Below are 121,896 nucleotides of genomic sequence, written 5' to 3' on the forward strand. Positions count from 1 at the left end.
AAAAGTCGGCACACAGGAGATCAATCAGTGAAGGCAAAAGTACAAAATCGGCAGGCAGAAATTAAAAAGGCAGAAACTGGTTATAAAAACTCTAATGGCTCACTAGGAAAAATACAAGAAATGCTGGAACACTGTCACCAGGGAACAAGGTGAACTGGCACAGAGGGGAGAAAACAGACTATACATTCAAGGTGGGGAGACAATGAGACACAGGTGTAACACATTAAGGCAGGGCAGGTAACCACACAGGTGGGAAACACATGAGGGCAGGAAGGACCTGGAACGAGATAAGAGGTGAGTATCAAAATATAACAGGAAGCAGGTACACATCTTAAAGTCAGCTTTAAGGTTTAACCCATAGACAAACTTTTCCGCTTCATCTTTCCACTGTCAAACTCTGCACATGTATAATTCTACACAGTGACGCTCAAACATCCACGTTAACAACAAACAAAGTTGATTACCATCTCTTCTTCTGAGGTGTTCCAAAGCAGAATGCTAACCCAAATAATATTGACTCAATAGTCTGCGCGCACTGACCACAAACATGCTTCTCATGCAAACCCCCTACCCAGTCACATTCAAATGAACAAGCACCGATAGCTCCCGAGGCTATCTGTGAGGGTTTCAGAGTCCACCTGTGCAGAGCGGCTAACGTTGTGAACTCTCTGTGACACCGACGTGTGAATGCGCCTCGGCATCCATCCCTGAATAATTTGTGGGCTGCCAGTTGAACCGGGCTAAATGGTCTCCAAGCCCCTCTGAGATGCACTCTGCTCTGCAATCTCCACTGGTACACATTTCATGCTTCTGGGGGCCTGCTAGGATGAAAGAAAAACAAGGTCACCAAGTGGAGGTTGCATAACAGATTTCTAAAATATGTACACGCCTAATAAATTATACGCCACCTTTATAGATGTTTTCCGAACCATTCAGTTTATCTGACGTATACACTGGAAATGACACACATTCTACAGATTTTAAAAAAGCTAGCAGCACTCAAAGCACTTGTGAATATTGTAGTATCCTGGATACCTGCCAACAGACGTATAATTTCCATGAAAAAGATATATGAATAGACTGACATATGAATTGACTGCCTAAGCTTGGCTCTGGCTCTGCCCACACAATATAATTTAGTCCCTCTTACCTGCATCAGGAATTGTGTACCTATATGCGTATGTTACTGATATGTCTTTGCAAAGTCTATTCTCCAGGTATTTCGTGACATAAATATAAAATATCTGGTGTAATATATGGTATCAACATATAATACATGAAAATATCTATCTAAAATGTAGACTAATGTGGTGTATGAAAAGTGATTCAAATACATTCAAAGTATGATGAGGAACAAGTGGATGGAAATAGTGAGTTTGCTGCAAGTTATTGAAGTTAGGAGGGTGGACACACCTGGATACTCAGTGTAAAGCAACCAGGTTTCTATTGAATTTTTATGCCAGTTTATTTCATATTCTACCAGCTTTCAGTTGAGCTGACTGAACATGTTTGAAGATAGTTTCTTCCTTACAATTCCAGCAAACAGAGACAGACATTAGCATTTGTTTGGAGTGGCCACCTGACACATGGAAGTCCAATATTCACTCTTCTTTTAGTTACGTCTTGGTCTCAATCAACTTCTAGCAGCTGTTAAATGTTCTGTGTTCACCAGTCTGAAAATTGGTGTTGGGCAGGTGGTGTGCAGTAGGGTTTATTAGAGATTAATTGAATGAATTAAATAGCAGACTATGTTGTTTTTTCATTGTTGTTTGACCATGCACCATCGAGAACAACACATGAGAGCTTTTTCTAATCTCTTGCCACAAATTTCCCAAAACCATTACAAATAATACAATGATATTTTATGGTGTAACAACACTGTGGTTAAGGTCTGGTTAGGTTCAGGCACAAAAACTGATTAGTTAGAGTTAGGGTTAGGGTTAGGGTTAAGGGAACAATCTTGATTTGGGTTAAAATGATCACTTTGTTTAGGTTAGAGAGACATATGGTGTGGTTTAAAGTTACGTCCTCCTTAAAGTTAAATGACCGTAATGATCATGGCTACAATAATCACAGGGTTAAGAGTAGTAGACAGTCAGTGAAATGAACAGTGATCTCCTGCGGCAATGTATTCTGTTGGGTCAACGCCTCCATCCACCCTTCTGTGTCTGAATGAGGAAGTCAGCGGACATATATAGACATTATCTCAACTGTGCAACTACTCCGGGTCATACTACGCTACGCTAGATGGCATCTGTCACTCAAATGTCACTCAAATGTCAGTATATGTCGATTCTGGGTGACTGACATTGCAACCTATTGTGTCCTCCTTCTTGAGAGGACAGTCTGATATTTTGGTTTAAGCTTCGTGAGAGTGATCTGAACTGTAAAGCTGCAGGTCATAAAACCAAAATAATGAGCTGAAGGATGCTAAAACGCCGTAGAGCTGAGTGCAATAGCAGAGTCTGGGGATTCTCATTGTCAGTCATTGGATCCTTCACTATACTGATTAGTGCAGCTTTGAACACTTGCTGAATTTTTTCATGGCATTTTCACAAAGTCTAATTTATGGTGCAGGAAGGCGATTTACACATAATTTGTGCCCACCAAAATGCAATCTGCATATCAGAGTTTGTACTCAGCACCAATGCCACCAAGACAAATTCCAGTACATCAAATTTGCTCGGCCATTAAAGTGATTTTGAATTATTTACATTACTGTGATATTCCCTTGAGGCAATAACACCGCAATAAAGGCACTTAGGGGAGTGTGGACCAAAAAGAAAATCAAAAGAGAAGTTACTGATGCATAAGATGAACAGTTATCAAAAGATTTAGGTACCCAATGAGATATAACTCCATAGATGACCATAATCACAGTCAATTTCATCTCTGCTGAGCATATATCACAAAGACGTAAAGTGCTGGTGCTTTTATGCTTTGTGAATTGTAACACAGTCATTGCGAGGGTTTTCTCCACTGATGCATGCTTGACCAAGTAGGAACAATGGGGATATCAATTAGAAGAGGGGCTCACCCACCTGTCGGGAAGCCTGATCAGCCTGGGCCATCTGCAGGCTTAAACTGTCTCACACAGATCTTCCAATGAGCCAAAGCTTAGGGGGAAATGTTGGATTCACACCCCATTTAGCTCAATATTAACATAAATCATTTTGGGATAAACACCTCTTGTAGCCAGAACTGCACTGGAGCTCAAACAGTCTATGGTTTCCCACTTTAGTCCTTTCATATAGTTTTTCCATTTTTCCCCTATTAATGATGCTTTTTTGTAATTATGATGAACCTTTTAGGGATTTTTTTTTTAACTTCACGGGCAACAAGAGATTCACATTCTTCAGTTCTTCCACAAAGTTAACACAGAATTGCTTTTTTTCATCTCTTTCAGGGGTGAAATACTCATTTGTAAGCTAAAGTGAGACTTGGTTCCAACCCATCTCGTGTGTCATTTATGGGAACTCACAATATTCCAGCTCCTTCCCCATGGCACATACACGCATTTGTAACTGAAGCTTGAACACCTGTTTAATTGCCCTGAGCATTGCAATCAGCATTCGGTATGAATGCATTTGGCAAAAGGGAAGAGAGACATTGCTCATCTTTTATTTAGCAAATAGGCATCTCAGACAGACAACATACAGTATACTGAACCACAGACCTCAATATACCAAACCTAACTCTGTATCACCTCCAGGAATGGAACAGATAAACAAGTCCAGACCCATAGCATCGCCCAGGCATGTACTGTGCATTGTATAAATTATGTGCTAGGCAATACCATCAACCTCTGTAGACTCTTAATCTATATAAATGTATATTTGCACTTCATTTTTAGTGTTAAGCATATTTAATATTAGCTCTAGTTCTCTCATTGTGAATTTATAGAGTATATATGCTGTCTGTGTCTTAGGGGAACATCATTTTTCTAATAAATGAAACTCTCCGTGCCTCTGTGAGACAGACATATAGTTCCACATTCTCCGTCTTATTTTCTGAGATGTAGACATTTCATACTAACCTTTTTTTTTTGTTTTCTTTTCCAATGCCATGGTCAGAAAATGATTTTTTTGGGGGGGGGGAATCAGGGTGAAACGCTGAATTATTCATGTCTAGGTAAGGTTTAGATGACAACGTATTCTCTAATGTGTGCACGTATTTGCTTTCCACAGTGGCGAGAATAGCCGAAGACAAATAACGCTATTGCAGCTGTTTGGCAGCCTGAGTAAAGGGTGTGACAGCCACAATGACACAGGAGGGCTTTGTCATCTCTCCTGTAATCACAAACTTGATTTCTGTTTGAATTGAAAGGTCTTTTTTTGGGTGTTTTTTTTGTTGTTGTTATGAGGTGTGAGCTGTTGTTGCAACAAACATGGTTTCAGTGCATCTGATACATGTGTGTACTGTTTAAAGTTGGGGGGATATTTCAGTCTACAGTATTGTTAGAGTCAGGAAATATTTACCAATTATTAGGTAGAAGATTAATAGAAATGTAACTTTATGTGAGAGTGAATTATAGTGATTATTTATGTGTTACACCAGCAAACTGTGTTGTTTCCCTGACCTATGCCCAAATGCTCAAACACGCTCCAGTAACTCACACCCTTGAAATAGATCAATTACACAGAGAAAATGAATAAATTAGAACATTTCCTAAAAAAGTTACAGTCATCAGTGATACACTAGATGTGAATAGGAGTCGCTAAAGCAAGGAACCACTACAGCAACCAGGCAGTAAAAAGATGCTCAGAGCTCTACTGTAAAACAACACATCTGAAGGAAACACTGGCTTCCTTGATGTGTGAGTCGGCGTTATCAACTGTAGCAAGGTGTCTGCAGTCAGAATCATAGCCTTTAGTTAGTTCAGTTGTTAAATTCACAGCTTTTCAATCTTGTGGGTCAAATGCTGTTATTGTACAACATAATGCAGCTCATCACAGGCATATTGCCTCACATCTTCCTTTGCACCCAGCAGCTGGCCCTCAGTAGCTCCGCGCATCCGTCTGTCCTGCTCTGACGTAGGAATAGACAAAAAGGTTCAATGCATTCAGCTTTGCATAAACACTTTTCTTATTGCTCTGCCGAGAGAAAATCAAATACTGGAGATAATTTATTCATATCTCCCATTTCTCCATTGCTTGGCATTGAAAACTGAGGAGTGGGGAACAGAGCTTTTTTTTTTCTTTTCTTTTGAAGGTCTTCCATTAAAAATGAATGGCCCTCTGTATCTGTGAAAATAAGACTGGGATTGGGACTGTCTCCCAGATGGAGCAGGGCAGAGTGAGGCCTTAACAGGTCCAAGTTAAATATCTGCCCCTTTCCCTTTCTTTCTATTTTAGGTGCTCCTAAGAAAAAGCATACACGCTCAGCAAACCCTCGCCGATTAAAGGTTTAAAATGTAGTTGCTTACGATCCTGGGCCGTAACAGAGAGGGCTAAGACAGCTAGTTTTTGTGTCTCTTCTTCTAACTTTTAATATAAAAAATGTCTCACAGCCATGTTTACTCATGCCAGTCAGATTAAAGGCTCTAACAATTGCTCATTTCTGTATTATCACTGACAAGCCAGTAGATCACAGAGTGAGAGCTGTCACAACATTCGACACAAAGCAGTTTAAACTCCTCCAAAATGGAGTTTTATCTCTGATGCAGAGGCGAAAATGCTGAATACAGTCAAAGGAATAATTACGCACTAAAATCTCACTCTCGCCAGCTTTTTTTTTTGTGTGTGCAATGTTTCAACTTGGAACTTTGGTGATGTGTCACCTGAAGAAGAAGAAAAACGACAATATTCTGGGAGCAGGAAGAGTTGACTAAAGTATGACATCTAAAACTTGCTTTGAGTAGATTTGAATCTGCCAGTTTCATTTCCTCTGTCCTGGTTGGCCTTTGGCAGGTGTACCAAGGACCAAGGCTAGTTTAAAACACAGAGACAGTATGGTGTATAGTGTGGTCAAGACAGGTCTTCCAAAATTACTAATATGACTGATAAAAAACTATCTCATCAGCATTTTCGGATCTGCCACCCCTATGATTACATTTTGATTTAGATTAGTGGGCTAAAATGACTTAATAAAGGGGGGGAAAAAATCTTATAATCCAAGGTTAATTTACAACTACACACTTTTATCGACTAAAATAACGACAGCCACAGCAGTTTAGATTTTATCCAGATGACAGCACATTAACAGCTACATTTTTAGTAATTGATGACCCTCTCTCCACTCTAATTAAAAAACTGTTTTGCGGTGCTCCCTTAAGCACAGTAGATCCTAAAATCTTACTTAACAAACTATAATCTTTAGCCCTAGATGATATTATTGGTTCCACGTTTACCTTACAGGGACAAATGGCTGAAGGTGCTGAATCAAGCCTAACCCATTAGTCATTTTACAGATGCTTGCCTCATCTTTAAGGTGTTACACTGAGCCAGTTCATAATGAAGAGGGATAGTAGCAGCAGGGCAACAAGGGTAACTACCAGAGGGGATTAGGTTGTACAATACAGACGTAGCAGGTTTAGGCAAACAGTCCTCTCAGTCAGAGCCACCCACTACTGGAATAGTCTACCAATTGAATTAGGGGAGCACTTATTACCCAACCTTTAAACATAAACTTAACATATGGCTTAAAGCAAACCAAACTTGCAATCATGAGTAATCAAACTACCTCTGATTATGTTTTAATATATCTCTTTTACTTCTGTAATGTATTTATGTATTGTAATTAATGATAATATATTGCAGTATTTGTTGAAGCACTGTATTGATGGCATTAGGCTTCTAATTTGTAATAACCTGCCCATGGACTACAGATGAAAGTTAGCTCATTTGCAAGCTCTAGCGCATTTACATCGATATGGAAACTGAAACGTTGATTAATGTGCACTGTGCTTAGTAAATAAACAAATAACGGTGTACCACAGGGGTCTATTCTTAGTCTTTCACCATTTGCATTAGTGAAAATAACTATTATAATTATTCTTCCCAAACGAGACTTCATTGTCCTTCTTTGGTTCATCCACTCTTAATTATCTTTATCCTACAATTGATGCTCTTCAGATATCAATTTTGAATCACATACTTGTTTTAAATGCAGATAGTACCAAGTACATTGCATTCTCTACATCTACTTTTTAATGTATTAAAAAATATGTATTTATTTTTTTAAACTACCTGATTAAATAAAGTTTGTAAACATGTGGTTGTGGTTCAAAGAAAAACAATCTTCCACCTTTGACATAGAAAATGTTTAGCATAAAAAAACACAGTGTTATATTCTGTGCCACATGGATCCACATCTATAATAATGCAAAGTCAAAATAACAAAACACTATACAGCACTCCACGATTCCCTCTGAAACATATTTTTATCATATTATTATTGTGAGTGCATAAAGTGCTCTATATACCATGGGCAAATGCACTCTCAAATGCAGACAAACATACATATACAGCATATACATACATATATAATGACAATGACATGCTGCTAAGGCATATTTGTAGTTCTGAATAATTCATGTATTTTGAAGATTTAATGATGTGTGCATCCTAGCAGATGGAATAATCCTGGTCAGTCAAGGTCTCAAGCCCTGCCTGCATCAGGACTGCAGTAGAATGCCTAACAAGACTGGTGGGCTGAGGACACCAGTGTTTTCATAAGTGTGTGTGTATGTGTGTGTGTGGGTGTGTGTGTGTGTGGGTGGGTGGGTGGGGCGCTGGGGAGTGGTCCTATGATCACAGGGCGAAGGCTGCAAGCAAAATGCATTTTTAATTCCAGCGTTGTTTATCTTTCCTCCTGTTAGAAGTGCAAAAAGTCTGAATGATGTAAAAACCTCAGAAATAATTACACTCAATTTCAGTTGATGCACTGAGGAAATAGCTCACGGTAAATCCTGAAAAACAATCTTTAACTCCCTCGGGGAAGAGTGTTTACATCAAAGCTGCATCAATAATTTCATACCGAAACTAATTTTTACAGGTTAAACTTGTGTTTGTCCCTGACAAGCTTAGTAAAGATGGTACAAGGGTAAATCATGCAAAGAAGTAAATCCCATCAAAGTGTTTGAGATATTTGGTAATTTTCAGCATCCATTTATTTAAAACTCTCATCCAGGGCAAATTGTGCTTTTTTGCTGCAGCTGTAGATGCTTTAAATGCTTGTTCACTCACTATACAGGCAGCTGTAAGTAGGGAATGCAAAGGCTGAACCCACTGTGCCTATAACTGGATTTACAATGCATTTGCATGAGCCTTTTCCACACTACATTAGGGAAAATGTCGAGACAGACCTAATAATGTGAGTCCCCCTTTTTTTTACTACAGTGATGAGCTAATTTTAGCTATTACCCTTGAGAAATCTTCTTTATTACCTTTAGGGAGAGTTTGCTGAGCGTGCATGCTCAACGTTCTGTTACAGGATTCAAAAGCTTAGTATTGAGGTTTAAAAAAAACAAAGCCAACCGAGCATTGTTTGATCCTCTGTTTTGCCAGTATTTCTTCTTACTGCAGTACTTTTACATCAATTTACAATACATCTGAGGAGCATATGAGCATCTGTACAGTGCTGCTCTGAGGTTTTTACTGTGTGCATTGGCGGGGAAAGGAAAGTCTGTCACACGGAGCCATCCCTGCATGTTGATTTGGTGGTTTGAAGAATGTGATCATTGTTCTTTGGATGTAGGCTGTAAAATGTGGACTGTTTTAATTGGTGCTCCATCTGTTGAATGCTGCTTTGTAAACTGATTATGGGATAGAGGCCTGCATGTCTGATTAGCCCACTTGTTGAATTGCCAGTATAGTATTTGTTCACAGATTTTGTATTCAGCTTCTTTTTATGCTTATTCCAAAAAATATGCTGTCACACATTTTAACTGTTGATGGCCATTTTAGCATTAAGAGTAATAAGAAGCAAACAACAGCTATGATGTTGATACAGATGTTTTAGCATGGGTTTGAAGGTCAGGCAAGAGAGTTTGGCAGCAGTTTGTTGGTATCATTCATCGGGTATGGAAAAGGTGACTTTGTTTCAGTACCTACAGTATGATAGTCCTCAATATTGCAAACACACACATGCTTAAAGCCCCAAATCTTCATTTCATGTAGCTGTAAGTACATTTAGGTTAGAATTCACTTTAAATACTGGCATCTGAACTCAGGTTTTCAATCCCAATACAAGCCCAGTATCCTTAGGAATCAGTCAGTATTGGACAATTTTACACCAACATTCTTGGCCAATGCTGGAGTCGGTGTCATGTGACAGACCTGCACCAAATGACTCTAACCATGAACTTTTCCAAACCATAGTCAAGTGTTCTCTATCTCCAATCATACCTTAAATCATAGTTTATTAACTATAACCACAACCTTTCCCTGACCTCAACCATATCATAGCGATAATGTACAGATGTTGTGGAATGTGAGAACTTTGAGAAAACGTTCATGGCAGAAACAAAAAAGTAATTGAGCATAATCCAGGGTATTGCTCTGACATGCTCAGACTCTGGGCTGGGATCACAAATGTGAGCATGGATGAATGGATGGATGCATGAACGGATGGATGGATGCATGCATAGATGAATCCTTATGAAGCAGAACTTCACCCTTTGAACATGACTTCTGCACACACAGGACAAAGTGCACGCAGTACACAACCCAGAACTAAACCCTTCTACTCATTATCCAATTCAAAACTAGGTCAGTAATAATGTGGCTGCACTTGATTGACAGTGTTATTTTCCAGTCCACTGTGTGCATCTGTAGGTGCTGTGTTTGTACAGTTATGTGAAACTTTGGTGACATTTATCCACATATACTTTATGATTTATGCTCTCGCTGGTCTAGGGCGTCCTATCTTCTGTTCTCATCAGAGGGGACAGTCAACATGGCAACAGAGCTGACGGGAGTGAAGCCAAAATTTCTGCTTGATTAATGAAATCAGCTCTTTTAACAGACTTTGCTCATCATGAAATCAACAGATTCAATTAATCTTAACCGTTGATAGAACGTAATGGAAACTAATGAGATCCAGAGATGTTCCGTACAGACACCACTTATCTTTATTCACTGGGTGCCAGTTAATGTTTAATAATTGCATCATTACATGCCATCTGTTATTGCTAATGAAAATCATGAGGGTTTCTTACTTTAAATCATTCACGCCATAGCTAACTACCTTGTAATTCCCTCAAAAGCCTTCACTCGATACAGCTCTATTCGGACAGGATTAGTCCAGCAGGTAGAGGTGGGATGATGTAATCACTACCGGAGCGTGTCTGCAATTTCAGTCCTGTCTGAATCTGCTATGGCAGTAATTTTTATGGACTAGTAAAATTTTTGTCCTTTTTTATCTGCTTTTATGATATCTAGTGGAAATAACCTGAGGGGGAAAATGAGCTCAAACTGACATCGCTGAGACTGTTGCCAAATATTGGGTCATTTCCTTTGGGAAAGCGTTCCCTCTGTATGGTAGTGGACCATCTGCTCAAATTACGATTGGCAGCAGGGTTCAGCCTACGGAGAGAGGTGACCCAAAGTTTCAACTCTCGTCTGGCTCTGACTTTAATCTGCTCGTCATCCTCTGCAAATGATGTCCCGCAAATTCCCAACAGGGTTCAAGTCTGTAGTACCTTTAAACAGTCGACAAGACCGAGTGTCTAAAGCAGTACATGCTCAACTTGCTCTAGGATCCAAAGAGGTACGAGCAGGTGTGGTGAGATGCAGTGCAGGAAACCTGACCTTTCTTTTTTTTTCTTTCAATCTGTTCTTTTGGTGCATCCATTTTCTACATTACCCTTTTAGGAAGTTGATTCTCTGAAGAAATAGATTTACACAAAAGGATTTTAATGACGACAGAAGGCAATTTTCAAATCAAGCGGAGGACTTTTAAGAGGTTTGAAGCTAATTATTCTCACATATTTGCTGCACAATGTTCAGTCAACAAATATGCTTGTTATTAAAAAGACTATTATTTGCCATCTTCTCCCCTTAATTTGAACAGTCATCGAGAGACCCACGAGAGGCCTAACAAATGGCTGCGGACAGCTTAATGCCTGTCAAATTGAAAGCCAAAGATGTAATTATTCCACTTACATAGCATACTGCCATTGAATTAAAGTCATAATAGACAATGACAGCTGGAGAGGCCTTCCTGTCACACATTACGATCAGATAAATACAGTGGGGGGCAGAGCTGGGGAGGTTGCTGTTATTTATTAGTATCTCCTTTTTTTTATGAATTACAGTCATTCTTGTGATTTAAGCCAATATACTATCGTTTACTCAGTAATCAGGTTTATTAAAAGAAATTTACTGTGCCATAAATTCATGCACGTTTATGGTAAGGTGTAGATCATTTGTTTGGATCTGATCATTGACTGCATCATTTCCAGTTTTGTTTGTTGGGTGCTACATCCATGATGTATTGTAGCATTTTTTTTTTATCTACCTGAAGAAATGTTTTTAGTGAACATTTCATACATGGGGAGCCACAGAGTGCATCTGAAAAAAGCTCACCTACAACATATTACATTTGATTGAAACCTGCAGAAAGATCACAGCCTTGATTAAATATTAAAAAAATGACTTGAAGCATGAGAGCTGGAATCTTTACTTTATTGACTTTAACATTTAATCTTTCCCTAACCTTTACCAGAGTGCATTTATTGTGTAAGGTTACAGCAACCACACACAGGACTCAGGATGTGAACCTCTGTCAGATTCTCACCCATCCACTCTGACAACCTCCTTATGATTTGAGTGCAGTATATAAATATACTAAATGTAATACAATTATAATCAAGAGTTTCACTTCTATTTCCACTGTGCTCTCCATGCTTTGGAGAGTTCATGAACTTAAGCTTTGGCAACAACCAACACTTCATTTGCAACACAGCAACTTTTGATGTATGTTCAAATAAGCATTGCAATGAAAGGTGTTTCAATATGGGTGATATTTTGACTCAGAATCCATTCATTTTTTAACTGTTAACTAAAGATTGTGTGCACAGTGTTGGGGAATATAGAGAGAGAAGCGTGGGAACTGGTCTGGTGTTGACCTTCTTCCCATTCTTTTTTATTCTATGCTGTCAGTCTTCTATTGCAAGTGGCGCCCTTCCATTCATTTCATGTTTAAAAGTGTAAACGTGAAGGAAAATCAATATTAGCACCATTTCTTTAACTAGAAAACAGTAAACAACTGAACTGAAGTTCATCTCGGATAATTTGTCCTGGTATCCAAAACATCACCTTTTCAAGGACATATATCTAAAATACTCTGATTTGTAAAAGATAGTGGGAAAACAGAACAGAAAGCTACATTGATTCTCAAAAGATTTTCACTACATGAATTTATGTTGTGGAAAAGAGCAAATCTAAACATGTAACCTTCATGTAATTTGTATTACCAACATTTTTGCAGCCTTACAGAATAGCGCATCATCTGATAGTCCAAATTTTACTGCCAGTAATATCTTTAAGCCAAATGAGTATCCATCCAATTATACAATCCAATTGCAGATCAGGATTAATGAGCTGTATTTTCATCCCTACATCAACTGACAAAGTCAACACTAATGTCGTAGCTAGTGTCCTTCTGTGTTAAAGACCACAAACACTTCAGTTTAATGTAGAGTTTACGCAAACTAAGATGGGCATATTGTGTATAACTTTCACAGACACGAGATAGGACAAAAAAAAGCTTGAACATGACACAAGAGGAGACAAAGACAGGACAGAACACTGGACAAGATTCAGAATTTAACAGATCAGGACAAAACATGATGTTTCAAAGTGGAATCCATTCCTCACTGAGCTTTACTGCACTCAGGACTATAATAATCCTACTGGCATATAGGGGAAAAAGGTTATTCCACAGTGTTATTCCATCTGGTGTTTTAGAGGTGGTAGATTATTATTAGATATAGTGATAAACTGACCTTTGTGTTATTAAACTTTATCGACACTTCTCCCAGCTAATATAAGGCCTTATTTATCCACAGCAATGTGAGACCCGGGAGGATCCGAGGCGCGTGGGAGTCGGGATAAATATTTGACTTTCTGAGTTTACACTGTTTATTGTGGATTATGAGTTGGAGAGACCAAACACTCCATGTGCAAGGTCTTGTCTCCCTCCGCCCTCCATATCTGTCTATCCATCATTTTTCCCCGCCAATCCATCACTCAACCTCTCAGCGGGAGCTTCTCCATAAATACAACCTTGTAAACACACCTCTTGCATTACTTGAGTGTTCATAGTCGCTCCGGCGGGCGTCGAGGTGTGTTTTCAAAGCGTTCGTCTGCAGGGGTATGTGTGTGTTTACAGATAAGACAGCGATGTGGGAGTGGTTTGATTAACACATGAGGAGCAGAGATTTCTCATTCATTAGCGAAGACACTACAGCAATACTAATTGAATATGAAATGCCTAAGGAATCAGACTGCAGTAGCTTGTTAGATGTACTGTTAAAAAATCAATTTTAGCCTCTTTTAACCCCACAAGTAACACATAGTCATCTGCATTACTGCCGATATCGTCTCTAGGAGATCTGTCATAGTTGGTTGTGATGGTGTGAATACAGCTAATATATGATAGATCTTAAGGTAATTTATTTTGCACCTTTGCTTTGTTGTTTTCTAGGTTTTCCACAATTGTGTTGACATACACATAGACTTTTTCACTTTTTTTAAATTCAATGACATATCATGTAAACATGTTCCATATTCTCATACTTCCCGTTTTTGCAGCCAGAAGGCTCTTTGAATATCAGTCATAGGCTGTCACAACTCAACAGGGAGACCCAAAAAGGTCACGAGTCGCATTCACGTCTGAGTATTTGACAACTCAATTAAAAAAAACCTCATCAGGGATGAAAAGTAAAAAAAAATAGTAAAATCCTAATTACCCAGACATTTCTTGCTTCATTTTCATTTTAATTGCAAACTTGCCCTCAGCGCCCATTTACTCCTGACCCCCCCGGTCATCGGTCATGAAGCATCATTTATTTCATGAGGTCTTAAAAAAACAATTCCTACCACCAGGCAGGATAAGCTTTTAATGGCCATATACAAATTAATTAGGCAAGAAATATAAATCACAATAATTGGTGTCCTATAATCCAAAACGCCATTTCAAAGTTCACAAAGAATCCATGAAAACATTAAAGCGGCACTAATCAACGTATTTATATTGATTTCTCCTCAGCTTAATAGAGTATTTTAGCCTCTTTTAGCTAATTGTTTGGGTTTGAAGGCCCAGGGCTGCCACATCCTCACTTTTCACCCGCTCTTATGCCACACTTCCATTTTCTGACATAATGAAAAACAAATTCATAACTGATAACATGGCAGCGCAAGAAAGAAATATACACAGATGTATTATTTTGTACTGTATTTCAATGCATGCTGCTTAAAGTCAGTCGGTGGCTCTTCTGGCAGCAGTACAGCATCTCTCCCTCTCCTCTCACACCAAGCATACACAGGCAGGACTGAGAGTAAGTTACTATGGTTACCGAGATGCCTTGTGTCTCTGTCACTCTGATTCAATCTTGCAATTTCCAATAATAGCTTTTTTGGTTATTTTTTGAGGCCATTTCATTCATCCAAATGTTTGTACTTTGAAGATGGCCTTGTGAGTATTGACAATAACAATCCTCAGGTTTTAACATTCTTTAGCAGGTTTAATCATACAAACATGCTGTATTTTTCTTTGTCCTTTACTGACGTTTAAGATGACCTAGTAGCCTGCAACCTACTACCATTTTAGGCTACACAATGTTTTTATAGGGTAGTTTCAAATATGAAATATCTGTCCTAATTTTTCACTGTTCTTGGAGATTTTTTGGTTGTCATAGCACCCTCAATCTTACTCATGTAAATTAGTGTAAGTCTTGACTCAGTCCAAGAGGTTAGTTGGTGTTGAAATGCAGGAAATTTGTTTTAAATTACATTTTTTGTTTGTTTATTCCCTAGCCCCCCTGCCAATTATGTGTCTTCATAAGTGTTCTCCTCCATTTAAAATTATAAGCAGGTGCCTATGATGAGGAGCATATGTCTTGTGTTGAAGAACAATATCAGGAGCGCATATCAAAAATGCTATCCAATAAGTAAAACAATTGGCAAAAAGAAAAAAGTCTTATGAAAGAAGATGATGGTTCATTAGGTCAAAGAGAAGTCGGGTGGGGACAAGAGTGCCCCTGCTCCCCACCCACAGGAAAGAATCACTCTCCAAGCTGAAGCCAACACTTGGCAGCTCTGACTTCACTGTTTGGTTCAATGTCACCACTGTTGTCAACTTTCATTTTAGCAACGGCACGCAGCTGTTTTTAGCCACACACAAAAAAAAGGTCTAATAAACACACTATACTCTACCAGCCTAGCACCAAACAGTAGGAAATGTGAACAGACAGTGAGCAGTGAATAGAAAAGATAGAGACTAGAGCTGGTGAGCATCGTGGAGCATTTACTATAGCAGCCAAAGAGACAGATATTTGCCTCAGGAGATTTTAGACCAAAACAATTGCATTTGCCACCCTGACAAATGTAATAAGACTTACATTTGTCAGTGTGGCTAGCAACATGACTTCAAATAAATGCAAATGTTGCCTTTGAGTCTGCTGGATGTGTAAATAGGCAGCAAAGCTAAAGGCCCGTTTAGACTCAGAATTCACAATGAGACCAAACTGTTTTTGAACGCTGCGGAGAACAGTTGCAGCGGTGTAAAGTGACCTATCTCAGCTTGACTCAAGCCAGCTGGTGGTTTTGCCTGTGACTCAACTTGACAAGTCATCACTGGCTTGCCTTACATTTTAGAACATAAGGCCAATCCGTTTATAGCGAAGTCAGCTGGTCAAGTCAGTTACAAAAAGTCAGCTGGTCGAAATGGCAGAATTTCGGACACTTTGTTTGAAAAACAACCGTGGTTGCATATATTTTTGAAAATTTGCAATAAAACTACTTTCCAAATTCTCTATGCTTTTGGGTTTTTGCCGATTCATCGATGCTTAAACTGCAAGTTTAGCAAGTAAATTGCTCTCGTTATCCTTATCTTATTCGTTATTTTAAGACACAGCAAAATATCCAGCTACAAAAAGCCTGAAAACAGAAGTACAGAGTGTTGTTGCCATGGACACGATACACTGTCTCACTGTCACTTTGGTGTACACTGGCACGTTTCAGAGTGCTGCAAACTGACGCATTGCAACTAGCAAGTTTCAACTTATCCCATCATAAATCGTTGGCCTAAACGGGCCATAACACGCTAACCGTAAAATTAGCCAGGCATAATATATCACTGTTGTGTTTACAGCTTGTTCTGCTGCCCCCAAGTGGCCAAAAAAATCAATGAATTAATATGTGAAATGTTATTTGATGTGTAAAGTTACCGTGAAACTTTCTAAACTGCGGTCAACTGCTTTAGATTGTTCAAACTGACTGGACTGTCACATTTAAGACACGACCAACTATAAGAGACAACTTTATTGATTTCCATCCCACTGACATGCTCCTCGACACAATTAGCCCTGTCAATACTGTCAGTTCAACCTCATTTCTCCAGACATATCATAGACAGACATACTTCTAAACTCCATAACTTGTATCTCATATAGGCAAGGCTCTCTGTCACATCCCAAATCAAACCAGGTATCACAGTCACAGGCAGACAAATAACACAATTATTCTACTTTCAGTATCTCGCACTTATTTTCTGGTCGAGGCATTGATAAGAAGACTTGAGAGGGGAAATTATTATTTCATGTTTCAGCTCAGCCCATTAGCTGTGGGATTTGGAGGAGATGAACAAAGAAATGAAGAGTATTGACAAGTGTACTGACAAAACTGAAGGCGGCTAATATATACAGTTAAGACTGAGAACTGACAAAAACATCCAGTTGTTTTGTAGTGGAGTGGAGTGGAGTTAGTGGCTTTGTGGTGCTTTGATCAATTCCCAAGCTATTGTTACACATCTTAATAGCTTTTTAATTAACATGAATATTTAAAGAAAAGTGGCATCTGAGTATTTGTAAATGTAAAGCTCCAAAATTGAGCTTTTATTTAGCAATCAAGTGAAGGAGCTTTAACTAGTTAAAGTTTCCTGTTATGATTTATGTATTGGTATGATGTCATTGACTTGATATGTGATCATAAAATAACCACAGTGCATCTGCAAGTTCACCAAAGCTCCCGCCAGTAATTGTCACATGATCACATGATTTCGCAGCCTTTTGAGCCTTTAAAAGCAGATCTATATTTTGAAAGATGCATTGGGTATTTATTAGCATATTTCTGTTGATTTTGTTCATGTGCAACTATTCTGAATTATAAATGTCCTTTCTATGGGCATGTTCATCGCCACTGTAAGAATATGTAATGTGATATTGATGGATGGGTGAATAAAGGGTTTGTGAACATTGCAAACCTGCGTCTTCTTGTGCAGGTCAGCAGCAGCTATGTGAAATGTGTCATCTTATTAAAATAAACTAAAGTATGTCATTTACTTTGGCAAAATTAAACATTAATCTCTCTGGATTTTAAATTCAGGTCTGCACTTCATCCCTGTGCTGTAGGAGGATTATACATCTTGTACTTCATGTTGGTTATGGCAGAGGAGGGAGGAGTGAATTTTTAAGGCCTGACGTTACAGTTAGTTCCCTATTTATTGAGAGTTAACTGCAATCCCTCACCCAAACTCAAGTTCATCATTGTTTTCATGTAAGAAATAGACCATATACACCATATACAGTCTTTCTTCTACAACAGTATTTGACCTTATTGAGATGAATACATAATTTACACTTAACTGTGAGATTTTTACCAACTAACATTATTCAATATTAACTTATTAAATATTTGTAACACCATATTTCAACGGTAGTATCATGACATTTTAGAGTGTGTGATATGTGAGAACATATTGGTGTGTTTAGTCTCTCTCACCTGTTTTCTTCTCCTCTTCTTGAACACTCTGGTGACCATTTTCTATTTATATGTCCATGCTTTCACAAGTTTCTATTCCAAGTTTTGCTAATTAAAAGTAATCCTAGCACAGATTGACCTCGTGTTTTTTCGTGTCTCCTGTCTGAACAGATGATACTGATATGATTTCTGGCTGCAGTCTTCACTTATAAACCTGTTCTGACAGCTCCAGTTCTATGATGTCACACCGTAGAAGAAGTCTACCATGTTCTGGAATATTAGGATGACAAGTTTACATGAAAATAATGATCAACTTGAGTTGGGTGAGGGATTGAAGTTAACTGTAACAAAATCAGAAAAATTACTGTAATGTCAGGCCTTAACAATTCACTCCTCCCTCCTCTGCCATAACCAACATGAAGTACAAGATGTATAATCCTCCTACAGCACAGGGATGAAGTGCAGACCTGAATTTAAAATCCAGAGAGATTAAAGTTTTAATTTTGCCAAAGTAAATGACATACATTAGTTTATTTAAAAAAAAAAAAAAAAAAGATGACACATTTCACATAGCTGTGCTGATCTGCACAAGAAGATGCAGGTTTAATATACAAACCCTTTATTCACCCATCAATACTCTGCCATGTGTTTTTGTACTGAGTTGAGTTACAAGGTCTTCCCACGAGACTGATAAAGACACAACAAAATATTCTGGTTAAATGCTGAGTAATATAGTGGTTATATTTTCAAAATGAAAATTCAGTGGATTAAAAGAACAATACAGCTTCTGTGCTGTAATACATTAGTTTGAAATTTGTGTCCCTGGAAATAAATCAATAGATTCAATTTTGTGACTATTTGACGAATCTGGAAATCTGCTTTCAGCTTGATGTCAAAAGTGAAATGTTGTATTTGGTAAATGGACACATATTCATACACTGATGACAGGGACTACTACGCAGGGTGCCAACCTGCTCATCAGGAGCTAACATTCATACACCGCAATTTTGGGGTATCTTGCCCAAGGACATATCGACATGTGGACTGAAAGAGCCGAAAATCAAAACGCTGATCTTCTGATTGGTGGACGACTGCTCTACTTCCTGAGCCGCAGCCACAATTGTACAATTGGGTGAAAGTTGCAGAAAGGATTTTTGACCATTTATAACACAGTATTTCCATACTGGTGATTTACTGTGATTAAAGAGTTGGTTTTGATCGTTGTGCTCTTAACTAATCTGTTATTCTTTGGGAAAACTGCTCATTTAAATGGTCTGGATTGATCCTCAGCAGATAGTACAGTTGTATGTTTGAGATGTGTTTACTGAACGTAGTAATGGTACATTTTCTTTCCATGTTTCAAAGTACCTGTTAACTCAAAGCTACAACATAGTGACGTGCTGACCAGCAGATGGAGTGAGTACCTGCTTCAGTACTTCATGTTTGATGCCGTCTTAAGCAGAGTCGCTCAGTGCCAAGAAAAGGAGTGATGGTTCCCAGGAGCCCAACAGAGAGGTGGATCATCCGACTCTTTGAGAAGCATATTTCTATTCTAACATGAACTGTTAGCTGTCTAACTTCTACTTATTTTGCTCGAGCTTGCCATGCTGAAAATGATCCGAGGTCTTGATCCGGTCAACATTGTTCGATTTTCAGAGAGTCTTGAACACATGGGGCAGACATGTCTTGCATTTGAAATGCTGGGCAAGAATCTCCACGAACTGCTGAGGGAGAAACGCAGCAGCCCACTCTCTCTTCAGCATATCAGACCCATCACAGAACAGCTATGTGCTATCTTTCAAAAAGCAGTGATATATATTCATCAAAGTAGTAAAAGTAGCACACCAGCATTCAGAACCTTGCAGATTTTCAATTGTGGCATCTTTATTTCTTCTTCTGTCCTCACTCTCATGTTATTTTACATACTTTATTATTCTAGTATATTCTCATTGAGTTGTAACGCCACAAACATGATTACAGCTAACATGTCAAACTGTGCAGGAATTGTTTGTGACATCTTCTAAAATGTGCTTCTCTCCTTCCTCCCTCGGGTCTCCTGAAGTGATTCTGGGTGTTCCTATCACAGAGGCTGCAGATATGTGGTCTCTGGGTGCAGTTCTGGCAGCCCTGTACCTTGGCAGGGTCCCATTCCTCAGTGCTGCCAGAATTACCTGGTGCATAATCTAATACACCTGGATTTATTTGTACAGCTCCATGTCCAAACACAAACAGAAATATGGTGTATCTTGTCGGTTGATGTAATTTTATACATTTGTTTTTTAGATGAAAACTATGGTGCAGACACTGGGTCGGCCGGAAGACCAGATCCTGAATGACAGCACCCTCATGCTGCTCTATTTCAGCCAGAACCAGGACTCCACAAAGCCAGCATGGAGGCTAAAGGTATGAAAGTCTGTATTAAAGCACTTAAATCAGGTTGGATATAGTTCCTTTATTTGAAACTATGAAAAAGTACATCATGTATATTTGTTGATTTGGACCACTGATGAGTACAAGGCTGTGACTGGCTTCCCAACCCAAAACCACAAAAGCAGCTCCAGGTTCAGCAGCCTGGATGACCTTGTAAGAGGCAGGTGGTCCTCAATTTACTGCACAAGTACAGAAAAACACGTAATTAACAGCAGTACTCTGGGAGTTAAGAAGTGGATTCATCTGAATGACCATTGACTTTGTTTTTTCTAAGATTGAGGAAAGGACAGCGTTTGTTTGCTATGTTGAATCATATCCTGTCTGAATCCTCACAAAAGAATAACCCCAAATTCAGCTCTGAGTCACCTCTTTATACCATGAGCAAACGGGATGATGATGATCTAAGTGGTCCTGTGGTTAAGTTAATACAGTTAGTAGATAAAATGTCATGTTGGATAGAAATTTTACTGGATGGATGGATGTTAAATTGATTGAAGGCTTCATTCGCTCATTCCTTTGTTGTCCCGCATCATCCATTGAGATGGCCTCACCTGCTCTTATGAGTCATCAGGAGATACAAGATGATGGTGGCTTAGCAGCAGTGGACACAGTTGACATCACTACTACATGAGATGGAGACTCTGCTGACACTGAGTCAAGTGTGCAGTGAGATGGGTGAAAGAAAGGGTGAAGTTGACTATGGGGTCATGAGGTGGTGGGGTAAAATCTGGGTGGTTAAATGACTTAAATGACCTTAGGTGCCCTGAGAGAGCAATCATAATCCATTAATTACATCATCAAGTATATCCTGTGGATCTAATATTAATATGAGTGTAAATTTCCCCACAGTGGGACTAATAAAGGAATATCTTATATTATCTTGTAAAATGATATTAGAAAATAATAGAATCATTTAAGACCAGGACATGATTTTTGGGAGAAGTATGAAGAGAAAAACACATTTAAACAGTAAGAAAATTAGAGAATCAAAACACTAAATGTATATAAATATAGGAATATTTTTGCATTTAATGACAGTATACAGTACTTTAAAAAAAAATCTAAGCAATTTGGCAATCTGTGTTTTCTCCATATGCCTCACTATCCACAGATGGTATTTTCTACTAAATGTCAAACAGTGAAAACAGTGAGCGATGTCCATGGACTGCCCCTTTACTCTGAAGTAATGTGTCATATATTTTGATAGATACAAGCAGATACAAGCATCAGGTGGATTTTTTTTTTTTTTTTTTTTAATGCTGACTAAAGCACAAATATAAAAAACCAATAGCACCCTTAAACTGTTCATTAGCACAGACTGCGAGTAAATATACTTTGTTTCTTTCAGTCTCTGATCAAATGTTCCACAAACTCTGAACATCTGATGAAGCAAACTAGAGCTGCAGCTCTCACCCAGAGCACAGATGACAAAGAATGACTGCTTTTCTTTGCAGGACGTGGTCATAATAAAAAAAATAACATTTTTCATTCGCTGTGGGTATTGACTCTGTAGCCCAGGCTTCACACATGATCAATAGCAATGTATAATGTCTGCTCTCCACTGGTCTTAATAATGAGCCTCCAACACAGCCAAATTCTCATTTTGTTTGGCTTTGAAAGAATAACAAGGTTGTTAGTTACAAAGGTTACATTGATTAATATCCCTTCTCTCCCATCGATGGATGAGTAATTCTTGGTAATGGAACATGCTTTGCTCAAAAGAATCGATCGGGGTTCATGGAAGTGATGAAAAACTATCTGGGCGCTATCAGAGAAATGAATTGGAGCATGATCACAGGGGGGCAATGAGCTCCTGCCTTTCCCAGACGTCTTAACTTGACAGAGTGAAAACAAAGATAATAGGACAGAAATACATCCAAAAAAAATAAACATGCATTAACATTGTTTAGTGTTGCTATTCTTTTTTTTTTTTTATTACCGCCAAAAGCAAAATTGCTGGAAATCTAGACAACCAGAACCTCAGTATGAAAATCAACTGTATATATGTGGGCAGCTTGATTCCAACCCACATCCTGCTTGTGGACAGATTTATAATGTCTCCAGTGATTATACATATGGCAGATAATGCACGCCGTACCTCCAGATAAACCATCCACCACACATTAAATTCAGCTGAGCGAGATATATATGTCTGCTGCTTTTTAGACGTTTGTGTTATTTTTAAAGTGATGGGGAGGACAAAAACCCACAAGATTCTCCTTTTGGCTTTATGTGGCATCTTCCTCGAGGTGAGACTGAGATGTCATTCTGATCATCTAATCCCTACCACCACCACCACCACCCATCCCCCCCTCGCTCCTGCCTATCTCTGTGACTGAGGCAGACACACCGGCGGAGGGCCAGATGGTGTGTGTTACACTTGTTTTGCTGTCGTGCGACTGATATTTATACGCCACAGAGGCAGCAGCGGGGGCCCCACACCCCCCCTAGACTAGACGTTTTTTGTTTCGGAGCTGCAGAGGAGAAGGAGGCGAGGAGGCGAGAGGGAGACAAAAACAAATGTCCCTATTAGATTATCACCTCAGCCCCTGTGGAAGAACTCTTTCCTCCTGTCTTATGTGTGAGCTTCTTGCCGGCGTGGGCGTGTGCCCCCCGCTGCCAGGAACAGAATACAGAGGTCTGATATCTCAATATCACTGGTATTAGCCCAGGAGAGAGGCCATGGATCATTTTAATGCCACCTCGTGTACAGGAAGCCCCAAGTATGGGATCGATGATACATGTCCCCCGGCCACCCATGACACCTAAAAGCCATATACACACACACACACACACACACACACAGACTGTGCCCAACCTTACATTCCCTCCTTTTTTTCCTCTGTCACCCCCCGCCCCCCCCTTTTCCCTCCCCGCTCAATAAACTGTGAGAAAAAGCAATATCTCTCTTGAAGGCAGAGGAATATGATTAAAGCTTTTGCGCTGTCGTTATCATCCCGTTAACAGCGAACAAAATGAAGCAAAGTGAATTACCTCCAGCTGTCACTGTGTAGCCTGCAGACCCCGAGTCAAGGGCCTGTAATGTTCAAAGCGTTGTTGACGCTTATAATGACAGATAGAAGCCCAAGAAAAAGCACACTGGGTTTCTTTAAAAGGAATCCTGTTGTTGCCGTTTAAAAGTTTCTACCGTTGTTTTCATGGTTTTCACTTAAAAGTTGTGTTTGTATTGTGTTAGAGAACACAAATGCACAGGATGGTGAATATAGATTGGGAGACGAATGCACACGAAATACAAGTAAAATGCTAAAAATTCTAATGAGGTGAATTGTAAAATATAAATAAAATGACTCAATTTAATTTAAGAAAACCTAATTTAAAAGAATGACTTCAATAAGGCGACAATACAACATCAATTCTAAGAGAATTGTTAAAATAATAAAAGAAATATGGAGAGGAATGTGTAAGAAAATGGTCAACCTCAGTTTGAACTCCCCCGTTATTTCAATTACTGTCAAAATTCTGCACTTGTATGGAAACTTGTTCGTTACTATGACCAAGTTATGTCTGCTTCGAAACACAAAAACACACCTACCAAACACCATCACAAAAATATGATGATACGAACAACGTTATAATAATTATAAAACTGGTCTGGTAACTTAATTAGAGTTATTCAGACATCAGTAACCACTTAAAAACATATTAGAAGTCATTCTGAACACACCAGTCTGGGTCAAATCCAAACACATCTTCAGTGCTCAGTTCACTTCACTGGCTCCCAGAAGATCACAGAATCATAGATCAAATATTTTTACTTATAGTTTTTAAAGGCCCTTCCTAGTATATGTCTGACCTGCTCACAGAGTTCAGTCCTGTCACATCTGTCAGGTCATCAGATGGTGGTTTTCTACCTGTATCTGGAATAAGATCCAGATCAAGTGAAGGTGCTTTTAGTTACTTTAGTCCTGTTCTTTGGATCAAAGTGTCTGGTAACCTGAGATGTATCACACCTGTGCGCCCAATGGCAAGCAAACTGAAAACCTTTTTATTTTTTCAGGCTTGCTATATTGTCTGTCTGGATTTGTTACAGTTATGTGGAGGTGTGTTTGTCTTTGGTATTTTTATTCTTCTTTTTTTCTGTTCCATTTTCTTTGCTTTCTGCTCTGCTGCATTTTATTTCTTGCATTTTTCTATTTGCTATATACATAACATGCACTGTACTGTACTTACAAGGCCATTGTATGATTGGGTTAAAGGGTTAGATCAGGTCGACCAAACTAGGAAAAAAACATTTTTCCATTTCCTTTACCTCTAGTGGTATCTAGCTATTTAATTTAATAAGTCCGGGTTTGGAATATACTTTCTTAGATTTCTGTCACCTCCCAATACAATAGAGGTGACTGTTATATTGTTCATGGTGCTCACAGAATTGAAATGACATTTGAAAAAAGATATCTTTCTAGACAGTGTTCATGACTCTGAATAAACCATGGAACATACAATGAACAGTTTTCAATGGAACTACTTTCTGCCAAAAGAAAGAATCCCAGTTGAGGCAGGGGTCTCATAGACTAAACCTGAGCACATAAAGCCAAAACTTTCTCCATGACTAAATACCAGTAGAGTTAAGAGAGAAGACATAGTGTTTTTTTAATAATTTATCATATATTATGGTGAATAACTCAACTCTTGACTGTCTTTTTACAAATAAAAGGTTTTTACTGTGATGCTACAGCAAACTTGTTTCAGCACTTGGTCACTAATGTGAAATATCTGTTAGAGCCCCTAAAAAGAATCAAATCAAGTTTAATCCAAGCACTGTTTGAGCAGGCATTACAACATTGATTTCCACTAGGCTTTGGTTAGACTGATCATCATCCTGGGTAAGAAGGTAACAGTAAAACAGTAATATCCGGTTGTGCAGGAGGAGGTGTAAATTATTATTCCTGTCATCACACTGAGATGTCTGTGTCTCATCCCTCCTGTGGTGTGTTGAGTTGTTGAATTCCACATGGATTACAAAAAAATGACAGAAATGTACATTTAGTCATTTCAAACACGCCATTTACTTTGTTAATCCCATCCTTTATCAGCTCTCTGGCTATATCCAGAGTGCACTTCATGGGGTGGGAAACATTTTAGAGGGGGGGTATAAACATTGTCATTAGAACATTTTCACTCTGTCCTCTTGAAAAAGCCAAGGATTTTGCAATCCTTCAAAGATAACATTACAGCTTGCCATCAAATGAAATACCATCAGCTCTGGCAAAAAAACGCTAATCGGCAGCAGCAGAGACGCGATGAGATGAGAGCAGACTCAGACAAGGAGAAAGAAAATGAGATAGAAGGAACGAGAGGAGTAAAGTGTAGGAGTAGGAGACTGATTACAGCAGACTGTCTGATCCCTTTCGGTCTCCCTGTTTGAGTGCAGACTCGTCAGCGTGTCTTTTTGAAGTCGAGGGACAATATTATGGTTTATTCTGTGATCAGTTCTGAAATGTAGCAGGTAGAAACATCTGGTCAAACCTCAGGAATCATTAGCATTAAAGGCAGTGTGTAGGCAGGAACCAATACAACGCCTGTTCCAGCAGTTAGCTCTCATGTGAATGGAAAAAGCACCATGTTGATAAATTAAGTCGAATAAATTAGGGCAGGGACTCATTTTGAGCCAGACTGACAATTAAAGATGCCTAGGGATTCCCCCAGTGATAACATCCATCTCCCCTTTTACATCCATTAAACAGGAGCAATCATCTTGATTGACACAATGAGTGCTTATGGAAAAAAATTTAAAAAACAGATCAGAAGACATGTCTGCTTGACTTTTCCGCAACAACTTGCGCTCAATAATTTAGGTTTCTCTGTCTCGTTTGAAAGGTGATTGTAAAAGTTTCTCTCAGACATGAGGGCTGCTGCTTTGGACATTGTTGGATCTCTCACATCTATTAAGGATGACTTTATATGTTAGGGAGTAGTAATAATTATATGTTAGGGATTTACTACATGTAATATGAAAGAGGTCATTCCTATAGTGATGAGCTTACAGACAATTATCACTTGACTCTCCAGTCCTCCTCCAACTCTGGATAACATTTTTAGCATTGTGCAGACATGGCCGGATCTACCATAAAGGCAATCTGGGCAAGTGCAAGCAAGGGGCCCCCAATGATGGGAGACAAAGAATGTGGGCGCTTTGTTATTTTTTTGTCAGGCTCTACAGAAACAGACACAAGGCTTGACCCATTCTCTTGATGTTGGTAATCATGGCCGCAGTCAGAAATCTAGTACGTCCAAAACAAAATATGTGAGTTAAATGTGAGTTACAAGGTTTCCACCTGACAGCAGCATTATCCAATCATAATCAAATAAAAGTTGTTTGGGGGACATCAATACCAAAGGGCCCCTGGGGATACTAATGCAGCCTTGTGTGCAGCTCACTGTTTTCAATGTCATTTACAGATTTAAGATAGCTGTAACAAAGAAAAGAAAAAAAATAGTCTGATAAACACTCTGCACTGCATCAAAAGGCACCCAGACAATGGAAGTGACTAAGTACTGAACATGCAGCACTTAGTGCTTAAAGACGTGTCCTTCAGGAGTCGATGAAGACCAAAACAGAGCTAAAGAAAGGATTAATACAGGTCCTGATTTTGGGGTGGTGGTCTGAAACAGGACTCCAAATGATTTTTACCATATCGACTTTACAAGGTTATTATGTCAGTGTTATGTTTACATCTTATTACATGACCCCATAAGCCAACAAAGTTAGGGATCATTGGTGATGATGTTAATAGAAGCAAATGATAACTGCTGGTAGGAGACAGCTGTGAACAGAGGGTTTCTGTGTGAGAGTCAGACACTTTTCACATTAAATATGTTGCATATTTCACATTAGCTTCTCAAAAACAACAAATGTAAATATGCATTATTGTAAGTGTTTGGCCAATCGACCGGTGTTGTTGGTTTTCTGGTGCGAACAGTCTTTTGTGTCTTTGTTATGAACAAGAAAGAAGTAGCTGTAGCAGCTCCTCATTATGATCAATATGCAATAAGCTCATGTGAACTCAAAATGATGCAATTATAACAGTGGAAATGAAACAGAGTTTTACATTAATTGGAAAATCAAAGCCGTTACCATTTTTGTGTGTGTGTGTGTGTGTGTGTGTGTGTGTGTGTGTGTGTGTGTGTGTGTGTGTGTGTGTGTGTGTGTGTGTGTGTGTGTGTGTGTGTGTGTGTGTGTGTGCTATAAAACAATCCAGCAGATTCCCCACCCACTCATACTCACTCCATGATTAACTGATGTTTAAGCTCTATAGTATTACCACTTTTAACAACTCAGAAATGTTAGATGTAATACATACAGAGAAAAACAGCTGTCAGATAACACTCCAGATGTGGCATATAGCTTCAATTTTAAGAAAAGTGTGTGCTTATCCAGAAGAGGCTAAAAGGTAATACTTGACCAGTGTCAACCTACGCTATGAGAGCGATTGTTGCTTTATGTTTTCATTTTTTTCTCGATTCACCGGGATGGCGTGTGGCTTGGCCCTCGAGGGTGGACAGACGTAGGTGTTTATTCAGCATGAAATGAGGTGAAGCCTAAAAATACACGGAGGTCGAGGAGGGGCGCTGGGCAGGGTTAAATGGTTGGCCCTCCATTCAAAGAGCCACAGAATGAACAGCGCCGCCTCATTAGCGGCCTGATATGGAAGCAGGTCCATCTGGAATAGCAGGGAGAAGAACTGGAGAGGCTGGAGCTTAGCACGGAGAGGGGAGGGGGGGAGAGGTAACCTTAGGACACACACACACACACACACACACACACACACACACACAGAAGCACAGTTCTAGAGAAGCACACATGGATGTTTACTGAAACTAAAGTCAGAGACAAAGTCAGACAAAACAAACACAGATACTGTAGATATTTACAGAGCACAGACGCAGAACCAAATACGCTCTATTGTATGTACATATACTGTAGACACTGTTATATCTGTCATTTAAGTCTAAACCTTCTGCCTTCCTGCCTACACTCTTTCATTCCATTCATATCTGAATTAGAAATAAAAATCATGCATATAAGATTATTAATATGTGTAAATATCACATACAATAATACATTCTCCCTGAGTGAAGCTGGTTGGTTCTGTTTGCAATGAATAGGCAAGAAAAAACAAATATCTCAAAGTGGATTTGTGTGTAAGGTTTGCTTGTTTCGTTAAAGGACTACTCCAGCTATTTAATATTGTACTAACATGATGTTGGTGGACTCTTTTGAAAAAATAATGGTCAAAAGGGATGCAGTAGAGGTGAAGATTTCCTTAATTTTACTAGCATGGGTCAAGTTTCAAAACCATGTGTCCTACAATAGCTATAATGCAACCAATAGCATAGCATCTTTTTTTATAGCTTCCCTACCAGGTATACACTGTTGTCTCTTATTTTCCACATCTGGAGTTTATAACACATGCTTTTCCTTCATGATAAAACTCATCCAGAGCCACAAAAGAACTTATATGAGTGTTTTCACAAGCTGCATAGTGCTCCTCATCGTGGGTAAACTTACATTTATGTGTAAAATCAGAGGGAATACCTCTTAGCTTCTCCATAAATGGGCCATATGGAAATATTTTAGGCATCAGGAGACCAGATGACAGACTAAACAAGCTGGTTGCAGGTAGTCCACAGTGAAGCTGTATTGTCTACACTCTAAAAGGATCTTCCCTACTCTCAAATCAATCCTAATATCTATACCTGCTGTGGACTGAAACGCAATAATCAAAAAATGCTGAAATAGGCTAATTCTATTGCTGTGGTTTAAAGATGGTGGATATTTTGAAATCAGTGAGGAGAGATAATTGAAAAATGTTTTCATTTATCAGTTTTTAGAACTTACTGCATTAAATAAATAAGCCTCTGGCCTTTTGCTTGTTTGCTTGTGCATGGAGAGAGCTTGCAATAGAGAGAGAGCAGCAGTAATTGGGTAAAAGTGAACGGACAGGGAGTTAAAGTGACATAGTTAAAAGGTCAGAAGGAAGCTTGGGAGTGTAGTTTTATAGTGTTTCTGTTTTGGGGAATATAGTAAGAAATATTAATTGAATTACTCACAAATTGGATGATCTCCAAGGTTTCATAAAAGCAAAAAAACAGAGAAAAACAAGGAGCGTGCACACAGTAAACAGAGAAAAACTGACACATAGACAGACTTAGACATGCACAAACACCTCCATCCATAATAACCCATATGTTACACACACACACACACACACACACACACACACACACACACACACACAAACTACATAACACATACTTAGAATCACATAGACACACTGCACACACACACATATACACACACTCATACAAAGACAAACATCAGATTCTCTCCTCCTGCCTGTTTGCCACAAATGCAGAAACCAGGGGAGGGAGGGAGGGAGGGAGGAATGAGTGGAGCGTGGTGACATGTTGCAGCAGATGGCTCATCTCCTCCTCCTCCTCCTCATCCTCATCCTTATCCTTTTCGTCTCTTCCACGCGTTCCTCAGCCACCTGTGGAGGAGGACACACACTCGCCAAAACCGTCCGCCCTCCCCAAAAAAAAAACAAGGATGCAGGTCATTTATCATGGAAGGAGCGGGTCACCCCAAATTAAAGTTTGTGTGTGTGTGATTTCTTTCTCGCTCACGCGGGTTCTACTCATCACACCGCCAGACTGAATGAGTCTGAAAGTCACAGTGACATCGGTGGGAGTTTGTCTTTGGGAGCGAATTATCCTCGAGATCCATATTAAACATTTCTACTGATCATATAAATCTTTAGTTCAATTTCTTTCTTTTTCAAGCAAATTAAAAGGGTGCTCTTAGTAGAAATAAAGCTTCAATCCACTTTCCATGTTTTAAAACACTCAACTCTTTTATTGTAGACTAAATGGGTTTTAAATGAAGTACAATTGGTGCAGGAGAGCTTCTTTTTTTGTCTTTTTTTTTTTAAAAATGCATGGCTTTATTTCAATTCAATGCAGATGTTTCAGAGCTCAGCATTCCTCTCCTCACTCTCCGCTCTTTTGTTTCCGAACCACAGCCATGCATCGCTTTCACTTCTCTCCGGCTGAGTTGACACTGTGACAGGCCTTGAGAGGCAAGGATACACAGTGTCCTTATTCTGTCACCTACCCCCATTGGCTTTGACTGGCCCCAACACATACATTCAAGCCCCAACAGCACAGCCAATAAATCACTGTCTTCTGATACAATACAAGAGAAAGTTTGCTCAAGGAGCTCAGCTCAGACATTATCAGTGTTTTCGTCCCTGATCTATTTCGGTCCTCTCCTTTTCAGTCGGCGGATGTCTGACATGAAAGGATAGATATGCCAGTGGCTCAAAAGTGTGATGAAAACCGTGATGTTCGTCACTGCATTAATGGTCTACGGCACAATAATCAAATTGATCTGGAATTTTTTTTTTTTTTTGTCTGCTCCTTTTGGTTTAGTTTTTCATTCACATTCTCTCAAGCTGTCTAACCTTTTGCAAACATGTCAGCGCAATTATTCACATTACACACTCATTGTTCATTTGATTTGACCTTTAATCACACAACATTGAGAGAGAAGTGACACATCATATTCTATCGCAGGCCATCTTTAGAGAGGCTTTTATGGCTGATGCATGTTCCCCCGGGTACATGTGTCCTCCTCAAAGAGCCGCCCATTAATCTCTGAGCACTTCCTATCAATGCGAACTGTCGCCATATCATCCGCTCTCTCAATCAACCTCATAATATCCGCGGTGACAAATTGACGGAGCTGCGGAATGACCTTGCATCTTTTTACGTCTCAGAAGGTATCAAAGTGCACATGCTTGTTAAAAAAGGTCAGGGAGGGAGGTGGAGACTGAGTAAGAGCCGGCCTGTACCATCAAGGTGTCAATACAAAGCTCCTGCGCCATGATGGATTTGGTTAAGTTAAAAGAATGGGTGTCAGACGGAGATGATTGAAGGTGCTTTTTGGTGCTGGGAGTGTCACCAAGAGAAAGCTAGGGGATTGGAAATGATTGCATAGGTAGAAATGAAAACAGATTGGATGGCAAAATACTTTTTTTTTTGTCAGCAAATCAAGCACTTTTATGCAAATTCCTGCGAGGAGTTTTTTCATATATTCACACATCTGTCATCTCAGCCAGACCTCAGACATCAAGCATGCAAAAAAAAAAAGTGGGGGGGAGTGTGTGCCAGAGTGAGAAAAAGCCAAAGGCGATGATTTGCATAGAGCCACGTGATTGGCTGAAAGTGATGAATCAACACATGAGTTAGATCTGAGGTTTTAGAATTGGACCTCTGCACACAAAAGAAACAAACTATTTCTCCAGGCGAAATTGGAAATTTGGATGTAATGAGTTAATAGGATTTGTCAAGTCATTTCTCTCCCAAATGCTTCGCCTGTGTAGACTAACAACAAGCACTGCTAAGCACTAGCTTGTAACTTTGTTTGTTTGAGTTTTTTTTTAAATATATTATAATGAAAGTCAATGGGGTGTTTCAGTAGCAGAGAATAAAAATGGAGAGGCGGTGTAGGTGGTTTGGTTGGTTTTTAACTTTGGTTGGGACTTTACTTTTTAAATTGACAACCAGTATGCAGAGTTTGTGCTTTTAAATATGTCTGTTTTAAATGCACACAGAAACCAAACACATTCAATACATGTACTTTATTCACTATGTTTTTGGTTAAAATAATCATCAATCGCATTTTCTGTCATTTTAGTCAAATATTTTTCACTTAAAAGGATTTGACTGGTGATTTTCTATCCACATCTCGAAGCCAAACCAACAATTAACTTTAATTAGTCCTACTTACAGTGTTGTGCATGTACTCAAAGCCTCATCTTACATTACACATTTTTACGGATTACAGTTAAATTTATTTTGTAATTAAATTACGTAAAGCCATTACCTGTAACTGATTACTCCCAACACTTGTTATATCTTAACTTATTGTGTCAACATATTATGTAATTATATTAATAGAAATCTGAAACAAAAATTCATAGATTCAAAACTTTTAGGAGACAATGAATGCCAAATAAGCAGCAGGTAATGTGCTGCTGCTGCTATGTACTATTTCTAGTTCAAACTTCACCGGAGTATGTAGCTCCAATGATTTGGGCGACAAACAGAGCTCCTCCATGCAGTTATGCTACAACCTATCTTTACACCATCCTAAAACGTGTATACATTTTCATCACCTGTCTGTGTCTCAGTGCTGGTCAAGCTGCTGCTGCTGCTGCTGCTGCTGTCTGGATACTGCTGATAAAATGATATCTGATCTCATGGCTGTGGCTAATGCTGCTTATAAATTATGTTTGAGATATAGCAACCCATAGAATAGTAACTCAAGGCAAGAAGGGAGCAATAGGGTTTAATAAACATTAATATTACACATTTCTAAGATGTTTGGATTGATTAAAGAACATTCTTATCAGCTGAGTTGTTACTGGCACTTTGGTTCGTCTTTAAATAACCCACGTCCTTCATCTTTTGAAGAAAGTATTTATAAAAATAACTGCTTCAAATTTACTACCATACATTCATCTCACAGATTCTACTGTCAGTGCTTAAGCTATAGCTGAGAGCATAGTTCAGCCAGAGAGATGCTAGGTCATCAGTTCAAGCATCCTCAATATCTCAATGTTTCACTCAAGTAGCTTATTGTAAGCAGAATACATACAAACCTGACAAATCTGGATAGATCTTATCAGTAACACTATGGAGGAGTTAAAATGACATGGTTTTTAATATTGATAAAGACAAATCAGCAACACCTTATCATTTGTACCGTCCATACCCAAATCATCACCTATGGTTTGTTGATTCATCCCTAACGCTGAAAGTAAAAGTCTGAGATAGGAAGACTTCTATGCATATGGTTTCCAAATGAATTTCCTTAATCATCACAATGAATAATTACCTTTGAATTAATTACCCTGTTCAGTGGGGTAAAGTATTAAAATAGTCCAGCATAATCAGTTGTTTTGTTCGATAATTACAGCTTCTGTTAACCTGACTCACCAGATGTTTGTTACTCAGAATCATCTCAGAAGTCGTCCATGGAAACTGTTGAGCACTGTCAAAAAATACTTGGCGAAAAAGGTAAAAGGTGTAAAAGGTGATTGGATTGAACCAGCTTTCTATTATCGCCTTACCTCGAGAGGCAGCTGGATTTGCGAAATCACGCAACACTTCTGGTGATCTTGTAAATCCAGCTGCCTCACGAGGTAAAGCTCCAATAGTCACATATAGTAACTGAGGGGGGAAAAAATCTCTTATTTAATAATCCACACACCGATGCATCGCTCCAGGGGGAATGAAGTTAAGGAGCAGATAGTATTACATACCGCACTTAATTCTTTAGTTTTCAGCTTCACAAATACTTTAAGACTCTCTAAGACCAAAACAACAATGTGTGACATCTAACAGCTACAGCCTTTTAATCCCTTTACACTGGTGAATATTTAATGTGAAAGTGGAAAGAGATCCCATTCACACTTGAAAAAACAATTAAGAAAAAGAGAGCAGGACAAAAAGAGAGCAGGACAAATGTAAATTTATTGAGGGCTGTTCATTTTCCACTCTAGAGAGAGCTACTTTTTTTTCAGTGAAACTTCATCCTCATTTTGAAGTGAAAACATTAAATAACCCAGGAGACCAGAGTGGCAGAGCTCGCTCCATCTGGTTAAACTCTGCAACTCAGAACCTTTAGATTTTGCTTTGTGTCAGCGAGAGGTTGAGGAAGGAACACAGCTGGAGAGAAAAAAAAAAAGAAAGAAAGCGAGACACCAAGAGGGAGGGAGAGAGAGAGATGAAGGAGGCGGAGGGTATAGGAGGGGGCTGAGGCCCAGGTCGAGTCCTCAAAGTGCCGGACTGTTCTACTTAAAGATCTTTAAATAGGGTGATTCACTAGAATGCCTTGCCCTCATCCGTCTCTGCTCTCGTTGAGGCGCCGTGGGACGCGGTGGGGCTGAGCAACATGGGGAAAGTGGGTTGTGGTGTGGACAGCAGGCCAGGTCATGTCATCACTAAAGGAGCTGCTCCGACTTACCGAAAAAAAATCGTCCACGGGGAATCAGTAAAGTTTCTGATTTAATGGATCATTGTCCTTTAGAGCTTGATGTGCGTTTTGAAAAAAACAAAGGACGCGAATCTTGATAAACAGCCATCATACATAAAACATAAGCCAAAGTCAAACCAATAAGATAATGGCTGTTTTATTCAAGTCTCAATGGCGCACGCCGGAGCCAAGATCCATCCATGTGGTTAGTGGACTCATTTACCATACCGTCTGAATCCTTCATGATTTCCCAGTGCAGCTGATTGCCTCTAATTTCAGCCGAGCATCTGGGGGAAAGTGGGGGGGGGGGATTCATTGTGGAACAAGAGCACAGACTATGGTTCTTTGCATAGGCGAACGCCAGCTAAATGATCTCCAGTGGACGTCGGTTTGAATGGAGGCTAAATGGCGACGCCGAACGCTCTTCTATCTGAAAGCTCATTACCCGCCTCTCAATTCCCCCCAGAGACCTGGCTCAGCTTCACGTCGAGTACTTTCCTGCCAGGAGGAGGGTGATTACACCGTTTTGCTCGACAAGGCCCCCCCCTCCACCCCTACCCTCTTCTTCCTTTTCTCATCATTTCCTGTCTTTCTCCTCCTCACCCTCCTCCTTTCCTCTCTGTGGTCACCGGTTTCTCTCCTTTGCATCCCCTCCGCGTCTCTTTCAGACTCCCTGTCTCTCCACCACCTCCCAGGCACCGGGGGCCATTCGTACTCCGACTGATTTGTCTTTGTGTCCTGCTTGTGATTACAACACTTAGAGACGAGCGAGCCATGAATGGTACGGAGAGTGTTTACTCGCTAACAGACAATAGTGAATAAGCAGAATTATGAATCATACACCAGAATGTAATCCAGACAACAACAACAACAGCGACAACGACACCGAACTGTGTGGAAAATCAAAAGCTCTTTGAAAAGTGAAATCGCAGGAGAGCAATGGAAAGGAAAGCAGATGGGATAAACACTGATGTACGCAGAGGGTATCATTCCAGCCAGGGAGGAGCACAGCCCTACGCATTTCTCTGCCAAGGCTCAATGTACTCTAGACCCAGATGGGCAAAGATGTCCTTTTCAGTCGTAGCTGCCAGGAACTCTTTCTAGAGAGAGGGGACAAACAAAACACAAAGTCAGTGCAGAAATGTGCAGGAATTTGTCTCGGTGACACCGGTGAACAGCCATAAAATCTCAACTTAAAGCTGAAGCGTTCCTCATTCCTTGCACTCACAGGCGTAGCTGAGCCTGTATTTGGATTCCTATCTCCCTCCTGCAAGCTGTTAATATCAATTTGGGATTTTATTCCGGCGGTTTGTGCCAAGGCTCAAACATGCCGTGACTGTGCAGATTTACATTTGACCGTCCACCTCCCTTCCGCCCATAAACACTCTAACCTTGCTCTAAGTGATTGCACTCTTCAGCAGATGAGTATTTTCCCTGACAAATCACGACAGGGCTATTAACTGCTGGCCGTCCACCAGCGCCATGTGATGGGTTATGTCTCTATAGGAGCGGTGACGAGGCCTGATTCACCTTGGGAGCGAGACAGCCCGGAGAGAGAGAGAGGTAGAGAGGACTGTGATTCTGACACATCCTGCCTTCAAGTGCTAAACTGGACCTGACACGTTGCAAAGAGACGACGGGGGAAACCGAGAGCACGTCGGCTCCCGCTGCCAGCCAAAGGCAGAGATAACTGAGAACAACTAGTCGGCAGCCAGGAGGGGGGAAAAAACACCACAAAAGCACGTCACCCACCATACTGGCTTGTTATTCATAATGCAAATGACAAGTTAGCCATGCGGCGGGGAGGTTTGAGCGAACACTGCACGAAGTTCTGCTTATATGATTCATCCTCTTTAACATCGACTTGTTCAGTGTCGATTTGGATTAAAAGTTTAAGCATGCTCCTGTTTCTACAACTTGAGTATTACTTGTAGTTTTGGCTTCATCATCTTACAGTAAAACCTCTTAATGTAGAGGTACATGTCAGTGTGAGTGTGTTCAAAATGTCTGTAATAATCCCTCATTGCACAGGAAAATGGTGTGCACATGACTATGGAAGTGCATTTGGATAAGTAAATCTACTCCGAAAATGCATCAATTGGCACGTGTACTATTCAGGTACTCAAACGTGTTTCGACAGTTTAATGCAATTTGAAATCACTTAGATTTTTTGCCTGTTATGTGTTTTTCAAAAGACAGTATTAATGGAAAAAAGGATAGTTTTAGTTTTCCCAGGCATGAAAGGATCCGTTAAGTAGACATTCTCTGAGTCTTTAAAAATGTTTTGATAGTGTCAAACTAAAAAAGTGTTAATTGTCATGGGTTAATCACTCCTACTGTTTTTGTGTTACTTGTAGAATATATATTTTTGATAGTTTTGGCACCAGGGTTCCCACTATGCTTTGGATGGTGCAAACAAGAAGTACAATGTTGCCATAGAGACAGTAAGTACAGTTTGCTTAGTCCCATTTTTTTTGTCTTTTTTCTTCCTTTTCTTTTTTGGCAAATGTGCACCATGACAAGTCCTGTTGCTTATTTGAAGTGTAAACACAGATGCACGCTCAGTTATTGAAGAAAAAGTCTGGACAGGATGATTACAAAAGCAAGTTATAAAGGAAGGTGTTTTTTTCTTTCTTCGTTTCTAAGCGTTTTGGACAATTATCCACGATGGACATCGCAGGTATAATCATTACTGGAGGCCATTCACTGATTCCAGGAGTTTATAATGTCTGTGTGATTTGATTCGACTGGGTTATGACTCTGAGAAGAAGGTGTGCGAGCTTTGAAACAAATTGCATTAATTGGGTTCATAGGGTAAAAGCTGTATGAGCATCTGACTGCTCGTGCTCCTTGTTCTGTCGGACTCTGGTACTAAGAGTTAACTTGGCGATAAAGGAAATGATCGTCAAAAACTCCAACAATAAGACTGCTGTTATAATAAACCAGAATTATCCTTAAATAACCACCTCGGAATAATCGGTGAACTCTTAAATAGATGAATAGGAGGTTAGGTCACTTACTTTCTCTTGCACACAAAAACATTTAGTCAGTGCTATTCGGAAAAATATTAGTTCTTTCACAAAGAACAGTGTATTGTTGATGAAACAGTGTTATATTTGAGTGAAATCATCTAGAGGCCCATTGAGTAGTCCAGGACTCCCTGTATTTTTCACTGTACTCATAACCCTGAGCCCATTTATTGGTTTTACCACTCAAAACACATGAAATGCAGACACATATTGCTAAAATTTATGGTGCGGTAAGCCCTACTGTATTAAACACACAGGTGATAAAAAAGTGGAGGCGGGGAGGAGGAATGAAAGAGGGGGGAGGGTTACAGGAGAGGAGAAAAAAAGGAGAGTGCTGGACCAAAAAGGTGATGTGATTTGTAGTAAATCCACATTTCTAACAACACATGGCAGGGCTTATTGTTCAGAGGAAGCAGAGGGCAACTCAGGAGCTCCAACTCGGGGAGAAAACACAGGGCACAGATGAGATTCTCAACATTACCAATTTAGCCATTGTCCTGAATCAGGACTAAAGCCCTTTCTCTGCAGCACTGTCCACTTTTCTCAATTCCTACAATCCTCACATGCCCTCGGGGAAATGCCGCTTTATTTACTTAGCACAACACAGTGTGTGTGTGTGTGCGCTCTCTGAGAGATAAATCCACAAACCTTATGTACCTCTGAGTTCTCCCCCTTAGGCGTACACTGGGAAACTATACTTGAAATGGCAAAAGCAGCGTTTATTCCACAGCTTTTTGGAATATCAAAAGAAGCTTAGAGTTAAGAACAGAGCGCCAGTTAATTGGAAAGAGAGGTTATCTGTCCGAGACACTCAGGTTCTCAGTGACCGTCAAGCCACGAGCCAGAATTGGAAATGGTGTGTGTTACTGTGAGCCAGTGTCCTTGACTTAATAAGCCGCTAATCAGCTACATGTTTCTCTGTCCACCGCATAATGACATCCCTCGTGGACGTGAACACATATCAGTTCCTGCAAAACATCTGCCCCTTCTCTGCTGCCCGTCATCCTCTCTCTGTATGCTTGATGGATGGAGCTGATGGACATGGCTGCCTGCCCAAACCCCGGCCCGACTCAACTGACACATCAAAGGGAGAGAGACAAAGAGACAGAGGAGAAACCTGGAAAGCTGTTAAGCCCTGTCAGGAAGGATTTGAAGGACGGCAAAATGGAGGGAGCTCAATATCAACCCAAATGAACGTAACATTTTCACCACTTTCATTTTTAACCTACGAAAACAACGCTGTAAACTGCTTTAGCTTAGAAGATGTGCACACTGTAAAATCATCCTGAAATTTAGTGACATCAGCTAATATTTTATCATTTAAACATTGATTATTTAAATGATATATGATTTAATTACAGGAGAATTCTCAGCAACCATTTCAATTCCCACGATTTCAGCTGGCAGCCAGTTGAAATCTTGGATCAGTGTCCTTCGGAGCGTTCACTCAATTCCCACCAAATACATTTTACAAGTTGGCATAGTTCCCAGCCTGGGAATGATTATTTAGTGTTAAAATGCCAAGTAATGAAAGTCATTGAAATACAATACTTTTTATAAATGTTATTTAATCAATTTTTGTTTCCTGTGATTATAATGAAAACCCTAACCCTTTTTTCCAATTCCAGCGATAGACATACCATTTTTTCTGAGAAATTTCAATTTTCTTCTAGTTTGGTATAGCAGATGGCTAAATACTGCAAGACTGTTATGGAGAAGAGGCCTATTGTTGCAACTTAGGAAAAAACACTGAATCATATGCTGAATTCATCTTCATGACCCAAAATCACAAAGTAAACTGATTTAAACTGCTGAAAAGTATTTTTTAGTTTCCACTAACTGTTGCCAGTGTAAATTTTTCTTATTATAAAGTTGTTTCAACCAAGAGAGTTTCATGCCAATCCAAGCTTTGGAAGTGCTCCAACCGCCAGTCACGTAACATTGTCTCTAGAGGAAAATGAATAAATCTTTTACTTCTGGAACCAAGGGTGCCTAAAATAGCAACTCTCACTTTGCAACACTCTAAAATCCTTCACAACTTAAGACTTGTCACATAGTCCTGCAGCCACAGCAACTATAGCAGAAGTAGTTGGCAAATTTAAAACTCTGTGTCTATTCAAGTTTAGCTCAGTTAACATTATGATTCTAGGCAAACTTAAAGCTGCACTAGTCAATGTTTTTACATTAGTAATGGATCAAATAACTCAGTGATGAATGCATACAGAATTATAACACCTCTCTGCAGTTCCCTTCATCTCTTCTAAAAAGGTGCATTCAGATCACAAGGGAGGAACTGAACAATGGTTCATCACCAGGGGGTAACCACGGGTAACACATGGAGGAAGTGATATCTGAGTTGGTGATGTAGAAGGGTGTTCACAATGCAGGAATTTTGTTGAGAGATGTTAACTTAAATCGACACTCACTGAACAGGGAGCAGGAAGTACTGCTGAATGCAGCTGCAGTGTATTAGTGACTATCAGCACCTGCAACTTCACTGTTTTGGTTCAGTCTCACCAGCTCTCATAAGCCAAATTTTGAGTGGAAAAGCTCTGATAAAGCAACTGCACATTAACTGGCCAGCACCAAATAGCAGACTGTCATGGAAAGCAAAGCAGGTGGACCCAAATGCAAGAGACTCCAAACATGGATGCAGAAAAATGTCTTTGTTCCAATAAAAGTAAACAAAACGTGACCAGAACTGATGAAAACAGACAAGAACTGGCAAAACTACAGAAGGATCCAACAACAATTAAACAGAAAACCAATGCTACATCTTAAATTGCATATGTCTGTACTTTCACTTAGTATTTTGAGTGCACTCACACTGAGAAAACCTGCTAGCTTGCTAACACTAGCTTATGAACCCTGGCCTACTAACAGTAGCTTGCTAACTAGCTAATCATCATTTCCTGTAAGTGTGCAACGGCCGTGTTTGATTTGAAATAACACTGTATTCTAACAGAAGTATGTGATTTGATACACAGCACGAGACTTAAATACTAACAGAACTAATGGGGAACGGGTGACCAGACACAAGTGCAGGCTGTTAGTGATTGGCTGGGAAGACACAAGGAGCATGGCAGGGCTAACGAGGAAGATGCAGGGCAGGTGTGAAGGCTGGGGAAAAACACTTAGGGCAAAGCAGGGCAAACGAAGCTGATGTAGGGCAGGTGTGGAGAGAAAAATGAGCTGAAAATTGAAAATCAAAACCCAGAAAACATGTACACAACACATATAAACAAGCAAAACCAAATGACCAAAAGGACTGAACAGAACACTGGAAACCAAGTGAACAAACACAAAAAGTCCAAACACACAGTGAAGCATTTAGCAGCTAAAGAGTCAGATATTGCCCATGGGAGATGATGAAATAACAGGCAAAAAAAGAGAGAGAATATTGGACTTAAATTCACCAGGTGGCCAGACTTGCAACTCCACATTAATGCTAATATTGCTCTGTGTCCATGTTAATGTTTTACAGTCTGTTGTACTGGCTCCCTGTGTCCAAAAACCCATTAATGCAGGTTTAAACTATGTTTTAAGCTTACACAGCCTAATACATCTGTCTCGCACTTATTTTCATATTTACACAGATTTGTTGCATGTTGTTATTCCCATTTATACTACAATTAATGTCAGAATGTTAGCTTGTTAACTGTTACTGTGTGTAAACAAGAGAAAAATATATCATACGTGATTAATTATCTTATATAAACGCTGCAAACTTAACTTATTAAGAGAGACAGCGAGACAGCGAGACAAAAGAAAACAAGAGAAGGTCACACAGAGAAGTATGCAAACACAATCTGACACCCATGCAAATTCCCTCATACAAACTCACTGGTAAGAAAATGTATCTGAACAGAAACCTCAGAGAGAGTGCCGTCGTCTCACTTTCTCTACTGGCTGTCTGCTTCGCCTCAGCAGCAATGATTGTCTCAAAAACTTGAGTGTTGAGGTCAGACTGAATGGCAGACGCACAAAATGCTCTCAAAAACATCGCTTTGTTGCATTTTCACTGTTGAGAGGGACATATTCAGAGTAGAGTATATTCCACTTATACGTCGAGAGCCCGCGGTACACTTCCATGAGATTAACCACTTTCTCTCAGCCAGAAGCCAGGAGTGTGTTTTGTGTTTTTTCACACAAAATTCAGGTTATCAAATCAGCTAATGTTCTATCTCCTTTTTTAAAATTTATTACTTCTTCTCACTGACAGTTAGAAATAGATTACTTTATCGCCAAGAGATAGAGGAGGGAAAAAAATCCTTTGATTGCCTGTAAGTTAATTTGTCTTTATTGCAGCACACAGGAAAGGGCTGACAGGGGCAGAAAAAGTGGGAAGTCGATTATACCCCTGTGTCTTCCTCCTGTAACGATCTGCCGTACACCCACTCTTCTCCTGTGCTCCAGTCTGCAAGAGCTCAGTTCACAGGACAGCCTGAGCAACCAGAGAGGGCACAGACACCTCACTAATCACACCAGCAATTAGTGCAAGCATCATAAAGCACCGCTGCCTATAAAACAGCTATTGAGTTCAGTGTTATCGTCATTACCTATCCTTCCCGAGCTTGCTAATCAGCTCATACACTGGGCAGAGAGAGGCAGACGGGTAGCAAATAATGAATTCCTAATCAGAAACAATGGGATTTTCACTCGATATCACTGGCTTTATGGCTCTCTGCTTCTGTGGAGGAGTAAACATTTGCAGATCAAAGTTATTTAGTTGATTAGGCTGCCCCAAGGTAATGAACAGATACAGGAAGAAATCTGTCATAGTGTCATAAAAAAACGTATTTTTCCAGTGTCCTTATAAAGTTGCCAAAGTAGATTTCTGACACTTCTAAATGCATATATTAGCATTTGCATGTCATTGTTATTGAATAAATGAACAGAGATGAAGCAATGACAATTTAAGACATATTTCATCAGCATGTTATGTTATGATACCTATTAGACCAGAGGCATGAATGCTTATTGCTTCCAATGAATGCAAAGATATTTCTTTGTTGCCACTTTTAAAGTTCTCACATCTTTTAATTTGTGTTTTTCTCTTATTCATTTAATTGAGGTTGGGCACAGGTGCAACAAAAACAACAACAACAAGAAAATAAGATAATCGTCGGTCAAGCATGGACTTCACCTGTCTAATCCAGCCAATTAAGTGAAAACAAGTGTGTAGTTGCACCATGGGTATGTAGGATCTTTACTATCAGTTTTAAATGTTCTCTATCTGTCAGCTTCACATACGCACAGTAGACCTATTTGTACATGGTATAAAGTCATACCACACACGTTAAAATGATTGAGAATGTTGTCCTTGATAGATTCTGACCTGGGAAGCTTGTCTGGGTGGTAAATTTGGGCTCCATTAGTTTCATAATTTTTTCATGTCTTCAACTTAATTCAGTGTGACTGATTTATGCTCGCTTTTTGAGAGGGTCTGACTAGCCCATTAGGAAAATTGTTCAACATATTTCACAATACTGACATATAAAATAACAATATGTTCATTTAAAAGCTTAAATTAAAGGTCATGAGTTTTTTAGGGTGTGTGTGTGTGTGTGTGTAAAGGTGGGACTTCATCTACACTTTGCATAATCAAATGAAATCAAAAATGCCCCAAAATTGAGTATTTATTTTATTTAGATGAGTATCATTTGCTAAATGATCATAATTACACATAAGAATTGCTCTTTCCACAATACGTCAATGCTTCATCGCTCTGTTGATCTTGCAATATTTTTATTTATTACAATCCTTTTAATGTGCATTTATTAGCCAATCACCCTCCTTAATTTGATCACTGAAGTTTGGAGGCATCTTGTGAACTTGTCAAGTGTGAGGACTCCTGCCCCAGTCGTATAAAGTTCTCTCTGATCTGTCGAGCCTGTAATTGTACCTTGACTCTTCCTCATATGGACCCAAACAGAACAGTCTTTTAATGATAACAATAAATTAAGTTTCTCTGCTCCACTGAAGCCCATACATAATTAATTGGTTTGTTGAAGAGGGGATGGTTTTGCATGACCAATTTGCTTCCTGCTCCAGACAGTGTGATCAGATGCTGCTGCCTCAGCACTTCCATTCTGCTCAATTAAAACGGCATATTGGCAAAATGTGAGCTTTGTTAGGGAATTGTCATGACACATTTTCTTAGTGATAGTCATTTGATGGGTCACACCATCAGAGAATCTGCATCAACAAAATCATCTGTTGAATGGGGCAGTGTATCTGTACCCAGTGAAACATGAACAAGGCTACCTAATGGCTTTGAGTGGCAATATTAATGCACGATGGTGGCTTAAGCTGGATGCTAATGTCACCATGCTAACTTGCTCACAATTATAAACATTGTGATGTTTAGCAAGTATAATGTTAAACATATTCACCATCACAATTTATTTAGTGTGTTAACATTCTAACTTTAGAACCGACAGGAAGTACAGCTCAGTCAGATGGAAATGTCATTAGTATTGAGGGAATTGTTTTTTTTATAGTTTTAAAAGGTGAAATTTCACACATCTAATCTCAAACATGCACACACTCCAAGATTTGTTAATAATGGAGGATCACACACTACAGGATATTATTAAGATTATCGTGCCAGAGGAAGCAGATGTTAACAAAGTGGAGAATGATATTGTGCAATAACTTGCTTTCATAATGCTTTGCAGTGAGAACAAATGAAAGCAGAAGGATGCTAACCATTGCTTGCCAATACCTTTTCCTTGTCGACTTGTTCTCATTGGCTATAGTGGTCTTGCTTGGAAAGTAGTTACATAGTCATGTTTGAGAGTATTTGGGCAGCCATTGGTTTTAGAGCTAGGTATTGGACAAATAAAATCTTTTTTTCTTTTTTTTTTTTTACCAGATGAAGGCAGTAGATGAGGAATTAAATGATCATCATAGTTATTACAATTCATCCTGAAGAGAACATAAATGTCTCAATTTCATTGCAATCTGTCTAATAGTTGCCAAAATATTTCACTATGAGTTTTTATCACTGGAGGAAAAAGGATCTCTGAAGTCATTAGGAACATATAATATGTAAAAGTTGTTTTTTTCTTGTGGAGGTTTGCTCACACCTTTCCTTAATAAGGTAAGTGGCCATTACCTCTGTTTTCTTCTCTTAATAATGAACATACTGTAGTAATGAGGGCATTCATGGCACAAAAATGCTGCAATTTTGTGGCAGCATTTTTGTGCCAGACACACATAGTTTTATTTACTTGATGGCATTCGTTTTGTATTTTGGTCAGTGCTGCAATGGCACATTCCCCATTGGAAGCGCTGGCAACACTGGCAGCCAAAGATGCAATATAGTGTGTGATGGTAATAATCAAGCAGTACACTGTAATTTTGGTGTTGGGGCCCTGAAATGTATGTTATTTTACCAAGCAGTGCAGATAAAAAGAGATCCGAAAACGCCAACATAAAGTACATTTTTCATTTGAATTGCTTTATAAAGCTGGCTTTTAGTGATTATCATCCATCATATAGAACTGCAAATATGCGTCATGATGCAAACAGTTAGCAGTTATCCTGTCCTCGTTTTTTTCTACATGATTGAACATCTTCTTACATTGGAAAATGGTTCTAATGCCGTAATTCCACCACACGGTACAGGGTCAACACTATATATATATATATAGTACCTGCTCAATAGCTGCAGTTACATTTTCATTCTGATTGAAATCATTCTGAGGATTTTGTGTCAACTGTTTACATGGCATGTGATCTAATAGCATCATTTTCCATTACTATGCAGATGACACCCAAATGTATGTCCCTTTAAAGTCTGGTACCACTGATGTTTCGTGCATCATGTCCTGCCTCACTGAAATAAACATCAGATGTCCACAAATGATGATTGATCCCGATGAATGGCTCCAAAACAGAAGTCATTATCCCTTTTAATGCTCAGGTGACCAAAGTGCTACAATCACACTTTGCTCGATTGAGACCGCTATCCAAATAATTTCATTCCTTTCATCTGCAGACTTATAAAAGGCCATCCATGCTTTTATCTCCTCTGGACTTCATTACACTAATGCACTTCATTCTGGTATCCACAGGTATAATATCCAAACACTGCAGTTAATACAAAACGCTGTTGCCAGGCTTTTCACACGTACTAAGAGAAACGACCATATAACGCCAATCCTTGCTGCCCTTCACTGGCTACCTGTGAGTTTTAGAATTGATTTTAAGACTTTACTGCTTATTTTTATAACTCTGAATGGTCAGACTCTTGCCTCTAAGTGTGATCTGCTAACTCTATATGAGCCTGATTGCTTAGATCCCCCAGCAAGGTCCTTCAATGGCCCATGTCACTAGAGGGGACCAGACCTTTGCTGTTCAGGTCCTTAAGCCATGGAACTCCCTGCCTGAGGATCTCAGGTAGTCAAACCCAGTGTCATCATTTAAATTTCTTCTTCAGACTCACTGTTATTGTATGTCTGTTGATCTTATTTGCTTGCATTATTTGTTTTTATTCTCAAACACTTTGTAACTGTTTGTGAATGGTGTTATATAAGTTATACAAGTTAAGTTATTATAATAAATCATTATTATTGTCAAAGGTTTGCACCCCTCTTTCAACCTGATTGAAAATTCCTTCTGATCGGTCTGGATAAAGCCAGTTTTCTTCCAATTGAAGTGTTTCCACAAAGCATTGTTATTCTGATCGGGCTATTATGGAATATTAAGGTCCATGTAAACACGGCTACTATAGCTGGTTGTCATAGCGATGCTGCACAAAACTGCCATGACATCAACGTGACAGACACACAAACAATGGAAGATATCAAAGAGATGGTGTTCTTGATTCTCGGGTTGTATGTTTTGTTTCAGAAGCAAGACTGCTGGAAAAAAACAAACAGTATATGATATAATTCCTTTTTAAAGATGAAATCTAACAGTTGGAGCTGCCACATTAGTTTCTCTGAATGTAAAGTGAATCTTCATGTTTTTACTGGACAGAACAGCACTGCCTTAGGGGCTCTATATGTACAGGCTTTATAGGTTACCACATTTCAATGAATATAAATGCATTAAAAATAAACAAATCAGTCTGTACTAAATTTTGTTTTATTTTATTAAGCTAATAACAATTTGTATTTTTTATTATAGCTACATTTCAGACTGCATATCATAATTTACTGCTTCCCTCTGTTAAGTAGGTTATTTTTTTGAAGAAAAAGTGTCAGTGGGACTTTGAGTTAAGATTAGTTTGTCACAGTACAGTCAGGTAGGAGTGTTGAAGCTGAGCTGCTGCTGTCAGCAAATACGCTGCTGCAGTGAGGAGAGGAGAGCAGAGAGAGAGAGTGGACAGGCTCTTCTGTCTCCTCTGGAGTGTAGTTGAAAAATTAAAACTGTTCAATTAATTAAAATAAGGTCATTTTGTATTAATACTTTGTTTATTTCATTTGCACCGGTCTTTTTACAACATGAAGTATGTAAGAAGTGGAGGTCCGTAAAAAGTCTTTTATATTTTAGAAATATCAGGCTTTAGAAAATGTGTTTATGTATATTTTGTTTCAAATGAGCAGGCTGGTGGTGCTACTGGACTTGGGTGGGCTACCACAATAACAAAATGAAAACTCCTGGCTCCATTTGTACTTGCTGTGTCCTGATCGTCAACTGTAGCTGTCAAGGTTTTTAGGTGACAGGAGCAGCACTTTGTGACACAAGGGTGAGGGCAGGAACACCTAATGATACAGCTGAAAACCCTTCGTAGACCAGACTGTCTCACTTAACACATCAAGTACCATGTACTTCAAAGGATGCAGCCCCAGAATAGGACCCAACAGTAGTATCTGGGCATAGACTCCATGTGAGGTGTTTAGGGAACATCTGTGAATTGAGTTACATACTCCCCTTCTGAACTGCATGAATCTCTGCAAGTACATTGGTCACATGCTGTGCCACCCACTACCATAAATAAATGATCAACCTATGGGAAACACAGAAGTGAGTACAGTCCAGTGAAGCTGTACCATGTAGTCTAAATGCTGATTTAGGATCCAAGAACATGTAGCCAAATGTTGTATCTCCTCCCACGCTAGTTTAATTTAAGGTACCATATATTTATTTCCTATTGGGAGAAGCTTTTGTGATGGTTTTGCTCTGAACTGTTTTCTCCATCACAAAATTGTCCGAGGGCGGCCGCTCAGAGCAGACTGTTTTTAAAAGGAACGAACAGCAGTGACCTGATTTGTCATGACTCATACCAGAGCCTACACTGACTGATTAATCTATTCCTCCTAATTATACATTGGTTCTAACACAATGTCACTGTGGCCACAAGGTGACAAAAAATATATCAGTTGCCACCCCGTGGACCCACACTGTTACAGAAATAGAGCCCTGAAGGAACTGCCACTTCTTATCTTTGCTTTACCCTCTCATATTTTGTCCAAACCAACTGCAATTGTTGGTTCTGCAAACAGAAAATGAATCACCACTGTACAGGAGGGCTCGGATCAACAAACAGTGTTCAGTGCCCATGTACAACCTTTCAAAAACAGGAAGGTTGGCTGAACTGACAGGAGATTATCTACACATGCTAATGGCATGGCTCTAGAGATGGCAATGTCGGTTGGTCAGTCGGTCAGTCGGTCAGTCAGTCAGTCTTCACTTTTCCTCTACAGCCAGCATTAAGTTGAGATTTGTAGTTCAGAGTGAAATATCTAGATAGATATCAGATTGATTGCCAGTGTATTTAATACTGATATCCAAAGTACCAAGAGGATACATTTCAACAACTTAGATGATCCTCTGAACCACCACTAAACTGACTTTTTGTCGGAATATCCCAAAACCTACTGGATATATTGCTGTGAAAATTCATGGTGCCCAGAAGATGGATTGTAACAACAATGATCTCCTGACTTTTCATCAAGTGCTATCATCTGGTCCAATGCTTTGGTTTATGACCAAATACCTGCATTACCATAACATTCCCATCAGCCCCAGCTGTACTTTGTGTTTATTGCTAATCAGCAAATGTTAGCATGAGCATTTAGCTGAAGTACAGCCGCACAGAGCTGCTAGCATGGCAGTAGACTCTTTCTGTAGACTGTTTCTAAATAAGTGGTAATATCTGTGAGTATCTATGTGTATACATCACATTTAGACACCTACATTACACAGAACATGATTACGGAGGAAATGACACATCACTTTGCTGGTTGAAATCATTGGTTCTGTCCAGTTAAAAGATTTGCAGTCACTGATTATAGAGTTTGTTCACTTGTTTATAGTGTTGCAATGAAATCACTTCAAATGATTTAAATGCACAACAGGAGGTACATCAGTAAGTGAATGCATCATCATTCATCGCGTGGTGACACTCAGTGCTGACTGTAATTGTCTTCAGTTCAGCAGTCAGTTGCTGGTTCAACCCTGTTATGTTCAGTTCAGTGCACAACTAGCTCAATTTGGGCCTGTCACATTCACTGGATGGGAGACGATCCCAGTGCTTCCCATAAAGAAGTTTAGGGAAAAGTTTAGGCTTTGTGCTGCTCTTTATCAGAGATGGGAAGTGTAATCAGACGTGCATTTGTCAAGCCAACCAGATAAAAATAATCATGGTACAAAGTTACTGATTTATTTGGTGACAATGGTGATTCAGTACAGTCATTTTAGTTGAAAGATTTGCTTGTAGATGTGCTGAACAATGTTGGGGGGTACTTGGATTATTTTTTTGATGTAATGAGTAACTGAACCCTTTAGGTCCGCAATTTAAGTACTCAGTTGTTTAGTTACGTATTCAAAAAGGTAATCCATTATTATGTTTTAACCAACTATTCCTGTAGCTACCTTTTTGCTGCAACAAAACTACTACTTACTTTTTTGGCAGGCAGGAAGGCACCTGGTTACGTGCTACGGTTATATCACCACGTGCCTATACGGCAGCTCGGCAAACAAGATGGCAGAAGGGACCGCATTCACTTTGATTCACATTATTTTAAATTTGTGTGAGGAAATAAGGGCAAGAACATTACAGTAACATGCAATTTATGCCTGGCTAACAAGAGCCTGTCAACTGCGAGGAAGTCTACTTCAAACTTGATGAAGCATGTGTTTAGAAAGGTATGTGGTACAGTATGGGTTTAGAAAGCATATCACTCTTATTTGCAAGTGACTTATTATATATATTGCACTTTTACAGTTTTTAATGTAAGGCTGTACAATAAAGAGCTGTAAATGTGACATTGTGTCTGATTTGCTGATTATGGGCCAGACTTGACTGTGTGATGATGGTAGTCATTATATTTGAAGGAGGTCTTGACTAAAACAACATGTGCGAGGAATCACAAAGGGGTTTTCATTTTCAGTAACACAAAAGTACTATAACCAGTTACTTTCCTCAGAAGGTAATACTGTAATGTAACAAGTTACTTTTTAATGGCATTCATTTTGTAATGTAATGTAATGAAATCAAACATGCCTTTTAGAGAGCACAGAGACCACAAGATAAGCCTTAGCCACCACAATGATTGTTCAGTCGAGTGTAAATAAATCATGGGGGAAACTGAAACGGGAGCCCTGGACGGGGCGGGTGCCTGTGCCATCGCAAGGGCCGTGTCAATTAATGTTACATGACAAGCAGACATGGCCCAACACTGGGTCATCCTGAAACCTTCTGCCATTCACTTTCATCAATAATGGAGCAGGATATGTCTCCTTAGTTAGCCGACACCCTGGTTCAGCCCAATTCCAGCCTCCCACCCTCTCCTCTCCACCCCATCTCTTTCGTTATGTTCTCCCTCTTTGTCCTCTCTCTCCATCTCCCAAGTTCAGAGAGTCAACTCAATTCTTTTCTTTACACTGTAATTCCAGAAAAATAGATTGCAGGTTGCAGGAATCGGGCGGGATAATAGCCTGCTATTTAATTCCGCGATGCAAAACACCAAGCTCAATAGAATCTATAAATACTTCCTATCCTTCTTTTTCACCCATTAAGCGCTGGTAACAGGCACTGTGTGGGTGGATGGGAGACTGGAGAAGTGGAGGCAGAGGTACAGTGGGTGAGGTGGCAATGGTGAAACAGATGACAGGGGGAAAGAGGGGGTGGCACAATTCAAGTATAGTAAGTGAACAGATAATTTTCATGCAATTATCCTGAATGTGCTTTTCTTCTTTTACAATTCTATGCCTTCTCCTAGCTATGTCCATCACTCTGCTTTTCCCCTTAATTCCCCTTAAATTCAGTCTATTTTTCACTAGTTTCACATTTCCTACTCTATCATAAACCCCCCCTTCTGTCAGTCAATAGCTGTCAATATGATTTATTGATGCCAACTGATGTAATAGTCCCACTGTGGAGGCTGATTAGATGACCATCCTGCTGATACAGGCTCTTTGGGGACTACAGTCTGCGGGAATGGCAACAAAACCATCTTGTGTCTTTCCCTGTCTTCATGTGTCTTTTCTCTCCCCTGTTTTATTGTCATGACCGTTATTCCAACCACTTAAAGCTACAAAAGGAAACTATCTTATGAAAAAATATATTTTTGCTGTCAACATAAAAAAACAAATTGAAGCTGAAAAAAAAATCAGCTTGTCTACTTCTCTCTGATGCTTTACATTTGTCCTATTTGCCTCAGAAAAATTGTGGTGTCAGGTATGGACAGAATCTTTTCCGCCTACAGAAAGTGATGAATTGAAACATAAGGAAAAACTGTCTGCCAAACAGCAGTGAGAAGCACTCCATCCACAGAAAGTTCAAGTCAGCAGTGTTTTTTTTTGCTTCTTTCACGCTTTTGCTATCATCTTGTAAGAAGCATCACATGCCAGCAGTTTAATGATGGAATGAAATGTAAGTGCAGTTTAAACCCAGCATGTAGCAGCTCACATGCAGCTTTATTATTGTTATTTCATTATTTTCTTTGTGATCATGAACACCTTCTGCAGTAATGTGTTGGTTTTTGTTCACAAATAAAAAGTGGCCCATTGAGTTGCTGAATTCACATTTTTAGTTTTAGCTCTAGGGTCAACAATGACCGTCCAGACTTAACAATCTCACTAACTCTTGGATTGATTGTCATGAGGTATTGTTAAGACAGAAAATGAAACCTACAGTACTTTGGTGCTTCAGTGATTTTGCCATCAGCACGTCAAAATGTTCACGTCCAGTGAAATATCACAAAACCTACAAAATAGATTGGAACTACATTCAGGTTCTTCAAACGTTGTGTATTATTGAATTTGTTGATTTACTGATTTAGGAGGACATGGAGTGAAATGTCATGGCAACAGTTGGTTAAATTGCCATGAAATTAGGATCAGAAATCCATGTCTCCCTCAGGATGAATTGCTATTGCTTATTTTGATCTACTGACATGTGCTGAAATACCATCAATTTGTATTTGATCAGTACTTTGATAATACTACTGACAATTGCATCAGCCCAGCAGCACTGTGTTACATTAGCTAATGTTAGCATGACTAAATTACAATAGTGAAAATAATAACATTTCACCTGCTAAACATTAGCATGTTGTTATTATTATTTTGATTATGTTAGCACGCTTGCATTTAGCTCAAAGCATCACTATATGTACAGCACTATATGTGCTCTCTGTATGTTATGTTATAAATGACCGTCATATACAATATATTATATTGTATATGACGGTCATTTACAGCATGACTAAGAACTGTGATGCTAAATAATATTTATGGAACCTTTTTTTAACCTAACTGAAAGCATGAAGTGAAAAGAATTATCCATGACTATCATCATACCGGTAAATCACAATATTAGGCAAAAACTGGTGGGCAATTTAATAACCGGCTCTTGAACTAGGCTTACTCCATCACTGCACCATTAATGCAGCTGCCTTCCCACTTCACACTCCCCAGTCATTCCCATTAACGTCCCTTAATTGTTTCTGTGACCTCTATGTGGAACGACCTAATCACATAGCAACTGTATGCTGAAATGAATGTCCATATTTGCATTGTTCACCTGTCATGGGGGGCGTCATTAAATGGGGGGGTTGGAGCGAGACAAGGTTCTTCTTGTTCAAGGAGAAGGAGGACAAAAGAAGGGTACTCACACATTTGCACTTATGAATATCTTGATTTTTCAATGACATGGCATCATATGAAAGGGTGGGTGGACAACTGATGTACTTTTTTTAAGCCATTGTGCTGGACAAAAGCAACCTGTTATTTAAAATATGAAAATAAAAAAGAAATTGAGTTTTTGGGGTTTTTAAAAAAAAAAGTATATACTCTAATTTTCCATGTACATATGTAGACCGAATACCATAAGCAAAATGAGCACATTTGCACATAGCCTGACTGGGATTGGTCAGAAAACTTCAGGAGTGGAATTAAACATCAATGCAGCAAACACCTTCACATTGCACTCAATGAATGCTGTCATTGTATAATCCATCATACATCCACGCTGATTTACCTGTCTGCAATCATTCCTCTCAGCTTCCATCTTACAGTCAAAGCCTTTCAAGACCAACTCAGGGACATACCAGAGAAAACGTCCAAACTGGTGTGATCAAAGCAAATCCCTCAAATGAAAAATTCCTTGAACCGTTTTTGACTGGCAGAAGAGAAGAAAAAAAAAACGTAAATATGTGCAGGCTTTTAGGGCGAACCAGCAAACTCCTGTCTTTGTAATGCTGAGTGGCAGCTCCCTCAGAGGAGAACAGGGTTTTTAATCAGAATAAATGCGAGGAGACACTCAGACCTGTTGCGTGGCTACGACATTAACATGGACAGTGAAACATCCGAGACAGTACAGCCATGTAGAGAAGATTCTGACTATAACACCTGCACACAGATTGGACTGAGTGTCAAAGATAACAAGCGGGCTAGAGTGCAGCAATAAAGGATCAAACTAGAAGGTTTTCCTTTTGTTCAAAGGTTGTATGAATGAAAGAGAAGGAAAAAAAATTTCAAGAGAAGGAAAAAAACATTTTCAAGAGAAGGAAAAAAACATTTTCAAGACAAGCTGTTAAAACTGCAGTGATAAACAGGGCTCAACCCTAACTTTTAAAAGTGGCTTCAGCTTTTGTTTACCAAAACTGAAAATATGTTTGACATTTTTAATCACTTCATATTTTGAGTAATTATCTATGCAGTTATCTGACACTTTACAGAACTTGAAGTGTTTCCAGTTAACATGTCCACCCACCGTTTCTGGTATACAAAATGATGTTGATTCCCACCACAGATCCATTGGCCCTTCAGCATTGAAGTCTTGGATTGTCGATCCCTCAGGAGACACTAAAATCAGCTTGTTCATCATCTCTACTTTCAAAGATGACCTCCAAGCGGTTTTGATTCAGCTTCGACAGCTGAATCCCCTCTCACATACAGCTGAAGACACTGGGAGAGGAAACGCCACATCATATAGCATCATAATGTCGGCAAACCTCTGGTGGCCTCCATAACACACACTTGAAAATAGCATGCCACCGTCTATTGGTAATAAATGCCCTTAGTTGAACCACTCTGCCAAGACAATTTTCTCATTTAGAGGTTTTTGTCTCTGTAGGGCTGGTTGGAAGCGACTCCATAGACACTAGATGTCATGGTCTCCATATGCTGCAAGCTGCTTTGACCTGTGGCCACTCTTTTAAGGTCAAAGACCCTAGCAGCTCTCACAATGGGTGTTGACACATCAGCTTCACTGTCAAACCTGTTATTCTTGTGCTGCTTGACCGTTTCAATCATTTCGGTGTATGTGTAGCTGTCATCAATCTGCACATGCCTCAGTTCAACTCCTCTGTATGTGTCTTTAAGACCACTGGAGTCTCTCTAGAGAGCAGAGACAATTCTGTAGTCTGGCGGTGTCACAGAAATGATGCTTTTCCACAAACTTCAGCTATAGCTTCACCTGGCCTGACCTCAGCCGCATGTTTGGTGTTAGATAGAAGGACCTCACATAATGTTGCAAGGACTTCCAATGCACAATGTATGTGAGGAGTCTAGCAGGTTTTAAGACCTATGTCTCCAGTGAAGTGGCAATGTTTGACACCTCTCTCAGGGCTTTTGATGAGTACTATGACCTTAAAATCCTCCAGAGGATGATTATCTTTGATGACTGTAAGTATCATCAGCTCCATGTCATGCATCACACAGTTTACACTATCCACACATTCTGCATCTTCCTTGACTCAGGTAGACACACTGTTTTTTACCCTAGCTTAACCATCACTCCATCATAAGCCATTCCCAACAGCTTGCCATTCCAATCATCAATTCCATTGTAGACAAAGGCCTGCTCTATTGCTTCATACATTTCTTTTTCATGTGCGTGTTTGACAGGTTGGAGGCTGAAGAACATGCATCTGACATGCACAAATTCTACCTCCTGGAAACTGTTGTCTGTTGTCCAATCAAACAAAATAGATACGGCTGTTGTATTTCTCAAGCAAGAGGTGATTGAATGCCAGCTGTCATCCGCAATTTACAGAATAAGCCTTTACAAAAGACAAAGTATATACATAAAAAAAAGAAGCATTGTGCAGCAAGCTGTGCACATTTATCAGATGTATATTTCTGAGTGCACTTGTATAATAAGCTGTACTAAAACCACTATAAAATATAGTCTGTGGTAGCTAATTGTTTTTATAAAATCATGGTTATGGAACAAAAACACTGTTAAATACGGTAAATATCTAGGAATTTCTTCATAAAACAAAATACAGTTTTTACCTGAATGGTTGCCTGGAAGTAGATAGGCTCTCATACCAAAAAAATATAATACTAACGACAAAACAACATACAACATACTAAGATCGCACATCAATCTGTGCCTGTAAATTAACCTATAATAAGTTATTAGAGCAAACATAACCTCCTGCATGCTTGATCTGTTTTGTAGCTATTTAGTCCCACCTAATCATTAGATCCATTCTTTATTTGAAGGACCAGCAGACAAGGTACAGATGTAAAGGATTCCTCATTTTTCAGAGCATAATACGTGGTGTTTAAACGTCGATCTAATGGTTGGTGGCATTAATCTTTCAAATGGCAGTGTTCATTGGCCCGTCAATGGGTATACTGCAGCCTCCACTTCAGTATGTCATTGAGCTGCCTTCTGTGTTGCCTCAAGCTACTTTGAACTAGTGAACTTGATGTGTCACTGATGGAAGTGTATGTTGAGGTATAATTTTCAGTCTAGCGCAAAGATGGAGAGATACTTTGCCTCCCAAGACTTCACAAATTTCATTACTTACTTAATGTGCTTCACCAAAAGCAGATGCCTGTGTACATACCAACGTACATTTAGCATTGTCTGGCTCACTTCAGACAGCTCTGACTATAACAGCAATATTTAAATATCACTAATGCAACAAATATGAAAAAATAATTTATTTTGGGGTTCACATTTTTTTCGTTTGCTGTTCTATATTAAAAAGTGGTTTCCACTGATGGCAACCAAAGTCCAATAATTGGTTACCAATTTCTCAAAATGGTTGCCAATGACAACCTGACAACTGTTACTGTCAAGCCCTGGTAAAGAAAAACATTTGCTCTCCTCTCCCTCTCTTTACTTCTTACTTGCTAAAGTGCCCTTGAACAAGGCACCTTAATTGCTCCACTGGAACTGCTTTCTTGGCAAGTATACAAAGACTTCATTTGTACCTGGTAATACAATATGGACCTAGATACCCTATTTTGATAATACAGCATTCTCCAATCCATTTTTTAACATGTATGGAATGTCCAGGTTAAAATATGTGATTAGTTCTAAATAAAAAAGTAACTCAGCTCACTGACATTTTCACCACATTTGGCCCTGATATAAGCTTTCACACATCATAGAGGTGACTCAGCAAGGAACCTGAAGTATCCTTTTGTTAAAAGTAAGCACGCATACATCAGAGTTCATGTGTGGATACTACTTCCTACAGCTATTTTATCTGAAATCATCTCAAGGTGTGCAATGGGAATGACATCAGGGGATTGTTGTGTCCAGGTCAAATTGGTTGTCATATCCCTCGACTGTATTGTGATGTTATCTTTTATACCGTAGACTGGTGATTACTTCTCAAGGCTCGAGCAACCTGACATCTGTCATGCTCATTTTCCAAGTCCCGTCTCCCGCATCGAAAGCATTTTGATGTGAGGTGTCTTGTGTCCTGGTTCAGTTTACTGCACAGATCTGAGACTACCTTTTGAAAAAAGCCCTTGGCAATACTCCAACTTGGCACCTGTGATTATGCTTTTGTCTTTCAGATCAGGCCCAGTCGCAGTCAATCTTGTAATCACACTTAAAAGAAAAGTGGTCCCAACACTAGGACAGTATGAATTGAGGAAAATATCAAATTGCAATGTTGTGATTGCAGTTTTACAGGACACACAGTCCCAAGCATAGATAAAACAATGATATGAACAGGAGATTCTGACAACGCTATATGCCAGCTGTCTGTCATTTACACTTAACAGCCATTGGCTACCTGCAAGCTACCTGTCTTAATTTGATGTAAAGCAATCACTAGATCCTTCTTATTTTCAATGCATCAAAATAATACAAAAGTGAAACCATCTTTGGTTGAGTGTACACACAGATAGCATACTGTAGCAATTGAGTGTTATGTTTTTATCATTTGGTGCTTGACGCAGCTTGTTAATATACTCTTAATTATGTAATATATCATTGAAATTTTGCATTTTGCAAACTCTAAGAAATTGTAAGTTTAATATAAAAAACTGTATAAATACTTAAAACCAAAGGCTTCAGCTCTCCATACCTGCACATCCATCCTGTCATCCACATGAGTTTCTCACTTCACTTTCTCTCCACAAATTATGACTGACGCAAGATTTTGCTGTTGGCCCGGCTCCCTGCTTCTTTTGAGTTTGCCACGGCACGCTGCAAAGAATGCATATGTTTGCAACATTTGAGATGGTCCAATTTCCTAAATCCTATTTACAAATCCGAATGAATCTTGTAATCTGTCATTTTCCGTCCTTATCTCAGGGCTAGGTGGGAAGCTTCTCTTGGAACGTAAGACAAGGTTTTATGAGAGAAATCTGGAGCGGACGGCCTGTAAAACTGAGATATGTTCAGATTCTTTAAATCCTGCAGTCTGATCCCAGCTTAAGAAGCAACTCTTCATCCAGCTCTGCTCTGCTACAAGATGTCTTCATGCCGTCTATTGGTCTATTTATATAACCGCCCAATTTTTCCTGGACGGTGCTGTCACAGAAAGGCGTAATGTTTTTGTGAGTTTCTCGTGGGCCGCACGGATGATAATCACCCCATTTTACGATATGTGACTAAAAGTAGGAGGACATGGTGAGCATGTTATTACCTGAGAAGATGAGATGACGTTTCTGCCTTCAGTGATGACATTGATACCCACGGTAACAACATGTCTATCTGCTGTGATAATGTTTGCACCCACAGTGATAACTACCTTACCCATGGCGAGGATGTTTGCAGCCATGATGACAACATTTCTACATTAAATTCCCTTAGCACTGAAGATTTTTGATGATATGAACCGACATGGATATTTACTAAGTGAAAAAATAAATTGCTTTTTTGGTGTGGCAGAGATCTGGGCTGCTATCTATACAATCTCAAAGAAATAGCCTTAATAACGTTCATAAACTTTGACTCGTGTCAAAAAAATCGTTGTAAAAATATGCTAAAAGTAACTTTTTTGTCAAGTCTGACTCTTAAGTGCTGACTGCACAGGGTTGTACAAATAGACTTGGGTTATATGTACTCAAAATGCCCATGTTCAAGCACTGAATCAGCCCAATAGCACATAACAATGGGTGATGCGTCATATCAATCATCAGAGCTTCATGCACACCTAGTTATGATTAAGACTACCCACCATTCCATATCCAGTGTTTGCATGCTTCAGTATATTAAAACATGCAAGAGGAAAGCTTATAGACGATATTTAACAGTCATGTTAAAATCAATAAATGCTCCTTTTACTCATATATCTTAAATGAGTTAAATAAGGATGTGGTGGCTTAGTAGAAAAAGGATATAGTCACAATTTTAAGTGCTACTCATCTGTGCAGGTAAAAAAAATAGTATTACTGTATGTGAAATAAATTCATGTTAATTGTTTTTGGCTTTCTGCAAAAGAGAACTCAGGCACTGACCTAAAACTAAAACTACTAAACTACTAAAACAAAAAATAATGAAGTTTATATGTTCAGAATTTCAGTTTCATATATTCATCGACTTACAAATTCATCAGAATTCTTGTTTTCATGCTGAATCCATCATGTCATTAACTTTCTTAAGTTGTACAAGAATATCTGTCTTGGGACAGACCAAATGCCATCTTTTTGTTACAATAAACTAAGAAGACTAACTCTGGCAGATACTCACTTTTTGACTAACTCAAATGGCTGGAGCCTCATATAAGTTCCAGATAAACTTTTAAACACGTTTGCTCAAAACGAGGTCTTACCTTGAAAGCACATTTAAAGATGATCTTTCAATAACCAGTATGAACAGGAACAAGGAGCAATGATTAAAGCGAGAAGAACCGCTTTCAGTGTTCATATAAACACCTGACTTTTGCTTTAAGACTTCCAGACTTCAAAAAATGTGAACTTATCCTTTAATTTTAAGAACAAGCGCAAATTGTTTGTCATTCTTACACTTATGATGCACTTAAGACATACATTTTACTCTGAGTGGCTTTTTATATACCATCCATTATTACCACTAAAGGTGACCTACATACCCCAACAACACATTCCCATCACTGTGCTTTCAGTGTGTATTTACAGTACACTTAAAACACACCTTTCCTGAAGCTGCAGCTACCACATGCATTTGTACTTTATGACTAACCTTTACACTGTGCACTAAACTGAATTCCTGGCCAAATGCAGCAAACTAAGCGTTAAAAGCAAAAAATACAGCACAATCCAATACGGAGTGTAAAGTCAACCACTAATAAAGTGCACATCGCCTATAATAAAATAGACCATCCACAAAGTAGAAGAAGCCTGGAGGAGAGAAAACAACAAACTTTAAATCACTTTCTGTTGTTGAAAATAGAACAGCCTGTGTAGCAATTACCAGTATAATGTTCTTGGGATACTCCACTTCCGCAACAATAATAAACAATGACGGTGATTCAACTTGTAGTGCACTTAGTGCGCCTAATGAAATGTTACATATTGTTTGTACCCATGTTAGACAAAAGGGGAAAAAATATTCCCTTTGGCTCTCGCTTCTTTACCTTCACTCCCCCTCTGATATATCTTATATGAATATAATGAGACCACAGAATAGAACTGGGTGCATGTCTTATTTTAGCGCTCTGATTCTTGAACTCTGTGGCAATGGTTGCTTTAAATGTGGGCAACAAACAGGAATAATTTAAGGTTTTCCAATGCTCATTGTAATCATCTTTGGATTAAGACTGCCGGCTAAAGGCCTGTAATGGAAACAGAAAATGGTAATGAAAAAGCATGAAATTGCTGCATGCTTTTAATTAGAATGGGATCATAATTATATAAATATATGCGTATAAATACATTTATTTGTATGTAATTACATGGAGATGAGTTGGTTGTTTGGATGCAACCTTTGGTTTAAATCTGTAATTGTCATTTATTCTAGGAAAAGGTGCCACTACGCTTCTCCTACTGCCTGACAAATATATCTCTGGCGGTGCAAATTAGCGTGTAAGCGTGTGAGTGTGTAGGTTAGGGGCCGTGTGTGTGTGTGTGTGTGTGAGTGTGAGTGTGTGTGCAGTGAAGTGAAGTGTATTTGCTTCCTGTGGATTTCCTGGGATTGCCTTTTTTTAATTTTTCTTTTTATACACAATGAAGCTCTTCTTGTCATCATCAGTAAAAAAGACACTTTAGAATTGTCACTTTTGCTAGAAATACAAATCGATTTGGGGTTGGAAGCTAATAGCCGCGCACTGAGCACTGAATGAACTGTAGCAACTTTTGACCTTGGAAAAAAAAATATATATCACAACGTGCGCTACTCCGTTCAGGCGCAGCTACACCGGGACTATTCATCTACCTCTGTTAATTAAAATTCATAAGAACAGACGTGCCACCAAGGTCGAGAAGAAATGTTTGCAAATGTGAATGGTAAGTGAACAGCTTCCCCTCCATCGACTCCATCCATCTCTCCGTTTCCAGGCACATTTCCCAGCTACCCCCACACACACACACACACACAGCCCCGCCACCGCCACCAGGATGTTTAGAGGACGGGGGGGGGGGGGGGCCACACCTTCCTCGGCTCACTTGTCTGTCACAATGTACGCTCAGGTATGTGTGTCTTACAGTATGTGACGCCCTGAGGGTCCCTGTGCCGCCATCCACTAAATCAAACCTCTCCTCCCTTTTCCTCCACACGTTGAGAGGTGGAGGATGAGAGCCGCCAGAAAAGGAGGCTCCCATCCTCAGCGCAAATGCTGCCTGTGAGCGCAGGCCGGGGGAGCATTCGAAAACCGACGCTCCCTAAAGCCCAGTGCAATTGCCCTGTTATTGTCCATTCATCCACTGCTCAGAGGGTGGAGGAGGTTGGGGGGGTTGAAAGAGCTGTGAGCAGTCTACATCCAAGGTATTGTAATTTGACTGAGTATTAGATTCTGCTTTCAGCCCGGTGGATGGAGAGAGAGAGAGAGAGGTGGTGCACATATGGCATAACTTTTAAATTAAACATTTTATGCTTGTCAAGGAAAATGTTGGGGTAGACTGAAGCAGCTGGAGAATGATGTTCATTTAGTTGTGTAGTTTGAAGGTTTTTTGAGTAATCTCCTGACCTTCATACTTATGGTTGCTGTTCTGTTTGTTCAAATTTAATCACAAAAGCTTTCAGAGATTGGCCCTTTCTTTTCTTTCTTTTTTTTTTTGGAAAACGTGAAAAACATCCTGCAGGATACTGATGAAAAAATCCATTTGTGTTGTGGATGTTTCCTTAAGGTCTTTTATAGAGTGAAGGCCTTCCCGGAGGTCATGGTTAATGTTTTATTTGTGGCTACATCCCAGCTCAGAAAGAGCTCTTTGTGGACTTATTCTGTTATTTGTATTATTATTGTAGTGGTTTTAGTTTTGAATCTAACATTAAAGTATCTGGGTTTAGAAAAATGGATATTATTTTAGTATTTTAATCATTTTGATGTTTGTCATATCAAAACAGTATTAATTAAAGTATTAAAAATGAAATAAATATTATATTTAATCTCTTTTGGTCTGGGCCAGTATTTAGCAAAACTGTAAGTAACTGTTATGTGAGGTATGAAAGAAGTAATCCTTTACTTTTATTACATTTACAGGCATCTCTTGAGTTGGTTGAGCAGATTTTAATGTCTGGTACAGATGCCTATTGTTTGCATCTGATATGAACATTTAAAAGGATGTTGCACCACTTTTATTTTCTATTAGAAGTAAGACTTTCTTTGGAATACGTAGAAAAAATATCTATATGTGTTGACGTTTAAGTGCAAAATAGGGAAGAAATAGGAAAATAAAGTGATTTAAAGTGATTTAAAGTCATTTTTGTTAAAGTCTACTGTATTTTTTTTTTCTTTGCACTGTTTTTGGTGAGGTAATTTCTCAAGTAAAGATTTGTCGTTGTTCATCACTGCTGGATGAATGGACACGGACAATATATTTTCCTTTTGGTTAACTTTTGGTTGTTTGAAACCTCTGGAACATGGTGTAGAGGCAGAGTGAGTGTGAGACTATGAATGGCCCTCTCATATCAGTTACTCTGCTTCAGGACTAAAGCCAGGACATCTACACTCACAGCCTTTTGACCAGGACCTCATTAATCACACTCTTACACATGACATAGAGTAATTACCCTCTGAGAAAGACACATACTCATGCACACACACACACACACACACAGTATATAACACACTATACGCACACGGTATGTGGAAGTGTGCATAAATAGGCGGAACAAACGGCAATGAATTGCATTTACATGAACACATTTTTAACAGGTGTATGTTGGTTTCAAGCCTGAGAACACCTGAGCCGCATCGCTGAGTATTCACACACACACAGCCGCACACCCACACACACACAGAGTGAGTTTCAAGGGTAGATCCTGCCACACACACTGTAGAGGGGTGTGTTTTTTCGAGGTGTTGGGCAGGTCATGGATCCCTCCTGCCCAGGGAGGGAGTCAGTCTGTCTAGGCATGATGAAATCCTCCACCTGTCCTCATTCATCAAGCCCACTACACATATTAATTATCACAAACCTTCAGACTTACAGCAGAGGACACACACACACACGCGCACAAACACACACACACAAAGAGCCACCTCCCTCCCCCTGCCTGCTCCCCAAGCAGACACCACTCCCTCAGACCTACACTTCAGTTAAAATTCAACTGTGGTGACTTGATACTGATGCTGGTTGTAAGTGCCTGTGGCACTACAAGTCAGCAGAGTATTTTCAGAGGACACCTAGATGTCAGTTATTGCTTGCAGGCTGTCCCCATCCAAATTTGACAGAGGAGGTTCAGTCATATCGATCACACCGGGGTGCCAAAGATTTCCTGGGTTTTGTTCATTTTGGCTAGAGTCACAGTTTACAAGAAAAACCAGACTGACTCAATAGCTCCTTTGTGAGGAAAATGGCCCTTTTCACAGCAGTAACTTACCCAGGGACCTATTTGGGGTTACAAGTCTATAACTTGCGTACACACAGTAAGCAAACACTCTTTGTTACTTTGGGGTGGAAAAGAAGCTCCAACTAACAATTTCTTCACTTTTGATCTGTCAAATATTGTTCTTATTAATCAGCTCATCCTTTAGTTTATAAGACTGAAAAATGGCCATCACAATTTCCCTGAGAAGAAGATGATGCCTTTAAATTGCCTAACCAACCAAAGATATTTCATTTATTATGATATAAAACAGAGTAAAGTGGTAAATCTTCACATTTTAGTTAGTTACTTTATGATTTAACATTTAATCAAATCAAAATTGTTGTTAATTCAATTTCTGTCCATCGACTAGTCACTTAATTAACTAATTGTTTCAGCACTGAGTGGAAATCCCTTGTAATGATAATTCAAGTGTTAAAGCAGATATGATTAAGTCCTAACACACTTTATTGTTGCTATTTTGGAGACCAGTAGTTCTGCTCTTTCCTGTCTCTCTGTATGTCACAACCGAATAAAAGTGAAGCACAAAGAACAACATGACAAGTCTGTTACTATGATGTGTGAAAATTGCCTCTCAAACAAATAGCCTAATCTTACCAGTTCTCCAGATATAACCAAAAAGTTCCTGATTGAGTTGTATTTCCTGGGGCTATCTGCTAAAAAAAAAAAAAAAAAACAACAGCTGAGGCCATAGGAAACAGTCTTGCTACCATATTATAGGATTTGGCAGCAGTGGAGGGACGTGGCGAGGGCGAAACAAATTTAGTTTAGCATCACATGGCTGCGTGTGGTTCTTTCAAGGGGTCGGAAACTGTGCTCCTCAGCACCGTATCTGTCTTTAACGCGGGTTACAGTCAGTTCATTTTGTTATGTGAGGCTTTATGAGCACGGGGGAACTCCAGCTGTCAACACCTATCTCCTGGCACCCATAAAGCCTAGTGTTGTGTGGTCGTTTGCTGTAATTGGTTTGGATTATAGAACCTGAACCTGCACTTTCAGCCGTTTTCAGCTGCTGTTTTTCTATCGCCACCTGTGTTCAGATGACACAATTTTCGACCCGTGCAAGCAAACTGGATCACAGTGAACGCTTCAATCCGGAGGCGTGCTCGGCGTGCATGAACTGTATGTCATTGTGTCTCTCTCCGTGACAAGTTGTCAAGCCTCCTCCCGCCGTGATTCAAGGATTCCCCCTGAGCCTGTCCTTAATTGAGTGGAGATCATTAGCTTGAGTATAGCCTTCTAATCTTTTTTTAAGCATTTTGTAATAAGACGGAGACCAGCTTGTATCCGCTGAGAGCCTCTCTGAAGCCCGCAAGATTAAAGTCCTCTAAATGACCGTCTTTGGTCCTCAGTTGAGATGTCTCCCCTTTAATCAGGCATCAGTCCTCATCGCTCCCCTGTTTCTGTGACACAAGTCACACGAGCCGGGGCCCTGAATCGCTCCAAAACCACGGCCAATTAGAGGGGGACACAGAAAAGATGAGAGCGTCATTATCGCGCGGTCCACTGCCATACGTCGAACCAATTATCGGCGAGGGCCTGGCGGTGAGTGAGGACAAAAAGCACGAAGGGGATGGTGGGTGGTGGTGGCGGGGGGGGGGGGGGGGGCAGTTCTCCTCCTCATCTGCCCAAGGCGAAAACGAGAGCGAACAGAGGGAACAGTCAGCGTTGTGTGAAGGCGGTGACAGGACAGACACCGGGACAGTTAATTGATCTTCATTACGTTAATTATGGCTGTGATGTAGAGCGAGGAATGAAAAACGGGTCACACTGGCATACGACTCTGCCTGAATGTACCCTGTTAAGCTTTCTGCTGACCTTGAAACTAGGAAGTAACGATGCTGCTTAAGCAAGCGAGTGTGTGTGTGTGTGTGTGTGTGTGTGTGTGTGTGTGTGTGTGTGTGTGTGTGTGTGTGTGTGTGTGTGTGTGTGTGTGTGTGTGTGTGTGTGTGCATAAACAGTTTGGCCTGTTTCACAACTTTTAAATCTCCGAATAGCTGACGGTTGTGTGCTGTAAATCTGTTTCTCTTCTCTCCTCTTTTTATAGATTCTACTTTTCTCATTGCGTATGATGTAGACTACTTCTACTCAGCTACTTCCTCCTTCATTAGACTCTAGTGAACCAGCCTGGTGCCCCTAACCAAGAGGTTTGTGTCCCTAAACCACATCAATAGTGTCAAAGAGCTTAAAATGTGGCGTTAAATGACACATGAACAGATGAAATGCGTAGACACGACGCAAAATGTCCTGAAAGAAATGTGCTATTTATACGCCATCTCATGAGATCACAATCGGAACACATGCTTTGTTTCACTGTGAGTTCTTGTGTGTGTGACTCCCCCCCCCCCCTGTCCACAGTGCACGCATGGCTGCACTGTCAGCAAGCCTGGCTTTGCCCTTGCATTTGAATAAACACCATCTGAGTTGGCTGGTTGTGTATAAAATCTGTCAGGAAGCTGCCACCCGGTGATCCCGGGACTCTGACCTCTGTCCCCCGAGGGAGCAGCTGACGGGAACGTTGCGGTGACAGGGTGTCTCCCCTGTCGATCCCGCGCGCCGATACGCCTTACACCCTTGTCCCTCTCTCCGCTCGCAACTCAAAAGGCTCCACCGCTCTGCCCCCGTGCATCGGAAATGAGACGGAGGGGTGCCTTTGGATGCATCGGAGAGTCACGACGATTGGATAAACACAAGCTTCGGAGATGCCTGTCACAAAGATTGATGGTTCCCTGGAATTTTTGTTGTCGTCTTGTCAGTACTATAAACTTTTCCCCGTTGAATAATTGAGTCCTTCAGCTGAGGAGTCACGTTAGTATTCTTTCAAAGTTAACACGGAGGCGCTTGTGCTTTCAGGGGTGTATCTCACTTTTTGAAAGCTGTAAATCAGAGAGTCGTTCCAATAGAGGAAAGCTGAGGTTGTGCAATTCCTCAACGTAAAAATAAATTGGATTGACCACAAAGACGGCAAAGCGGCTTCACCGATCAACACATTTCAAAACAAACGTGCATTTGTTAGCCCTTCGTGTGCCTATATCATTATCATGTTACATGATATTCAAACTCCTTTACTTGTAGCTCTCAGCAGGAAGTCGCCGCCATCTGTCACCCTTGCCTTCGAGCTCATCACACCTGTTATCGGCGCCGGTTTTCACATGTGGAAAATGACTTCTCTGTATGGCCTAGAATCTCAATTAGCTTGTTTATTGTAATCTATAAAATGACAGAAAACTGAGAATAATGGCGCAATTTCCCAAAGCACAAGGTGACATCTACAAATGACTCACTTTATGTGACCAGCAGGCGAAACTACATTTTAATTTCTGATTTTTTTTTTTTTAAATAAATTACTTATGATACTAAGTGATTAGCAAAATTGTGCAATTCATTTTCTGTCAGCAGATTAACTGGCTAATTGCTTCAGCACAGGGTAGAAATTTTGTATAATAGTCACTGACAACCTAAAGCAGAAATATAAAAAACCCTTAAAACACCAGGCAGCAGCTGCATGGTTTCTTTGGAGATGAAGACTCCTGTTGTTTTCAGTCTCTCTTCATCCCTTCAGGTCAAAATTTAGCAGTAGTAAAATATATAATGGAACAAGATGACTGTGCGAAACAGCTGTCACTTTTTAATCTGTTATTGTTTCAATTTGCCTTCAGATCTTCAGATGTGGTAAAAATGCAGAAACAGACATAGTAACACTACTCTCTTAGTTTTTGATTTAGTTTGTTTTGGGTCTACGTGGTGAAAGAGGTGCTGAAGTTTTAGCTGTAAATCAGAGAGTTGTGTGGATAAAAGAACGCTGAGGTTGTGCGATTCTAGCTGATGCACAACACACAAATTACTTCAGTTATACAACGCCTGTAAGTAGATTCATTGATCAACATATTTCTAACAACTTTCTTGGTCTCCTAATTATATTACAGAGTATTCAAACTCACTTCCATGTTGCTCTCTTTATGGAAAACACTGGAATTACCTACCATCTGTCACACCGGCCTCCCGGCTCATCACACCTGCTGTCAAAACCAATTTCCACATGTGAAACACGACTTTTCTGCATGTCTAAAAATATACCACAACTAAGGATATTACTTTTTTCATAGGTTACGTTCACATATTATTATCACCACGACTGCATGAGACTTTCCACTTCTGGAGGAAAACACACCTACTGACTGTTTTATCCCTGTTGAAGCCAATTAAGTACATGATTTGAAACAAAACCTAATTAGCTGTAGCATTGTAGGCAAGAGTTTGTTGGTTATCACATCGCATGACTTACGGTGTAAATAGATTTTTTTTGCTCCGGCGCTGTGTATAAGGTAAGATGTGCTTTATTTAATTTGGAAATGTGTGAACGCACTGCAAACTCTCCGATGCAATTACCTTTATGTTAACAAGCTTATGCTTTCATATACTGATGTTATTAAGATGTATTTTCTACGCTCAACTTGCTCTGATGTACTTATACACTTAGCATATGCGTGTGTGTGTTTGTGTGTGTGTGTGTGTGTGTGTGTGTGTGTGTGTGTGTGTGTGTGTGTGTGTGTTTGTGTGTGTGTGTGTGTGTGTGTGTGTGTGTGTGTGTCCACCTCCCACCAAGCACTTTGTTATAATTGATTAAAAACTGAACTGGATGAATGTGCTGGTATTTATATGTTGTCGTGAACTTGTAGATTTGTCTGTATAATTGTTATTGTGATGGAGATTATGTAATGGTGTTGCATGTAAATGAATATATTCAGTGTTTGTTCTGTCTGTAGCTGCCCAGTGACTGCAGATGGAAATTAACTAATAGCTAAATCTGGCATAAATCATCTCTTTCTCTCGTTTTGAATGTTTTTGTTGTGCATGGTTCTTGTTTAATAAAGACTAATAATCATAATTATTATTATTATTGTTATTAACAATGTTGCTCAAGCTCCAGCAACAACTTTTTGTTCACTTGGAGTGGAGACACATGTTGCTCTGAATAATTTTGGGGTAATTTGTCTATGTTTTTTCACGCAGCTGCAGTCCAATGCGTTGGCCCAAACCTCCCAGTAACCTTTGAGGATTTCTTGGCAGTAATTTAGTATTCAGATTCACACACAAGCACACACGCTGAGGCCTTAATGTTGCAGCAAATCCCCTCTGATAGTGTAAACTCAGTGGAGAACACTGATCAGATGGCATTTACTCTCACTCCTGGTGGATTTAGTCTCACGCTCTATCTCTATTACCGTCTACAGTATGTTTATACGACTTTGTCTCTCTACCTCAAATTCTGCTAGGATCATTCTTCCAGTAACTTTTTTCACAAATGCAACACAGGAGTAGGGTCAGTGTTAACCAGGCATGAGTGGTTAGTGCCCTGCTCTCTCAGTTTCTCCACTGGAGAGACAGGAAGTCTGGCAGAGCTTTGACAGTCGCTAGAAACACATTTATGACCCTTTGAGAGAGCCGCTGTGTGAATATCTGTGTTGTAGCTGAGCTATCATTTCTCTCACAGGAGGCTGTCCCACTGTGTGTCGGAGGGGTGCCAGTACATAGTCGTAGCCCTGCTGTTACGGGGCTGTTACGGTGCTTTTATAGTGGTTAAGTTAACATTACCGTTCATCAGGACTGAATATTCGGTGAAGATGAATATAGGCAGTTATTTGCAGACCCATGTGTTGTGTTCACTGCCACAAAGGAAAAAATGAATCTCTTGTTCATGTCAAGGCAACTCACAACTGGCAAATAATGAATCAGTGTTTCTGATCATTTCATCCTTTTGTTCATTCAGCCTGATTTTTTCGAGTAAATACTTCTATCACTACATACTGTGAAAGGATAACTACTGACAAAATGACTAGTGTTCTTATATTCTATGTGAGACAAGTAATAAGTGTGATTTTATTTCTCAAAAATACATTTTCAGGTGTTACTTCTTTGTGTGATTGTGATCTGGGGTTTTTTCACATTACAAAAACTTCATGCTTGATTGACCAACCCACCTCCTTAAGATGTCATGGGAAAACTTACCCTTGGCCTAGCTGCCTAAATCTCAACGTGTAAAGAAACAGTGTATCCCATCTTATTCGGGCATATCTTAAAGAAAATAATAACGATTGAAACATACTGAAAGGACAGATAGACAGCAGAGAAGTGGATTATGCTGTAGAGTGGTTTTAAGAGTCTCTGTGGCTGTTTTGATACTTTTTCTCCACTGTGAAAACTAACAATTGAATAATGTTATAACCAAACCACTTTCCAAGCCAACAGAGGATGAGTGATACTTCAATACTCGAGATATTTCACTCTGAACCAAAGAATACCAATAGAGCCAAGAAAGCATCATTTGAGCCATACAGCTAGTATAAAACTTACCCTAACCCTAACAGAATAAATCTTAACTGCCTTTTTGTATGTTACGAGGCGACTGAGTAGGAAGTCAGTCGCAGTTGTCGTGTACCTTTCTTTTGTCGTACAGGGCGTGGTTGTCCAAAAGCATCCGCTTCTCAGATCGAGCGAACCTCCTCAGGTCTCTCTCAAACTGCTGTGGAAGAAAAGAATCAATAGTCTGAAAGCAAATATGTGTTTTACTTGTCTGTTTTTATGACATTGAAAGGAAAATGGATGCCTCAAAGCATGTTATCTTCCGGACGACTCCCATTTCTGTCATTAGCAAGATGGGTTTTTGATATCAGACATTAGTGCTATTTCTCTATATTATTGTACCCTAGCAGATGACTTTATATCAACTTTCAATGTATATTTGAAGGTATATTAGCCATTTAAAAAGTGCCTCTTGGTAAAAAAAAACAAATTCTACCCTGACTTTGAGGTTGCTCTTCTGTCCAAGCACTATTCTATGACAACAAATGATTAAATCCTGAAATACAGTAACCTCTCTGTTTTAATGTTTTTCTCCTCATGGATTCCACCTGCAGCTCCCTCACTTGTCCATCAGTTCCTTTAATCATACCCTGGATCCGGTCCAGCCCAGCAGAGCATAGGCGTAACGATCCACCGGCGGCGACACTAAGTCCACGCGTACGCCCCTCCAGCCCCTGCTGTCCCCCTCAGCAATGTTGAGACCTCCGTCCACTTGGCTGCCCTCCAAACGCAAGATCAGGAAGCACTTGGCAAAGTGGTCCATGGCCTCAAACCTGTGACTGGGAAGCTTTGATATATCAAAGGTGGAGGCCTGGTAATCACAGTAAAGGAGGATACCCTGGTGAAAAATAACAAGAGAGAATCAAGTCACTAAGTCATGTTATCTGTGATGCTTTATTCACACAATTTAAAAACATATTCATCTTTTTTCCTGAGTTATAATTTAGGATGTTTTCACAAGGAAGATCGGGCTTGTGTCTCTTTAAACTAAATTTTTCAGTGTAATAACTAAAAGATATATATTATAAGATACAAGTTAAGCTTTAAACATATAAATCATTCATCTAAAATTATTAAAGGGTTTTTTTCGCAGAGGTCTTGGCAAGCGCCTTTAAGAAGGACAGCCAACCGACATCTTGCTCAAGTGAGAACCCAAGGGTCCTGACAGCAAAAACCCGGTCACCTTTCATCTTTAGCCCAGACTTCAGAGCAGCCAAAAAGAGCTCAAGCTGAGGATCACAGCTTGCGCGCTGGCTCGTAGAAGGTTAAAAGTTATGAAATATAAACTGGAAGGCCTCAAAAATGATCAATAAACTCTCTGATCAATTCAACAGTTGGAGCCCAAAGTAAGGATGTCACATTTTGGATTTGGATTATTACGACGCCTTAGTTGTGGTCGAAAGCATTGAGTGTTTTGCCAGATCTGAGTCATGCCTCATTAGCATTACAGCAATTAAGAAGAGGGGATGTAAAAGCCTGCGTGTTCATCTCTGTGTCACTGACTGGCAATATTTTAAAAGACTCAGTTACTGGAATACCGCTCAGGGTTTAAACGTTGATCAAAAAGGACAATTACATTAAAATGTTTGCATGATTTATTCTTTAAGAGATCATCAGGTTCGCTTCTCTCCAGCCAATCAACAGCGGGAACAACAGCTGTCGTCATACATGGGCAGCAGAAAGTTTGAAGACACCCAGTGTAATTGAGGATTTACTGGAAGATGACACCCTCTTATTTGACAGGAATGAGAACAATTTCAGACCAACCACAGAGAAACCAGCCAAACTTAGGGATCATTCGTGGCTGAATGCTGCACATTAATGCAGCAGCCCAATCACAGAGCACTCTGGTTTAAAATCTCAACATAATTCACAGAAAATGCTTTCCATGAGCACTATTACTTGCCTTAATGCCACATTCTTCCTAATCTTAGAGATAAAAGGCAGCTTAGATACACGCCAGGAGGTACTGAAAATGGTTAAAGTAAGGTTTCTGTAAATGAAGAAAGGTTTTTAAAATAGTCAGTGGTAGAAGGAGAGGAATTGTGTGAGTATAATGTCAAGTGGCCTGGTGGATGGTCTGATTTGTGGTAGGTTTGTAAAAAGAACACAAAAAGCTTGATATCTGGATTTTTGTTTGGAGCTTTTTTTCCATTTTTAGTGAAATGTCTCGACAACTATACAGATACAGATATTCAATCATTGTGGTTCATGGCCTAAAACTATAATTAACTATTTTGTGTTGAGTATTAATGTGAAAATATTAGCAAGCCCAAACCTAAAACTAAGATGGTTATATCATGATACCAGCTGAACACCTGAATGTTTCAGCACTGACATTGTGAGTATATTAGCATGCTGACATTGTTGACACTGTTGTGCGTGTTTGATACTGCTGTGTCTATATTTAGAGCCTTACAGAACCACTTGCAGAGCTGATACTCTCTCTTGTTTCCGTGTTATTTTTGTCCGAATGTTTTTTTTGGGAAAATCTCTTTCCAGCAGTTTCAGCCTGCTTTAGGCAATAGTTTGTGTATTTTCATATTTTTGATCACAAAGTAATTGATGTAACAATCAAAAAGAGGCAGCTTTCAGATGTAGCACAGACTCATGTTGAAATTTGTAAAAATGAATACATCACATAATCTGCTCTGTGATGAAATCAAAAGCAAAGTCAGCTTGATTGGTTAAATTATGCTTGAAAAAAAATAAATGGCAGCTATTGTCATGACTGGAAGCAGAGGTGTAGAGCTTTGGACGCCAGTAAAAGGACCACTGTGTGAACATCTGGTCGGACTTGTCATCAGTCTAATTTGAGCTCAGCGTGGTGAAAAAAAAAGGGGGGGACGGTTGAGTGTTACATCCAATTGAGAGACGCGCATGCAGTCAGCCATAGTCGACGGCTGAAGCCCATTCCCTGGTAAATGGCTCCACTCCTTAGATAATGGAAATCTGTGCCAAGTAAGATGTCAGCGTGTCGGAGAGGGAGAAGAAGAGGGGACCGCTGATGGGAAACAAAGCCATAAGTGTAGAAAGGAGTGAAATGGAGTGAGTACAAGTGTGTTAGAGAGCAGGGTTTAACCTGTAAGAGAAAGTAAGAAATAGGTGGGCGAGTAGATAGTGTGGAAAGAATGAAAAAAAAGAGAGAGTGAATTGATTTCCTCCAGGCCTGGCCTTTGCTTATTATGCTTCTCCCTGGATGCGGGAGCGTTAAGGCGATTAAGATTACAAATTGTCATTTTAATTCCAGCCCCCAGCGTAATTGTTGGGATACCACTCTCCTCTCAGTGGCCATAAATCTGCTGCACTCTCCTTAAAGAGCAATAATTGGGGGAAGAGTGCAGCAAGCAGCCACTCTGCCTGTACAGCCAATGACTGAGGTTAATCACAAAACATTAAACACCCTGTCAGCACGGCCCCAATAGCCTCTACTAAACAGTCCTGCCCGACCATCGACCCGCACGACTTATCAGACGAGGACAGAGCTCCCCGGTAGACGCTGAAAAAAGGAAGCGCGGAGAAATCCGAGGCAGTGATGTTCAAAACCTCGAGTGACACGAGGGAGTCAGATCTCAAAGAAATTGCCAGCCCTTCTCTACTTTCACTCCTTTAACCGTCTTCTGGGTGGGATTCATTTGCGGCGCAATTTGCGGGGCGAAAAATTCCCGATGTCACCCGCTTCTGCACCCCTGGACCGTTCTCCCTCAGCAATTACAGATAACCATTCACCTTTCAATAATAGGCAGGGAGAGGGGCTCTTAAAGTTCCCTTTACATTCTGTAATAGCTTAGCTACAGGCAGTGACAGTTCCCTCTTAGATAATGAGGCCAGAGTGACGGCGTAAAAGCACTTAAACACTGACTAATCTGAAATTAAAATTCCCCCAAGCCACACTTGAGACAAGTTGTGGGAGAAGGTCTGCACCCCCATCTCATACATAAGGCCGTAAATGTAGGCCACTTCTCATTCCGGCAGATATTTCGGTCCCTCCTGATGGTACATTTCTTTCAGCCTTGAATCATATGGATGCCTTCAGAGGGAAGTATTAATGAGTTATGGTGACAGTTGCACGGACCGTTAAGTACGTGAATACAGATGCCCTTCCTTCGATGAGGTTTGCGGCCCTCCTGCCTACGCACGTACAGTAACAGCGGCGCCGCTTTCCTCTCTCAGTCTCTCTCTTATTCTGTCTGACACACATACACTCACAAATCCAGCATAAAAACAGGATGTCATGAAGTTCCCGTCTCAGCATCGCCAGGGGCTGTTTAGCCCAATAGCGCTCTGTAATCATCGCCCACGCAGCAGGTAATGTCAGCGAGCATCTGAGAGTAAGCTTATTCCACCAGAACTGTTTACAGAGGGAATTACAGAGGAGGACAGCGGGAAGATAATCTTTCCCCCCAAAGCTTCTCCTCTGAGCGTGGAGAGAAGGAAAAAAAAAAAAGAGTCAAGTGAACATGACTTTTGAAATTGTGATCTGAAAGCTGTGTGCGTGTGTGTGTGTGTGTGTCTTTTTTTTTTCTCGTATTTGATTATTTACTCAGGGTCTTTTCTTAAGAGTGGAACGAGTGGTCGCAGCAGCAGCCTTCATGGCCACCTGCATCCAGGGGACGAGAGCGGCGTAGTCGGGGGATGCGAGGCACTCTGATCTCGACTCCTCCGACTCACGGAGAGAGAGAGAGAGAAAGAGAGAGAGAGAAAGAGACAGACTTCAAAACCTGCCTTTAAGTTGCAGATTAGCGCGTGTTTGCCGGGACTGTTTGAACTGCTCTCTGACTTTGATATGGAGTTTGAATGAAAGAGACTGATTGCTGAAATTAAAGTGCAGCAGTTTGTGCGTCTGTGCCTGTCTGTATATATATATATATATGTATGTATGCGTGTGTGTGTGTGTGTGTGTGTGTGGGTATCCTATAAAGTAGCCGTTGCCGCTCAGATTTTATTTAGATCTCAAAGTGACTAACTCCTTGCGACTGCAAAATAAACTCGGCTGTATGGGCAGCTCCGGCTGAATCGCTTATTCAACCTAAGGGAAAAGTCTCGGCTCCCTAACCGCATTGACTCAGACCGTATGCGGAACAATAAAACCGAGCTGAATCGCATTAGAACGGCGGCAATGCATACAGAAGCCTCAGAAAGCAGCACTTATACAGTATTTAGAGACAGAGAGATGATAGATGGATGCTAGATGAAACATGGCCCTCTCCGTCTCTCTCTCTCTCCGTTGCTATTACCAGGGCCAAGCTGAATCTCATCTGTCTGCCACTGAAGCTGGGTAGCTGACCTTGCCTCTGCCCCCAAGTTATGCTTTCAGAATATCAGCGGGAGGAGGAGGAGGAGGAGGAAGGGGTTGGGGCTGGGGGGGTAGCAGAAAAAAAATGATGAACCCGTTTTTACAAGGACGTTTCTAGATAGATGTATTTTTAACTCCCTGCAGGCTGGAGAGGGGTGCTGAGGGGTGGGGAAGGAGGGGGTTGGAGGCCCATGATATTAGGCCTGAGTGAAGACACGTGGGCCCCCAGGGGTTCCATTGCAGATGACAAGGTTACACGACTTAGAGTCAACCTCTGCTACCTCTAGTTAATCACTGTCTCTTGTGTCCTCATCCCCTCAGACCGGTCCCTCTCCATCCTCCTTCCATCCAGCCTGCTGAGAAGAAAGCCTTCAGTCAGTATCATGCTGTCCCCTTCTTAGGCTCCTAAAGCCTTTTTAACACCTGCCCTACCCGCCTAATTCACATCCATCTTACCTCCTTTAGTTCCACACATTCACACAGACTTTCGCACCTTCACCTCGCTCCCTCTCCCTATAGTGTGCAACAAAAAAAAAGACGTCTTTAAGTAGTAAGAGCTCGGCGATAACGTACAGTAAGTAGGAGATAATTATCGTCAGGAAGGACCTCTGAAGGAAAGGAGGCATGTGGAGGTGTGGATGGAAGAGGGATTTATTTTTTACACCCAGCGATGTCACACACACACACACACACACAAAATAAAGCCAGCAGCCATAATAGACAGTGCAGTCCTGCTCTTCATCAAACACTTGTCTTCTCTCATGACCCTTTGCAACTACGCATTTATCTGACGGAGAATACAGTGCTGACAAAGAAAAGTCCTTCCACATCCACCCCCCTTGTTTTTTCTTCATAGAATGTCATTTTGTTCAAGTAATATTGAGCATTATGTATTTACAATGACCTGAAAGATTCAGTTTAATTGGTTACATGTTGTGCTATGCAGGACACAAAGAAGTACTTTATGTGAGTGAAGCTTTTCTGAAGGAAACTGAAGAAACATCCTGATTGTTATTGTGTGGTTTCATCAATGGACAGCAGTGGGTTACTACCTGTTGGCCATAAAGACCTTCCTCTGTAGCACAACTATATTGTAAGAGATGGAGGTCAAAGTCCATAGTTGGAGCGCTTTGGTAGCAGAATGGTTACCGCATGTGCCACGTAATCGCAATTCCCCTGGTTCAACTACGGCAAATGACCTTTGTTTCATGTCGTTCCCCCCTCCCCCTCTCTCTCCCTGTTTCCTGTTGGCTTCTATGCCAGCTACTTTCAAATAAAGTCAAAAAATGCTCAAAACGTAATATTTTTTAATCCATAGTCGTCTTTTTGCATTCCAATTTTCAATCAATCCTAATTCAATTAGCAAAGAATGACCCAGCATGTAAAAATTATATTCAGAAAAGACTTTGGTGTTGACCCCGACAATTAAATGGATTTATAAGGATGGAGACCTATAAATAGCAGCCAATCGAAGATCCCCCCCCTAAGGACCAAAGGCAGGTCTTCACACTGGTGGCAGTGGGGTGGGAGAGGAATGAAGCACAGGCTGCAATGACAGCTGAGAGACAAAACAGATAAGGTGGTTTAAATATTCTCTAGAGAGACGATTGCAAAGAACCAATGTGTCACTGTATGTATCCCAAAAAAAAAAAAAACTAATCCATTTGGCTTTTTAGTGGTTTTATTTTGATTAGGAAATAGCAGCAAGTCCTCATCCCAAAAAGGAACACTTAATCCTTCCGCTGAAAAATTCAAATAGTTTGGAGATACATGGTTTCCACTGAGCTGTGACAATATGACATTTGAGTTTTGTATTAAGATAAACTTTTTAAAAAAGCAGTAGTTCTCAAACTGGGGTGTAGAGGCCACTGAGGACACAATATTGACACACACACACATATTGGCAGACAATGCAATAATTACTGATCCAGAGCCGACACCAGTTCTATTGACAGTTTGACAATGGTTGCTGTGAAAAAGGTCTATGTAATCAATACATTTGGGAGTGATAAGAAAACAAAGTGCTCTGATGCTGGTAATATAAAGTACATTCATATTCATATTTTTAATAGACTCTTTGTTTGTGATCTATTTTTGCCAGTTAACCAATCAATATTTGTTTAACTTGCATACATTAAATTGACTTGGCCAGTTTTGGAAATATTATCCACCCAGGGACTGAATGTATACATGCAAATAAAACATTATAGCTAAGATGCATCATCCTGTTTGAATTTTAAAGGTGCAGCACTGTTGCAATTTCAAATACACCCATGCTGAGCTTGAGAGCCGGCTGAGGTAAAAGCAGTAGCAACGACAGAACCGATATGTAAGTATAACATAAACACGTTGGACTTTTGTTTGAACAATTGTGATTAAGACCTCAGTTTAACGTAATTAGATAAATGTGTTTACACACTCTGAGTTTTAATTGGACACTTCTGTGGCGCGCTGATATTTGTCATATTAGTGCGATATTAGTGGCAAATAATTGTCATCGTTTGAGTGCAGCCGGCAGTGAAACCATTATGTGTATGTAAACATAGCCTGTCATTAACGTAGTCTGTGTTATTATCTCCTTCTCACACATTTTCTCTCTCTTCTCACTTTTCCACTCGCTTTCTCTCTGCTTTAATCAGTCCCTATCTTTGTTTCTAACTCTCTCTCTCTCTCTCTCTCTGTCTTTTTTTTTCTTCCACATTCATCCTCTCTTCTCTATTCCCCCTCCTCACACACACCTCTCTTATTGTGCCCATTTTCCATTATAGGATCCATTTTCCATTAAGGGGTGTCCAGTGCTGCCGATGGTCCTTTAAAAGCCCTGCTAAAAGTTCTCAGAGTAACCGCTTAAATTGTGTCATTTCTCTTCCACCTGATTCCTTCACCTTTTTTTTTTTTTGCCCAATCTTTTTCCATTAAAAGGCGACTAAATCGGAGGAACCTGGACAACCTTTCTCTCTAAATTTTATATTTTAACAAAATTAAGTTTTCAAGGACACATTTGTGAATGATGGAAAAGTGACCGATTGTATTTAATACCTCATTAGAAAAACATACTGCATGTGCTGCGGTCAAAGATATGCCCCTTAATTCAAAAATTCTTCATATTTTTCTCAAGGAAAAACCTGACAAGTGTTTTTGCACCGCAGAGGATAGAATTGGATTTATTAGGTTTTTATCACACTGTATATCCAAATAGTGCTTTCAGTTTAAAATCACATTATATAGCTAAACACATTATGACAAATCCGTTCACAATCACTTTTTCCATCTCTAGTGATTTATTCACAATGTAAAACCAGTTGACAACATGGCATGCATGCAGAAATGATTCTACAGTTTAATTAGGTTTAGTTTGCTGGTTTGAGCAGTGACTTTAAAACGTGGCTCAGAGTATATGCCAACACACAAATCAAACTCATGTGTCTTCAGTCATGTGTTGGTATGTTTCTCTGTGTGTGTGTGTAGTGGTACATCAGGGACTCTACCAGTCTCTGTCATATGTATTATTAAGAAATAAAGAAAAATGATGTAGATTGTTGAGAAGCATAATAGACGAGATTAAGAAATCCCCTTCTGTGGAGAGTTTGCACGTTCTGCCTGCGTGGGTTGCATGCAGCTTAGTTTAATTGGTCACTCTAAATGACATTGTTATCTTTGTGCATGTAAGGAGAACATGAGTTTATATGTAATTTCAACATCTCCCCAATTTACACCATTACCGTCTTATTCAACATTCTGATTAAATGTCAGGTCAGATGTATTGTCTTGTTTCCATGTCTTCTTTTACTCTTCAATCTTAACGCATCATATATCATCATATATAGCAAATTAATGTTTTTTCCAATTACTTCTGTTAGCTATACAACTCCTGGCAGTAACTGTGTGTAAATATTTTTGTAATAATTCATCATAAGAACAAATGTTTGTGGTGTATCTAGATTTGGTTAAGTGGTGCATAAATGCAGACTGCTGTAAAATATAATGTAATCAATTATGCCAGCCCTGTAACAGATACTACTTGTATCCAGACTTTATCAGGAGCTGTCAATTTGACTTTACTGTAATTACAGGTTGTAGTTTGTGGTTATGTTGTATAGGACTACATGACTGTATGTTATACTGATGGTCATGGTATTATGTCCACCCGAAGTGCACTATGTATCTTCTTCAGTTGAAAAAAAAACCAAGGAAAAGCTAGGATATAAGCTATTTGTAATTAATAAGTGACTTATTATACATGCAGGATATGGCACAGATGGCCAGATGGAAGCTGAACTTTAGCTTCTTGAAACTCCCACCACTTTCAATAACTTCACTTTAAATGCAACAGAAGTGTTCAAGTAGTGCTCTGAACTCCTACTTACAGTATTGTAACATTCGCAAACACTCAAGCACATAAAATACAGGAGGGTAGTCTGCTGTGCTCTGTTATGTTGTCCATGAAATTGTGCTACTGTAATTAGCGTAACCTATAATAACCTGTAAAAACACCCAGTGGCTTTTTCCAAGTGTATTTTAAATTCACATTTGGATTTAAACCAGTAATATTAAAAGTAGAACTCTGAACTTGATTCACAAATGATTCCTCTCAACATCTTCACTTCTGTCCTCTGGCCAGTAATGACTGGAAGAGCTGCCAATATGCAAAATTTGCCAGAAATGCAGGGAAATGTCCTTTGTCCTGACTGTAGAAACTTGTGGGGATACAGGCGCTTTACACTGAGTTAGTGCATAAAAAGAAAGAGGCCACATACTTACATGATGTTTCAGTCTATCGATAATGTCTAGGAGCAGGCTCTCCTCCTTCCCCAGCTCGAGTGCGGTCACGATAAAGTCGACGTCATGGCCGAACTCCTTCCCCCTGGAGATAAAGACATAGCAGTAGTAACCGCTCAGTGTGTCTGGGAGATAATGAAAAGAATTATCTTTTAGTCATAGCCCTTAACTGATGAAGAGGGAAGGTGGCATACGATGTTATTAAAAGCACAAGCCATACTAATGACAATGATTCTTTTTTTTACATTATTCAAACAAGTCATTTTTCCTAAGTTGCTAGGGGTAAAAGATCCTTTTTTGTTGCCTCAGCTGTCAGAGCTTTAAATTTATGAGAGTCATCATTTTCTACTTGGATCAGTGTTATAAAGCAGACCCATATGGAGCCTGACTGAGCTTACACAATGCATTTCTCTGTCAGCACAACTGCAGACAGTGAGTGTTTCAGTACTGTAAGTGTTTATCAAGTGATTATCAAGCAAGAACACAGTGAAGAGCTTGGCAAACAACCCCTGCATGTGCATAAGATATGTACACAAAAAGCACATCAAAGCATCTGGGATCAGCCCCCTGAATCATTTTTACTTGCGTCTCCATTTCTGAGGATGCAGCTTGAGCTTAATTAACATCGGACTGTTTATTTCATCGGTCACTGAGCACACTGAAAACATCTCTCTTTGAGGACAACACGAGTCAGTAATGAGGCAGTGTAAAATGTAAATCTGGGCTATTTGGTTATCAAAATCTTATTTTGAATTTCAAATAAGCACGTTTAGCCCTGTGTGAAGTTGTCACACCCTGCCACACTGCAGAGGTAGTGACCTGTCGATTTGTGTTTACCTCCCTCATACAGTGGTGTCAGTTTCTAAGCTGACCTGTATTTATTTGTGTACAGTATGTGTTTCACTGTCCACTATTATTTAACCCGTCTGCCCAACTTTAAACTGCTCCATATAAGAAATATGGTTTGTAGACATTTATGAGGCAGGAGTTCATGTCTGTATACACCTCTGGAATAAAATGTATGAATTTATAGACCAGTAGTAATGATTATTACCAGCTATCCAGCTATTGTAAGTAACACCAGTGTTGCCAGATCTCACGAGAGAAACAAGCTGAAAAGAAGAGAAATCACAGTCCTCAACAAAATCAGCAGAACTCATTCTGTGCAACATATATATGTATACTGCATTTATATATATATATGTATTGCATTTCATAAAGAACCATTTCAAAAATATGCTCCGACTGCTGACAATGTGTTATGTGCTTACTAGTGTCCTAATTTTGAGTCTTATCCTGGTTTTGATCATATCCAGGATATCGTGTTTGAACGTAAGTAATCTGGTTATTCATGTTCCTCTTTGCACGATTTTAACAGTATCTAAGTTTCTAATCAACTGTTTTCAGCTGTGTCTTGATTGCTCACTATCTCAGCCACTACGTTCTGTACCAACAAAGAATGTTCAGAAACTTAGATATGGATGCTACATGCTACAGTATCCTGGTTTCTATTGAAGTACAATAGCATATCCAGGTTTTTCAAAACAGAGATTAGGCCTTATCCAGGTTTTTTAAGGTGTTTACATACGCAGAACATTACCAGAATATATAGTAAATATACTCAATGTAGTCCAACTCATTCTCCAGCCAGTTCTCCAGATATTTCCACACTGTGTCAGGAATGCACATGCACCTCCAGTTCAACACAATTATAGTAACAGTTGGCCACATCCATATGTCCAAACTGTGGGCTGATGGGTATGTTAGAGCTTAAATCCAGATTCACAAAAATATAGTAAAGCTTTATGTTTTCTATGAAAGTCTCAGTAATTCAAATGATCAACTTATGATGCTTCATGTTGGTGACAGACACACGTGACTCCGGTGATTTGGAAACCCTGCACTGCTCCAAAAGTTGAATGATGAGAATGAATTAGTTTCTCTGTATGTGCCACCTGTCCGAGGTGTTTTCCTGCTTTTTACTCGGTGCATGCTCAGACTCTGGGATAACTACGACGGCTCTCGGATGGAATGATGAAAAGAAACACTGAGTTCCTCATATGGCAGAGTTTTTTTTTTCATCAGTCATCAAAGTGAGAACAATGCTGACACAAACACGCAGTAAACACAGTCTACGAGTGTTGAAGCCCCTCAGATGACAGGAGCAACTCTGTCAGGCTGCAATCCACTGAAGTTGGCCGCCGCCTTCAGCTCTGGCCAACGCCACTGCTAGCTGCCAATAAAAAAAAAAAGGCCAGGCGCCGTTTCAAACCGATCATTACCTAACACCCACTCGCACACATGCACACACACTCACAAACGCCTTTGAAACACAATAGGTGAATCATACAGGCGCGAGCATCCGTATCACAGCTGACAACCAAGTGGAATGACGAGGAATGCTGGGGCCGATACGGCTCCGGAGAAGCCTCGGCCGCTGCGAGGCTCCGTGTCTGATCTTTCCTTGTCGCTTCTAACAAAATGAGTGATGGCAGAGGGAGAGGGAAGGGGACATTAAAGGGATGGAGAGAGAGGCTGTGAATGGCTTGTGGGAAAGCTTCAAAAAGGTCACTGCGGCTAATTCGGGGAGAAAGGATGTATTGGAAAACAACTATTCGTGCCCCGCAAGGTATGATAATGTTAATGGTTAGCCTTAGTGGCAGGGAGCGTGTAACCTGGCAGATGCTGCTTCAGTCACAGTCATTTAATTTGCACTGTGACTGTAATTTATTGCCTTTACGCAAATAATAGAAGATGTGGGAGTACTCGCTCGCTCGTGTTTATACTCAGTGGCATTTATGTAGGTCTTTATGTGAAAAAGTTGACACTTCTTTAATGAGTTGACTGGTAGGACACAGCTATTTGAGAATGCATCACAGATTTCCATTTGCTGAATGTGCAACTTTCCCTCCGAAACCTTCCAACTCTCTTAATTGGCAACGCTGAGATTCCACAACACTTCCAGCTTGTACGGTGCCCCCAAGTTGTTAAGTGAATCTCACTGCTAGCCTTTGCTGTGCTGGCAAAACTTACTCGAGTGCACTGCATAAATGTGTGCCGTGAATAGCAAAACACCGAAGAGGCAGAGAGACAGAGAGATCATCAGCATAAATTCCGTTTACCTCCGATCAGAGCTTAAAAACAGACGGTTTGCGTGTGTGTGTGTGTGTGCATGAGGGGCTAACATGGGAATTGGTGGTTATTCGAGGAGAAGACACCCCGGCATTACACTCTTCAGCTCTCGCCTGATTGCGATGGAGCATTAGTTCATGGCAGGTTCTGTGAAGATAGCTCCTCTAATTCAACCCCAGTCAGCGGAAAAAAGTAGACGACAAGCACATCAGGCACATTCCCTCCAGCCAAGAGGGGTTTTTTTCTTCTTCTTCCTCCTCTTCTTCTTCTCTACCTTCACGACAAGCGAACCTGTCCCCCTGAGAAAAATGAGCCTATAGGTCGTAAATTCAGTCGCCAAAAATGACCTATAGTCATGTTTGAGTGACAGAAGCCATCTAGCAGCCGTAGTAATTATGACTCAGGGAGGTGATGCAGTTCAGAAGATGTCAATACAAGGTCACTTCCTTATCTGGAGGAGGCGGGTTGGGTGGAAGATTAGATAGTTAATTGGATGGACTTAAGTGGACTTAGCTACCAAGAGTATTAGAGTTTTTTTTTTTTTAAACGTAATGTGGCATTTACTTTTGCCATGACGACAAAGGTTTTGATTCCTACAAAAGTTCCTTACTTCATCTTACACCCTTTTCGAACATTGCTTATCATTTTTGTTGTTTGACAAACTGCACTTTTAAATGTACGCTATTGTGCAATATCAGTATTTCAAGTATGCTATTACCTTCAGTACAACTATGCAATATATTTTTTTCACTTCACTTCACTACTGTGCAATATCGAAATCAGACTCAGGTGTATTATTCTGACAGCACCAATATTCCTCTTGTATATATTGTTAATATGTTCTTTTTACTGTATTTTTTACTATCTTATCTTATTTATCTACAGTTTGCTTTCACTACTTTTTTCTTTTATTTCATGCCTATATGTTTTATTTTGTTATTTTAACCCTAAAGTGATCATTAACCCAGCTGTCCCTAACCCTTACCGAGTGTTTTTGTGCTTTAAACCTAACCAGACCTCCTACCACAGCGTTGTGACACCATAAACATAACAGTTTTGGAAAGCAGTCAATTACACTCTAATGGTTTGTTCTGGAGCGCAGGTACAAACAACCCATGTGTTCATTTAATTTGGAGGACTTGTTGTTTTATTTAGCGTTATGCACCCATTCGTGTTCCAGCAAGAGATACTCCTGGGAAGATTCAGCAGAAAATATTGTCTTTGAAGGACTGCTAACGCACTGTGCGCCGTAACACCGCCAGACTTGTGTTGCTTTAAATTAAGAGCAACAGCAGATCTGTCGGGTGTGAATTTAGCCAGTCTACTCTTTTATTGCGTGAGGTAAAATGTTAAATTATTTAATGTTTCTGCACAAAGCCTATAAAATATACATGGTTATTTACACATTTTGTGTGGACGACAGGACGACATGTATGAATAATACAGATGTGGGAAGTTGCTGCTGCTGCTTCTGTTGCTGGAAATTCTACAGAATGCGCTCATCTGCAGGAGAGGGAAAGTTCAGTAGCAGTTAAAAGTAGCCGGTCAGGGAAAAGGAACGACTTTGTTCGCAGCGATGCATCATTTCACCTCCTATCTCCCTCCACTATCTAAGCTTTCCTGCTGACACAGAAAAACAAGGTCATAGTAAAGAAGATACGACATAAAAACAAGAAAAAGCAGTAACTTTGAAGTGTACGCGGGCTATAGTTCATCATCAGACGGCTTGTTTTTTGCTCGTTTCGCCTCCTAGAAGCTGATAATGGAGTTGGTTATAAAAATCATGACACCCTGAACTAAACTGATAACATTTGCTTATCTCGGTTGTTATTCGAGGGAAACAATGCAGCCTCTGTTTGAGGATTTCAGAGCAGACGCGATCGCCCAGTCATCAGTGTCACTTTGAGTCGTAGGCCTGTTCCAGACAATCTGATGTTAAATAAGATCCACAGCGGGGACGTGCCGGCTTCACACCGAAATAAATACAGTGCTCCGCTGACACTGCGTGAGCCTTTCACACGCCGCACTGGTAGAAGCTGTAATTTGGAGCCTAATCTATTTTTAATCCTCCCCCCACCAAACAAAAAGCGCTTAAGACTTGTCACCCGCCTTCCACAGCTGTCCTTTCAATAAGGCTAATGTCACTGGCATCAACAAATCCTTCGCCATGCTGTTTCCCTTTCTGAAGTGGATGACAGCTTGAGTTTACTGGAGCACGGCGCTCATTTTGTGAAACTTTCAGGAGCCGAGCTTCTTCTTCTTCTTCTTCTTCTCCGTGTAACGTTACCCAGAGATGAAAGATTTTCCCCGAGCCGTGTGTATCTATTTAAAGAGGTATATAGTATGTGTGTGTGTGTTCCCGTTTTTGACAAGGGCTATCGGCTGGAAAGATGAAGCTAATAAGAGACTCTGAGCATCACGCTGGAAATGATAGGTAATTAAATCGAGCTTTGACAGGACTTTAGAAGGGAACATTTTCAAATATGTCACCCTGAAGAGAATTAGTGGGTTATTAGCGGTGCTGCTGGCATCTTAGCGAGCATATGAACTATTTTGGTGTAATAGGCCTTATAACGACACCCGCTGTGTTTAAACCATGTCTGGAGAATCTGCTTTTCAACAAGATAAAGGTAAATTACTTACTTACTGACTCATAATGTACAAGTCATCGTTGTTCAATTATAGCTCTGCGTGATTCCAGTTAGGTTTCAAGTAATACTCCCCAAGCCCGCGCCGAAATATGACAGGAAGTAAAAGTGTGCGCCGTCTCTCTCTGAGTTTCAAGCCATAAAAAGAATCTCTCATAGGCCTCTTTACACTTTTGCAGCAGACTCCTGGCACCATAAATCTTCAAAATCTGTCCCTCCCCTTCATTCTTGATGTTAACTATCCATGATGCTCTAATCACTTTCCTCATCTCTTTTACCACATTTTCCCCTTGAGGAGCTGTTATTTACATAATCAGATATCATTCCAGCTGTCATTTATCTTCTGAAGATTTGAGATATTGGATTTTTTTTCCCCCACTGCTCTTTGATACCATCTTTACTCAGGAAAGTTGTGGACGTATACTCACTGTGACAGAGTAATATAAACCATGGTGGAGACTTTAAAGCCACACTTTGTGACTTTGAGAAGAAATAACACAATTTTACCTTCTGTAAATGAAAAGTTTTATATTGCTACTTTAGCTTTACTTGGTCTTACATTTGGTCTGACCTGTAGCTTTTGGTAGCTACTGTTAGTTAATATTCATGACTTTATAATTGTCTTATATCCATACAACATACTAATTCTAACCAGGTTCTAATTGTGGAGCGTGTTCACATTGAAAAAGTGACTAAATAAAGTACACTCAAAGCAGTCGGCATGCAGAGTAACACAATTATTTTTAAATGTGCTGTTGATTGACACTATTTTACCATAATGTAATGTTAATCCACTCACAGCTAGAAAAAAACCCAATAAAACTAATTGTGGATGGTGTTGAAAAACCTCCAAGAACATGTCAGAAAACAAATAACTTAAATATTTAAATTTTAAAAAACATTTTGCCATCTTTTAATTAGGTTTAACTAGCAGCGTCATTGTAAAATTGCAGTTTCATTAACGTATGATGGTGCAACTACTGTTAAATGTCCTATTATTTCAGTTAAAAGGTGCATTCATTAAGATTTTTGATATTTATTAATGATAGAAATGAATCTCTGATATGCTGTGGTATCACAGAGCAGTACAATCACTCTCAGTCAAACTGTGCTGCCTGCAGCCCTTCTGTTGTTATTTTAGTCTAGTGTGTCCTATGTGGTCAAAGTACAGACCAGAAGTCCACCCTGCCCGCCATCTAGCGAAGGTCATAAAGTGGCGTTACTCAAACAGCGGTCAAACAGCCAAGGATGGATGATCCTACAGCTGCTACCAGCCAGACCAAATCCCAAACAGTGATGGAGCTAAAACAAGCATAAACACAGATTTGGCATTTGGGAGATGTAGAGCATTAATAGATGCTTCTCCTTTCTCTCCTTCTGCCAGCTCCACCTTACTGTCTTCCAGCTCCTCTCCATCCCCTAGAAGTCCCTCACTGGCTTCATTCAACTCTCTGTAACTCAAAATGAAAATAAATGCAACACAGAATCTTCATCTGTTTTACAGTTGCCAGAATAACATGTTGGCATTGTAAGTTTCTGCAAAACACTGATACATTGAATTTTTAATGTGTAGCATATCAACATCTCCACAATATGTAGCATAGGGAAACACATAGTTCACACATAGTGATAATTTCCAACATTAAATCGAGAAATGTAACATATCCATGGTTTGCAGAAACATAAAATGTCAACGTTTTATTCTGGGGAGTGGGTCGCTTAGGAAACAGGACTGGACATTTGAATAGTAGCTTATGCTGAATTTGTCTCACTTACACCTTACTCCTTAGTAGCTGGAAAAGTTAGTTGTTGCTTTAAATATGTAGATTTCTTGTATAATAACTGTAAAAACCTTTATAATATAAAGATCATATAGATAGATAGTGATATAGAATTGGGAAACAGCTTATGACACTTATCCATTTGTGCTACTGTTGCTTATTATTTTAGCTAAATGCTTAATAATGGTTTGGGGTTAATAATAGATGAGCATTATTGTGTCTTGTCACGAATCACAGTGGCTGTTGTTTAACAAAAGTTCTTTTTCCTGCTTTCAAAGTCAGCCTATGTCAACTTTGTGCCATGCTTGGACAAGCTTGAATATTTTAGAATACAACACATACAAAGAGGAGAAACTTTCATGAGGTTTTTAGAAGAGAAAGAAAAAGAGAACTCTCCCTGGCAACATGTAATGTTTGTCGCCGAGGCACTATTGAAGACCATCAGCTAAGCTGTGGCAGCTCTGTCACCCCTGTTGAGAAGCAAGCGCCTGTCCTTACTGCCAGACTGCTTTTGAATTATTTACTGCACACGCCACTGGTTACGGCTGGATTTTTACAACACCAGCGAGCAGAGTGCTCCTCGCTTACTCGGGCACAAAGCACCACACATAAAAAAAGAGCAGCACAAAGAGGTGGCGGTGGAGGGAGGCGCCGGCTGTGAGCAAATAGCCGCACTCAGTAGGTAACTCGCCATGCGCTCGGAGATTGACAACGTAATGCATTTCTTTGTGTTAATGTAAATCCAAAACTATGACGCGAATGACCTGTGTACTCAGTCTTCTGCTTTTGATGATAAAGAACAAAGAGATTGTGCTGATATGGTGTCAAACACATTTTATCTGCTGTGTCATATAAGCTGTTGGATGCATTAGGCACAGGCAGCTTTAAGTCTAACCACACATATATACCTTGCTCTGGGTGACAGTAGTTATGAGGTATAGCCACATGAGATTAAAATCAGACCTCTTGAGGCTTTACATTAATAATAATCTTGAATATCTTTATACTCCCATGTGCATTATCAGTGTGAGTTAAAAAAGAAAAGGGGGGGGAAAAAAGCACAAAATATGGAGTGCTGTTGTATTTCAACTACCGTATCAACACTGAAAGGAGGAGACATGTCTTGTACCTGCGAAAGCCACCTGTCAGTGCTAGTATGGCGTCCGGCGTGATCGCGTGGACAGCTTCGTCAATAATGTTCCCCAGGGCTCGGGCTTCCGCCTTGCTGACAGCCCTGGAGATGTCTCCATAATGCAGAAAACCTGCAGGGAGGAAAAAAAGACCACGTGGATATTAGTCTGGGAGCAAGCCATCAATCATAGCCATTTGCTCTGGGGAAGTGGGGAGTCAGGGTGAATTAAAAGTAAAGGTAAAATGTGATATGTTCTGCCGGCTGATGGAAGGCGACTGCCGGCGCACGTCTGCTGCAGACACAGGAGGATCTCAGCCGCTGTAGAGACGGAGCTCAGTTATGAGTGATTGATTGATGGCTGTCTCCAGTCTTGTTGATTTCACGCATCTCACTTTTTGTTCTTATTTTTTTGTGCTACATAAAAAGCATTCTCTCCCCCCCCCCCTTAGATAAACAGATGCTACACCACCAACTCATTAAAATTCCTCGAAAGATATTTTCTGTCTTTTACTACTCATGCTTCTATTCTTTTCGGCTTTACAGAACACAGTGGAGAGATCAGGGTTAAGACACATTTTCCATGTCAGAAATTCGCATTATTTCTCTGCACGGAGCTGAGACCAGCAGTGTTCAGAATGATGGATTAAGAGCAGTTTGATGAAGATGTCTGTCAGCGTAATACATTATCGGATGGAGTTTCCAAACTGAATGGAGGACCTGCGAGCAGTGGTGTAATATAAAGTCTTGAATTACCACCACATGCGGTGCTACATAATATGCATCCATGCCGACGTCCCGAGCGGCAGAAGGAGCAGGAGATTGATGCGGGCGAATGAAGAAGCTACATATCAGTGTTTTCCTTTGTGACATTTTAACCGCGTACTTTAACCACTGTCAAGAATTGAGGCTGATGTTATCTTCATGTCTGGATGCTCCTTTATCGCCGGATTTCTGTTCACTCAGCTGTTTCTTTCAAATCTGCAGACAAACTATAACTTCTCGGACTGAACTTTCTACGGTTTCCATTCAGGGTTTTTGAAGCCGAAAAACCTTCATCCAAACTCAATCTGTAATTAAATGTAATAACAGTATTACAAATGAAGGTAATGAAAGCCACAAATCTTCCTTTACGAGTGCCAGTAACAGCTAAACAAATCATAACTCTCCCTCAGTGAGTCAGAGACCTCTCGTGGTCTTCTCTGCCCAGCTGATTGATGAAAGTTCATGTGAATTCCACAGCAAGCATTCCCCTTCACGGTCACTATTCATTGATTTTTATTAAAAAATACCCCTGCTGCCTTTTCCATTGTGTTTTCACTGTTAACTCCCTGCTGCTCTCATCTCACTTTAGAGAAAATACATCACAGCCAGAGCCTCCACATAAGGAGCCTCCTGTGGGACCAAAAAGGACAGAAAGTCCCACATAACATGCAGAGCCCCCCCTAGAGAAAATGAACGATTAGTCTTTTTCTTGGAAGCAAACTCGAGTTGTATTTTTTCAGTCTGTAATTTGCAGAGTGAAGACGAAGCGAGATGTTGACGTTACCGGTTTGCTGCATCCGGTTGAGTTGAATGCTGGGCTCTGCCAGAATGTCGCTGAATGAGCGAAGCCCTCTGCGGTACCACTTCTCCGCCGTCTTAGGTCCAACCCCAAACACACTCGTGAACAGCTGTCAGGAAACGAAGAACGAGGTAAGTGTCGTAATCAAGAAGTCGAGCTGTGAAATGACAGCTCTTCTCAGAAGGGGTTAGCATTCAAAGCTCTGAAGGGCTCTACGTCCTCAAGAGACGGCAAATGCAAATCACTTTTACAGCGATTTCAAAGCAGCGAAACTGTGAAAGCAAAGCGAGGCCCCAAAAAGATTAACAATGGAGTTGTTTCTCATCTACTTACCTTTAACGTTTGATACCTCTCATTAGAAAGTATGCTCTCGACTTGAAGCGAACGGCCATATAGAAGGATCTCCTTGGAAAACATAAAAATAGATCATACTATTAATAAAAAACAGTTATGGTCTCAAGCCTGGGCATGTTTTCCTTTGGTTTCTGCTCCATCAGCAATTAAGATATAGCCTGAAATTGCTGCTCATTTAAAAACAGTTTCCACTTGAATCAGGTGCTCCTTATTGCCTCATTTCCATTTCTTTTCAAGAAATAACGACTCTGTTGTTGTAAAACTTGGGATTAATACCGGTTTACTAGCCTTCATAAAAAGCTCAAGGTAATGTTTTCCCCCCAGCTTCTATTGTTTGCTCTCAAACAACTTTGCACAACGTGTAATTGTCTGCCGCTCCCAGCAGACCACGAATAATTCGCCGGTCACATTTTAAGTGTCTTCATTATGTGAAGGCATAAAATCAGGCAAGTTATCGGGCTAATAACAGCCGTCTTCCATGGGGACATTGTAAAAGTTTGAAGTGTTGATAATAAGCGTGTGTATTTGTGTTTTACAGTAGGTTTATGTGTGGGTTTTAAGCTTGTGCATAAAGGGGGTGACATCTACTATCAATGAACCAGTGAACCTGGGATCGGCACTGTGAATACAGCACAGTTTAAAGCAGCCTTCACTGCTCAATGATGCATCCACCCGTCCACCTCTGCTTTTCAACCCCCAAGCTAAGGCCAACCTCAAACGCGGGGATAATGCTTCGACACACTCGCCGCTCCGGGGGAGACACACTTTCATCGCATGCACAACGTTCCTCACATCCACACAGAACACACCATTCCCCCCCCACCCCCACCCCCCCTAACTCTGCCTCAGTGCTCCCAGACTTTCATGTCAGTAGGTTTATATCTTTTCCCCACTTTGGATGTTCAGTCAGCAGCGAGCGGCTCAGTCGCTGCTGACAGAGTGTCACTCCGATGTTCACAGGCACATCAAGCGTTTTGTTTTTACTCTGTTTGGTTTCACTTTGTTTTTCGTGTCATGTCATTTTTCTTGTTTTTGAGCCGCGATCTGTTCAAAGAGACAACCTAGCGGGAAAAAAACCTCAGCGTGGGTGTACGTCTCAATCATGTAAAAACAACAAGAGGGAGAGGTCATTTGCAGGCAGTCTAATTTGGTCTCCCTGGGACATTTATGTTATTTTGGTTAATGAATCTGTCTCAGCTCTGACACATTTGACAGATTTTGAAACTTGCTCTGAGACCTGCAGTGTGTATGTTGGGTTTAATGTGTCAGAGACTTGGACTGCCAAGCTCGACTCGTTCTCCTACAGGGACTCAGCGTTCTCTTCAAGCAAACATTTCTCAACGCTTTCCCTGACAACCTGCCATGATTTCTGCCCCGAGGACGACAGAAGGTAAGGGGATGATTGCCAAGTGACCCAATGAGATTTGCTTTTTTATCGCAAAGACAAGATACATTTGTGTGATACCTGTCTGGGCCCGTGCTCGTGTGCGTGGCGAGTTTTGTTAGAGGGGCCTGTCGAGAACTTGAGATGTCAAAACTATTTTTGATATCTTTTTTGTAAGATTAATTTCAAAATTGCTTTTTCTTTACCTTCAGTAACTCACAGAAAAAGTGTTCTGCAAGATGAAATTCCATTTTGGTGACACCTCTAGAGAGCATATTTGTGCAGATTGGTGTTGTTAGAAGAAGAAAGGTTCAGCTACAGCCATTGTGACAGTGCTCTAAAACAACTAGCGCAACATTTAAAGGAATACTTTACCACACAGAAAATCTTTTGAGTATAAAATATTCACGCTGTGTAGGCTTGAAAGGTGGTTCTGAAAAGTTTTGTTGTGGTCTTTCGCAGAGAAAAGCAACTGTAGTCAGTTTGGATTCACAGCAGGTACAGTGGATTCTTATGGAGTCACAGGAGGATGGTAAAAGTACTATATTTTAAGGATAAGGCTATTGCTATTCTACAGTATGTTCCCTGTTCTCAGTAAAAAAACAAAGCCAACAGTCCTAGTCCATTAATACCTTCTGACTGCCCTGCCCTGTTTGTTGCACTCTGTCCCAATTAGCTACTAAAAAAGATCACAAACATAAAGTTCCATTTTAAACAAGACTTCAGCCATGCTAGTCGCTAGAACGAAGCTTATATTTAGCAGGTACTGTAGCCACTGTAGTATGGTCATTCATACAATAGTTGTTATGATATTTCATTATGGACCAAAGTGATGGGACAACCAACTGAACCAAATCTCAAGACCTGCTGCTAACATGGCTAAAATGCTAAAACGGCATTTCCTAAAAATTGTAGTTGTAAAAGGGTTAGGGTTTAATAGACAAACCAATTCATTGTTGGTTTTATGGTATTTTAATGACATTTTGTGAAAATATCACAATACCTTTAACATTTATTAGCAAAGCGCTGATTTTGGATAAATAATGCAATTACACGATTTAGTAAAAAGCATTAATAATAACTACATAACTTTATACGTTTTTGTGCTTTTAGTTTAACTATCGCCCCACAACCCTTATTGTTGGCCAGTCTGTAAAAATATCTAAAAACAGTTGGAAACCATTGGTTAAGAACATGCTGGATATGCAATCAAGGAGCTGGATTTTGCTGCACGGGGGGTTAGAGAACTTTCTGTTCGTTTTGAAATGTTTTTGACAAATTTGCTGTGGCTTTCATTCACCAATTTACAGCACTGTAGCGCTGCAATTGTTATAAATCCAAGCAGACTATATTGTAGCTCCCGTCCTCCACAAGGGAGTAACAAACCAACTGAAGAGCCACCTTTCAAGACTACAGGGTGTCAGTGTTTGATACTCAAAAGATGGATTTAGTTTTATTTGTTTTACTCACAGAGCCAAAAAAAATACAATACTGTAACATCAAAAATAATAACCTGCGTGCAAAATTGAGTTATGAGCTGTAAACTCATGTATATAAATGGTTTTCATTGTCATTGTCCCATAAACTATATTACTATTTTGTACAGGAGTTAGCAAGTTGTCAGTGCAGTGCATTTCCAAACACAGGAATTAAGCTTAATGAAGATTATTTTACTTTTACTGCTACATTAAATTCCTGTTTTAATTTGCTAACTACAAAAAGCATAGTATTTATTCTAATGACTGTTGACCATTCTTCATTTCAGGCATCCACTGGTTTTAGATCATTTCCCTGCAGTGTGAAAATCAAGTTCAAGAGACCTGAAAGTTCCATGAGAGAAGTTATCCGTCAGAGTAAATATTGCAACATTAATTATTTCCAAGCATGGAATGAGAGTTTGCTGCTTAAAAAACAACAAAACTTTGCATTCATGAGCTGTGTTGTAAGAAAATCAAACCCAAACAACCAATGAGCAATCGTGTATGTTGTGAAATGATAACAAGAAAAATATCTGTTGTAGTTGGTTTATGTTAGTATGTTAGTAGGGACGAAAGCTGTGCTGTACCTCCATGACTGCCTTAGTGTGATCCCCCAGGCATGGCAGGTCCTCAGTGGCCCCCAGGCACTCCACCGCCCAGGGCAGACTCTTCAGGACAGAAGCAGCTCTCCTGAATGCCAGGCATGGACCTTCGTTCTCATTGAATTCATAGCTCTCAGCCAGCACTTCAAAAGCATCCTACAGGGAAAGGGAGGCAAGGACGGGTGAAGGGTGAGGAAACAGAGGTGGAGAATAAATTAATAATTTAGTAGATATTAGACTGAAAAAGTACAAATTTACACCAAAAAGGTAACAAGATGTGGGAAGATGTAGGAAACACCAACCCAAGGAAAGAAAGCCAAGCAAAAATATGTCAGGTGTGCATTCACGTGTGAGATGCAGTGACCCGTAGAGGAAAACAGACAGGGGACGGAACTCCCCCCAGTTCCTTCCTGCCTCTTCTATCACTCCCTTCTGTCTCTATTTCTGTCCCTGTCCCTGTCATTGTACAGTAGGACCTGCTGCATGTTGATTCTCTTCTGGATGACCGGACAGAGACATTAGTGGCTAGCAAAACACCAGACAGGAACCTGTCATTTTCCACTTGTTCACAACAGGCTCCCCAGGGGACATCCATGGACTTACCCTCTACAAAGGCAACATGTTCAAATGCTCGAACAGGCTCCAGACAGCATCATGAAATGAAGGAATGAAGGAAGAGATATAGCAGAAAGCACTCAGAGAGAAAAGAAGTCAAAAGAACCCTCTAACTTTAATTCTAAAGTCGTTTATTTTAACAATAGAAAGTGTTAATAACTTTTGAGCCTGGATGTGGATTTGCATTAAAAAAAGGAATACTGCCAATCTTGTTGAATTTTGTAGAAACTCTGGGCATGGTTAGATTTAGTAGAAGAATAAACTGTTCAAATGTTTCAGGTGAGTCATGACCACTAAATTATGGATTTTTAAATTCATCGTTATTGGTCAAATGTCATCAACATTTGTACAGTTGCTCTGAGTGGAGAGGTGCATGAGTCCTCAAAATGAACCATTCACACAATGCATTCAATTAATAATAACTACAGGAAATTAGAAAATTCTTATAGTAAATGGTCTGGCATTTAAAAAAAAGCTAAATAACTTTTTTTCAGGGTTGTCCTAAAAACTAAATTTGACTGTGGATTAAATATTTCTATGAGGACATGTTTTTTCTTTTCTTATTAGAAAATATGGAATACAGGAAAATCTGTGTAGGTGGAAATGGGTTTGACCAAGAATTCGAAGAGTCGAAAATATATATTTCTTCTTGTTCCTACAGTTGAGCTTCACTGTGCAGAATGATGTATGTGCACAGTTTGTTTTCGCATTCATCTGCTGAAAGTGGAAAGTTTCCCAGGGCTCACTGGAAATCTGATTTTAAGGGGTGGTCCCAAAAAAAACAAAATATATATATATATATATATATGTAGGCTGCATTGACCGATTCAGTCCGTTGCTGCAATACATCAACGTCTTCACCATGTTGGACCAGGCAAGACTGGCCTTTAAACAAACACAAGTAAAGGGAGTTTTTCTGGATAAAAAGCACCATAAGATTTACATTTCTAAACTGATTTCAATAAGTCATTTTCCCAATAAAGGGTTTATGATCTAAGTTGAGCAGAAAAGTTTTGAGAAAGCTTGGTGACAGATGCTGTCATAGGCAGAGCTAATAAGAGTCTAGGGGAGGCTAAGGCTGCCCAAAAATGATCATGGAAATATTATGCTAAAGCTTTTGGTGAATTACTTGGCTTGCTGGTTGTTATTTGGATGCAATAGCTAACAGGTTATTTTGGCCAGAGAGAGAGAGAGACATTTGTTTTATTGTTGTCTTTCTGTGGGAAAACAAAAATGCCATCATTTCATGAAATCTCAAATGGCCCTTGAGTATTGCACATTATCAATCTGATCTGTTGTTTAGTATTAATATAAGCTGCTTCCTATCCCATATTTTGTAGAGGAAAAGGAAAGCTCTGACATTTTTTGTACTCCACATAGATCATAAGCTTTTGAATATAAAAATGACTCATTGAAATTGGAGTTTTTATCCAGAAAAACTGTGGCTCACCTTTTACTTGTATTTGTTTAGAGGCCAGTCTTGCCCAATATGGGGGCGACATTGACGTACAGTCCAGTGGCCAATGCAACATACTCTATATATGTCTATGGGTGGGAGCAGAGCAGAATTCATCACAACTAGTTTGGAAGCCAAATTCTAAACCAATATTCAATTTACGTAAGGATGTGGAAACATGAGGCCATGAAGTCAGTGAACACTAAAAATGGACTTTAAAGTGAAGCAATTAAAGTACTGTCCAGCAGTTAAATTCTGAAATACAATATAGTTACATATTCATTCTGCATTTTTTTAATGAGGTGGGAGGAGTATAAGCCATTTTAAGAATTTTACCATAGTAATTATAGTTTTTTGTCTTAATTCATGTCTGGAGGGGTTCACCTCATATCACCTTATTAGAATATGAAAATATAAGTGCCACATTAATGACCACATGGTGGCACTATCCTCATTATCAAACCAACCAACTGAAGTCACATTTAATCATCTTTCAATGCTGCTTTGCTCCTTTTTGACTCAGCCAGCCGGGGGGGCTTGTTGATGTCTTTCTTGATTGACATGAATTGATTTGAGTGACAGGCTGCCAGAGTGCTGGTGTTACACAAGATCAAAGACAAAGTAAACAAACAAAGTTCTGCTGTGTCGACTGTCGACTTGCAAACAGAGATATTGATGACCGAGCATCTAACGGGTCCAAAGTGACATTTTCAGGAATGTTTACATGCGGTTTAATGTAATGCAGCTGAGCAGCTAATTAGCTACTTAGTCCTCAAACTGCCGGTAGCGGTGCACTGTTCCCCAGTGAATGTTTGTTTGGTGACTTATTCAACAAGCTAACATCCACTGAATGTCTGAGGTCTCTAGTTTGTGGTCGTAAAGTTTCTTGGGTATTCTAGAGGTCGAAAATGAGCATTTTATACAGTGAGGTCAGGTTTCAAATATGGTGCCACTACAATAAAAATGGAGCTCAGCTTTCCAGTCATCCCATATTTATGCAATGCCAAGATTGTTTAGGGATACAAATACATCATTTTTAGAATAGAAGACAAAAACACATTTATACTGCATGCAAAAAACTGTGTGGGTCTTGCCCAAAACTGCATGGGATTAGCATACGTCTGTAAAGGGGAGACTTTTCAGTATATCTTTCATTCAGATATCTTGAGAAGAGAGGCCAAGTGACGCCTTTTACCAAAAAACTATCTTGACATGGTTGGTGTGATAGCTTAGCTTCATACAATGCCTTAGGTCTTTCATCGGATACCAGAATCGTCACTCTAGATTTAAAACTGAGTTCAAAGCCTTTGTAAAACAGTAATGTCAGCTGAGGACACCAACGTCCTGGGAGAGTTTAAGAGCTTAAATTAGATAAGAAAGAAGACAGTTGACCAGGAGAGCCAATATGGGTTGTTGTGGCTCTTGTTTTGTGTAACAGGATGCTATCAGGCTCAGTGTGACCATCTGCTCTGTCTATGATTATAGCCACATTATTTAGTGTATTGAAATAAGGAGCCCAGCTACACAGGCAGATAACGGAAAGGCATCAATCATGAAACCAACTTCATTCAAGCTTTCCTTTATGAAATCATTTCATTGTCACACTTCCCAGTGTTGGCACACAGCTGTTCATTTGGCAGTGTTCAGCTAGACTGCTTGACAGTTGCTGTTGCCACAAAACTGTTACTGTTGCAGAACACAGTGGAGGAAAATATGTCACAATAGGAGACGTCAGTATTATTATTCATTAGTTAAGCCGGTAATATTTGTATGGAGGCTCTGACCAAACCTTTCAAATCAGATTGATGTGTCAGTGTCTCTAAGATGCAGAGCAAGCTGATGCAGTGAGGTATAAAGAGCTGCAGGTGTTTTTTGTGCCTGTAATGTTTCCCCAGTTATTAATAAACAGCCTGAACATTTGTGCTAGTTGTTAATGAAGCAAAAAATGATGGAATTATATGAAATTAGGTGCCAAGCATAGTTCTTCATATTCAGCCACCATGCCTAAAAAACATTTAAAACACACATTAACAATAAATGATTGGACAAACTACAATATGTGACCATTTACGCCAACGACTCAAAAAAGAATCTCTGTAGCACATGTTAAAATTTCATGGGAAAGTGACATGATACAATTATCACATCTCACTCATTTATAGAAGCATAACACAAAATGCTAATGTGTTGCTGCATGAAGATCCTCGGGGTATTGTTCTTGCCAAAACTCCTTAAGCATGTTGTGTTATGAGCTTCTTTAAATGAGGAAAATGTGATAATTGTATTGGGGTTTTTTGGGGGGGTTCATATTTTTGATACGCTATGTCACTATGTTGCTGATATTTGATATTTGGTGTATATTTGCCCTGTACGCCTACAAAAATTATTTTCCGACTCACAAGTTTTATTATTAGCTTATACTACTGTCCATTTCCATGTAATTACAATAATGTAAAATGTTTATTTAAAGCTTCAGCCTTAAGTGATTATAAATGGGCAATAGTCTCCAAAACATTTATCCTACAGGCCCTTAATATACTACCAGCTAACAGCTTTTAGCAAGCAATTGCATTTTCACACTGCATCAAAAGTAGTGTAGCGTAGTTACAGATAACACAATATACACTATAGCAAAAAAGGAGCAACATGGGCAGTTTAGATGGAGTGCTTATTTGTCATATGTTCAAATTGTCTTTTCAGCTTTCACTTCTTTAAATTTGATGTTTGACTCACTTCCACTCATTCATTCCTAATCTGTCTGGCATTTTAAGCCAGGTTGGTGTTCTTCTGAGAAATCATGAGCAATCAGTGGTCGGACCTATATGAGCTGTCTGTGAAAATAATTAAATTCAAGCACTCCTGAAAAACAGCACCGACCTGAAAGCATCCAACAGAGCTGCAGACGTGGGCCTGACACCCTGTCTATCTTTGCCATTTTAGCCCCCTTTTTTTTGGTAAGATTTCCATCTCATTAAAAACATACACTTTCATTTGAACCAATCACGCTGTCTTCACCTGCCATGTACTTTCGCACATTACTGCCACACACTGCTTTTTCAGAGGGGTACATTATAATACTTTAAACTGAACAAATCTGTTGTAGATACTGAATGAGAGGTGCAGCTGTTTTTTTGTTATGCTGCTGGAGTACACAATGTTTTATTGTCATTGTGATCGACACTACCAGCAACCCCTCATTTCAGGGATTCATTCAACAAAAATATTGCTTGGTGAAGCTTCACTAAAACAGGCACTGAGTGTGTTGGACCTTCTCTAAAACCTTAGACAGCACAGGGACTGTAGAAATTAGTGTGTAATCTCTTGTGACATTTGGGTCAGCGTTTCATATTATGCTAACTCTAGCATGCTGCTACCCTGCCCTTTATGAAATGAATGAATCAGTTTATGTTTAAGTGGAAGACATACTAATTGAAATAGATATCAGTGAAATAGCATACAACTAATGCCTTTGCACAGTTTTTGGAGAAGAAAAGTCACCACAGAGCCTCAAGCTGAAGAACTCTAAATCCCCGGACGTGGACTTTGATGCAGCCCAGTGTGACCCGAGCTCAGGACAGACTATGCCATATTGATGCTGTGGTTTGCCCCGCTCTGAGGTCACTGCACCACCCGCAGTCTGGTGCAGACATGCAGCCTCAGGTCAGTGAGCAGCAGACTTTAGTCCAGCTCACCCAGGAGACGCACTGACCCGTTTACTGCTGCACATGGAAAAAGAAGCGACCCTTTACATCCCGGCACACACAACACACACACTCACACACTCACACACACACAAAACAGGGCTCTCCTCACAGCATGTGACGAATAGGAGAAGCAAACTCATAATTGGAGAGGTGAGAGGGCACATTTGTGTGCAGGGTGTGTTACAAGTAGTTTGTCTAGATGTGTTAGGCCTACTGCTGCTTCACTTGTAATAACAATTGCAGGGTCATTTGGTGATTGATTGAATTTACAAATACATATATCCTATACATGAATGCTTGACAGTGTGAGCCAAGGACAAGATCTCCCTGCTCTCTTCTCCATTAAGTGTTCATGTTAATATAAAAAACTGAGAACCAGATGTAACATTTGTATTCATATGTTCTAAATTTGGAGTCACATACAAACTAACATAGGTGTAAATCAGCATTTAAACAATATAATAAAAGCTGCAATACATCTTTTTGCTAAATTAGGCTAACTCAATCCTTGACTGATCTCTCTACTCAAATCACAGAGATTAAAATACTATTGATCCTCTGATTTAAAGCTGCTATAAGTAATATTTTATGCTAACAATGGGTCAAATGACTACATATGTGTAATATGAAAGGGGTCACTAATCATGACAAACCTACAAAGAGATTACTGGATTCTGCAATTCCCCTTGGTAATGGAGCATTATGGAGCCTTTTAGCATCTTGCAGCTAATTTAGTTTTACAGACCATAACTTTTTTAAATGTTTTTATTGAAAGCTAATCTTGCTCTGTGTCTGCTGGATGTGTAAACGGGTAACTGTTGCCCCAAAGTGACAAAAAAATAAATGGAGATTTAATTCCTAAAATGATGGTTTAGTGATTATATCTAATATTATTTTGATATTTGATACTAATCCAGCGTTTTCATTGCTTATTGGATCTTGTTGCAAAATGTTCACCCTCAAGAAATGAGTATCTCCTAAAATGAGCGAAACATTTGAGACAAGTAGAACACCCAATTATCACACGTAATTATCTCACATTTCCAAAGACTGTATTTTAGGATCTTGCACAAACACACACACACACACACACACATACACACACATGCTCTGCAGCCAGTCTGTCAACTGTCATGTCGTCGTAGCATCCGCATGGAGTCAGCGCTGCGGGCTCGAGAAAACCACGCTGCATATGGATTCATCTAATTAATGAGGAGTTAAGTCTGGTAGGGGGACTTGGTGTGTAGGGACGTTGATATAGCACGCCGATTTACCCCCCGCCACCGGATATCACGGACATGCCTGCGAGTCATGTTCGCACAGCAGCCCGCCTCGCTGCATGTGCAAAAAGGAACCATGAAAGGAGGTCAGAGGACCCACTGAGAAGAGTTTCAACAGGATTAACAGCTAGGAGATGGATTTAATCTCTCCTCTATCTAATGAACAAGTGGTGGCCATAATTCAGATTTTCTTTTTTCATGTCATTCTAAGGTTTATTTCGAATAAAGAAAGGGAGTGTTTCTAATTAAATTTCCTGTGATGGAGTGATTAAAAAGAAAGTCGAAGGCACTTTGATATGAAAGCTAACACTTGGGGATTTGATCTTGACAACAATATGAAAACCTGAACACAGAGAGCAAAGTTAAATGGGAAGTTTGACCCTTTTCTCACCTTTAAAAGGTTTTTTTCTGTTGTGAAGTTGTAAATATTGACTTCAATATTAAACCCCCCCCCCCCCCCATCCTCCATTCCCTCTCCACCCATCTCCTCCTCTGTGATGCTTGTCCTATCAATACGGTGCAGGCCTTGTGCTGAAGGGAAACAAATTCAACAGACTCTTTTTTTTCTCCCCTGCCCTCATTATTCTGGCACACAGTGTGTACTTGCTTGTACGTGTGTGTGTGTGTGTGTGTGTGTGTGTGTGTGTGTGTGTGTGTGTGTGTGTGTGTGTGTTGCCATCAGAGGAAAGGCATTCGATGATGTGCGTCAATCAGCCGAGACACAAATGTCAATTTTTATGTCTGTGTATGTCAGGCTTATGGTGAAATTATGACAGTAGGAGACTCTAAGCTATAACCAGATGAGAAAGACAGGATGTAGCCTTGACTTGTGTGTGTGCGTGCGTGCGTGCGTGCGTGCGTGCGTGCGTGCGTGCGTGCGTGCGTGCGTGTGTGTGTGTGTGTGTACGTGCACAGTGATAGTGTGGATATCCCAGTCACAGGAAGAGTAAGAAACAAGAAGAGCAAGAGAAGCACATTAAGAATGTTTAGATTAGGGAAGATATAATTAAACTGCAAGGGGAAGTGTATACTAGGTGAACGATGGGGCAAAACAGAAGGGCAGGGGGAAGTGATACCAGAATGAAAGAGTGGGTGTGAGAGCTGGTGAGGGATAAAGAGGAAGCGGCAATGAATAAATCAATAGTGCATGGTTGTGGAATGAAGGGCCGCTCGCTTGCCAGTGTGTGACTGACACCTCACTGGGGCGCTGCCGCCGAGATGATGCTCATCCTCATCCTTCCTTATCCTGATTTTTCCCTGCACCACCTCTACTTCCTCCTCCTTCACCAGCACACCCTGCTGGCCCCCGGATGCTCCTCTCTTCCTCTCTATTTCCTGAAATCATTACAGGTTATTATTTCTGACACTTCTCTCTGTCTATAACGGATCCCTCTCAGCATACACTTCTGTGCACATGCAGCGTACACACAAAGCAATGCGCATACACACACACACACCCTGCTCTGTTTTGTCAAATAACTTGGTTTGGTTGAAAATAAAATAAAAGTAAGCTATTTTGGTGAAAATTGTTCAATTGCACATGATTATTCTTTGATTCCTTTTGCTACTGAAACAAGCAAAAGGATTCCATTTGAAATGCTACTTTTAAATAGAGGAAATAGTTCAACATTTCGGGTAATATGCTTATTCGCTTTCATGCTGAGAATTAGATGAGATGATTGATACTTACCTGTGCTATAAGTATAGATGTAGAGCCAAGAGGCAATTACCTTAGCTCTGCCTTAAAGCCAGGGGAAAAAGCTAGCGTGGCTCGCTCCAGAGTTTAAAAATATGCCCATGCCTTCCTGCCTGCCTGGGATAATAATTAGCCTGAAGTCACAATACCATATGTTATTTTTCCATACCATTGTTATTGTTTTTTTAAATAGTTTTCTTCTTTTTAAACACCCTATTCAAATACTGCTTGTAATGTGTTTTATATACAGTCTATGGTTTTATGACGACCCTGCTGGAGCTTTTTTCCCCCTTCTCCGTGCACCTAGAAAGTAGGTGAAGTTGTGGCAGAAACCTCCACCCTTTCATCTATACACAAATGACAAGTTTAGGTTTATGGAGAGTTAAGAGCTGTAAGTATTTGCTTGAGAAACAGTGGCAGGGTGCTGTGACCTTAACAAACAAGATATAATGTGTTGTTATTGAGCTTTAGAAGTGACCTAATCATAATCACTTAGGTATCTCTAGTTTCATACTTAATGTACAGACATGAGAGAGGCATCATTTAATTACTTCAGATCAGCTGTTGATCCCTTAATTAATTCAAGTACTCTCTCATTGAGTGTTTCCTTCATCTGTGAAGCATTTTTCCTGTTTTCTGTCCATATTAGTATCTACTACAGCACTTGCTAGAAGTTGAAACCTTTGTGATCTTAAAGAAACTACTGCTCCCAGTAACTTGGGATCTTTCCGCATCACCAACTTCTTAGCTGTAATCTGCCTTCTAAAATGTTTACACTCCTCAGTCCTCACCACTTTCTCTTCCCTCTCTGTTGGCACTTCTTCCTGTGCAGTATGGCCACAGACACACAGCTCTGACTCACTTCATTCCCTGGAGCTGGCCGAAGGAATGAGGGAATGTTTCTGTAAACATTTAGTGATGATGCTAGGAAAAAATAAAATAATAATTGATGCTGGTGTGAAAACTAGATATGTCCTGGGGTTTGATTTCTTTTATTTTTTTATTTTTTAGAAATGATTCATTTCAGAGTTGTTTGGAAGGAATTTTTCTTGCTTTTTCGGCACAACCCAGAAGTTTTGTTAGTTGATTTGTTAGTGCTTTGTAAATTATGTGTATTGTCATGCAAAGCTCTTTTTTTTTATCTTACACTGAATCAATTAAGCTTCATTTCATAGAGCTTAGAGATCTTGATTGGATTTTAAGGAATACACACTTGGACAAAATAAATATCCTTCTTACATAATTCCTTCTTACAGTTTAAAGTTGACAATTGAGTAAACTGGAAAAATTTGTATCCACTCTTCAGTCTGCAGTATTGATTTTAAACACTACCACTAGGGGGCTCAAGAAACCTCCATTATCAATTCTAGTAGCATCTCTCTGTTGAGTATTTGAGCTCAAATGCTGGATTGACTGGGACTTTTCCTTTTTGCAAATAAATACTGCAAAAAACATCAAGACTCGAAGACAAACCCACACAGATGCGGTTGCTAGGTGACAGTGGCAGCGGTTAATCGTGGCACACAGCAGGACAGGTACCAAAATACCGCTCATGGACTGGACTGCTGCGTGTGTGAGCCAGATAAGCAGCATGAAAAGAAGCCAGAGAATAATGTAGCCCCATCACAGTTACTCAACAAGTCACTGAATGATCATTTCATCCATGAAAGCGCAGATAATTACCATTGTGGTTTTGTTGCAAGTCTTTGCTGGAACGGGTGCAGAGCGTTAGCCATGAAGGGTTTTAGATATGAGTGAGGTCCAGATTTTTTTTTTTTTTCTTTTTAATGGATCTTGTTTACTGCATTCCTGGACCAGGGAATGCCTGATGGGGACGTGCTGTGCTGCTGCTGCTGCTGCCCACTTATTACACAGCAAAGCGGTTTCCTCTGTATCTGTAAACACCTGACTGTGTGACTTTATTCTTTCACTTCACACGATGGAAAGGATGGAAAGTGACCCCTGCTTCTCTGTGCTCCTCTTCTCTGTTCTCCTCCTCTCTGTTCTCCTCCTCTCTGTTCTCCTCTTTTCTGCTCCTTCTCTCTGTTCTCTTCAGCTCTGTTCTTCTGTCTGTTCTCTCTGTTCTCTTCCTATATGTACTCCTTCTCTCTGTTCTGCTCCTCTGTTCTCCTCCCCTCCTTTCTCCACCTCTGTTCTCCTCCTCTGTTCGCTTCCTCCCTATTCTTCTATCTGTTTTTTCTTCCTCTCTGTTCTCCTTCTCCCCGTTCTTCTATCTGTTCTCCTCCTCTCTGTTCTCTTCCTTTCCTTTCCATTCTCCTCCTCTCTGTTCTTTTGCCTGTTCTCTTCCTGTTTTACCTCCTCCCTGTTCTTCTGCCCATCCTGCTCCGCTCTGTTCTCCTCCTCTCCATTATCTTCTTTTCCATCCTCCTCTCTCTCTCTCTCTCTCTCTCTCTCTCTCTCTCTCTCTCTCTCTCTCTCTCTCTCTCTCTCTCTCTCTCTCTCTCCTCTTTTAAAACAAATATATTCTACCATCATGTTTCCAGCTTTCTTCTTCTCTTACTGTTCTGTCCCTCACTGTTTTCTGTAGGAGGAGGGAGCAGGGAGGTTGATTAGACCTTATTGATTACATCACAGTATGTTGCTTGAAGATAATTTTGAATGATGGGTTTGAATTAATGCATGTAGCTGTTATGAAAACACAACAAGAGTACCAAAACACATCCAGGGTGTGATTTAAAGGCTATAAGCACAGGGTTTTTTTGTTTTTTTTATAGTTGTAAGATTCCTTTAAATCCTTCAAATAAGTGAAATGCTGCATACTGTATCAACATTGATGCTCTCATTAATGTTGTTAATGAAAGCTTCTCAGACATAACGTAGCTTTTCCTTAACTTATACCACACACAGCAGGCTGCATGGTTGACGCACAGATAGCTGTCTTATTGAAAGCTGTTTCATGCCATTCAAATGCAGACAGACAGTGAGGAGAGGAGGGGAAGTTGGGTGGGGGGCAGGGCGGGGTACCTGCTTGCTGTCAGGCTGTGTCAGGATAGACCAGACATTTTCAACTCCTGATTATACATTTACATAGCACTCGTTTTTTTCATTACCAAATAATTACAAAGGTCCGGACCTCGGTGACCTCGTAGCTGGCTCCGGCCACGAATGAATGCTGCATATAAACTCCAGTTTTGTGACAAGTGTTAGAAATGTTTTAACTCTTACCAGCATCCTCTCAACACTACATTTTACTTGCTAATGAGTGAGAATGAACTATTGACAGCATTCATGAAGGGAGCAGCAGTAATCCATATTTGGACACTTTCCCACGTTCTGACATACTGGTTGGCGGCAAGGCCACGGAACAACTGCTGTCAGCAAAACTGCAAATCCAAGATTGTGAGTTTTTCAATATCTTTAATCTGAGCTGCGCTATATGCACTCACCTCAGCGAATGAGAATCATCGCATCAGCATAAATTAATTAGAATGAATCAACTGTTTTTGTTATTTACCTTGCGACGATCGCTGAGAAGGAAAAGATGATTATCAATCCTTTTAAATTACCACTTCATAAATATATGCAGAGAGACACATTAATAAGTGCAAACACAGACAGACATGTAAACACACTAATACTTTACAAGTTGAGGTCTTGCTGCATGCTTAAAAGCATTTCTATTAGATATGTATTCACAGTGACTACATCATTACTGCAGGCTGTAGGACAGATCAAGGATAGGTTTACCATTGTGGATCAATAGCTTAGCCCTCATTAGCACTGCTACAATACAGCAGATCATTTCCTGTCTTTTGGTGAGCTGTTGCATATCTTTTAAACTATTTGATTTAAAGTCAAAAAACCAATGCTAGAAAAAATGTTTTACATCTCAATCTGACTTAAATATTTCAAATGATTGCATTTTATCTGGCTGTTTTACCTGTGGCTGTCTTAAGACCACATCTAGCACAACCTTTCTCTCTAATCAGAAAGTCTTCTTTGATGTGGCTTTATGTGGGGATAATGAGTTAATCATGGGGATAGAGAAACTGAGTGGGATTGCTAATTATGGAGTTAATGCTGTGGAAAGAAACAGGGGATAAGAAATTGCACAGCAGCCCTCCCCAGGTGAGACATGTGTGGGTGTGCACATCTGTGTGTGTCTGTGCATGTGGATAAACGTGTGTGTGTGTGTGTGTGTGTGTGCGTGCGTGAGAGTTCCAGCAAAATGCATGCAACCACATGCGGGTGAATTTCTGTACACGTGTGTGTGTGTATCTATTATGTACATTTGCTGTTACTGGGAGCTTAAAAGTCATTATGAAACAGATGCCTCACAGGCCCTCGGTAAGCTGTGCTTAATAGGTCTTACAGAAACTCATCAGTGGGTCTCCACACTCCCACACAAACACACACATGGGTTTGCCAATCACCTCACAGTGATATTGCACATCCTCAGATTTCATATGCTGTGGCATTATAAGAGTGCTTTCAGATAACAAAGAGAAAGATGCTAATTAATGAAATGCAAAGAGTGCACCAAAGTGTGTTTCTGCACACATCTCTTTTTCTATTTTTAGCCAGTTTTGATTGTTCCTTCAGGTCAGCAAGTAATTACGCTTTTCATTATGAATTAATCTGACAATTATTGTGTGATTAATTATTTTCTAGATTAATCATTAAGTCTATAAAATGTCAGAAAATAGTGAAAATGTCACACTTTCCCATAGCCAGAGTTGACATCTATAAATAACGTATTTTTTCTGACCAAACAGACCGAAACCAGTATCCAAATTATAATAAAACAAAACTGAAAAAAGCAGCAAATCTTCACAATGACTGTTTGGCATTGTTACTAAATAAATAATCAAATAAAAATGTTGTGGATTAATTTTCTGCACCGCTCACAATACTCATGAGTTTTTCAGGGTGGTTTATTGTTTGTTATTTGTTCGGTTAATGCATTGCTCGCTGCATTGTTCCTATTTTCTAACTAGTTAAAACACAATTTCCCTTTTCTTTCACAGCCATCATCATCTGAGCCAATCAGCCGATTAACCACTTCTCCCTTCTGGGAATTTGGGAACTTGTGTGTCCTTCCTCAGCCGCTCCCGCCCACCACATCCACCCCATCCGCCCTGCAACACTGCCCACCAGATGGCAGGGGGGCCAAATCTATCACTGCTTGTGAGGAGTGTCACGTCCATCGCCCCATCTTGGCGTAGCGCGCGGCGCCTTAGGGCGTGTCCGTGCCAGCCCTGTGCCAGGGATCGTGGGCATGTCAGCTGTTGCGCCTCCAACGTACCGCAGCTGCAGATGCTACTCATTTGCAGGTTAATGTATTTTCAGGGAGGTTTGTGTCAGAGCGCTGCTGAGTGAAGCGAGCCAGCCATCCAATTAGAGCAGAACAGATTAGGGGGCTTTTTACATTGCTAAGTCAGAGCGACAGCCTCTGGTGGGCGGACATGTGAAAGTGGCGTTATGTCCAGAGTGGGGTTAGGTAACAGTTCCTTACTGTGAAAATCTTGTTGTTGTTTTCTATAGTTGTCCGTCTCTGGCAGGCGTATTGAGAGACTGTGGCCACAGCAGTGGGTGGAGAACCTTCTGGCAATGTGGGCAAGGTGTCCTGTGTACAAAAATAACCAGACAGTGATAAACACACAAATACATGCACGGCCATATATCATTTGAATTTCTGAGCCACTGCAAATTGTTGAGAGGCCAAATGTGTAAACGTGTATAAGGCTATTCCTGAGTTGCACAGAGCCAAGAGTTCAAATTGAATTACATAAAAATGTAGCCATTTGCCTTGGAGAAGTTATTTTTATGACTGTGTGTCTCCAGGGCAACAGGCTAATGACACTCATCTCACAGTCTGGTGGCATCCAAATCCATTACGCTACCTAACCCGTGGTACTACAAATCTGCTTGCCATCATCCAATTTGCCTCCTGTAAATTGCCTTTTCATTCTATGAAGAAATGGTTCCCCATTTGTAATATATGTGTCAAAAGGATTACCAATGTAATATTAATATTCTTGCAGACAATTAGATATCACAAAGAGAACATTGCGTCCATAAAATTACCCGTGGATTGGGTGGGAGAACGATACAGGGAAAAGGAGGAAGAGGAGGAAGAAGAAGATGGAGAAATTGTCACCACACCATGTTGACTGAGGCCAATGCTGCAGAAGGAACAGGGGTGTCTCAAAAAGATAATGAAAAGAGCTAGTACCTCTCACACTGTTCGGCGGAATCAATCAGTAAGGGATTCAAAAAATGTTCATCATTTATTCTCTGCCAGGAGCCTTTCCCGTTGTCAAAAAAAAAAGAAAAAAGAATAACTTTGAATATATTTCACGGCACAATTTTTCTGCCAATCAAAAGTAAAACTGCCTTAGAAACTCCCAAACTGTACTCCTCTAAATACAACAGGGGGTTCTCCCCCACTTTTCCACCTCTGCTGCAGCTTGTTTAATCCAATATGGGATTGTAAATCCATGGAGACAAACGTGTGTGCATCAGCATGCAGAGGTTGGTTTTCCCCATCTGGGCTCTGTTATTATACAGGCCTATAACTCTGTGGAAGCTAAAGCTCTCAGACTGATCTCAGAGGCAGCGTATCCCCGCCTGGCCTTCTCTCTAGTGTCCTTCCCCACCTTGGCTGTATGGCTTAGATGTAACTAAACTTATGTGCGCAGTCTACGTGCACACACGCAGCCTCATTTCTCCACATGCCAGCTGCTGGGATGATAAGGCACAGTAAGCGTTGCTGGACCTCACCCTACTCCTGCACCCTCCTCCACACCACAGGCCTGTTCTTGCTTCCATGTTAATGCCCGTCACGCAGGCGGAGAAGAAGCGCACAGTCAGGCGGGTTAATGAAATCCTCTCAGGGGCACTGAGGGGGGCAAAGGTCACCAACGTCCCACTTCTAAAAAGGGAAGCTGCTTGCCTACACACTAAAATACAAACATCATCCTCAGACAGCCAGCCCACCTGTCTCTTACAGAGGTGCAACTGCAGACACATGTTCACACACCAATCTCTAAATCCACTCCCTGGCAATCAATCCATTTTCCCTCCTCATTTTCACCACTTCTCCATTTAAACAGGCTAAACAACCTCTCTAAAACGCCAGGAAGGAATGGAAAATATTACATTTGAATGGGTTTAAATGCTTGAAATTCCTCCCTGACTTGCTGTAGAATATTTATGACGGTAAAACACATTGCATTTGAAGACTATCAAGAAGAGCCGCGGGCAAATGTGCCCAAGAAGTAGCTTAGTTTGGGGAATATTTTATTTTCTACATGGTAGCTCCTTAAATGAATTGATGGATGGATGCAGCCGACGAGAAGAGCGCTACTGATGTGCCAGCACTCACATGGCCAATGCTAGGAACCAGACAAAAGCATTTTGGGGGGGGTTATTTCCTTTCATATGAAGGCATGGCGAATGTCACTGTGACCGTTAACGCTGTCAAAGGCTGTTAAGAGAAAACATAGATGGAGCCTTGCTAAACGCGACTTCAGCGGGTTGAGTGTTTCTTTCTCTCCATCGTGGGAGGAAAAGGAGTCAGTCCATTTAAAGCAGGCAACATATTTCTTTATTTTGGACCCATATGCTGCCGAGCCCTCGTGGTGTCATCCGCAGGGGGAATATATATGTATGTATGTGTGTGTGTGTGTGTGTTTCGGCTAGTAGGCTGCTCTGCCCTGACGTCCAGCTGATGGGTTTATTTGACACAATATGGTGGAGGTGAAGCGTGGTAACATGAGCAGAAGCTGAAGGAAGTTAGATGTGTCCTATTTTTTAATTGCTTGCCATCAGTGGGTTGGAATTACACATAATATTAAAATATATATCACTGGTATGGAAAATTATCAAATTATCTTTGGGTTTCCTGTTTTGTGGCGACGCACTCAATCAAAGACTTCCTGTTTGGTTTATAGTGCCATCTAGTGCTTCCTTTCGTAGCTATCGAGGTGGTTTTGAGTTATTTGTGACACACACAAACCTGAATGAGGTGCCTGCTCTCCACAGCGACAGGTCTACCCGCTCCCATGCTGTCAGTGAACCAGCTGATGTCCAACACCTGCATCATAGGTAGATTCTTCAGGCCACACCCATTCAGCCACGCCCACAGGGATGAAGCCTGGCTGTCCTCTGACACCACATGAGTGACCTTATCGCTGTCAAAAGGAGATAAGAGATATTAGAAAGATGAGAGTTAAAGTGCAAGTTTAAAATTATCTCTATAGGAGCTATACAATTACTGTCTTTGTGCTGACAGGTAATGCATTGAACCAAAACGGTAAAGTTGTGAGCCGTAAAACCAAAACAATAACCTAAAAGACACTAAAAAAGCATGAGATTCAATACAGAAATTCATCAAATCCAATTCCCCCTGTTGTCAGATGATCTATTGGTATTATAAAGAATATTGATTGTTGCCACTTTACAACCCCTTACAACTTGGGTTTCAATTATTAAGTTGGTTTTTTTTGCATGTAGTAAATGAAAAATACACAACAATTAACTTTTTAAGTTTTGATAAGAAATATTGTTATGTATTCCTTATTAGGAGTTAAATAGAGAGCGGAAGTGTTTCAGAAGTAAGAAAACGTCGTAATATCGCAAATAATTAAAAATCCAGCCTTGAAACATAGCTTCTCTCAACAGTATGTCATATAGCTCACTTAAAGGACTGTTGTTTCTTCAATATTTTATGCAGACTTTAACAAACATCACTTCCCATGAGCCCTAGACCACCACAAGCTAGTAGTTTTGCATTGTCACAAAGTAATCATTGAATTTTGTTTAAATCACGAAGGTTTATTTATTAATTTAAAGTAAAGCAAGTACTGTAGTGGATGCCAATTTGTCTTAGACTATGAAGAGTTAATTCCTGGAACACACTTATTTTTCTTTCGAAAGACTAATGAAAGTCATTTTGAATAAAGGAGTGCATTGAATTATGGAGGCTAGTGGAACAGAGGCTAGACCGGATGCAATGTCAGGACTTTGGCTCCCTGCAGCTCAGCTAATCTGCTTCACCAGGACAGTGTGGGTGTAATTTCATCAGATTTGACTGACAGTAGCCCAACGACCCAACCTCCGAACTACCATTGGACTTTAAAATGTTGCTTAATTCAATGCATCATCTTTCTCCCACCGAGGACTATGTGCTTCAAACCAGTGAGAAGAGCACAGACAAAAACACAAACACATACATCTTTTTTCAAGGCCTTAAGGTAATTAAATGCAAACCATAAGCAGACAAAAGTCTCAATACCTTGTCTATAGATTAGTGGGATTCACGAAACACCTTGAATGGTTTATTTGAAAGATCTCCTTCACTGCTGAATTTAACAAAAAAAAAAGAAAGTTCCTGTCTAAGCGGCAGTTGTAGAGCAGAGAGTTTCAAGTGAAGCTTTTGAAACGCAACTCAGACCTCGGCATCATGGTCTTACTGGTAATATTTTAGGATCAACACTGGGTGAACAGCAATCAGCGCAGACCCTCAGTGCCTCCCTTCACCGTTTGATAGCGGACTCATTCAACCAGTGCCTCCTACAGCTCCGCCGAGACTTTGTCAACAGACCTTTCTTTTTTTATCAAGGCCTCCTCCACTTCTGCCTCCTGCCACGGAGTATAACTACCATACCCAATCAGGGCATCCAGCCGTACATAATTACTCTCAGCACGCTCCTCCTCTTCCTCTCTCCTGGGCGTGGGTAAATCGGTGGAACGACTCCTTAAGGAACGTCCCGGCAGAGCTCAGGCTGAGGCCTAATTGGCCAAATCACTGGCGAAACTAATCCTCTATCTGCTTGGCATACCGGACTGGCCACCAATGGTCCATTTTAAAAGAAAAATAAATCCTTACCAGGACAAAGACATGAATGTAGAGTTTCCTCGCAGCGAAGAGTCGAAACACAATTCTGGCCCTTTGGTTTGATTTTCCTCTACAAACACACAGCGTTGCTATGTGGGACCAAAATTGCAGATTATAGAAAGAAAGAAAAAGTCTCCTTTTGCCATGTTTAACTAGGTATAATTCAGCCCTGAATTTGGATCCTTATCTTATGTGCAGCCTCACAGAATGTAAAATGGCAGATTGGCATGCAAATGAGCGAGTGTGGAACCAGATTGTACTTCCCAGAATCAGTGGGACTCCGAGCCCAGACACAAGGACAGGCTAAAGTCAATGGGCTTTGATATGGAGAGCTCTTTCGAGACGTCACTCTACCCCGTTCCAGTCAGCAGTTAGCCTTCCAAAAGTGAAAAAAAAACAGGCAGATCAAAGACGGAGTAGGTCCAGAACAGATTTTTACACCATGGCGAGGTTTCATCTGTGTGCGTTTTACAGCTGCTCTCATGAGACATCTTCACTGATATATATGATCACTGTACCCAAGAACACCAGCTTAAATTCCTCACCCTGGCAAGATAAACCACATGAGGATGTGGCCAATGACGTCACCAACAGCCTCTGTGCTATGCCCCAGAGGGTTCAATGTCAGATAGATAAAAAAAGACATTATGAAATATGAATGTGTGACATATATGGGGGTAATGCATATTGTGTAAAATATAAATGAACCAATAAATTGTGAACTCATGGTTTAAACATGGTTTACACCATTCTTATTTCCTTTTCATTTCAATAAATAACCTACATTTTTAATTAAAAGTGCCCTTTTTTCAGAAGTTTTTTGGTATTTCTCTCTGAGCTCACACTTCAACACTCAATGAATTTCACTTGTCATGACAGTGGCGGTGTCACCAATGGTAGTGTTTCAGCCAATCACATGCCCCCTGCCTCTGCTTAACTTAGCAGCTGAACATTTAGCCAGTTAGCACCTGTTAGCTAAAGCAACAACAACTCGAAAGTAATTCTAAATAACAGCAGCAGTTGGTTAATTCAAAGTTACCTCCGCAGCATTTTCATTTAAGAAAGGATGTTCCTCAAAAAAGACACAACTGGAGCAAGAGTACAAAAGAAACAGCTAGTGGCACCGTAGTGACACCGACAACAAACCTCACTGTACGGCGTATCACTTCACTCAACTTAAAGTAGCATAAACATTGTCAGGAGTTTGAATTTTTCATATTGCTGTCCCACTTTAGATAACGTTACACTTGTGACAGGATTAGACAGAGTATTAGGGCCAGACTAAGAGAAAAATGTTGGTCTACGAGAATAAATTCGTAACATTACGGGAATAAAGTCGTAATATTACGAGAATAAAGTCGTAATATTAGGTCTTGTAAAATTACGACTTTATTCTCGTATTATTACGACTTTATTCTTGTACTATTATGACTTTATTCTTGTAATATTACGACTTTATTCTCGTAATTTCCAAAATTGTATTTATTTTTTCCCCCCTCTTAGTATGGCCCTAATATTCTGTTGTAACAGGAAATATATACAGTAGGGCAACATTTTAACCAGACTTTGGTTTTTACTCAAGAAATCCACACATATAAAGAAATCAAAACATTAAAGTCCATAAATAAATGTAAGTGTAATCAAGTGGAATGACACAGTAAAAAAGTATTGAACACACTAACTAAAATGTATTTAATACTTTGTGGAGAGGCCTTTGTTTGTATTGGCAGCTTCAAGACTCAAGACTGTAGTGCTCAGGTGTGATGTTGGCCCATTCTTTTAAACAGACTACAACACATGCAGGGAGTCTTCCTGTTTCTTCCACAACAGGAAGTCTTCCTTTTTAACTATAATGGTCATATTATAGTGAATATCACTACTATCACTACATATCACTACTGAATTGTTATATTTCACAATATTATGAGTTGTGAATTCAGTTGTGTGTATGATTGTTTCAGTTGTGTGTATGAGAGCTTATCAGTTGTGCGTATGAGTGTTTCAGTTGTGTGTATGAGAGTGTTTCAGTTGTGTGTATGAGAGCATTTCACTTGTATATGTGTGTGAATTTCAGTATAGTATGTGAGTATTTTTGGTTTCATATGTGTATGTGAGATGAAAAGTATGTGTATGTGAATGATAATTCTGAATAATGTCCCTACTGGCCCCTCATACTTTGTAAGGGCAGCTGTGTGTGCTAAAAGTAACAAGAAAAAGTATGTGATTTAGAATGCAACACAAGATTGAACTGACAAATGGTTTGAGGAAAGACTATGATGAACTGGAAAAAACAAAAAAAAAGGGGATGGAAGAAGATAGAGTAAGTAAGTAATGCCATAATAATATTATTATAATGGCAACTAAATGAATCTGTTAATAAATTTTTCTCCATTAATTCAGATGGCGAAGGCTAATCGCTGAATTGACAACACACATCAGACCCACACCCATCTACAAACCAATCAATGCCAAGTATAGGAAGACGTAGCCCAACTAGGTGACGAGGACAGGACATAGGTATGTCATGTAAAGTTCATTAGTGCACTCACTTAATTACAATGTGAAAACCAAAACCAACTAGATCAAATGTACACAATGTAACAAAAATATGAAACTTGGTTCAGACTTTCAAGTGAAAAAAGGAACTCAAAGTATCTCACAAATTATTCAATCATTTAAAAATTGTAAACATTTTATTTGTGTGGTTATTTTGATATTTGATATCTGATTTTTAAAATTTTATTTATGTGATTAGTTTCCTGCCATAGACTTAAAATTAGGACAGGGGGAGACTGGTGTGTGTGTGTGTGTGTGTGTGTGTGTGTGTGTGTGTGTGTGTGTGTGTGTGTGCGCGTGCGCGCGTGCGTGTGTGCGTGTGTGCGTGTGTATGTGTATGTGCATGTGCAAAGCATGAGTTTGGTGTGTGTCCCAGTGTGTAAACCAGCACATACCTTAATGCACAGAGGAGTACACACAGTGTATCAGACCATATGTTCAAGGCAGTGTGCCTATAACTTGTGTAAGACTAGATACGGGAGGTGTTGCTATCAAACTGCAGCTGATATCAGTTTTGTCGGCTTGCAGAATTAATGTCAGTTTGAGGCAGGCACGCTCTACTTCCTGTCGTTGGTTTCAAACAATTGTATCAAGCCAAGTGTAACCGTAGGAGCGCTCAAGCTGTGTTTCTGGGAATGCTGCCATGGCCAAGCTGGCGCACGGCTGGCAGGCACACTTAGACACACATTTAAACACACACACACACACACACACACAAACACACACAGTTATATACTCATGAGGACCCTTTATTGACTACATATATGGGACCAAAATCACATGCTTAACTTCCAACATTTTTATAACACTAAGGTTACTGTAATTTTAAAAACTGGCCCCACTCTGAATGCCAAAAAGTGAAAATAGTCCTGGCAAAGAAACGAGCATAGGAACACACACACACACACACACACACACACACACACACACACATACACCTGCTCACAAGAGGAGCTCAAAGCCTGAGTTTTAGCTGCCCAGCGTGGAAAACAAAGTCGACACTTAAAAAACGGAAGGTTGCATCAAAACTATCACTATAGCCTCAAAGGAACATGACTCTGAAGTGTTGCGGATGTCAAGCCGAGGACTTCTGCTGTGTTCACAGTTTGGGATTTAAAGATACTTTCAACTAGAGACAGAAAAAAAGGATGAATGCATGCTGCTACCATAATTAGTGCACAATACTGTAGATGATTCATCATCGCAAGGAACAAGCTCACAAGCTCCCAGAACGTCTCTCCTTAAGTGTGACTTAAGAAAATAACTTTTGCCAAACTCATTAAAAAAGTTTGTGTGTGCTGTTACCTTTTTTTCCAAAGTTGTTAGCTGCTTTGCAAACAAGTTGTAGCTGGGATAGCTCTTTTTTTCTCACTCCCAAATATATTTACTATATATAGGAGCTGTGAGTTATAGCTGAGGTTGGAAAATCCACTAAGGTGTTGCAGGGACTGGATGGATGCCCTAAACCTGGTTGATTAAGTATTCATGAGCCTCTGGTGGCTCCTCTGTAGCTAGATGGACCTTAAGTTCTTACTTTTAAGAAAACAGCACAAAGTTACTGATTTTGAACTGTCCTTTTAAGCAGTAATGGGTTGGTGTCATCCTTGATTGCTAAATCCAAAATTGTGTGCACCGCTTATCATTACATTATCTATTTTAACTGCTTCTACAGACTATAAATGAATGTTTATTTAAGCATGAAAATGAGCCTTCATTTTGCATTTATTGACCTGGCTGTTTTAGTCAGTACTACCATGCCCAACCAGCCATTTAATAAGTTTTATAACCTTCCATTTCACTGGGGTAATAATAAAAGGCCTTGAGGGCTAACCTGAAGGTCAAACCATTCATGCTGGTACCCAAAAAAAAACTCAGAAAATACTCGGGCATCCCTTTATGCTCTACATTAGTGTTCTCTCCTGAGTTTCACATTCAGAAAAGCTTTTAAGCACCGAGCCATGCTCAGTCAGTGAACAACAAAATGGCAAGCTTTTTTCCCAACCTGAGGATGTCGTCCACAATAAAGCCCTTTGACCTGGCCAGCTGGGTCAGAAAGCTTCTCCTGCTGCGGCCCATTTTCTTCTCCACCAGGTACAGTCTGACATCCTCAAATTTCACCTCTTCGTGCCTTTGGATGCCGGCTTCCACTGCTCTAGACCGTTTCCTCAAGCGAGGCACAACAGGAGCCTGGAACATCTTTTTTGAGACGAGCTATCCAATGTATTTCTGCACCTCTAGGAATTTCGGCTTATATGAGCTTCTTGTTGTTGTGTCCTATGTAAGTTCCATCCAGGAAAAACACCCACTTTGGTAGTGCCACAGTTATTTATTTCACAGCTGAAGCATTTTTTTTGTTTGTGTTGTTTTGGGGTTTTTTGCCTGATAGTGTGTCAGTTGGAGCAGAGTTGGCGAGAGATGGCACACAAGAAAAGCTTCTGGCAACAGGTGTTGAAGATTTGGTGTTTACCAAAAAACACCTGCCAAGATCGAATGATTGAGGATAGAAGGATAAAGATGAAAAACATGCTGTTGGCATGGCTTTATTCACTGCCAGTAAAAGTTGCTCTCTAAACACACATTTGGAGGTAGTAAACAAGGCCTTATGCAGTTGCTTCTTCAAAAGCTGCTCAAAAGTTTTCATGCAGCTGTAAATCTTCTATCTTGGTTGGAGTAAAGCTGTACTCCAGGGAGATGCCTGAATCATGGTCACCTCACAAACACCTCACAGCTGTCCTGCCATGTCCGGTTCGTCTCGCCACTCACCGTCTCATTATGTCCGGACCAAGTCTGCACCATCTGCTCCATCGCTTTAATTAGCTTACTGCCTAGAATGAGAGACTTTGTGGGCATTTCCCCAGAGATACCACAAACACATGCATGGCCTTTTCACACATACAGGTACTGTATGCCTGCCACTGATGATAAGGAACATATATATGGAGAAAAGAAAGACATATTCAGTGATCAGGAACGAAAATTAAAATAGATAGAATCTGTTTAATTCATCTAATACTTTGCTTTTCAAAAAGGTAATTAAAACATGAGCCATGGCTGCATTTGGTTTTGATTTCTCTGCTACAGCGGTCAGCAATGTGAAAGAGTTTAAATGTCACCGTGCTGTAATTATCTACAATAATGCATCTGCTTCATTGGACCATATAGGAATGATTTGTGGATTTAGTCACGGGGAAAAAATCATTACAGACCTTGATTCTACATCTAATTACTAAAGCCTCTGTTCATTTCTTCTCTTTAATACAAACACCTTTCCTCGGTCCGCTTGATGGAATTTATTACACAGCTCTCATTAACACGGCGATCTGAGGGTTAACTGGTGTCACAAGGCAGACGCGACTTATTGTTTGACTATTTACCCCCGCAGTCACTCAGCTGTGTATGAAGGTGCTGGCCTCCGTCCAAACCGAGACTGATGAAATTCTAACATCACTAAGACAAATAGCTCCTTTAGTGCCAGCAGCAATCACGAGAAGAGCAATGAACCCAATTTCTCATCTAACTTTTCTTCAGTAGCTCTACGGGTGCCTAATAAAATTGACCGATAATTATTTACAGTCATTCTGCATATTCAATTTGGTTTTTAAAAGGACAATTTGACTGTATTTTACCTTTGTGAGCCAAACTCAAGCTTTGCAGCCAGTTGTTGTTTACACCCTAAGAACTTTATTTTGAGCGCTAGAGGAGATAAAGTTTCACACAGAGTAAAAAGCATAACTTAATTAACATAATGTGAAAGGTGTCCCTTATACTGTCAAACCAACAGAGACTCAGCTCCACAGTCTTTTTCAACCAACCAAACATTTTTATGTTTTGTTTCACTCTCATTAGCCTCATTTTAGCAGCAGTTTGTAACAGTTTTCAGTGAAAAAGCTCTGAAATCCCACTTCATATTACCCAGCTAGCACCAAGTTTCCCTAAAAGCTCCATATCTGTTTGCTAACGTTATATTCTGTAACTGCTAATCATACCACTCTGCGATAGATAGATAGATAGATAGATAGATAGATAGATAGATAGATAGATAGATAGATAGATAGATATATAGATAGATAGATAATGGTGAAAAAACTGAAAATACTTGAGAATAAAAATCAGAATCTCAGTGCTTGGAGCAGACAGCTTTGTTTTGACAGCACTCATATGGTGTCAGAAGAAAGTGCCAGGTCCAGTAAGCCTTCTGCATTAAACATCTTGAAATCGATAGCCAACAGAGCATCAAAAAAAGACTAAAAGAAAAAAACCCACAGCCTAAAGCTAAGTCTTATTATCCAGTTTTATCGCTGAATAGTCACTGTTTTGTATCATCAATATTTAAAGTTGAGAATGCCTCATAACACAGTTAAAGACTGTGCTAAAACATGCAAACTAATAAACGCTAACACAGTCAAACTGATACCAAAAAAGTAATGGTTCCCTTTTGTTTTACGGTGTACTTCTTCATTGCTTTTGTATGTATTTAGGAAGCGTTTTAAAGTTATAGTTATGATCTAATGAGAGGATCAAACACGTGCCTGCTATCACTGAAATAAATGGAACATGTAGAAAAAGTAACCCTCCTTTTAGAATAAAGGCCATTCCATAATATTGATTAAATGTTTACACAACTCCTATTCATCATCATTCGTTAGAGCTCAGTGAGAATTTCTTGCTAAGGGCTGATTGATATAATTCTCAAGTTTGTTCATCAAGTATGGAGTCTGGAGTTAAGTACCTTTAATACTCACAAATATGTTATATTCAACCTAACACTATCTGACCTAGTTTAAGTGACTATGTGTCACTTTGATGAGAACTCATCTTAAAACACTTGTGGCCCGTACGGGGATCGAACCCGCGACCTTGGCGTTATTAGCACCACGCTCTAACAAACTGAACTAACCGGCCACTGTTCAAACTGAAATAGTTGCAATTCATTCGTGGCCTCGTTCTCTCCACAGGTAGCATACTCCACCTTTCTCCAATTTTCCTTATCTAACTCTGAGCAAGAAAACACATATAAGTGTATTTCCCAAAATGTTGTCTTGTCTTCTTTTAAGTTTGAAGCAAGAATCAGACAAAATATCTGTACTAAAAGCTCCCAGCAATGTCAAATCACCATTACAAAGCAGAACAAGCTGGACCACTAATTGATTCAGCTTAAAGGTAGATTGACTCTCAATCATGCAGATCATAATCACCTGAGTGAGGAATGTGTTTTTGTCTACATGTTGCTTGTTCTGCTTTGTCATGGTGATTTGACAATAGCTGATCAAGATCTCTGTTAGATTGAAATTGCCGGGAGCTATTAGTAAAGTGTGCAATTCTTTTGTCTGATTCTTGTCTTTAGTTAGATTTTTGATCCAGCAACTGTAGAAGTGTTTTGGACGTGCAGACCCATACACCCTGTCTTTCTTATAAGTTTGAGTTTTTGAATAGTGACTGGCACATCCAAAAATAACATTAAAATTCTCAAATTTGGAGGCAGTTTATCAGCTGTCTCTACACTGCTCAGTCTGATAAAACAGGATCAAAATAATATTAATTTAAAGTGATTTATCACATTTGTAGATCTCGCTGTTGTGTTGGCTCGATCTTGACATGCCTGATCACAGTCATATCAGAGACGTTAGCCAACAAAAAAACACTCCATTTGTTGTCTTAATGAAAATTTCAGAAAGTTGAATGAGCACGCTCTCCCCATATCACTTTAATTTAGAGATAATGCAGCGCTATGTTTACCACTTCAGCAATCTTTCCACCTTCTGTGAGATTGGAGTCTTAATAGTCTTACACCTTAAATAAGATTACACACTGAAATAAAAAATAAATGTAAAGTAAATTACACACTCTGCCTGACTGAAAATGAGGCATGCCTGAGCTGGGAGGTGAAAACCGCATTCTATTATGACACTTTTGTTTCTTAAGGCTTTTTTGTGTAGAAAGACTTTGAGGAAGTTCCTGCTTCCCTTTTGTGGATCCCAATTTGAGGGGGGGGACAAGTTTAGATTTGTGGAAATACCATGAATTGCTGTATTTCAAATGGATGAAGGAGAGAGAGAGAGAGAATACGTGTTGGTTTTAATGAGGTGACCTCCCTGTGTGTACTTCTCCTTGTTGAAGCTGACTGGTGTGTTGGAGCAGCGGTGCGTGACGGGTCAGTCTATTACTGTACTTCCAATAGCACACTCCTGCTCAGAGGTTCCCTGTTGAGACAGAAATGAACCTGCCGTCCAAAGAGGAGTGTGAGGGGTGGGACCAGTCACAAGTAGCCTTCTTTATGTGCAAGGTGAGTACAAGAAAGATGGGAGACCTTATAAAGAGTGGTGAGAATGCCAGTGGATGCTAAGAGGGCGTGTTGGCCTATTTTATCAGCATTTCAAAGTTCATCCAAGCTAATAAGGGGATGTGGATCATCTGTCATCTCATGTCTAACACTATATCTCTTTATATATTCTATACATGTGCGACCAAAGCCAAATTCAGATCATATGTGTGCTTAAATGTCAATCCAGAAAACTAAATCAATATGTTTACTACGCTTAGAACAAGATGCAAGAATGTGCTACCACCATTATCAGACTGAAAATAAATGGGCAAAGATTTCTGGTGAGTAGATCCTCTCATATTTCCTTTTTTTTCACCTGAATTGACCAGAAAATACTCTTTCCGCCTTGGTTGTAGTTTTATATATAATCTGCTAATCCGTTCAGGATCATATCTGGGTCGAGTTTGTTGTTCTAATTACGTCAAAATGGACAAATCCTCCCAAGCAATTATTATTATGATTATGGTATTAAAAAACAGCAGAATAATTACATTCCCTAGAGCTATTTATGCCAGTTTTGTTAAAATAAATAAATAAATAAAAATAAACAACTGCCCAACTTCGTTTATAATACCAAGCATATGGTGCAATTCTCTCTTCTATTTTGAAATCAAATTGTTAATTATTGTGAAGATACTGAATCGCAAAGCTTTTAACTTGAAAATTAAATTAAATTGAAACTCAACTTTACAATGGATGCTGAGTTACTGCAAGTATGTTTATTGCTGTGAAAATCCAAAGTTAAAAAACCAGGGAAAGTTTACAGGTTATGAAACTTGTTACTACTGTAAACTCACTCACTCGCTTGCCTTACTTCCCGCAC

At 40.0% G+C, this 121,896-nt stretch overlaps 1 protein-coding gene across 1 annotated transcript; it reads right to left on the reverse strand.

The window, feature by feature from the left end:
- Nucleotides 1–35,429: 35,429 nt before the first annotated feature.
- On the reverse strand, nucleotides 35,430–116,947 carry dntt (deoxynucleotidyltransferase, terminal). Its single transcript, XM_062430604.1, has 11 exons — nucleotides 116,754–116,947; nucleotides 110,315–110,489; nucleotides 107,810–107,920; nucleotides 93,568–93,738; nucleotides 90,098–90,169; nucleotides 89,750–89,873; nucleotides 88,201–88,333; nucleotides 79,493–79,595; nucleotides 70,025–70,273; nucleotides 69,512–69,595; nucleotides 35,430–35,516 (listed from the first exon to the last, which is right to left on the reverse strand). The coding sequence occupies exons 1-11, from the start codon at nucleotides 116,945–116,947 to the stop codon at nucleotides 35,430–35,432; spliced, it is 1,503 nt and encodes a 500-aa protein (XP_062286588.1).
- Between the last annotated feature and the right edge of the window lie 4,949 nt (nucleotides 116,948–121,896).

The sequence above is a fragment of the Scomber scombrus genome, chromosome 12, assembly GCF_963691925.1.
Source record: "Scomber scombrus chromosome 12, fScoSco1.1, whole genome shotgun sequence".
Taxonomy (NCBI): domain Eukaryota; kingdom Metazoa; phylum Chordata; class Actinopteri; order Scombriformes; family Scombridae; genus Scomber; species Scomber scombrus.

Coding starts and splice junctions, on each gene's coding strand:
- dntt (XM_062430604.1), bottom strand. CDS start 116,947: ATGTTCCAGGCTCCTGTTGTGCCTCGCTTGAGGAAACGGTCTAGAGCA. Junction 90,170..93,567: donor ACACTAAGGCAGTCATGGAG/GTACAGCACAGC, acceptor ATGTTTTCCAAG/GAGATCCTTCTATATGGCCG. Junction 79,596..88,200: donor CTGACAGGTGGCTTTCGCAG/GTACAAGACATG, acceptor CTTTATCTCCAG/GGGGAAGGAGTTCGGCCATG.